The sequence below is a fragment of the Coregonus lavaretus genome, assembly GCF_964263955.1.
Source record: "Coregonus lavaretus genome assembly, contig: HAP1_SCAFFOLD_431, whole genome shotgun sequence".
In the NCBI taxonomy this organism is placed as follows: Eukaryota; Metazoa; Chordata; class Actinopteri; order Salmoniformes; family Salmonidae; genus Coregonus; species Coregonus lavaretus.
This window is the reverse complement of record NW_028161378.1, coordinates 1-130,000: the sequence shown is the minus strand read 5'-3', so window position 1 is coordinate 130,000 and position 130,000 is coordinate 1. Positions and strand designations below refer to the sequence as shown.

General features: G+C 45.3%; 2 protein-coding genes and 1 pseudogene across 3 annotated transcripts in view; 2 read left to right on the top strand and 1 right to left on the bottom strand.

Moving 5' to 3' along the window:
- LOC311120758 (DEP domain-containing protein 7-like) overlaps window positions 1-861 on the top strand; it is an 11,926-nt gene extending 11,065 nt beyond the window's left edge. The window contains exons 8-9 of the mRNA XM_084195333.1: window positions 100-178; window positions 337-861. Of these exons, the coding sequence (XP_084051459.1) occupies window positions 100-178; window positions 337-551 (294 nt within the window). The 3' untranslated portion in view covers window positions 552-861. The remainder of the gene's footprint in view (window positions 1-99; window positions 179-336) is intronic.
- Window positions 862-9,393: 8,532 nt separating this feature from the next.
- LOC311120764 (cleavage stimulation factor subunit 3) lies at window positions 9,394-25,645 on the bottom strand. The gene is made up of 20 exons (XM_084195340.1): window positions 25,449-25,645; window positions 24,455-24,556; window positions 24,177-24,272; window positions 19,592-19,624; window positions 18,712-18,809; window positions 18,432-18,498; window positions 18,278-18,312; window positions 18,056-18,182; window positions 17,841-17,918; window positions 16,673-16,835; window positions 16,383-16,492; window positions 16,132-16,248; window positions 15,460-15,678; window positions 15,018-15,120; window positions 14,136-14,205; window positions 13,843-14,038; window positions 13,476-13,629; window positions 10,913-11,007; window positions 10,047-10,107; window positions 9,394-9,944 (listed from the first exon to the last, which is right to left on the bottom strand). Exons 1-20 carry the CDS (start codon window positions 25,473-25,475, stop codon window positions 9,745-9,747), a joined length of 2,151 nt encoding a protein of 716 aa, XP_084051466.1. The 5' UTR covers window positions 25,476-25,645; the 3' UTR covers window positions 9,394-9,744.
- Window positions 25,646-47,621: 21,976 nt separating this feature from the next.
- On the top strand, window positions 47,622-110,989 carry LOC311120756 (homeodomain-interacting protein kinase 3-like; annotated as a pseudogene). Its single transcript has 16 exons — window positions 47,622-47,719; window positions 51,394-52,672; window positions 81,759-81,882; window positions 96,280-96,399; window positions 96,873-96,959; window positions 103,689-103,873; window positions 104,042-104,204; window positions 105,662-105,785; window positions 105,961-106,082; window positions 106,332-106,462; window positions 106,796-106,966; window positions 107,079-107,402; window positions 107,545-107,691; window positions 108,356-108,594; window positions 110,194-110,330; window positions 110,425-110,989. The product of its transcript is annotated as a homeodomain-interacting protein kinase 3-like (transcript).
- The last annotated feature ends 19,011 nt before the right edge of the window (window positions 110,990-130,000 follow it).

Below are 130,000 nucleotides of genomic sequence, written 5' to 3'. Positions count from 1 at the left end.
GTGACTACAGTTTGTAAACACAGAGTTCTGTGTGTGAGATTAAACAGATGAAAGCAGCCCTGATCACATGGTTTAACTTATTTGATCCTCTCCTTTCAGATTCCAGTGTCGTTGCACAAGCTTGTGAGCGATAGACTGACCAACATTGTGAAGGGGAAAGACCCACAAGTCTTAACAGGTATGTGAGCTTCTGGAAGCTGTTTGGTTTGTTTGTCTGTCTGTCTGTCTGTCTATACTATTATCTGACAAAGCATCACCTACCTTCTGTGTGTTTTTTGTGGTGAATGAAGACGTAATGCCCTCTCCCTCTTCCTCTCTATCTTTCTCTTCACTCAGGCTCTACATATTGCAGGCGAGTCAATGGAAAAGCGTACATGGAGAGCAAGCAGAAGACTACCAAAGAGGAATTATGGGCTCTACTGAAGACAATCCACGAGAACCCCAAACTGTCAAACAAAGAGAAGAGACGCTTGCTAGGACAGTTCTACAAGGGGCATCCTGAGATCTTTGTCCAGTACTTTGGAAGCAGATTGTCAAGTGATGATATATAGCTAACTAAGGTGATATTTAAGTGAATAACTAATGTATTATTTGTAAAAAGAAAAGACAGACAGACAAAGGTGGTGTAAATGTTGTAAAAATGCAGTGTACAAATATATTTAATTTACTTCGCTCATGTGAAGAGATGAATGTGAAAGCTTGAATACAATTTGAGAATTGTTTTATAATTTCACGTGGAATTCTCTTTCATTTGGCTGTTACAGGGCCATTCATCTCTGATGACATTTTGATAATATAATTTCATGCTCAAAATCTAAGGATGTCAGCCTTATGAAGTAAAGAATGTCTCAGAAGGAAATGAACCCATTTGCCCTTTCTTCGATTGCAGTTGGGACATTCAACAATTTTTTAAGAAATAAGTTCAGAAAATTACAGTCCCAGACAACTTCCCAGAAATATCATTTAAATACACCATTTAGAGACTACAAGTGTCTGTCAAAATATAATACATATTATTTTACATTTCTATGGTTCCTATGGAAACAGGCTGAACAAAAAGTGTAATTGAGAACTCTAATTGTGTGACAGATGCACATGGCTTCTAGTGTTATATTCCTCAACAAAACCCTGGGTCTGCTGCCACTTTGGGAGAAGGTCAGAAGAAGTTCTGCGTATCCTGTTTCAATGAATGTATTCTTTCTCTGTGGTTACGCAATAGGGAGATGGTGTGGGTAATAAAGATGAAGGATTTCAGAATAGACTGACGTGAGGCCGTCCAGTCTAGTCCACTCCCTGTCATGTGGTTCGCTCACACAATATCATTTAAAGTATAACAATGTCTGGAGATTGAGATCAGGCAGGAGGAAATTTGAAATCCCCAAGTTTGAGTCTTATTTATTTTCCCACTGTTGTAAACAGTCATTGAAATTCATATGGACCATCCCTCGGGGTCTTTCTGGTGTCTGTAGCCAACCAAGAGAGTAGCTCCTACCGTAATAGAGAGACTATTGTTACTCAACAGCTGACAGTTACATACCTAGATTCATTCATTCTCTGGGTTTCCATATCGCATATCGTCCCAATGAAGACAGACTTCTTAGCCTGCATTCCACAACGCTACGTCAATATCTTGTTTGTCAAGGCAAAAACAACTTGGCTTCAGGAGAAAGATTGTCAACCAGTATAGTTATGCCTAATTGGTTTAACAGGTTCTCTGATACTGATGTGATTTAATGTCTTAGTTTAGCCTACTAGATCAGGAATGTGCTTGTCACAGTTTTCAGGGTCCCTAACTGCATCTCACTAAGTTCATTTAGGCTACCAATAACTATATTTACACATGTAGACATATTACTTGCTGAACTGGACATTACCCAGAGTTCTAGGAAAACTTCAAAATGTCTGTGTCATCAGTATTCTTAGTGAAATTAGGAATCTGACAAGATATTCCCAGTCCACACAGTATTCATTTAGGTTAATTTACCAATGCTTGTGTTAACTCCAGTTGAAATATTACTTTAATAAATTGGACATTCACCAGATTTCAAGGAAAGGATATATATAATGTTCGTGCCCATCAGTGTTTCTAGTGAAGTGAAGAATCTGACAAGACCTTCCCAGCCCACACAGTACTCAGGGTTTCTCAAAGGATGCTGTTGTCCATTCACAGACAGTATTCAGGGTTTCTTAAAGGATGCTCGTCTGTTCACACATACTCAGGGTTTCATAAAGGATGCTCTTGTCCATTCACAGAGAGTACTCAGGGTCAGTGGCGGCTCCTGAAAAAATTCTCAGGGGGGGCAATTTTTCTGATGATTTAGGTGACCTACACACATTTTAAAAAAGATATGTCCAGCAACAACATGAAGACAGGGGCAGCCATATAAGTCAATACCAGAAGCATTTCTTGACTGATCTCAAAAGTGTTGGCTTACCAGGGTTGGTGGAGCCCTCAGTTTCATCTTTGCCTCGCAAAGCTAACTCAAACACTCCGCAAAACTTCACACACTGGATTAGCCGGCTGAGGATGTGGCGGTTCTTGCTAATGTCGTAGTAAATATATTTGTTATAGTGAATATGGAATATGATATGTTGAGTAAAATGTTGTGCTAAGATCTATTTAGGTCAGGAGCTGGTTATAAGTTCTGTTCCTATCCAATAACAATGGACAAAAGGGTCCTATCTTGTCAGCCTTGTCAGCAGGTGGCCAAGGACAACACCCACGCCATAGGCCTCTCAGTTCTTCCAACTCACGAGTTCTTGCTCTGAGGACACACACACACACACACACAAACACACACACACACACATCATCACTGTTAAACACACACACACACACACACACACACACATCATCACTGTTAAACACACACACACACACACACAAAAATCCCCTCTCTTAGGCTGAACATTTGAAGACAGAGAACCCGACTCAGAGCCAGCAACAGTGACAGTAGCCTGGAGGGGACCTCGCCCAACTCATCAGGACCAATCAGAAGATCAGAACTACTAGATTCAACCTACTTCATTTATTGCATAAAATGTCTGCACACAATGTTTCGGGGCTCTCTTCAGATAATAATAATAATAATAATAATATGCCATTTAGCAGACGCTTTTATCCAAAGCGACTTACAGTCATGCGTGCATACATTTTTGTGTATGGGTGGTCCCGGGGATCGAACCCACTACCTTGGCGTTACAAGCGCAGTGCTCTACCAGCTGAGCTACAGAAAGTGGATACTCATGGATGCGCATCGCAATTGTAAAATGTCAACACAATTGGAGACACCACGTCATTTTTGGAGACATGTTATTGACAGTAAACTATTGTAGATGCGACTGCTAACTAAATAAAACATTTTAGCTGGCTAGCTAATCATCTTAGCTAAATGTGGGGCAAACAATTCAGTTATTTACCGTTAATTTGAGGGATTGGGGTGAAAGAAATCGAGTTACATAGTGATACTTTACGATATACTGTATTGACAATATCGCAATATTTTAGCGCTAGTTGGCTGTACCTGCACCAAAACACCATTATTGTTCCTTCATAGCTTGTTCTCAATCTTTTCACATTGGGAGACAATTTGTTTTCAGCACTTTTATTTCCATGACTGATCAAAACTCGTTCTCATGGCTTTCTGATCCCTCTGCAACAGACATATGGTGCGCAATAAAATCACAGTATCGAATCTCAATACGTATAGAATCATGAGACTCGCAATGCATATATCTTATCGTGAGGTCCCTGGCAATTCCCAGCCCAAGTTCATTTGCCACAACAAATCTCTTCGCTAGCAAACGCGATGTCTTCTCCAAAACGGCAATGTGTCTCCAGCAATGTTTACTTTTTTGACGTTCTATGGCATCTCCACTTTTCAAGCATATATGACCACATGTAATATTTTGGTAAGTGATGCAAATAGTGAACTATGTAGGGCCAGGATGTAAAATATATGTAGCTGCAGCAATTTCTCTTATCTGATATGGTAAGTAATGGGGCTTAATGTAAGAGTTTGACGAACGGGTCCGTGCACGCGATTCCAGATATCTTTACCTCTGAATAAACTGCCTTTATTATACCATATCCACCCTGTCCAAAGTCTCTACTTGGTCTCAGTTCTCCAGTAAACTTGTGATTATCAACACTAACCTCATCGTTGTGGCGGCGGACAGCTAGCCTGTATCCCTCATCCAGTTGAGTGGCAATGTCTTTTTTCGTTCGTACCAATTTTTGGAAAATCCTCGGGTGTAGGACTTTCCGCCTTTAGTAGAAACCTGTTGAATTATTAAATTTGATCTGGGAGGTCCTAATTGTTTCGTTGCCAATTTATCTTCATTTGTTCGCCGACAAAAAGGAACTTCTTTCAAAGACACAATCCGCTCTTTTCTTAGTTACGTTCATGGTTACGTTACGTATGACGAAAGCGCGTAAGTGCAAGCCCTCAGACACCCATAGAGATTGTATTGAAAGCTCTGAAATTTGAAAAAAATAGATTTTACATGGGAGTCTATGACAGACTTCTGGGCGATTTTCAACCTGACTGAAATCGCCCCAAAAGGGGGGGGAGCCATTTGAAGCACGACTTTAGCCTGATTCGACATTTAGTGGCAGTGTGGCACTGTGGCAGATCAGACGTATAGATTACAACACTGATAACTACTGTTGCCGTGATATAATTGATTAGAAAAAAAATCCCTTCCTTTTCCCGTTTGGCAGTGCGTCGCCCATATCGCCCTATTGAACAGGCCGCCCCTGCTCAGGGTTTCATAAAGGATGCTCTTGTCCGTTCACAGAGAGTACTCAGGGTTTCTTAAAGGATGATCTTGTCCTTTCACAGACAGTACTCAGGGTTTCTTAAATGATGCTCTTGTCCGTTCACAGCTGCAGACAAGACAGATGCCCGTCATACCCCGACAACACTTCACATTTACATATTTAGAAAATTAAACATACTTCAAAGTCCACTACAGAATCTTGTTGCCAGTTTTGACTTGAGTCATATTCAGGTTTAGAGACATGTCTGATTAGTAGCAGGGGAAAAGGCCTAGTCTCATACCCTCTTGATAAAGCTACTGAATTCCACACATTGATGTTGGAATAAGCTCTTTTGGCCAATTTTAAAGAATTAACTAGCTACAAATGAATGGAACTAAACATTTTCATAGTCATCCCGTGACCCATAAGTGGGTCCCAACTAACAGTTTAGTAACTGCTAGGATACTGAATGCTGCATAACAATCCAGTTGATATAAGGGTCTGAATAGACAGCAGAGACATACAGTACCTACAGTGTTTGACACCCGGGTTACACAGCACATCCTGATATAGGATCTAAAGTCCTGTTTGAGTTTGAGACTGGACTCCTACAGACACTTCTGTTCTGTTGACTAATTAGCAGTCGCTTCAAAAGGAAAGGAAAGGATGTAGACTAGAGAGAGGAGTGGAGAAGAAGGAGGAGAGAGAGGATTGGAGGAGAGAGGGGAGTGGAGGAAAGGGAGGAGTGGAAGAGAGAGAGGAGTGGAGGAGAGAGAGGAGGAGGGGGTTGGAGGAGAGAGAGGAGTGGAGGAGAGAGAGGAGTGGAGGAGAAGGAGGAGTGGAGGAGAGAGAGGAGTGGAGGAGAGAGGGGTGGAGGAGAGAGAGGGGTGGAGGAGAGAGAGGAGTGGAGGAGAGAGAGGAGTGGAGGAGAGAGATGGGTGGAGGAGAGAGAGGAGTGGAGGAAAGGGAGGAGTGGAGGAGGAGGGGGTTGGAGGAGAGAGAGGAGTGGAGGAAAGGGAGGAGTGGAGGAGAGAGAGGAGTGGAGGAAAGGGAGGAGTGGAGGAGAGAGAGGAGTGGACGAGAGAGAGGAGTGGAGGAGAGAGAGGAGTGGAGGAGACAGAGGAGTGGAGGAGAGAGAGGAGTGGAGGAGTGGAGGAGAGAGAGGAGTGGAGGAGTGGAGGAGAAGGAGGAGTGGAGGAAAGGGAGGAGTGGAGGAGAGAGAGGAGTGGAGGAGAGAGAGGGGTGGAGGAGAGAGAGGAGTGGAGGAAAGGGAGGAGTGGAGGAGAGAGGAGTGGAGGAGAGAGAGGAGTGGAGGAGAGAGAGGAGTGGAGGAGAGAGAGGGGTGGAGGAGAGAGAGGAGTGGAGGAGAGAGAGGAGTGGAGGAGAGAGAGGAGTGGAGGAGAGAGAGGAGTGGAGGAGAAAGGAGTGGAGGAGAGAGAGGAGTGGAGGAGTGAAGGAGAAGGAGGAGTGGAGGAAAGGGAGGAGTGGAGGAGAGAGAGGAGTGGAGGAGAGAGAGGAGTGGAGGAAAGGGAGGAGTGAGGAGCGGAGTGAGGAGTGGAGGAGAGAGAGGAGTGAAGGAGAGAGAGGAGTGGAGGAGAGAGAGGAGTGAAGGAGAAGGAGGGGTGGAGGAGAGAGAGGAGTGGAGGAGAGAGAGGGGTGGAGGAGAGAGAGGAGTGGAGGAGAGAGAGGAGTGAAGGAGAAGGAGGGGTGGAGGAGAGAGAGGAGTAAAGGAGAAGGAGGGGTGGAGGAGTGGAGGAGAGAGAGGGAGGGATGAGGAGAGAGGAGAGGAGGAGAGAGGAGTGGAGGAGAGAGAGGGAGGGATGAGGAGAGAGGAGTGGAGGAGAGAAGCGGACAACCTCTGTCTGCCTGCCTGTCTGTCTGAGAGAGAAAACCATTGAAACACCTGTAATAACTCCCTACCACTAATCTACCGTATACCGTATATACACTGAGTATACAAAACATTAGGAACACCTGCTCTTTCCATGACACAGACTGACCATGTGAACGCTATGATCCCTTAGTGATGTCGCTTGTTAAATCCACTTCAATCAGTGTAGATGAAGGGGAGGAGACAGGTTAAAGAAGGATTTTTAATCCTTGAGACATGGATTGTGTGTACCATTCAGAGGGGGAATGGGCAAGACAAAATATTGAAGTGCCTTCAAATGGGGTATGGTAGTAGGTGCCAGGTGTAACAGTATTGCTTCCGTCCCTCTCCTCGCCCCTACCTGGGCTTGAACCAGGGACCCTCTGCACACATCGACAACAGTCACCCTCGAAGCACCGTTACCCATCGCTCCACAAAAGCCGTGGCCCTTGCAGAGCAAGGGAAACAACTACTTCAACGTTTCAGAGCAAGTGACGTCACCGATTGAAACGCTACTAGTGCGCACCGCTAACTAGCTAGCCATTTCACACCAGTTACACTGGCGCACCGGTTTGAGTGTGTAAAGAACTGCAACATTCGTCAGTTTCCCGTATTAAGAATGGTCCACCACCCAAAGGACATCCAGCCAATTTGAGACAACTGTGGGAAGCATTGGAGTCAACATGGGCCAGCATCTCTGTGGAAAGCTTTCGACACCTTGTAGAGTCCATGCCCCAACAACTTGAAGCTGTTCTGAGGGCAAAAAGGGGATGGAACTCAATATATTGCACCTCAATATTAGGAAGGTGTTCCTCAGTGTAGTGTTTGAGTGAACCAACAGTGCAGTCTGCTTTTATCTGCAATAAATTGACTTGGGGCTGCAGTAGGTGTCTGGTAAAGGGTTGATTGACTTGGGGCTACAGTAGGTGTCTGGTAAAGGGTTGATTGACTTGGGGCTGCAGTAGGTGTCTGGTAAAGGGTTGATTGACTTGGGGCTACAGTAGGTGTCTGGTAAAGGGTTGATTGACTTGGGGCTACAGTAGGTGTCTGGTAAAGGGTTGATTGACTTGGGGCTACAGTAGGTGTCTGGTAAAGGGTTGATTGACTTGGGGCTACAGTAGGTGTCTGGTAAAGGGTTGATTGACTTGGGGCTACAGTAGGTGTCTGGTAAAGGGTTGATTGACTTGGGGCTACAGTAGGTGTCTGGTAAAGGGTTGATTGACTTGGGGCTACAGTAGGTGTCTGGTAAAGGGTTGATTGACTTGGGGCTACAGTAGGTGTCTGGTAAAGGGTTGATTGACTTGGGGCTACAGTAGGTGTCTGGTAAAGGGTTGATTGACTTGGGGCTACAGTAGGTGTCTGGTAAAGGGTTGATTGACTTGGGGCTACAGTAGGTGTCTGGTAAAGGGTTGATTGACTTGGGGCTACAGTAGGTGTCTGGTAAAGGGTTGATTGACTTGGGGCTACAGTAGGTGTCTGGTAAAGGGTTGATTGACTTGGGGCTACAGTAGGTGTCTGGTAAAGGGTTGATTGACTTGGGGCTACAGTAGGTGTCTGGTAAAGGGTTGATTGACTTGGGGCTAGGTTTCTGGTAAAGGTCCAGATGATATGACAACAACATGGTGTGGAGGGCACATTGTTAGTGTTATGATCTGTTATGGTACCTCTCCTTCAGAGGACAGTCAGTGTGAATAGGTTCAATAGAGCCTAGGGTAAGTGAACTGCCAAACAACACCGTCTCAGTTGATTATCAGCCGTAGTGGACACTATTGTGTGCAAGGTGGATAAATATTGATGTAACCCTGCTTTAATGAACAGCAGGTAGATTTCCTCTAGGAAGCATGTTATTGAGTGAGTCTTCGTGTCCTTGGTCACATTAAACATCACCTCTCCTCCAAACCACATGACTAGAGTACAGCCTGACAGTACAGCCAATGTACCAGTAAACAATGTATTCTAGTATGTATCCATGTGAAATGCACCAATACACACAGCTACATTCAACAACACTTTTTGATTGGCTAGTTTACCGTCCATATCGGAGTGTTACATAATATAAATTGTGAGGTTGTGTAAACAGGAAATAGCAGGTATTTATCAGTCCCCGCTCCACTTGTCATTATTCACATCATCTCTCACACACCCTTAAGGAATGCGGTCAGTGGGGATTTGGACCGGAAGGAAGAATATACTATTTTTAAACTCACTGACCAACTTGTCCCCTCTCAACACACTAGCCATCTTTGCTTTAGATGCTCTCCCAGAATCTATTAAGTTAAAAACAAATATAGGGCAGTTTAAAGACACTTAGATTAGCCAGTCTCTGGATTGATCTGATCTGGGTGTGATAGCGGCCTACATTGTACTCGTACGTAGATCACAGCCATGGTTACTAAGTTAATTACAGGCTGGTGGAGGTGACCAGAAGCCCTAACAGACAGGTGGGAGGTCTTATGATGGTCTGGTACTGAGCAGGTCCCAGCATCAAGGCAGGGAATATGATTAGATAGACGGAGACTGGTCTTATCAGGCTTCACTGCTGATGCATTGATACACACACAGCTGGAAATCTCTGGTCTAGACAGCTCCATGCTGAACCCTAGTGGTGACTATTAAATATGCATGGCCAAAGTGGTTTACTGTAGACTTTTACCACTCAAAACATGATTGACCTTGAAATAATATTAAGATAATCTAAGAGAACAAAAGTCATAATTTCAGTAAAACAAAAGACAGGAGGCAGTTTTGTTTTGGTTGTTTTCTCCCGTTTGTATTGGAAGGAAATGCTTTCTCTCAATTTGACTAGAAAAACAAGTTGATTCCATTTGTCCATCACCAGAGCTCACAAGGCCAAACAGCTGAGTGTCAAATTAAGGGTTGAATTAAAAACTTTGTACAGTATTAGTCACCCAGCTTTAAAAAATAAAACTGTTAAAAAAACACCAAGAACAAAAAAACATTAAACACGTGTGTGTAGAGGGACCAACGATGGTTGGATAGAAAGAACCTTCCAGACAAACTTCAGACGAGTCCATTTGCCCTAAAAGGTCGACGTAACGGGTTTACATTCCTGTACAGAGTCCATCCCAAGTGTGCGTGTGTGAGTGAGTGTTCACCGGATCCTCTTCTGCTGGCGAGCGCGGTAGATGTCGTGAACGGGTGGCGCCACAGCGCCCTTGTCCTCCTCTTCATCAGAGTCTGCGTTGGGTCTCTTCAGTGACTTGGCCATGGCATGGTTCTCCATGGAGCCGTTCCCTTCTCCGCCGGCATCAGGCTGCCTGCCTGTTATCAACTCTACTGCTGCGTCTACAGCTGAGAGAGAGGGAGGGAGGGAGATATTAATATTGTGCTATTCAGGCAAAGGAACGTTTAAAAGAGGAGCTGGTGATTTCTGACAGTTTCAAAGTTACTTACTCTCTGGTAGTGTACATCTCCTGAAGCTCTCCATCAGTTCATCCACCTGCACAAAGGGCCCCTGCAGAAACACAACACCACAACATCAGTACAACACAACCACATGATATCACTAACAGTGAACGGTGGGGTGTTGGCACTGTGATATCACTAACAGTGAACGGTGGGGTGTTAGCACTGTGATATCACCAATAGTGAACGGTGGGGTGTTGGCACTGTGATATCACCAATAGTGAACGGTGGGGTGTTGGCACTGTGATATCACCAATAGTGAACGGTGGGGTGTTGGCACTGTGATATCACCAATAGTGAACGGTGGGGTGTTGGCACTGTGATATCACCAATAGTGAATGGTGGGGTGTTGGCACTGTGATATCACCAATAGTGAGTGGTGGGGTGTTGGCACTGTGATATCACCAATAGTGAGTGGTGGGGTGTTGGCACTGTGATATCACCAATAGTGAACGGTGGGGTGTTGGCACTGTGATATCACCAATAGTGAACGGTGGGGTGTTGGCACTGTGATATCACCAATAGTGAACGGTGGGGCGTTGGCACTGTGATATCACCAATAGTGAACGGTGGGGTGTTGGCACTGTGATATCACCAATAGTGAGTGGTGGGGTGTTGGTACTGTGATATCACCAATAGTGAGTGGTGGGGTGTTGGCACTGTGATATCACCAATAGTGAGTGGTGGGGTGTTGGCACTGTGATATCACCAATAGTGAGTGGTGGGGTGTTGGCACTGTGATATCACCAATAGTGAGTGGTGGGGTGTTGGTACTGTGATATCACCAATAGTGAGTGGTGGGGTGTTGGCACTGTGATATCACCAATAGTGAGTGGTGGGGTGTTGGTACCGACCACGAAGCAGGTGGGTGGAGGCAGTAGCTTCATCAGGATGACTGCGGCCGGGGGGACCGGGAACACCCCTCCTGGAACAGGGTGCAGTCCTGGAGCTGTGGGGAGAGACCAGAGTATGTGAGCGAAGCTGGAGTGGAGCGGACTGTGCCCAATTTGACTAGAGGCTGGAGCGTCGGCCTTCTCACCCGCTCCAATTTCGTCACGTCATGAGCTCAGCGCATGCCCGGCCCAGAATGCATTTGTAGGCTACTTGTGTGCCGCTATAGTCCCTCTCAACACACTAGCCATCACGTTTACTTTTTGCTTTAGATGCTCTCCAAGAATCTATGAAGTTAAGACAAATATAGGGCAGTTTAAAGACACTTAGATTAGCCAGTCTCTGGATTGATCTGATCTGGGTGTGATAGCGGCCTACATTGTTTAGCCAGTCTTTTCATTAAGAAACTGTTAAAACACAGAGGTGCAAAATCAAGGTGACATACAAAGATGTGAAGGACCAAGAGCAAGAGAGGGAGTGTGGTGATGTGGTGTCCACAACTAAAGAATCATTGTGGAATGTGAAAAGACACGTATCCTGAAAGCATGATGTGTTCTACGTGCTAACAGAAAGCAACGAGGTGGGTAGCTAGCTAAGTGTGTCATTGTAGCAACAAAAAAACAGATCTCTTAAAAGTTTCATTAATTTTCATTCTATACAACAGGCCATGGTTGATTTTGGCCCAATAGGCCTGGCATATTACCTCTTTCAAGGAGCTTTCCGTTTTGATTGGGTTATTTTACCTAAAAACCTTTAGGCATACCAATAGATAAACAAATAAAACTACTTGAAGGGTGGTTAGCATCCCCAGTGGCTCTGCAAGCGTGGAGAGGGTATTCTCCGCTGCAGACCTGCTCTCCAGTCACCATCACATGATCCTGAAGCCACAGACTCTGGCCAAACTCCTGTTTCTAAAAATGAATTCAAAGGCCTAATGAGGCATTTTTAATTTCATTTTTATTTAATTATAAGTAAGTCAATTTATAGACTATAATAAATTAATTCAACGAAATGTTGTTTAAATGCTGAGCGCTTAATGTTCATGCCAGCCTAGTGTGTCGCACTCACAAATGTTCACAATGTATTTCTTTGTAGGCTATAGCCTTTAATTTATTTTTTTTAATTTTTTTTTATAATAGGCAAATAATAATAATAATAACAACAACAATAACAATAATAATAATAGCCTAAATAATTCATTTGCGTTCCTTCTTAGGCTCCCTGTCTGGCTCCTGACCTATTTAGAGTGTTTATATGCTGTTTAATATGACATGTAGCCTATTTGAAATGATGAGTGCTTCTTACAGTCACCTTTTCCTGTTGTTTATTAAAATACTTTTCATTCAAATCATATGGTTTGGGTTCAATACTTCAAAATATACAGCAAATTTGTAATGGCAGTTTTTTTTCTTGTGAGCAAGGAGCGGTTTTTAGCAGAGCGGTTGGAAAGGACATGGATCCCGGCTCCGTAAGCGATGAGCAGGATCTCCAATCCGCTCACATACTCTGGGCAAGACACACCTTATTGCACTACATCACTTAGGGCAGATTGAGGATTAGAGACACTACTAAGACCATTTGGTGGTATACTAGGAGCTGGTTGGAGGGTAGAGGGGGGAGGGGGTAAGGTACCTACAGGTCAGGTGTCATGGCTGGTAGGGGTAGAGGAGGGGGTAAGGTACCTACAGGTCAGGTGTCATGGCTGGTAGGGGTAGAGGAGGGGTAAGGTACCTACAGGTCAGGTGTCATGGCTGGTAGGGGTAGAGGAGGGGGTAAGGTACCTACAGGTCAGGTGTCATGGCTGGTAGGGGTAGAGGAGGGGTAAGGTACCTACAGGTCAGGTGTCATGGCTGGTAGGGGTAGAGGAGGGGGTAAGGCACCTACAGGTCAGGTGTCATGGCTGGTAGGGGTAGAGGAGGGGGAAAGGTACCTACAGGTCAGGTGTCATGGCTGGTAGGGGTAGAGGAGGGGTAAGGTACCTACAGGTCAGGTGTCATGGCTGGTAGGGGTAGAGGAGGGGGTAAGGCACCTACAGGTCAGGTGTCATGGCTGGTAGGGGTAGAGGAGGGGGTAAGGTACCTACAGGTCAGGTGTCATGGCTGGTAGGGGTAGAGGAGGGGGAAAGGTACCTACAGGTCAGGTGTCATGGCTGGTAGGGGTAGAGGAGGGGGTAAGGTACCTACAGGTCAGGTGTCATGGCTGGTAGGGGTAGAGGAGGGGGTAAGGTACCTACAGGTCAGGTGTCATGGCTGGTAGGGGTAGAGGAGGGGGAAAGGTACCTACAGGTCAGGTGTCATGGCTGGTAGGGGTAGAGGAGGGGGAAAGGTACCTACAGGTCAGGTGTCATGGCTGGTAGGGGTAGAGGAGGGGGAAAGGTACCTACAGGTCATGGCTGGTAGGGGTAGAGGAGGGGGAAAGGTACCTACAGGTCAGGTGTCATGGCTGGTAGGGGTAGAGGAGGGGGAAAGGTACCTATAGGTCAGGTGTCATGGCTGGTAGGGGTAGAGGAGGGAGAAAGGTACGTACGGGCCATGTGTCGTGGTTGGTAGGGGATCATCTGGTTGGTGTCAGGTTTGGGATACTCTGGTTTGCGGTCAGCCTCGTCCTTTTGCGAGGGAGCAGATGGGGTCACCACCGTCTCCGTCTGGAGCAACGCCGCCAGTTTGGCACGGGACACGTCCTACACACACAGGTTAACATCATAGAATTATAAACAGTTATCCTTTCCCCTCACGATTGAAGAGTTGAACAAGACAGAAACACACAAACGGTCCACTTGTTTTATAGACATTGATCGATTTCTATTGAAGTCTTCAACCCTTAACAGATGACGCGGCCATAGCAGTCAGCATCATCTTTCTGTGTAACTGTAGAAACTACCAGTTGTACAGACCTTGTATCCGAGGGCTTTGAGCTCGCTGGCGGAGCAGGGGTACAGGTCCATGAACTTGTATCTGTCCACCAGCAGGGCTGTCTCCTTGCCTTCGTACTCGTCCTTGAAGGCTGTGAAACGCCGGCGCTCCACCTTCAGGATACTGGCCAGGTCCCCGATGTTACTCTCGAAGGCCAAGAAACGCGCCCAGATCTCACTGAGGGAGAGGTGTTGATAAAAAACACAGGACCGTCAATAACACAATAACAGACACAGATCTGATGTGGGTGTTGTAGGAATGTAATTCCTCATACCCAGACTTCTCTGGCGACAGGCTTCCCGAGGTGAGAACACGCTCAAACAGAACTCTGGTGTTGTTGTCCTCTGGAGGGGGGGGGGGGGGGAAGAGAGAGAGAGGGGGGGAAGAGAGAGAGAGAGAGAGAGAGAGAGAGAGAGGGGGGGGGGAGAGAGGGAGAGAGAGGAAGAGAGAGAGAGAGAGAGAGAGGGGGGGGGGGGGAGAGAGAGGAAGAGAGAGAGAGAGGGGGGGGGGGGAAGAGAGAGAGGGGGGGAAGAGAGAGAGGGGGGGAAGAGAGAGAGAGAGAGAGAGAGAGAGGGGGAAGAGAGAGAGAGAGAGAGGGGGGGAAGAGAGAGAGAGGGGGGGAAGAGAGAGAGAGAGAGGGGGGGAAGAGAGAGAGAGCGAGAGGGGGAAGAGAGAGAGAGCGAGAGAGGGAAGAGAGAGAGAGCGAGGGAGAGAGAGAGAGAGAGAGAGAGAGGAGGCATTCAAACTCATTAATCTACCATTATGTTACAGATAATGCCTCAGCCTCCCTCTCCTAACTTACAGCACAACAACCCCATATCTATATACGTCAATGAAATAAACAAAAACACCAGCGTCTATAGACTGCCTCTGCCTGGGTTTTATCTAGTTTGACTATACCAGTAATTGCATCGTCTATGGATGGTTCTCTATTTACTTTTGATAGAGGATGTCACTGGGTTTATGTCATAGAGAGAATAGAATCAGCATGTTTAACAAAGACTGATAATGGATCCTCTGTAGCCTTCCAACACCATCGCTTAACAACTATACAATCTCAAGAACTGTTGCCATGGCAACTACCCATGGTTGTTTTATTGTTACACAAGAGGGTGAATGACAGTCTCAATAAATGAATCCATCACTTGTCACTTACCATTAAGGTGTGAGAGGTAATCGATGTATGCAAGTATATACTCTGGAATGTCTCCATATTTCTTCAAACCCAGCTCAAATATCTTAAAGGCCACTGATTTGTCCTGTGAGGGAAGGTAACGGAAGACCAGTCAAACACTGAGAAACAGAATTTTCCCCCTTATAGTCAAACGCTGAGAAACAGAATGTTCCCCCTTATATTCTCTCTCAATGTTCCACTCTTGGCACGTGTTTAAGTCTAAGGCCGCAGACACACCAACGCGGATGAAATCGTATATGCATTCATCAATTGTCTGTCAAAAGTTATTTTCAAGTCAACTGTTTTCGGTTGTCCATCATCCGTCAAAGGATGACTCCCTCCCATTGGAACAGCCATTGGCTCAATACGGAATGTTCAGACACAAAATGTGTGTGTGGCCGTAGCCTATGTACAGTCCACCCACCTTACTGCAGTAGTACTCCATCAGGGCTGCAGTCACGTAGACGTGGTGACGCGTGCGCATGTCCTCCCGGGCCTTCTTGAAGATGATGCGGCCCGACTTGATGCCCTCGGCCCGCCTGCCAAACTTCATGTACTGGATGTAGACCAGGGTGGGGTCGATGTCCTCGATGGCCAGCAGACGGTTGTAGATGCTGTGGACCTTTTCATGCTTCATTCGACTCTGACAAGAGGAGAGATGTGGGTTCGCTCATTCATCAATTAAATGCCTGTCAAACATTTCCTGGACCTCTATTCAACATTCATTTACTGGCTCACACTCCACTCCACCACTTAACTCAACAAGACAGTAGGATTGCTCCGGAATAATCAAATCAATTAATCTTAATAGGAATTAGACGAGACAAATGAATAAGTCTGCAGTAAGAGATGCACTAATCACTTATGGATGACAGTCAATTATATCAATCTATCAATTTTTCTATAAAGCCTTTTTTACATCAACAGATGTCACAAAGTGCTATACAGAAACCCAGCCTAAAACTCCAAACAGCAAGCAATGCAGCTGTAGAAGCATTATACATTTCCTTGCCAACTTTGACATCATCATATTACGACCTCATGTTTTGTTTTGGCAAGTGGTCCGTGACAGATGATTGGTGTTTGTGCAGCTCACCTCCTCATAGTCAGCGAATGAAAAGTACAGCAACATGTTCTTCTTCAGTAGAGTTCCGATGGCGCGCTCGTAGATGTTAGCTGCCTCGTCACTGAACACCTTAGAGTTGTTCATGTCCTGAGGAGAGGAAGAAAGAGTTCAAGGAGAAGTTTGGCATTTAAAAACCATATACCAGTAAGGTCTAAAATAACAAACGTGGAGCAAACCCAGTTCCCATTAGGATCCATTGTGTCATCAGTGGCCTTGCTTACCCCCTTCTCTGCCAGTAGTTTACTGGACTGGTCCAGATACTGGGCAGCCTCATACCACACGTCAGGGTGATGACCCAGCACCAGCAGACACTGCTCATAGGCAAACATCACTGCAACACGGAGCACAATTACTAAGTTAGGGCTGCAATGCTAGCAAAACCTCGACGCAACACTGGATATGTATCAACTTTACTGTGCCTGTAATATCAGTGATGGCATGCTATATCAAGTTCACACACACAACACCCTTAGCTATAGGAATCACTGTGCCCCCCCCACCACACACACACCTCTCTTAGTGATGAGTGTCTGGTCCTCCGTGCGTAGCGGGTTGCTCTTCTCCCATTGGATGTACTTCTTCCACATCTCTACCTGCACCGACTCTTGGGGGGAGTTCTGAGGGGGCACCGAGGGGGCGTTCCTATCCAGACCCTTCATCACAGTCTCATATTCCTGAAGAGACAACATCAGCTCACAATCATTCATGGTTTACCAGACAGTATGCATCAGTTCCCCTCCTCATAGTGTGTTTGCGAGTACCTTACCTTGGCCACTCTCCTAGTGTTCATGGTTTACCAGACAGTATGCATCAGTTTCCCTCCTCATAGTGTGTTTGCGAGTACCTTACCTTGGCCACTCTCCTAGCGTTCATGGTTTACCAGACAGTATGCATCAGTTTCCCTCCTCATAGTGTGTTTGTGAGTACCTTACCTTGGCCACTCTCCTAGCGTTCATGGTTTACCAGACAGTATGCATCAGTTTCCCTCCTCATAGTGTGTTTGTGAGTACCTTACCTTGGCCACTCTCCTAGCGTTCATGGTTTACCAGACAGTATGCATCAGTTTCCCTCCTCATAGTGTGTTTGTGAGTACCTTACCTTGGCCACTCTCCTAGCGTTCATGGTTTACCAGACAGTATGCATCAGTTTCCCTCCTCATAGTGTGTTTGTGAGTACCTTACCTTGGCCACTCTCCTAGCGTTCATGGTTTACCAGACAGTATGCATCAGTTTCCCTCCTCATAGTGTGTTTGTGAGTACCTTACCTTGGCCACTCTCCTAGCGTTCATGGTTTACCAGACAGTATGCATCAGTTTCCCTCCTCATAGTGTGTTTGTGAGTACCTTACCTTGGCCACTCTCCTAGCGTTCATGGTTTACCAGACAGTATGCATCAGTTTCCCTCCTCATAGTGTGTTTGTGAGTACCTTACCTTGGCCACTCTCCTAGCGTTCATGGTTTACCAGACAGTATGCATCAGTTTCCCTCCTCATAGTGTGTTTGTGAGTACCTTACCTTGGCCACTCTCCTAGCGTTCATGGTTTACCAGACAGTATGCATCAGTTCCCCTCCTCATAGTGTGTTTGTGAGTACCTTACCTTGGCCACTCTCCTAGCGTTCATGGTTTACCAGACAGTATGCATCAGTTTCCCTCCTCATAGTGTGTTTGCGAGTACCTTACCTTGGCCACTCTCCTAGCGTTCATGTAGTCTCTGCTGCGGTCCTCAATCATCTTCTTGGCCAGATGTACGTTGATGCCCTGTTTGTACAATACCAGGCTTCTTAGTACCACTGACAGATTATATATATCAATGGCACATAAAAGCAATGTTCTGCTACCCCCCCATGGGGTTCATTATTCAGCCCTCCATAAGGGTCACAGGTCATTGGTCTTACCTCCTCATACTTGCTGTAGTCTCTCCAGAGCTGCTCGATGTTGATCATGGGGTTCACACAGCCCCTCTGGTAGACCCTGCGCACCGCTGTGATTCTCTGGTTCTCAGCGTACGAACCAACAGCCTCACTGGAAGGACACAAGGGTAGGGAATGAGGGACTTTTCCTTGAAGTACGTACTTTTTAATGGAAAAACTAAGTATTGTGTGAAGAGTAGTACTTACACTCCTTTGAGGAAGTTGATGTAGTCCACCCATATCTGAGGGGAGAGCAGAAGAATTAGAGGTCATGGCTTGGAACCCCATTTCAGCCTACCAGATTGCACATTTTTTACTAACTCGTTTTAGATCATTTAATTGCCAATATGCTTTGATTTACCTGGTAGGACATGATCTCCATGCCGATTTTATCCAGCGCAAAGTCATACGCCTGCGCCATCTTCTCTCTGGTGATGGCCAAGCAGGGCTGGGTTAGGACTTGTGTTACATCACAATATCAAGACATGCACTGGGAACATTTGTCAAAATAGGGTGTTGTGTTATCACTGTGAAATGCATTGCTGAATGGTTAAGATGGTGTGTGAGCACAACACGAAGAGCCCCTGGCCCTCACACTCTGTCCCCCTCCAATTCCTTTCCTGGGTAATAGGTGAACCTACTTGTAGCTGGGTAGCTTTCCTTTGGTCTCTCGGACGTAGGAGAGGTAGCATTTCCACAGGTCGATGTGCAGCACTTTCATCAGACATCTCTGAAACAACTACAGCAGGAGGGAAGGGACACGTTTCAAGTATTGAAAAACATATCAGTCTACTGAAAAGTAATGCTTCAGACAGAGAGTGCACTCAATCATTCACAACTGTCATACTGTTGGGCACTGAGAAATAGACATGCTAGGTGATTTGTAGTGTGTGTGTTTCTGTGTATAAAAGGGGAAGTAGTGGATTCCCTCTATGGAGGGCTGCCTAATGGATAGTGACCTAATGCCTACCCAGGCAGGAGAACCAGCAGAACACAGCTCACTGATAGACAGCTGCCACACTACCACGGCTGGAGATATAAACAGCAGTGTACACAAGGGCTTTGCAACACGCTGCTGCTGTTAAAGACAACCTACCCGTGGTGAAAACGAGAGAACTACTTTTCCCTTCAGTTTCAGGTGATGGATAACAGACAGCAACAACACAGTAAAAACATCTGCATCAGATGGAATAGTTTATGCTGCTAAGTGTTTAGTGTTGCCTGTGACTTAAACAAGTGGCAATAAACAATCATTTGCCACTCTTGTGAATTGTAGATTTTCTGTTGTACTGCTGTAAAGCATGCAGCTACATTTTATGGGTTTGGCTTGATCATTGATGTATTACAGTGGTGACTTAAATGGCTTTTTCAGTTGTTAAGGGCAACACTGGATGAGTCAGAACCATGTTGGTTTCCATCCAGTGACAGGGAGGTGGACCCTCCCTCAGAATCAACCAACCATGGCAGTCTCAGTCTCCTGTAAGGCCAATGGGAGGGGACTTTGGTATGATTTGCACTCACCTTTTCTACCTTGTCATAGTTTTTTGCCTTGATCTGTGGACAGAGTGTAAACGAAGTGTTAATTCAACAGGCAGGTGTTTCCATTGTATATATGGACAAACATGCATGCAAACTCCCTCTTACACACACACACAGTCCCTTTCAGATCAACAAAGTGAATTTCACACAAGAAAGACCATTTCAAGATCAATTTTGTAAGATAAGGGATTTATTCTCATTGTACATCATGGACCATACATGAGTCACATGATCAGCCAGTTGTAAGAAAAAATGAGTTTTGATGTCTAGACATATTGTTCCATGGGGTAAAGAAAAGGGCTGTGAAGGAATCTGTGAATACCCACCCTTCCCAATAAACTGTAGCCTTAGAAAAACAAGCTAAATAAAAACAGTTTCATCAGCATATAAAAAGCTATCGTATATTAGCCCCTTCACTACACTGGAAAAGACCACACTCGTGCCAATCACTAAACACATTACTGACTGTCAGCCTGGCCAGGCATCAAGGTGACTCATTGACTGACAGTGGCAGGAAAGAGGCTCCACACCGTCAGGCAGCTGATGTTTGGTGGGAGAGGGAGTCCTCAATCCGTTCTGTCCCTATTCCAAGCCCTGTGGAGTTCCAATCCTCCCTCTACACAGGCCTGCCAGCATAGACCAGTGTCAGCAAAGCAGAATGAGAAACACCAAGCTTTACTGGCGCTACCGGTTGGCCTGGCCCTGACAAAAGGCCTGTTTGTGTGTCAGGCCCAGGGCTCCCAATGCAGCCTAGCTGCATGTACTGTACTGTACTGTAGGCCTTCTGTTGTTGCAACTGCAAGGCTAGTAGCTCCTAAAAATATGACGACAAAACAGTAACAAGAAACATTCAGGTGTTTGAATGGGAGAATACAGTTGAACTTGGAATGAATCCTGCCCCGATAATTCTAAATCTGCTTCTTTCCTTCATCCATTCTAAGAGCAATACAGCGGAATGTCACTAAGCCCACAGGTTGGCTTTCAGCTTATTGTTGTGAAAGCCACTTAAGACAATCACTGATTAGAGGGGCTATCAAATAATCTGTCAATGTTAAACATAGCCTAGGCCTAGCAGCATAAAGCTTGAACAGAAGTACTTTTTCAAGATTAACAATACTCAGTGCAAGAAAATAACTAATTCAATATGTATACATCTAGAGGTGGGAGGTATCATTGCAAGATCACAATGAATAATTTCACATTTGTTCAAAGAGTCAGATCCTAAAGAGAGAACTAGGCCTATGGCGACTATAGCCAATGGCGACTATGGCATTGTAGTGATAAACATGAAAAATAACACTAGTTTTACACAGACAACATGAAACAAAATTGTTTATTACCAATGATTTATTGAGGTAAATCAACTTGAGATAAAATCAACATAAAAATAGCACACAGAAAATGTAACCCCAGCCTTGACAGCTGCATGCTTAGAAAAGTACATCCCTGTGACAGTGACATAGCTTTAGGTAGGCTATATCGAAAAAATCTCACCTCGAGGGCAGACACACACACACACACAATCTGTAGCCAGCATACATTGTCATTGCATGCATCTACAGCACCCCATGGCTTTAGCACTCACTACCAATAGTTTGAGCGTCTCACTCAAGGTTGTTATAGCAGCTACATGAGAACCAGACCTGAAGACACTACAAAAGAGACAGTTGACTAAAGCACTTCTGTTCTATTTCGGTGCAGGCAAACCAGTCGGGTGGGGAATTAAATTAATATCAATCCATCCAATTTTGTCTAAGATGATTATCTAAATCACATCAACCAAATAAAATACATTCTATTAGTAATATGGCCTTTTATCAGGATGTCACAACTATCTAGGCTACTTGAAAGACCCAGGCTTAAAAACCCAAGAGCAAGCCCATCAACACAGGAATACTTCCTTATGCACATTTGTAACATATCCATAAAAATAGCTTCCACAACATTAAACACTATTCCAGTTCTCCATGCTACCATAAGTTCGCTACCAAATAAGCATTCACTTTACAAGCACACCATCACTAGGCCTACTACCTAACACGCATTCAGCAGCCAACAAAAAAACTGAATTTACTATGAACTAGGAAGGTGACGGGCAATTTCTGTGGGATAATCAGAGGGCCATGCCTAATGCTTACTTTAAAATGGGATTAGTTATGGGGAAAGGAGGAGGTTGTTAACTGGACTGCAGTAACCATCAACACCATAAAGAAAAGATGCAATAAGTCACAGTACAGAATTCTGGTCATTTGTTTTATTAAACAGTATGCAATTTAAAATCACTTTCTCAACAAACCGCAGGGTACAGTCAAATTGAGTACAACGCAAGTTATGCATTTCCTTATGCTTCTGCATGCACAGACCAACCGCTTGAGAGTTCCCCAAGGTGAGTGAAACTGTATTGAAACGAACACAAAAAGCACAACGTAAGTGTGAAATGTGCCACAAAAAGTCAAATCTGACCCAGAACCAAGACAATGGTCCCCTAAGCTGCACCTGTATGTTAGTGTCTTGCAATGTGTGAATTCACACAAGTGAACGCCTGAATTCCCAATAGTGGATTGTTAGTGTATAACTCTTTCACAAGCACATGTTATTTTCTTGAAAGGTTAGTGGGAAAAGGTCAGATATTCAAACGTATGATTCGTTTTCTACACATTAGCAAAAAAGATGGGGGACTCAAAACTAATAAATTAGATCCAAACTAGAATGTTGATGTTACTGCAGCAAAGAACAAGGCAGCAGCTACCATACTATTTGACAGGTTGCTGTTAGAAGAACTCAACTCAAAACAACCAAAGCTTAACAAAAATAGTTAATTTTTTTCCAGGTTACTCACTATGTTGAGGCAAATGAAACTGGGCTAAAAAAAGAATATGGCAACCTCGATTTGACTGCAGTCTAGATATAAATCAAAGGCTATCCAAACTGGAAGGGTAAAACAAAAAGGATAGTTTTAATGCAAATGACCAACTTTAACTATGGTACATAGTTATAAACAAATGAAGTCAACAGGTGGTTGAACTTTTACAGAATGACCTACAGGCTGTGCTAAATTGTGTTGAATGAGGCCATTCTAACTAGGGCAGCAGTGTATAGAATGGGAGAGCTTCTAGACTCAAAAACAATGTGCCCAACTCCTCACGGATGTGCACGGTGCAAATACCCCACGGTTTAGTAGGATTGTATTCCAGTCACTATGCACCTACAAATAAGGTGACGGTCTGAACATTTGAGACTATTAGCCAATCTGGTATCAATCAACTCTTAGACAAGGGGTGTCCAATCCCAGTCTTGTAGGGCAGCAGTGTCTGCAGGCTTTTCCCCTCTAGTCCAGCACCACCACACCTGGGTCACATTCTGTAGCCACAATTAACAGGAGAAAATAATGTCATCTTATTTAACACCATGGAATCAGCTGTATTTGCACTGGGCTGGAACAAAAGCCTGCATACTGCAGGACCAAGATGGGACACCCTGTACTAGTCAACTCCTGTAGATCTGAAAGGAAGCTGTGGGTGTAAAAAGGGAGCTACACAGAGCATCACCAGTTCACATACTTCCACTCAATACCTTCAGACCTACAAGTGAGGCTTGGGCTTGATTTTAAAATGGACACATGAGCTGCTCTCCTCCCCCAGACTTCCATTCACCTGCTGTAGACAGCCCAGGGCCCAGAGACTAGTTGGGATCAGAGCTGTGTGTAGCGGGCATCAATTAAGGCACAATAATAAAAATGAGGCTTGGTCAGTCATGCTCTTAACTCACATACTTACCCACTTTATCCCCCTACAATAAGTGGATTACAAGCATCCATGTGTATGTCTAAAACTAATGGAATACTAATTAAATGATTGAGCTTACGTATGGATGGGGGTTTAAGGCTCATCTAAGATGTAAGCACTATTGCTTGGTCAGGGTAGTAGGCAGGAATGGGAGCAGGTACCACCCACAGAAATAAAAGGTAAGGAAACCAATGTAAGTTTGTAATTTGGGTGAACTATCCTTTTAAAGACATATTGGCGTAATGTGGATTCTTTGCTGGGTCAAAACCAGGGTGAACGTCAGCCTATATATAAACGGGGATATACAATATTACAGCTTTGGACGTAAACATAGATGGCCTGTTGGGGGTAGGGGGGCACACCTGTGCTGGGAAAAGTGTTAAGTTGGACACAACATTCACTCATACGGTTTATGATCAAAAACAAAAATGACCTCAAAGAAATGACACAGGAGGCAATAAATAGACACGACAAGTGAATAAAAGGCTAAAGCACTCCAATACCATTAAAAAGTTTTAATGCTGTTGCAGATCAAACATGCAACAAATGCACCTAACCCCATTTAAAGACGTAGAAAATAGATGTTCTTTAACCGAAGAACATACAGTCTGCTTCCTGAAAAATAAATGGTTAAGATTGTAACCTAAACCCCTCGTACTTTAAAAAATATATACAATTTAGATGAAGTGGACCTATTTGTTGTGTGAAAGTCACATTGTTGATCCTGTTAGGATATGCACACCCATGCACACGTAGTTGTGAGAAATTGATAAAATATTAACCTCCGCTTCAATGAATAGTTTCCAGAATCTGCCCGAGCTTGGGAACTGGGCAACAAGTCGTTCATATGTCTTCCTTGCTTTGTCTATAGGCTGGTTCTAAAAGGGTAGAATGCATTCACATGTACACTTGTTGACAAACAAGTTGAAACAGTCCTATATGACACATTTGTAATTGTTCTGTTAGATCCCCACCCACCACCCTGTTGATCCCCACCCTCTCCCTCCCTTGACCCGATCGATTACCCCAGGTAAGAGGAAGCAACCCTGAGTCACTAAACCTGTGCTTCTCGAATCAGAATGCTCCATGCGTCAAGGTCATATGGGTTTTCTTCCAACTTCTTCTCTGCTTTCTTAACCTTCTCCGGGATATACTCAGCTGCCTGCAAGACGTAAAAAGATGATTGGGGTTACAGACATGCATACACTGCAACAATAGGTGGCTTGGGAAAATCAGTCAGTGTGCCAATATTATAGACAATTTTAAGAGTACATTTTAGAAGAGCTCGTTTATAATAGACCTACTACACTTGTTCCTTAACAGTTTGGACTTTCTTTAGCCACATAAAAAAAGCGAGTAAAACAAAGGCAAACACGAGGCAGTGCTTGCTTGTTTACGTGGTTAGCTAGCTAGCTACTAAGGTAGGTAGCTAATCATGTAAACATGTTACACAATTGCACAACTTCTGACATAGCTAGCTTATTGAGTGAACGGTGCGCTCAACTGTTGAAATGCAATACGATGTGCACGCATTGCATACGCTTTAACTAGTTAGCTAACTAGTGCAACAAAAAAGCGCGGCCCAACTTCAACAGTAATTTTACCTAGGTAGCTAACGCTAGCTTGCAAGCTAACTAACTAGCGTGTTTATTCTCAACAGGCCAAACGCTAACTAGCACACGATAACTAGTCGTGTTAGCATGAAGTTCTTTCACACGCAGACCATATCAGGTTGTGTTACCTATACTATACAAGTTAGTTGACGTTAGTTAGCCGTTTGCCATTAATTTACGACCAAAATCATTGGCAGGTTACCTAGCTAGTACGTAATTAGCTTAGCCGCAGATATCTCTCAAAAGGGAAATGTAATTGATTAGTTAACTATTTCCACTAAAATATTGTCAAGAATTATGGTAACTATGTAGAAAGCGCTCCCAATCTACATTAAACGGTATCTAGAGTGTAGGCCTAGCTAGGTAGTGAACCATCATGCAACACGAGTGAAAATGTAGCTAACTAGCAACCGTTCGCTACAAATAACTGAAATGATCTACCTGGTCGGCGGTTGCTTCCGTGGACATGACTGGTTACGTTTAGTGTACCTATATTACAAATTGCAATAGCAACAGTATTTAAACATACAAATATTTAATTAAAAACAGCTATATCGCATGATGCACGATGACTCCAGTAGCTATGCACACAGTCTGCCCGCTGCTGTGACTGGACGTTTTCTCAAAATGGCGTATGTGAACGCTCACTTCCTTATGTTCTGGAGGAAGTCACCTCTACAGACAAAAAAAAAATCACATTTGAGATTGCTTTGTACAGTATTTGAATGTTTTATATATCTATGTGTATGGATGAGACCAATATTTAGAACAAAATGTTTAATTGCATGTGCATAAAAAAGCCATTGAATTAACACATTTTAATCACTAATGTAATATCTTTGATAGGATGTCTGGGTCATTGAATTAACACATTTGAATCACTAATGGTATGAATCTCTTTGATAGCTATGACAAAGTCAGTACAGTATTAAGATAGGCTAAAACTGCTTCTCCAATAGAAATCCCCGATCACACTTGGCACGTCATGGCGACGTTGAATAGCAAAGACGTCCATTCAAAGGCACTCCTTCGATATAAAGTTGTTTTTGAGGAAAATTAAAACGTGTCAGTTTGTCACTTTCACAAGTTGAGTAATAACATGTTCAACCACTTAAGACATTGGTTCGATTCTAGATTGTACCTTTAGATTTCGAGAAAATGAACAACTAAGGAATACTTTTTCACTTTTCTAATTGGTCTGTTTCGCAAGCGTTCCCGGAAGTCTCGCGATGCGCCTCTGGGTTTAGAAACTGTGGCCATGACGTCTGGATCCGAAAATTGTCTACATAGCTAGTTGTTGTAATATATTTTTCAGACAGCAGAGGGGGACAGAATGCAAATCAACACTGTGACTACATAAACAGACCATATCAATCGAGCCCAGAGCTCATCATCATACGTACACATTCTGCTAGAATAGTAATAGAAAAACATTATTTGCACTTACTGCAGGCATTGCAATGCTCACTTTAGGAATGATTACCGAGAGCAAGTCCATAGGGTGACTACAGGGTGTGAGACGACTGACTTCTTCTTAATGATTGAACATTTATTTGCTTTTGATATTTTTTCTTTATTTAACTTGGCAAGTCAGTTAAGAACAAATTCTTATTTACAATGACGACCTACACCGGCCAAACCCGGACGACGCTAGGCCAATTGTGCGCCACTCTATGGGACTCCTAATCACGGCCGGTTGTGATACAGCCTGGAATCAAACCAGGGGGTCTGTAGTGGCGCCTCAAGCACTGAGATGCAATGTCTTAGACCGCTGCGCCACTCGTGAGTCCGAGTTGTTGGCAAGTTTGGGGAGTGATTGATTACGTAATCAGTTACATTTAAACCTATTACAAAAAACTGTAACTAATCAATTAGGTCACCAGCAAACATATTGTAATCAGAACAGATACTTTTGAAAAACTAGATGATTACTTGTTGGATTAATTTTAAATTCAGAAAGGATGTTTGCGGGAAAAAAATACATTTACAACACCTTTCTGTTTTCTCAATGACATTTAATTCAGCATTGAAAATAGGCACACATTTAAGTTTGTTCAACTTCAGTGAGTCTGACCACAAGTCAGGGACCAAAATGATGGCACACCAAATGCGTTTGATGGATCCTCTTAAGGGGAAAGTAATCCAAAAGTAACTGAATGTAATCAGATTACGGTACTACGTTTTTGGGTAATCCAAAAGTTACGTTACTGATCATCATTTTGGACAGGTAACTAGTAACTGTAACGGATTAGTAACCAACCCTGTATGTAGGCTATATCATTAATTGAATTGAGTGCTATTTATTGGCCCCTAGGCTTGTTAGTGTGGTGCTACAGTGACCATAATATGGCCGAATTCCCTGCAAAGACTGGGAGCTAAAGCAGCTGAACAGACATATGCAAGGCTTACAGGGCAGCGAGAGCGGAACCCTATAACCCTCCTCACACCTGTTGCCTTCACCAGCTGAGGCCACTAGTCGAGCCAAGCCAGGCCTGGGGTTTGGTTTGGTTTGTCCCCAAGGATGGGGCTGGAGGCAGGGACAGGAGCTGTCGCTGCCAGAGATGGGGGCTGGGGCTGACAGTTGCCTGTTGTCGGATTAGGTTACGGTTGAACCCCAGTTGGCCACCTCAGACAGTGAGGACTGTCGTTGTCAGGCTGGTGCCTCCAGGCTGTTTGTGGATGTGCTGTGTATTTGCTTGTCGCTCTTAGGAAGAAAAAAAAATATCTGCAAGATTCCACATCGTCTTCAGATCATTTCAAATGGCTGCTTTGGGTGGGCTTCTGCATTCAGACTGCGTGTGTGACATGAATGTTCTGAATTTCTGAAGAAACTGAAGAATAAACTTTTAGGGATAGGATTGTGCTTTGTCTAAGTTTTGGCTCCGGGGTGAATGTATTTACTTAGTCTTGGGTTATTGTACACCACTGAATCTTCTATTTTTATAGATCTATTTTTGTCTATGACATGTCAGTCATTAACCCAAACAGCAGAGACACAGTTAGTAAGGATGAGCTGTAAGTCTAATCAGACAGATTGGTTGTCCATTCAGCCTTAAGTTCAATCTCCTTACCTCCAGACAGTGGCTCGCCATACTATAATTCAGTGGCTTTCAGCTCCAATACACCATACTATGATTCAGGGGCTTTCAGCTCCAATCCAAGAGGGACTCGATGCTGGATCCTATTGTCCTCTCATCAGCATTTCATGTGGAATGAAGTGCCAGGTGACATAGCAATCTAGCACATCATGAATTAGTTAGTTATGTTGATCTAGGTCTATAAAGTGTTGAGTAGAGTGAACCAGCATACATTGTGGCCCGTGAGTGAGAACAGGACTTGAAGGCCGCCTATAGAACGGTCATTGCTGTTTAGAAATGAATGAGCCATTAGCTGTTGTTGATGATCAATTCTCCCCTACAGGACAACCCCCTTTGCCGGCAGTGCCTGACACATGGATGATCGGACAAAAACTCAACCAAATCAGACTTAGCCAGGCTATACTCAGAGCTTTTATTTCACATGCCAGACCAGATGAGGCAAGAAGCTGGTTGTGTCACTATCCAAATATATTTCCAAATAGGCTGTGACAACTATGAAGCCATTTGGCCAACCATGTGTGACCAGCTGGCAGTAGACTAATCTTTACCACCTCCAGTCAGGTCATTGTGGGATCAGGAGATGGCGAACTTTTAAAAGTCTGTTAACCCATTCAACACTAAGTCCATAGAACACTTATTTTGTCCAATATCAATCAGTGCAACAATTATGTCAGCTGGAATGCATGATCAAAATAGAGATTTGTTAAAGGGAATTGTTATTTCATGTTGCCTCACTTTAGTTTGGTGTGGGGAATCTGCAGAATCTTGGACAGTTTTTTGTGAATGGCTTTTTATGCTTTATGCAGTTCCTTACAGCTGGACAGAGCAAGATGCCTGAGACAAACAGGAACAGTTGCTATGACAATCACATTGTCCATGTGCCCATATTGTGTTATTGTAAGGCAGCATGTCAGATGTTTGTAGATTTATATCTCACTGCCTTTTGTTGGTGTATCTGCGGTGGTTTATGAGGAGATAATTTGAGTTGTTGTCAATGACATCATGCAGAAAGAGTGGGCTTCAAGCTATATTTTGTTTTGCTCCCTGTGACCATTTCCAAAACAAGCCCAATTGCAAGCCAACATGTTTCTTTAGGAGAAAATACAATTTTAGAGTATTTCCAACCCCTGAAAGCATTCTTTCCCTGCAGTGTCTCGTGTGCTGCGGAGATGGTCACTGTGGTAATGGCAGCCATTGATATTTGTCAGCGTAACTCATTTTAACAGTTTCCATTACGTACACTGAATTCCAAATAAGGAACCATCGACAACAACACATCACATGTTCTATAGAAGGACCTTTTGAGAAAGAAGAAGGCCGTTTCCTTGGTAACTTGCATATCAATGATCCCTCCTCCAATGAATACCTTGGAAGAAGATACAGTTGGTGAACATTAACAATTTGTGGATTATTGTACAGTACGACCAGAAGAAGATAACCGCACATTACACAACAACTTCAACTTCAGTTATTGCTTTACCGGTGAAGTTTTATAAAAAATAAGTGTGAACATTTTGTTGGAATTTAGAAATACAAAAAAGTATGAATATCTCTATAACATGTCACAGTTGTAAACCTTGAACTAAATCAGCCATACATTCACAACTGTTCTGAACAAACATGAGAATGGAATTTGAGAACAAGTGACTAATAGTCCCATTGGAATAGAAATAGATTAGAAATATTATGAAACACCTTCAGACAAGCTTTGGAAATATTTTTCTTCAGTATGTATAATATTTGAATACGTATCAGTATGGACAATTTTGAATTTAATGACATTTCTGTATTACTTGTCTTGAAGCATATTACTTTAAACAATCTTTAAACAATCTAAGAATCTAATGTTATTTTAGAAGAAAATATTTTTGCCTTAACCGCTGCATCTCCACACCCTACCCTTGAGTGCCCATTATAAAAATGTTGACAGCTGCCACATTGTGAACGCGCTTTTCATTGGGCGCGCGCAGCTCGACTATTGATTCGTCTAGTCTAGCTCCAGGCCATCAACTCACATACATTTCTCACACAGCCTAAGCTAGACAGAGCAGAGGGACATGTTGGAGACAGACGTAACGGGAGGATCGTTCGGGATATAGGGCTAACAGACGCCCTTTCAGAGATGGGCTTTCTCGCCCAAAGAGGCAGGAGAATAACTTGAACTGCATTGTTACATCCTGGGCTAAATTGGTGTCATTGAACGTTTATATGCTCAAGTTTTTTGAAGTTTAAAATGTGGGAGATGGTGGTGTTGTCGAGAGCGAGGTCTCCCCTCCTGTTGTCCAGGACAAGATGGCAGCAGTGCAGGCAAACTGTGCATGGTATGGGTATATAGCTAAGTCCACAACATGTTCAGAGAAGCCCTGGATTCTACTTATTGTTACTCTATAAGAAGGTAAGCAGTCAGTTCTATTACCTTTGATGTTATTTGCACAGATAACAATGTCGTAAAACGAGTTGGCACATTTTTATGATTACAATTATTAGTTAGCTACTGTGACTAGCTATATACAAATTATGGCAAGACAGCTAGGAAGCTAGGTTTCTGGCGTACGTTGTCTGCAGTTCCTGAATTTTAGTTGTTTGTTATAGTTAGTGCTTTTTTAGTAACGTTAACTACAGTAGTTAGTTAGCTACAGTAGCAAGCTAGAAGTTTGTCGACAGGAAGACGAGCCACCAACGGTACTAGTTAACTGTTGGCTAACTAGTAAGTGTTGACATGTTCATCAATGTAAAGTTAGCCTATAGCTACAATACTTATCAGAATATTGACAAGTTAACCATTTGCTAATGCCTGTAATGTTTACATGTATTTGAATACCGTAGTAGCTAGTTAGTTAACTCACATCAACTGTTATTTACACAAGTCTGTCTGTGTGTGAGATTAGGCTAACAACATGATTTGAATGCATCTTCAAGTTGTTTTTATTCTTCAGACAGTTGGTTTCAGACAGTCAGCTACCTAGTTTCACCCACAGCAACCACCTTAGACGTCACCAGCCTTTGCTGTTTCTAAGGAATTATCTAATGCAGAAGTAGTCAACAGGGTATCGTCATGTCTGCCATTTGAGAACAGAGCAGGGACCAATTTATATTCACTGTCACTGGGAAAATCCGAGGTTGAAATAGATGTAAATGTGTGGGATTAGCCTACATGGTAAATTGCAGTTATTTCCTCACTCAGTTTGGCCCCCTCCCCCAGCCTTGTCCTGTACCTGGCTCAATGCCACCTTCAAAACAACCAACCCACTCACCCAAAAACATCCCGGTAGACGTTTCTTGATCCTGTGTTGACACACATTCTGAAAAATTGCACTTTCATGACCATTCTTGTTTTATGGCCTAGCATTCTTCTGCATACTTTACATTGAGCCTGCCAGTCTGAAGCCTTTATCTGTTCAAACTCACCACCACTCCACTTGTAAAAACACAAACATCTTGGTTGAAGGGGCTCTGCTCTGTGACTTACTTGCCAGCACTTTTTTTGTACTAAGAGATTCACTAATGAAGGCACTAAACGTACCACAGTCCCAGGCTTGTTGGTGGTGTAAGAGGCATTGGACGGAGGCTGAATGAGCGTTTTTTAAAGGCCAGACAATCTGCTCTTGGCAGGGTTTGAGCCAGCCAACCTTTTCTGGGGAGAGTGATAGCTTGAGAGTTTGGACAGGGTGTCCAAACAGTCTTCTTGTCTCTGAGTGAAGCGTTCTCACAATGTGCTATTTCATGCAACAGCAAGAGCTAATGAATACCCAGATTAATCATTTAAGGTGATTAGTGTGTGTAGCAACATTAACCGTTGCTATAAGCCCTGCTGACACATACATACTCAACCACCTACTGCGCACCCCCAATAAGTCAAAATCACATTTGTTTCTTTATTTGAGTAATCTGAAAGCAGTGCGTGAGTGGATGCACAACTTTCGGGGGAGTGAGAGAGGGATGATGTCTTGACCACCGTATCGTGGTCTCCTGATTGAAGCAGTATACTTGATTAAGTTGTGGTACTCATGTGATCTTGCTTTGAGTGTGCTCGTTCAACCCTGCCCCTCTATCCCCCATCGGGCATTAATGCAAGGAGGCTGTTTTTTTTTTTCTTACCCTGAGCTCATTCTGGGATGAAGTCAAACACAGTGGCTTAAGGAAGTAGACACATGGTGTGGACACAGGGCAGCCTCTGTCTTCAAATCAACGTTTATTGGTCGCGTACACAGATTTGCAGATGTTAATGCAGGTGCTTCGAAATGCTTGTTTCTAGCACCAACAATGCAGTAATACCTAGCAATAATAAATAAAACTAAATACACACACAATCCAGAAATATCAGAATGAGCAATGTCAGAGACCGGAATATAAATATATTGGCCTATACATATAATGTATGTGTAGATAGATAGATATAGTGCATTCGGAAAGTATTCAGACCCCTCGGCTTTTTCCACATTTTGTTACGTTACAGCCTTATTCTAAAATTGATTAAATTGTGTCCCCCCCCTCACATCTACACACAATACCCCATAATGACAAAGCAAAAACAGATTTGTATGAATTTTTGCAAATGTATAAAAATAAAAAAACTCATTTTACATTTACATACACTACCAGTCAAAAGTTTGCGCACACCTACTCATTCAAGGGTTTTTCTTTATTTTTACTATTTTTTTACATTGTAGAATAATAGTGAAGACATCAACTTTGAAATAACACATATGGAATCATGTAGTAACAAAAAAGTGTTAAACAAATCAAAATATATTTTATATTTGAGATTCTTCAAATAGCCACCCTTTGCCTTGATGACGATATTATAACCGCGATCGATAATAGACAGTACTGTGCAGCCGTCTTCATCGACCTGGCCAAGGCTTTCGACTCTGTCAACCACCTCATTCTTATTGGCAGACTAAATAGCCTTGGTTTCTCAAATGACTGCCTCGCCTGGTTCACCAACTATTTCTCAGATACAGTTCAATGTGTCAAATCGGAGGGTCTGTTTTCTGGACCTATGGCAGTCTCTATGGGGGTGCCACAGGGTTCAATTCTTGGGCCAACTCTTTTCTCAGTGTATATCAATGATGTCGCTCTTGCTGCTGGTGACTCTCAAATCCACCTCTACGCAGACGACACCATTTTGTATACATCTGGCCCTTCATTGGACACTGTGTTAAATAACCTCCAAACGAGCATCAATGCCATACAACACTCCTTCAGTAGTCTCCAACTGCTCTTAAACACTAGTAAAACTAAATGCATGCTCTTCAATCGAACGCTGCTGGCACCCGCCCACCCGACTAGAATCACTACTCTCGACGGGTCTGACCTAGAGGATGTGGACAACTACAAATACCTAGGTGTCTGGTTAGACTGTAAACTCTCCTTCCAGACTCACATTAAGCATCTCCAATCCAAAGTTAAATCTAGAATCGGCTTCCTATTTCGCAACAAAGCCTCCTTCACTCATGCTGCCAAACATGCCCTCGTAAAACTGACTATCCTACCGATCCTTGACTTCGGCGACATCATTTACAAAGTAGCCTCCAACACTCTACTCAGCAAATTGGATGTAGTCTATCACAGTGCCATCCGTTTTGTCACCAAAGCCCCATATACTACCCACCACTGTGACCTGTACGCTCTTGTTGGCTGGTCCTCACTACATATTCATCGCCAAACCCACTGGCTCCAGGCCATCTATAAATCACTGCTAGGCAAATTCCTGCCTTATCTTAGCTCATTGGTCACCATAGCAACACCCACCCGTAGTATGCGCTCCAGCAGGTATATCTCACTGGTCATCCCCAAAGCCAACACCTCCTTTGGCCGCCATTCCTTCCAGTTCTCTGCTGCCAATGACTGGAACGAATTGCAAAAATCTCTGAAGCTGGATACTCTTATCTCCCTCACTAACTTTAAGCATCAGTTGTCAGAGCACATTTACATTTACATTTTAGTCATTTAGCAGACGCTCTTATCCAGAGCGACTTACCTGAGCAATTAGGGTTAAGTGCCTTGCTCAAGGGCACATCGACAGATTTTTCACTTAGTCGGCTCTGGGATTAGAACCAGCGACCATTCGGTTACTGGCACAACACTCTTAACCACTAAGCTACCTGCCGCCCTGGACCGATCACTGCACCTGTACACAGCCCATCTGAAATTAGCCCACCCAACTACCTCATCCCCATATTGTTATTTATTTTGCTCATTTGCACCCCAGTATCTCTATTTGCACATCATCTCTTGCACATCTATCATTCCAGTGTTAATACTAATTGTAATTATTTTGCACTATGGCCTATTTATTGCCTTACCTCCATAACTTGCTACATTTGAACACACTGTATATGTATTTTCTGTTGTATTTTTGACTTTATGTAACTCTGTGTTGTTGTTTTTTTCGCACTGCTTTGCTTTATCTTGGCCAGGTCGCAGTTGTAAATGAGAACTTGTTCTCAACTGGCTTAGCTGGTTAAATAAAGGTTAAATCTTTATTTTTATTTTTTTTATGACAGCTTTGCACACTCTTGGCATTCTCTCAACCAGCTTCATGCGGTAGTCACCTGGAATGCATTTCAATTAACAGGTGTGCCTTCTTAAAAGTTAATTTGTGGAATTTCTTTCCTTCTTGATGTGTTTGAGCCAATCAGTTGTGCTGTGACAAGCTATACAGAAGATAGCCCTATTTGGTAAAAGACCAAGTCCATATTATGGCAAGAACAGCTCAAATAAGCAAAGAGAAAAGATAGTCCATCATTACTTTAAGACATGGAGATCAGTCAATACAGAACATTTCAAGAACTTTGAGCGTTTCTTCAAGTGCAGTCGCAAAAACCATCAAGCGCTATGATGAAACTGGCTCTCATCAGGACCGCCACAGGAATGGAAGACCCAGAGTTACCGCTGCTGCAGAGGATAAGTTCATTAGAGTTACCAGCCTCAGAAATTGCAGCCCAAATAAATGCTTCATAGAGTTCAAGTCACAGACACATCTCAACATCAACTGTTCAGAGGGGACTGTGTGAATCAGGCCTTCATGGTCGAATTGCTGCAAAGAAACCACTACTAAAGGTCACCAATAAGAAGAGACTTGCTTGGGCCAAGAAACACGAGCAATGGACATTAGACCGGTGGAAATGTGTCCTTTGGTCTGGAGTCCAAATTTGAGATTTTTGGTTCCAACCGCCGTGTCTTTGTGAGACGTGGTGTGGGTGAACGGATGATCTCTGCATGTGTAGTTTCCACCGTAAAGCATGGAGGAGGAGGTGTTATGGTGTGGGGGTGCTTTGCTGGTGACATTGTCTGTGATTTTATTTCAAATTCAAGGCACACTTAACCAGCATGGTTACCACAGCATTCTGTAGCGATACGCCATTCCATCTGGTTTGGGTTTAGTGGGACTATCATTTGTTTTTCAACAGGACAATGACCCAACACACCTCCAGGCTGTGTAAGGGCTATTTGACCAAGAAGTAGAGTGATGGAATGCTGCATCAGATGACCTGGCCTCCACAATCCCCCGACCTCAACCCAATTGAGATGGTTGGGATGAGTCGGACGGCAGAGTGAAGGAAAAGCAGCCAACAAGTGCTCAGCATATGTGGGAACTGTTGGAAAAGCATTCCAGGTGAAGCTGGTTGAGAGAATGCCAAGAGTGTGCAAAGCTGTCAGCAAAGCAAAGGGTGGCTATTTGAAGAATCTCAAATATAAAATATATTTCGATTTGTTTAACACTTTTTTGGTTACTGCATGATTCCATATGTGTTATTTCATAGTTTTGATGTCTTCACTATTATTCTACAATGTAGAAAATAGTAAAAATAAAGTTAAACCCTTGAATGAGTAGGTGTGTCCAAACTTTTGACTGGTACTGTGTGTTATATATATATATATGTATAGAGTGAGGGAAAAAAGTATTTGATCCCCTGCTGATTTTGTATGTTTTCCCACTGACAAAGACATGATCAGTCTATAATTTTAATGGTAGGTTTATTTGAACAGTGAGAGACAGAATAAAAAAATAAAATAAAATAAAAACACATGTCAAAAATGTTATGAATTAATTTGCATTTTAATGAGGGAAATAAGTATTTGACCCCTGTGCAAAACATGACTTAGTACTTGGTGGCAAAACCCTTGCTGGCAATCAGAGGTCAGACGTTTCTTGTAGTTGGCCACCAGGTTTGCACACATCTCAGGAGGGATTTTGTTCCACTCCTCTTTGCAGATTTTCTCCAAGTCATTAAGGTTTCGAGGCTGATGTTTGGCAACTCGAACCTTCAGCACCTTCCACAAATGTTCTATAGGATTAAGGTCTGGAGATTGGCTAGGCCACTCCAGGACCTTAATGTGCTTCTTCTTGAGCCACTCCTTTGTTGCCTTGGCCGTGTGTTTTGGGTCATTGTCATGCTGGAATACCCATCCACGACCCATTTTCAATGCCCTGGCTGAGGGAAGGAGGTTCTCACCCAAGATTTGACGGTACATGGCCCTGTCTATCATCCCTTTGATGTGGTGAAGTTGTCCTGTCCCCTTAGCAGAAAAACACCCCCAAAGCATAATGTTTCCACCTCCATGTTTGCCGGTGGGGATGGTGTTCTTGGGGTCATAGGCAGCATTCCTCCTCCTCCAAACACGGCGAGTTGAGTTGATGCCAAAGAGCTCGATTTTGGTCTCATCTGACCACAACACTTTCACCCAGTTCTCCTCTGAATCATTCAGATGTTCATTGGCAAACTTCAGACGGCCCTGTATATGTGCTTTCTTGAGCAGGGGGACCTTGCGGGCGCTGCAGGATTTCAGTCCTTCACGGCGTAGTGTGTTACCAATTGTTTTCTTGGTGACTATGGTCCCAGCTGCCTTGAGATCATTGACAAGATCCTCCCGTGTAGTTCTGGGCTGATTCCTCACCGTTCTCATGATCATTGCAACTCCATGAGGTGAGATCTTGCATGGAGCCCCAGGCCGAGGGAGATTGACAGGTCTTTTGTGTTTCTTCCATTTGCGAATAATCGCACCAACTGTTGTCACCTTCTCACCAAGCTGCTTGGCGATGGTCTTGTAGCCCATTCAAGCCTTGTGTAGGTCTACAATCTTGTCCCTGACATCCTTGGAGAGCTCTTTGGTCTTGGCCATGGTGGAGTGTTTGGAATCTGATTGATTGATTGCTTCTGTGGACAGGTGTCTTTTATACAGGTAACAAACTAAGATTAGGAGCACTCCCTTTAAGAGTGTGTAATCTCAGCTCGTTACCTGTATAAAAGACACCTGGGAGCCAGAAATCTTTCTGATTGAGAGGGGGTCAAATACTTATTTCTCTCATTAAAATGCAAATCAATTTATAACATTTTTGACATGCGTTTTTCTGGATTTTTTTGTTGTTATTCTGTCTCTCACTGTTAAAATAAACCTACCATTAAAATTATAGACTGATCATTTCTTTGTCAGTGGGCAAACGTACAAAATCAGCAGGGGATCAAATACTTTTTTCCCTCACTCTATATATACACATACAGTGGGGAGAACAAGTATTTGATACACTGCCGATTTTGCAGGTTTTCCTACTTACAAATCATGTAGAGGTCTGTAATTTTTATCATAGGTACATTTCAAAATAAATTACAGACCTATACATGCTTTGTAAGTAGGAAAACCTGCAAAATCGGCAGTGTATCAAATACTTGTTCTCCCCACTGTGTGTGTGTGTGTGTGATATATATATATATATATATATATATACAGTGGGGAGAACAAGTATTTGATACACTGCCGATTTTTCTGGTTTTCCTACTTACAAAGCATGTAGAGGTCTGTAATTTTTATCATAGGTACACTTCAACTGTGAGAGACGGAATCTAAAACAAAAATCCAGAAAATCACATTGTATGATTTTTAAGTAATTAATTTGCATTTTATTGCATGACATAAGTATTTGATCACCTATCAACCAGTAAGAATTCCGGCTCTCACAGACCTGTTAATTTTTCTTTAAGAAGCCCTCCTGTTCTCCACTCATTACCTGTATTAACTGCACCTGTTTGAACTCGTTACCTCTATAAAAGACACCTGTCCACACACTCAATCAAACAGACTCCAACCTCTCCACAATGGCCAAGACCAGAGAGCTGTGTAAGGACATCAGGGATAAAATTGTAGACCTGCACAAGGCTGGGATGGGCTACAGGACAATAGGCAAGCAGCTTGGTGAGAAGGCAACAACTGTTGGCGCAATTATTAGAAAATGGAAGAAGTTCAAGATGACGGTCAATCACCCTCGGTCTGGGGCTCCATGCAAGATCTCACCTCGTGGGGCATCAATGATCATGAGGAACGTGAGGGATCAGCCCAGAACTACACGGCAGGACCTGGTCAATGACCTGAAGAGAGCTGGGACCACAGTCTCAAAGAAAACCATTAGTAACACACTACACCGTCATGGATTAAAATCCTGCAGCGCACGCAAGGTCCCCCTGCTCAAGCCAGCGCATGTCCAGGCCCGTCTGAAGTTTGCCAATGACCATCTGGATGATCCAGAGGAGGAATGGGAGAAGGTCATGTGGTCTGATGAGACAAAAATAGAGCTTTTTGGTCTAAACTCCACTCGCCGTGTTTGGAGGAAGAAGAAGGATGAGTACAACCCCAAGAACACCATCCCAACCGTGAAGCATGGAGGTGGAAACATCATTCTTTGGGGATGCTTTTCTGCAAAGGGGACAGGACGACTGCACCGTATTGAGGGGAGGATGGATGGGGCCATGTATCGCGAGATCTTGGCCAACAACCTCCTTCCCTCAGTAAGAGCATTGAAGATGGGTCGTGGCTGGGTCTTCCAGCATGACAACGACCCGAAACACACAGCCAGGGCAACTAAGGAGTGGCTCCGTAAGAAGCATCTAAAGGTCCTAGAGTGGCCTAGCCAGTCTCCAGACCTGAACACAATAGAACGTCTTTGGAGGGAGCTGAAAGTCCGTATTGCCCAGCAACAGCCCTGAAACCTGAAGGATCTGGAGAAGGTCTGTATGGAGGAGTGGGACAAAATCCCTGCTGCAGTGTGTGCAAACCTGGTCAAGACCTACAGGAAACGTATGATCTCTGTAATTGCAAACAAAGGTTTCTGTACCAAATATTAAGTTCTGCTTTTCTGATGTATCAAATACTTATGTCATGCAATAAAATGCAAATTAATTACTTAAAAATCATACAATGTGATTTTCTGGATTTTTGTTGTAGATTCCGCCTCTCACAGTTGAAGTGTACCTATGATAAAAATTACAGACCTCTACATGCTTTGTAAGTAGGAAAACCTGCAAAATCGGCAGTGTATCAAATACTTGTTCTCCCCACTGTATATATAATTAGTATATATGAATAAAAGGTGTGTACAGCATAGGATGAGCCATTATTAGAATACAGTATATACAAGTAGGTAAAACAGTATGTAAACATTTATTAAAATGACCAGTATTCAATGACTCTATGTAAATAGGGCAGCAGTCTCTAAGGTGCAAGGTGGAGTACCGGGTGGTAGCTGGCTAGAACAGTGACTAAGGTTCAGGGTAGGGTAGAGGGCGGAGGCCGGCTAGTGGTGACTGTTTAACAGTCTAATGGCCTGGAGATAGAAGGGTGATTCTCATGAAACCAGTTTTAAACATGTATGTAGCAAATTGAGTTACAAAACCATGATGCATCAGCAAAATTCAACTATCATTCTCAGGATTAAGATATATAGTTTTTGGCAAAGTGTCTTTTTTAAAATACATTTTTAAATGTTGCCTTAATTTTGTGCATTTCCACCCCAAATAATCATTACCTAAATGCGTGCTGATTAAATTCTTGGGTAATTTTATACAATTTTATTTTAGAAAAATCTAACTTATTATAATAAAACACAATGTTTGTCCGTAAATCATAAAAAATTGTATACTAGTTAAAGTTTACATTAAACTATATAATAATTATTAGATACAAACACAGTGGACATATCTCAATTCCAATCAGTTTTTTAAATAAATGTTTATTCACCCATGATGCATCACTAGAGGAGTAGTAGAAGTTAATTTATTTGCTGATATGCCTTCAGAATGAGGTTTTAATACTCAAACACCCCCTTTACCTCACTTGGCCTTCTCATTACCCAAATGGCTAAAAAGCTCAATTTGGGAAAAAGTCAGTTTTATTTTATTTAATACGAATTTTAAATATTTGTATTTTCAGTGTTTATGTTTAACTGAGGTCTTTTCGTTAAGGGAGAAATGTTAAAACATATTAGAAATTGATTTATTACTTTTTTGGACTTTTGCAGTAATGAGATTTTTGGGAAATTGTGGTAAAATGCATAATATCTGATCCAAAAACATACGATTTATGAAATAGATAAGTACAGATCCTAATCTCAGTAATCAAAGAGGACATATTGTAAAAAATGACTCTTGAGAATTTTTGGGTCAAATGTCCGTTTCGTGAGAATGACCCAGAACTTGTTTCTCAGTCTCTCGGTCCCAGCTTTGATGCACCTGTATTGTCGCCTCCTTCTATATGGTAACGGGGTAAATAGGCCGTGGCTCAGGTGGCTGATGTCATTGATGATCTTTTTGGCCTTCCAGTGACACCGGGTGCTGTAGATGTCCTGAAGGGCAGGCAGTGTGCCCCCAGTGATATGTTGGGCTGACCACACCACCCTCTGCGGATGGTGCAATTGCAGTACCAGGCTGTGATGCTCTCAAGGGTTAATCTGTGTAAGTTTTTGTGGGTCTTTGGGGCCAGCCAAATTTCTTCAGCCTCCTGAGGTTGAAGAGGCGCAGTTTCCCTTTCAGCACGCTGTCTGTGTGAATGGACCATTTCAGGTTGTCAGTGATGTGCACGCAGAGGAATTTGAAACTTTTGACCCTCTCCGTCGACGTGGATGGGGGTGTGCTCTCTCTGCTGTCTCCTGTAGTCCATGATCAGCTGCTTAGTTTTGTTGAGGGAGAGGTTATTTTCCTGGCACCACTCTGCCAAGGCTCTCACATCCTCCCTGTAGGCTGTTTCATCGTTGTTGGTAATCAGGTCTACCACTGTTGTGTCGTCAGCAAACTTGATGATTGAGTTGGAGATATGCGTGACCACGCCGTCATGGGTGAACAGGGCGTAAAGGACGGGGCTGAGCACGCACCCCTGTTGGGCCCCCGTGTTGAGGATCAGCTTGGCGGAGGTGTTGTTGCCTACCTTCACCACTTGGAGTCGGCCCGTCAGGAAGTCCAGGACCCAGTTGCACACGGAGGGGTACAGACCCAGCTTAGTGATGAGCTTGGAGGGTACTATGGTGTTGAAGGCTGAGTTGTAGTCGATGAACAGCATCCTTACATAGGTATTTCTCTTGTCCAGGTGGGATAGGGCAGTGTGCAGTGCAATGGCGATTGCATCGTCCGTGGATCTGAGGCGATATGTGAATTGTAGTGGGTCTAAGGTGTCTGGTAAGGTGAAGGTGATATGGTCCTTAATGCGTACAAAAGCTCCACACCCACCAGTGTCTACATAAGCTGCTGTAGGTTGAGCATTTGACTGTTCTCTCCCCCTCCCGTTGAGGCAGATCGAAATTGGTCCAGTGTGTCACCGCACTGTATTGACCTGCCCTGCACTCAATTTGTTCGCCTTCCCTGTCTCTAAGTGGGGCATGCTGTACGCAGTTTGTTGCGGATCAGCTTTTGTTTATCCATTAGCGTTTATCAGCCAGTAGTAATACATTTTTGGAAGGGGCTTGCTGCTGTGTTTGCGCCACGTGACCACTCACTCACTCAACACACGCCACGTCATTCTGCTGTGTCTGTTGAATATGATCCTCCATGTTGTTAGATAAAGGGCCCTCTATGTTCTGGAGCACGGGACCTCATGATGCTTTATCTCTGCCCTAAAGGCTGGCCGTTTTAGGAGTCCTCCACTCACAAGACAAGCCCATAAAAAGACCATGTGACCATACTCTTGGAAGAGGCATAGGGCACATGCTCGCCCAGACCCTTAGTGGTTCACTCCTAATTAGTGAAGAGAGACAGAGTTTGGAAGTCTAGTAGGTTACTCAGAAATAGATTTTCAATTCAAATGCAATACTTAAATTCTAATTTAAATTCAAAGAGGATAGATAGTGGATAGATAACCCAACTTTGACTGATAGGCCTAAATAACCCAACTTTGACTGATGGGCCTAAATAACCCAACTTTGACTGATGGGCCTAAATAAGCTGAAAGTGGTTGTGTAACCGATTAGTCCTTCTTTAGTTGTTTTGTAGTTGAGGTAGTCACTGCTGGGGTGTCCAGGTGCTCCATTTCAGGTTACACCTAGGATGCTGAGTAGTGTAGAGTTACTGCACCTGTGTCCGTGTGTTGGGCAGCCAGCCAGTAAGCATCTGGAGTAGTGTCAGCGGTGTGACGGATGGCCTCTGAGTCTCTGCTGTCGTGCAGCAGATGGATGGTCTACAGGCAGGATAGTCTGTCTGAGCATGTGGTGCTGACAAAGGTACATTTGGTGCACCAAAATTAAATCCACCATGGCTTGACCCTGGGTTTTTCAAAGGGCTTTGCCTTTATGATCACGTGCTGAACTTGAGTCCTAGCCAAACATGGTTCCGAGGTGCGAAACCCGTTTTGCGTTATGTTAAGCAAAAGCAATGTACAAAGTCTGAGAGACATCATGATAACATTTGCCCTTCAACTGACATGGGGAGGCCAGGGATATCTTCTGGGAATGTATCAGGTTGTCATTCTCTAGTCACTCAAGGTTGAGCTGCTGGACAGTTGTTGATCGACTATCCCCTGAGAGAGAATGTTTTTAGCCTCCACGATGACACAACTGAAATGTTCCTCCAGTCTTTTATGAGAGGAATTCTTTGAGACTCCTGCACTGTTTCTATGCTCTGTCAGGCCCACTATCTTATCTCCTTGATCCTGACAAGATGCTGAAAGCCCCTAAGGCCTTTACTAATGAAACACATATTTATATTGTTGTTTTTATTGTTTACAACCTATAGAAAACATCATAAAGAAACATTTTATTAGATAGATCCAAATGGAGCCAACTTTTGGAGGAATTGTTTTGGTCTCTGGGTTCCCACCCCCCCCCCCAAAAAAATGACAGCCTCTTCCTGTTTTCTCTGTTCTTTTGTTTACTGCTGAAAGGTTTGGCCATTTCTTTGTATCCTCAACCGCACATGCATTATGGAGCCAGGGGTAGGCTGGATCCAGGGGTAGGCTGGATCCAGGGGTGGGCTGGATCCAGGGGTGGGCTGGATCCAGGGGTGGGCTGGAGCCAGGGGTAGGCTGGAGCCAGGGGTAGGCTGGAGCCAGGGGTGGGCTGGAGCCAGGGGTAGGCCGGATCCAGGGGTGGGCTGGAGCCAGGGGTGGGCTGGAGACAGGGGTAGGCTGGAGCCAGGCACCGCTTGACCTGTAGAGTTGGAGAGCCAAATTTAGTTTTACTCTGTGGCAGAACTGTGTACTATACAAATTCTTCCCCAATCACCAGGTCCACTGACATGTTGGTTGTGTTTGCAGTATCACTGATGTGCGGGACAAGCAAGAGAGATGTGTTTTGTATATGCCTAGATCCCCAAATGAATCAAGCCTCCAGGAAGCCGATGTGGAGAACATATCCCCTGGGGTAGGTTTTCCTGAGTCGGGGTGTCTTTGCACCCTGTTAATGCCTCAATCCCAACTAAGCCTACTTACGCACCTTAACATGGCAACGTTTTATTTTCCACAATTTGTTTTATTCGTTTTTCCACCGGTATCGGCTGTTATAGGTCTCGCTCCCTGCTCCTTTTCGCATCTTGGAAAAAGCAGTTTCTTCCTCTCCCCACACTGGGGCATTTGGTCTGAGGACAGGTGTGCTCTCTTTATTTTATTTTTTTTCACTCCTCAATTGAACTCCCGTCCGGGTCAAAGGTCAACCATGTGCAATTACTTTGTGCAACCCAGCAGCTCTGAGTGATGTAACAAGACGACCGGGGGAGTATCGGGCTTCAGGAAGTAATAATAACCAGGGCCCTGCAGCTGACACTGCAGGCTCTGCTAAATGAAAGGGCCTCAAGTCGTCATGTCGCCTTTTGTCCCAGAGGCCCTCGACCACTGTTAGAGGGGAAGGGTGTTTAAGAACGGGAGGATACACTGTCCACTTATAGCTCTGCTAGCTTATCAGTTTGAAGTTTCACACAAAAAGCCCATTTAGAGAGAAATGGCCTGGTTCTCGGTGCCCTGTCACCAAACGGCACCATAGGGCCTGATTGTGTAGAGCAGTCCGAGGAATAGGACAAGCCTTATCTGCCTGCTCAGAATAGGGGCTGGAGGGGCTCACAGACCTACCGCTGTTATCAACACAGCCTGTGTGGTGCTTTCCGTTGAGCAGATTTTCTGGAGGAGGCTGGGCCCTCAACAGTGCTTTGCGACAGCCCCGCAGTTCCTGTGGTCGGACTTTACGCATGTTTTCTTCACTCTAAATGTCTGCCTGTTTCTTGAAGTGGGATTTTGGAAACTTTGTTGTCTGAGTAACCGGAAGCCAGGGGATTTGAGCAGCCTGAGTGCAGCCAGGGAAGTGCTGTGTTTTTCCACCACATGGTCTCATTCAGACCGGGGAGACTGGAGGCTCGGCTGCTCATGTGAAACGGTCAGTACTTTGTCTAAACTGACAGATAACACAGGCTACTTCTTTTAGAGGAAAGACATCATTTAACTCAACTCTGTCAGCTGAGAGTGATTTTACCATTAGGCTAAATTAGGCCTTGTGATTGATAGTTAAGCCTAGCATAAAATGTTTTGGTTTACCTGAGACCTTTGGAATGTTTAGCTTTTATTCCTTGACTTTATTTGTGTCTTTTAATCTCAACAGATCCACTGTTCCGCCACAGTGGTTGAGAGTTGATTTGAGGAGCCCAGTTGTGTTTCCTATGTTCTGTGTTTTTGTGCAAGCAGAGCAGCTATTTGGCCTCTTGTTCCCTCTGTACCTCTCCAGTCCCTGGTCTCGGTCAGACAAACACTGGGATGGCCGCTGGGTTAATATTTGCGCAGCGTGGGCTGCTAATCAGGCCAGTAAACTGGACACCACCCTTCCTGGAGCGCTATCTATCTTGCACAACAGCTACTACCTCAGCCTCCATAGCAGTTCAGTCTCACCCGTGCATCTGTTTGCTTTCTCTTTCATCCTTCGTTCAGGCTTGCAGTAATGGTCTGCCGCTGTCAGCGACCGGGCGCAGGGAGACAAATGTTCTTTAGAGAAATGGAGAGGTTTTGTTTGTTTGTTTGGTTTTCTTCCAGAAAGCACCGCCGACCTGTCTGCTCCTGCCCCGGGGGGCTAAGTGAGGAGAGCAGCACCATTCCCTGTAAGCTAGCGCTCTTCTGCCTGAGATGGATGTGATGGCCTATGCAATACTCAGTGGGCCTGTGCACAGTCACCTAACCCCTGCAGGTTATGACTAGCCTCCCCCTTCTCGGCAGAGCAGAGATCATGTATAGTATGGCGGTAGTTTGTCTATGGCTGGAGTTGAATGAGGAAGGAGGGTAAAGGTTGGTTAACCTTTTAGATAAGCTTATCTGTATCAGAGTTTGACTGTGTGTCAGTTGCTGCGGTCTAATGTCTATCCAACGTCACCGGCTGACCATACAGAACATTAGGAGAGTGGAGCGGCCAGTATTGATGTTTTGCTGATTACTGGGTGATTTGGTAGGACTGTAGGAACAGCATGACATGCTGCACACAATGATGAGTGTTCTCTGTGGTGACACAACACAACTGCCTCTTTCTGTGGCCAAAGCAGAGAGCTCTATGGCTTTCTCTTAGGACCAAACTGGTTTCTGCCAGTCATGACAAGCAACAAATCAAATCAACTTGTATTTGTCACATGCGCCGAATACAATAGGTGTAGACCTTACAGTGAAATGCTTACTAACAAGCCCTTAACCAACAATGCAGTTTTAAGAAAGAATACCAAAAAAATACAATATAAAATAATACGAAATAAAAGTAACAAATAATTAAAGAGCAGCCATAAAAATAACAATAGCGAGTCTATATACAGGGGGTAACGGTACCGAGTCAATGTGCGGGGGCACAGGTTAGTTGAGGTAATTGGGGTAATATGTACATGTAGGTAGAGTTATTAAAGTTACTATGCATAGATAATAAACAGAGAGTAGCAGCAGCGTAAAAGAGGGAGGGGGGGGGGGCACTGAAAATAGTCTGGGTAGCCATTTGATTAGATGTTCAGGAGTCTTATGGCTTGGGGGTAGAAGCTGTTTAGAAGCCGCTTGCCGTGCGGTAGCAGAGAGAACAGTCTCTGACTAGGGTGGCTGGAGTCTTTGACAATTTTTAGGGCCTTTCTCTGACACTGCCTGGTATAGAGGCCCTGGGTGGCAGGAAGCTTGGCCCCAGTGATGTACTGGGCCGTACGCACTACCCTCTGTAGTGCCTTGCGGTCGGAGGCCGAGCAGTTGCCATACCAGGCAGTGATGCAACCAGTCAGGATGCTCTCGGTGGTGCAGCTGTAGAATCTTTTGAGGATCTGAGGACCAATGCCAAATATTTTCAGTCTCCTTAGGGGGAATAGGTTTTGTTGTGATGTGGACACCAAGGAACTTGAAGCTCTCAACCTGCTCCACTACAGTCCCGTCGATGAGAATGGGGGCGTGCTCAGTCCACTTATTTTTCCTGTAGTCCACAATCATCTCCTTTGTCTTGATCACGTTGCGATGCAGTGCCTTAGACCACTGCACCACTACGTTTGTTTGATGACCTGTCTTAATTCTCTGACTGAAAGCCTTTGTGGTGTCAACTGCAGTGCCACCGTCATTCAAAACTAAACACATCCCTTTCTTTGATTACTTGTTTGATTACATAATCATGGATTGTACTGTTAGGAACTGGGTTAGTCTCAACTTGTAGGCCACCAGGACCAAAAGCCATTTCCTGTGCTCACCCTACTGCTCTAGTTTGAGCTTGTTCTGAACACTGTGTTGATGGAAAAGTGTTGCTTGGTCTTATTCTGACCAACCTTACCCTTATCTATGCCTCATTTGCACGTGTCAAACTCATTCCACGATGGGCCTAATATCTGGGGGTTTTCCCTCCTCCTTTGTACTTGATTTGAAGGATTAAGGTCCCCCTCACCTGTCTGTCTAGGTCTTAATTGAAAGGAAACACTAGGCCTTCCATGGAATGAGTTTGACACCCCTGCATTAGTGACTGTAAGATAGCAGCACACTATTATGAGCAATATTTTGAATATTCCCTCAACGATTAGCCTACTAACAAGGCTAACTTCTGAATAAAGCTAAAGCCTAAAAGGTGAGCGTAGAAAAGCTGAAACAACAAGCCTTTCAGAAGCTACCCAGTGTTGCCTGCCTAGTCAGTCTGGCGAGGCAGGAATTGGCAGCCTCCCCTCTCTGCGAGCACGTGATTTCAGCCTGTTGAATAGTGCGCACTTCTGAAGTTCCCTTTGGCTTTGCGCTGCTGCTGCAGAGCACAACCCAGACAGACTGTAAACCGTAGCTCTCCGTCCGTCCTCCTAATAACTCACATGGGAGGGAATCATCAGGGTGTGCCTCACTGAACTTCAGAGAGAGGACAACATCTCCTATCATGGAGGAGAATGAGAGTGAAGACAGGTAGGCAATGACTAGGCAAGTTAGTTCTGATACTTTGCTATTGAGCTGCCTGTGCCTGCTATCGTTGGGGACTTGAGAGCGAGGCGTTTGTTCTCTCATTTGGCACCTGTAATTATAGCTCCCTCCACTAAATCTTAGAAGGTGTAATTTGGGAACCGTTTTTTTTTTTGTCTCATTTAGGAGAGGCGTTTTCTACTCTACAGTGTGCCCCTGTCTCACCACCCACAGTCTTGTTATTTGTGAGACAGGCGATTGTCTTTTGGAAGCTCTAGAAGTCTAGCGACAGGGCTTTGGGACGAGGCATGCTCTGCGTGTAAATCCGTTAAAGTGAATGCACCGTTGATTTAAAGTCAAAGAGCCGTCAGGGAAGAGCCACTTTGATGTCACTGGACGGGCTCCAGATGAAAGGAAGTAGGTGGTGGGCTCTCCGGCAGGGCACACAGACAGCCATTCTGATAAGGTCACTGTGCCAGGGCTCCCTGCCGCCTGCCACAGCTGCCGCCTCTCTCTTTAGGCCACAGAATGATAATAAAAACGTATCTCGTTATCCTAGTCCCTCACCAGCCCAAGCCGAAGACATCATCCAATTTCCAAATGTTTGACATGGTATTCGCTGGGATAGCGTCGCTTCTTGTTTTTCTGTTTTCTCTCGAAATGAGAAAGGGGGGGGAGGGGGGGGGAGGGAGCATTCCTCTCTGAGCTGTGTAATGTGAGAGGGGCTGGCTGGCATGCAAACCTGATGCTAGGGCTGCCCCCCCTTCTCTCTCTGACTCTCTCTCTCTCCCAACCACTCTCTTCGGTTGCCTAGAGACTCGCTGTGGGATGCATGGTAACAGCAGGGAAAGGTCATCCAAACCTTTGAGAAGTTAGTCATCCCCTACAGTGGAGGTAGTAGGGGGGCTCCAGTGGAAGGTGGTAGGGGGGCTCCAGTGGAAGGTGGTAAGGGGGCTCCAGTGGAAGGTGGTAGGGGGGCTCCAGTGGAAGGTGGTAGGGGGGCTCCAGTGGAAGGTGGTAGGGGGGCTCCAGTGGAAGGTGGTAGGGGGGCTCCAGTGGAGGTAGTAGGGGGGCTCCAGTGGAAGGTGGTGGGGGGGCTCCAGTGGAAGGTGGTAGGGGGGCTCCAGTGGAAGGTGGTGGGAGGGGCTCCAGTGGAAGGTGGTAGGGGGGCTCCAGTGGAAGGTGGTAGCGGGGCTCCAGTGGAAGGTGGTGGGAGGGGCTCCAGTGGAAGGTGGTGGGAGGGGCTCCAGTGGAAGGTGGTAGGGGGGCTCCAGTGGAAGGTGGTGGGAGGGGCTCCAGTGGAAGGTGGTAGCGGGGCTCCAGTGGAAGGTGGTAGGGGGGCTCCAGTGGAAGGTGGTAGGGGGGCTCCAGTGGAAGGTGGTGGGAGGGGCTCCAGTGGAAGGTGGTAGGGGGGCTCCAGTGGAAGGTGGTGGGAGGGGCTCCAGTGGAAGGTGGTAGGGGGGCTCCAGTGGAAGGTGGTAGCGGGGCTCCAGTGGAAGGTGGTGGGAGGGGCTCCAGTGGAAGGTGGTGGGAGGGGCTCCAGTGGAAGGTGGTAGGGGGGCTCCAGTGGAAGGTGGTGGGAGGGGCTCCAGTGGAAGGTGGTAGCGGGGCTCCAGTGGAAGGTGGTAGGGGGGCTCCAGTGGAAGGTGGTAGGGGGGCTCCAGTGGAAGGTGGTAGGGGGGCTCCAGTGGAAGGTGGTGGGAGGGGCTCCAGTGGAAGGTGGTAGGGGGGCTCCAGTGGAAGGTGGTGGGAGGGGCTCCAGTGGAAGGTGGTAGCGGGGCTCCAGTGGAAGGTGGTAGGGGGGCTCCAGTGGAAGGTGGTAGGGGGGCTCCAGTGGAAGGTGGTAGGGGGGCTCCAGTGGAAGGTGGTAGCGGGGCTCCAGTGGAAGGTGGTAGGGGGGCTCCAGTGGAAGGTGGTAGGGGGGCTCCAGTGGAAGGTGGTAGGGGGGCTCCAGTGGAAGGTGGTGGGGGGGCTCCAGTGGAAGGTGGTGGGGGGGCTCCAGTGGAAGGTGGTAGGGGGGCTCCAGTGGAAGGTGGTGGGAGGGGCTCCAGTGGAAGGTGGTGGGAGGGGCTCCAGTGGAAGGTGGTGGGAGGGGCTCCAGTGAAAGGTGGAGGGGGGCTTCAGTGGAAGGTGGTAGGGGGGTTCCAGTGGAAGGTGGTGGGAGGGGCTCCAGTGGAAGGTGGTGGGAGGGCTCCAGTGGAAGGTGATGGGAGGGGCTCCAGTGGGTGGAAGGTGGTAGGGGGGCTCCAGTGGGTGGAAGGTGGTAGGGGGGTTCCAGTGGAGGTAGTAGGGGGGCTCCAGTGGAAGGTGGTGGGAGGGGCTCCAGTGGAAGGTGGTAGGGGGGCTCCAGTGGAAGGTGGTGGGAGGGGCTCCAGTGGAAGGTGGTGGGAGGGGTTCCAGTGGAAGGTGGTCGGGGGGCTCCAGTGGATGGTGAGGGTGTTCTAGAACACTCCACTGGAGCGTATCTTCTTCCCTCAGCTAGGCCCTTGATTGGTCAGCTTGGTGTCTCTGACTGTGGTGGGAGTGGGGTTTCTTTCTGCAGAGGTGTTTGGTGGGGGGGTTGTAACGGGCTAAAGGTCAGCAGTGATGTCATCCCAGGAGTGATGCAAGTGTCATTGTGAGAGCAGTGTGGGCGCTTCTGCTTGTTTTTGCTGCTTTGGAACCACACGATTCTCTTCTATTGTAGTCACCTTTGAACTCTGCAAATATAACCAAGCAACAACACAGCAAAATCTTGCCAATGCACTTATCTCCATTTATGATGTGGTAATGGAAGGGCTGTGTTGCTGAATTTTGTGTTGCTATCTTATGCAAGTGCACATGCAAACGTTCAGAGTGAGCAGGCTTTGGAAAAAATATCCCCCTCCCAGTACTTTTCCAACGTTCTCTTGAGAAATGGCACCACGGTGTAAAGCCTTCCAGGACGAGCACAGATGCAGAAGTGAAGCTGTTCAAGCTTCCGTCTTGTTTTATGAAGAAAATATTTAAGCAGAAGGATAAAAACAGGAGAATATCTGCACTTTATTAGGCTAGCCTGTATAGTGAAGAGAGTTTGTTACCGTGTGTGTGTGTGTGTGTGTGTGTGTGTGTGTGTGTGTGTGTGTGTGTGTGTGTGTGTGTGTGTGTGTGTGTGTGTAGCTTGTTCAGAATAAAACTGTAAAAGAAAAGCCTGTATACTGTAGGTCAACTTTCCTTTTCACTATGGAAATCAATCAGCCAATCTGCAGCATCCAGTCATTTGTTGACATGGGCCTTTTTTCTATCACCATGCAGACTGGACTTTCTCATCAAACAGTAATAAATGATAATAGACCTACATTTATTTAGGCCCAGTGTCATTTTATTTGAATTGACATCCCTTCATAGCCACTTACCTCGTTGACCTTACTGAAATCAGATTGTTATGCCATGTCCATGGTGAATTTGATTACCATAGGACATTTTGACCTTTCACTTGAACATTGCTCTTTGAATTAATGCTGTAGATAAGAACCTTTACCGTTCGCGTTGAATATTTTCAAGATTATGTTGTGTGGATGTGAGCATCAAAACAACATTCCATAAGTAGGTTGATCATGCGTAGGTTGATCATGCGTAGGTTGATCATGCGTAGGTTGATCATGCGTTGATAATATGCTAACGTTGTCTTTCTCCTCTCTTTTGAATTGTTCTCTGTCCAGGTATGGCCTCACAAGTCTTGATCTACCCACCACACATTTATCAAACCCAGACTAGTGCCTTTTGCAGCGTGAAGAAACTCAAAGTCGAGCCCAGCAGCTGTGTGTACCATGAGAGGGCCCACCCGCGGACTTATCTGAACGGCAGAACCCTTGGCATAGCGCACCCGATCAGACTTGCTCCCTCCTTTGCGACCCGAGACTCGGCGGCGGGTGTGAGAACGTGTGGCGGCGGGCAGGAGTTCCCTGTACAGACGGTGGCCGTGCACTGCGTACGGAAAGAGCAGAACAGAACAGTAACAGGCCCGGCGGAGGCCCAGCAGCCCCAGGACACAGGGCCAGTCCCCTGGCAGGGCAAGGGGCAGGAGCAGACGGACAGAGACAGGGAAGGCAGCAGTAGTGGAGCGACAGGAGGAGGGGAAAGGGGGGAGGAAGGTAGAGGAGGTGGGGAGGAACAGACAGAAGGTGACTGGGAAGAGGACGATTGTGGAGGTTTGAACTCGGCCGAGAGCTCTCAGCGATGTGGGCTGAAACGTAAGAGCGAGGAGCTTGATAACCGCTGGAGCGCCATGCAGATAGTGGAGGACCTGCCCATGTTGCCAGCCATGATGCAAACGACCAATGGGGGGAACCCGGCTGGGTTGCCCGCGCCGACAGCTGTAGGGGGCGCTGGAGGACCCCCAACCAAACAGGGAGCGGCGGGCGGAGCAGGAGGGGGTGACGGGGACTACCAGCTGGTGCAGCATGAGGTCCTGTGCTCCATGAAGAACACGTACGAGGTGTTGGACTTCCTGGGCCGTGGCACCTTCGGACAGGTGGTAAAGTGCTGGAAGAGGGGCACTGGGGAGGTGGTGGCGGTGAAGATCCTGAAGAACCACCCATCGTACGCACGCCAGGGCCAGATCGAGGTGGGCATTCTGGCCCGTCTGAGCGGGGAGAACGCGGATGAGCACAACCTGGTGCGGGCCTTCGAGTGCTTCCAGCACCGCAGCCACACCTGCCTGGTGTTTGAGATGCTGCAGCAGAACCTCTATGACTTCCTCAAGCAGAACAAGTTCAGCCCGCTGCCTCTGAAGGTAATCCGGCCCGTGCTGCAGCAGGTTGCAACGGCCCTGAGGAAGTTGAAGACCATGGGCCTGATCCACGCCGACCTGAAGCCGGAGAACATTATGCTGGTGGACCCTGTCAGGCAGCCCTACAGGGTGAAGGTGATAGACTTTGGCTCAGCCAGCCACGTGTCCAAGGCTGTGTGCTCCACATACCTCCAGTCCCGCTACTACAGGTGAGTGTCTACAGAGGTTTGGGTGGAAGGTTAGACATTCAATGCTGGGTTGTTTGTGTACAATACAGGCTGTCTATAATAAGTCAGTGAGTCAGTGCAGGAGAGGCCAGGATGATCATATTCTGACAGTAAATCCTTACAGTTTGAGAGTAATGACATATCCTCCCAGATATGCTTGAGCTTCTGCTAGGGAGCTGAGATCATCTTAAAATCTAATCTCACCAGAGGTTGACTTTCACTGGTGTCCACATACACTGTAGGCAACCATGAGGTAGAGCTGCACAATTCATCCATTTGACATCGAAATCGCAATATTGACATGTGCAACGTCCATATTGCAAGAGATTTATATCACATGCAATATTGTGAAATCCACTCAGCTGTGTGTAATGTCCGTTGTTGTAGTTTACTCAGATTGATATTTTTTTAGTCTCCTCTTGCGGCTGCTTTCCACACACACCAAGCCTCACCCTGTCGCTCAGGAAGAGCACTTCCTCCTCTTACATCCACCAGAAGTTTGCATGCTGTTCTGTTAGGTCAAATTCAGTCAAACAAGCACGATGCTGCTTACCCCTTTGCTTTTTTAAATAAATCATTCTATTTCTATGATTCCAACCGTTCATCCAAGTGTTTTGATTTTTATCGGAAGTCAAATCACAATCACAGTCAAATGAAAATAAAATGTAGATTTTTTTTGCCCATATCATGCAGTTCTACCGTGAGGTCAACAAAAAAAACGCCCTCCTGAGGTCAGGCAAGGATACGTCTCTTCTACTGCCTAACATCCTGTGCATTCAGGAGCTACATACCACGACTTGTGAAAAATGTGACCCCACAGTGTTACTGGCAGGGGGTAGCCTGCTCACGTCCACTCAGCCTGGGAAAGGAAACAGTGTTCTGAAAACAGACTGCAACACAATGAGGCGGGGGGAGAAAAAAAATCTATAACTGTCTGTATGAGTTTGTGAACATCTCACACATTGTTAGCAGTCCCGTTGAGGCTGGGTTAGGATTGAGCCGTCAGCCGTCTGTAGGATTTGTTAAGATGTCATGGTGAGCAAGGAACTGCCTGTAGGCAAATATTAGAAGTCTTAGCCCTCTAATGCATAGGCCTATACTTCCGGCCGTTGGATTGAATGTCAAGGAGCAAAAAGGCCTACATGTGTACTGTATGTGTGTTTCCCTGGGAAGGAAATGTGTATGTTGCATAAAGACCATGCTAACCAGTTGAGGATGAACAACTTCTCTCTCAAACAAAACACCTCCCGAGTCCGAACGTAACGCTGTTACGAACCCTGATGCGTAACATAGCAGCCTATCTGGTATGTTTATGTTGAGAAGAATGTTTATTCTGCTCTTGGACAGGCGAACGGAAAACCCACGAGACGAATTACCCTTGGCAGCACCCTATGGGCGCCGGTAGTTTTTAGTTTTCAGAAACGGGCCCTGAAATGATATGAACTGTTACGTAAGGGTCTGGAGAGGAATGACCTAGTTTAGTGTCAGTCAGTAGTCTGTGGTTTCTGCCTCTTGGCTGCTGTGCTGACAGTCTATTTGTGTGATGAGGAGGATGTTTAGTGAAGAGTCAACCCATTCAGCGCTCAGTTCCTGAGAGGTCTCATCGGAGGAAGAACATGCAAGATGACTTGTTTTTGTGACCGGAAAATACATTTGTCCTCCTTAAATAGAAAGCACTGTACTGTCTCTCAGAACATCTCATAGGAGCAGCTAGGCCTATTTATACATTATATATGGGGTGGAGGGTTTGACTGTTTGTTAAACAGCACAGAGGTCTGTCTTCTCGTAAAATGTCATGATGGAGTTCTAATGTAATGACTGTAATGGTTCTGTCAATGGTTGGCTGCACAAAATAAGGTCATAACCTTGCATTAGCCACCATTAGCTTCCAACTGCTCTGGTACCAGATCCTGTTCTGTATGATGGTGGTGAATGATGTCACCCTGATGAAGGCTTTAATACTGAAACGAGTCAGGTTTAGAATGCACCTTTTTGCTGAACCTGAATAGGCCTGAGTCTGTCACAGACTGTGGTTTTCCTTCAATTCATACACCTTGGTCGGTCTGTGAGGTAGAAGTAGTAGTAGCCTATTCTTTTCCCCTTGCTTGTTGTGGTAGCACAGGTCTGGAGGACCTGGCAGCTCTCCTGTTTTCCACTGCCTCAGAAGAGCATCATCAGGCAGCCCTACTGCACGAGGATGGATGTTTCTAATTAACCAGTTCTAATTAAAGTCTCTGCTCTGGGTCTGGAGAGAGAGAGAGAGGAGAGGGGAGGGGGAGAGACAGAATGGGCCTGTGTGCACTGCAGCCATGTCCTCAGTAAGTAGGCCTAAGTGAGCGTAACACAGGCTAGGCTTCTCTGTTGACTAGTGCTTTGCTATTTGACATGTTCATTGAACAGACCAACACATTTACATTTAAGTCATTTAGCAGACGCTCTTATCCAGAGCGACTTACAAATTGGTGCATTCAACTTAGGATAGCTTGTGGGACAACCACATCTTGATCACAGTAAGTACACTTCTTCAAACAAGCAGCTGTGAGCAAAGTCAGTGCAGTCAGGGACAACTAGATCTCGATCACAATAAGTACATTTCTTTAAACAAGTCAGTGCTAGCAGGTGAAATAAGTCAGGTGTTAGTTTAAACAAAAGACAGTGGTAGTAAAGGGGGGGTAGAAGGATTACTATTCTACTATTCCAGGTATTCCTTAAAGAGGTAGGGTTTCAAGTGTCTCCGGAAGGTGGTCAGTGACTCTGCTGTCCTGGCGTCGTGGGGGAGCTTGTTCCACCATTGGGGTGCCAGAGCAGCGAATAGCTTTGACTGGGCTGAGCGGGAACTGTGCTTCCTTAGAGGTAGGGGGGCTAGCAGGCCAGAGGTGGATGAATGTAGTGCCCTCGTTTGGGTGTAGGGTCTGATCAGAGCCTGAAGGTAAGGAGGTGTCGTTCTGCAAGCTGTTGTAAAAGTGACAGTATAAAAGCCACATGTCAATTGAGATTGTGTCTGTACCACAACAGACAGTTCAATTGAGATTGTGTCTGTACCACAACAGACAGTTCAATTGAGATTGTGTCTGTACCACAACACAGACAGTTCAATTGAGATTGTGTCTGTACCACAACACAGACAGTTCAATTGAGATTGTGTCTGTACCACAACACAGACAGTTCAATTGAGATTGTGTCTGTACCACAACACAGACAGTTCAATTGAGATTGTGTCTGTACCACAACACAGACAGTGTGAAGTCCTGTGCGTGTTTTCATTTGCACTATAAAGATCCTCAACCTGTATATCTTTCCCAGCCCTGGGTCTTCTGCTGGCTCTCACAGTGACGAGGTCAGCCACTAGGGACTGACTCGCACGTCTCAAATTAATGTGCGTCATCTCATTCCAATTCCAGCTTTTTGCCGCATGTCTGGAGAGGCTCGAATTCAACACCACACACACCCACCCACCCACCCACTCTAGAGATATAGCATGTTGTAGACTTATCGTCAGTTTAGTGTAGTTTGTCTGTCTGGTACAGTGTCCAGCATCGTTGTCAGATAATTCAATAGAGCCACAACAAGCCCATCCACAGCACAGTGACTCAAGTCCACTGACACACCTGGTAGCCATACAGCAGTGTCTGTTTGTGTCCCAGAGATCAACAGTCTGTCAGCTTTTCCCTTGGGGAAAATGTCAGGAATGTCCTGGGGGATCTTGGCGCGCTCTGGGGTGTATTCATTATGCCGATTCTGTTGCAAAAAGTTTTGCAACAAACCGTTTACTCCAAACAGAAACCGTTTTCAAACGAAAACAAGAGTTTCCGGTATGTCCCTCTCCGTTTCATTCCGTTTGTTCTGTTAGCTTCCGTTTATTTCTTAAACGGTAAACGTTTTCCTTTGCAAGACGTAATGAATACACCCCTGCTGTGCATCTGCTTTAAACACAGAGTTTCCAGGTTTTTAGGGATCATACATGTATGCTTCCAGGGTTTGATAAATGTTCCTAAAGCCCCATGGGAGTTGGAGTGTACTGTACTTGTTATCTGTAGTGCAGACTTGGCACCTGTTAGATTATATGTTGTAGTTACATAGGTGTGGATGCCCCTGCTGCTCCCTCTGATTAAATCTGAGGGTACAATCTGTCTGAGCCCATGCCACCCTCTTACTGCCCTAGACTAGACTCCAGTAGTCTGTGCAACATTACTTTGCACTCGGCTGTTGAGATGGTGCAATTTGATTGGTCCCCCGGTAAAATTCAGGATGATATTTTTTATTTTAATTTTTTTACATCTGAGATAGCTCCTCCCCCACCTCCAAAAGCAGAGCTCCTCCTCCTACTCCAGGCAGTTGTTTTTGAGGCACTCCCTATTGATATCTGATTGGTGTTGTGACCGGTCAGTGCGACCGGTCAGTCATTTCATTTTTAACATCAGCAGCCCAGCAACTTTTGACTTCTGAATACAATGTGCAAGTGACATTGTCCTAGGTCATACTTTCGGTTCCTGTCCCCTAATCTTTTGCATGGGCTTGACGATTATATCATAAAATTCATGAAAACAAAGTTTTTCTCTATTTTTACTATTTTCTACATTGTAGAATAATAGTGAAGACATCAAAACTATTAAATAACACATATGGAATCAGGTAGTAACCAAAAAAGAGTTTGAAGGTAGGCCTTGAAATACATCCACAGGTACACCTCCAATTGACTCAAAATATGTCAATTAGCCTATCAGAAACTTCTAAAGCCATGACATCATTTTCTGGAATTTTCCATGCTGTTTAAAGGCACAATCAACTTAGTGTATGTAAACTTCTGACCCACTGGAATTGTGATACAGTGAATTATAAGTGAAATAATCTGTCTGTAAACAATTGTTGGGAAAAGTACTTGTGTCATGCACAAAGTAGATGTCCTAACCGACTTGCCAAAACTATAGTTTGTTAACAAGAAATTTGTGGAGTGGTTGAAAAATGAGTTTTAATGACTCCAACCTAAGTGTATGTAAACTTCCGACTTCAACTGGATGTAAATAAATAAATACAATTATATTTGTGTTTGTGGATGAATTTACTTCTGCCGGATGCTTTTTAAGAAGTTTGGCCCTAAAGACTGTTGCGTTACGTTTTTGCCCATTTGAATACCATTCAAAAAAGCCTACAAAAATTCAAAAACTACAGTGCTACTTCCTGGAAAGTGGTGCGTCACTTTCATACCGTATCTATTGAACAAACTGTATAAACCAGACTCTGGGTTGGAGCGTGCAGAGGCTGGCTAATGAGACTCCGCTAACTGGAACTTCAATTCCCTCTATGATGTGCTGACTTACTTTGCAAGTTATATATGAACTCTCATATTTGCCATCTTAATTTTCTGCATGTGTTACGGGTGAGGTTGGCAGAAGTTCTGTGGTATGATTATCATTAAAAGTGATGCCGTCATTGATCACTTACTGACAAGTTTTGTCTGACAAACGTAATGTTCTCCTCACAATTCACTGGGCTCTATCATCAGAGGAATGGCTGTTGGTCTAGCTGAATGCATAATTCATTTGAGGTGCCAGGCCAGCAGACCACATATGCAAAGAAATATTGGGTGCTAAATTGTGCTAAAAGCCTAAGAACTCATCTTTGCGAGTACTCCCCTGCCCTCCTTTTGATTAATGGTAGTCACTGGCTGAGTGTGAGAGGTTTAATTCCTCAAAGTGAGATGGAAGGAGTCAGGGATTAGTTTGTGCTTCTAATGTAATGCCTTAGCGTCCGGGGGAGGACCTCGCTTTGGACTGGTTTAGACTCTAAAGCCAGCCATTTAAATAGTAGTGTTATTACTTGGGAATTTGAGGTTTCTCTTCCTCTAAAGAACTGATGGGAGATTTAATTTGATGTATCAACAGAGGATTCAGTTTGATGGAACTTTGATGGCATCTCATTCAATTACGCATTGCAAGAGACCGAAAGTGAGGTGAATCGATTGGAAAGAGTCTGAACAGGCCTCCTTAAAATGTTCAGCTAAGTTGTATCCATAGGGAATAGATGGATGCTATTCGTCAGCTAAATGCAGTTACATGGAATTGCGCTCATGGAAGTTGACACCATCGGCTAGTCTGTCAATGCAAGTATCACGTAGCCTAATCGTGTGCTGATGTGGTGTCATCTCAGAGACGCCTAGACCTTCTATTTGGTTTTCTTAGTCAATTTGTTTAAAGAAACTGACACATTTCAAATGAGCCTATTTGCTTGTTGTAGCTTATTCTGTGAGGTTATTCACTTTTGTAGTTTGAGTCAGTCGCTTAAAAAAATAAGAAACAAACACTTCCTAAGAGATGACAGTATTATGCCATTATCTATGTCATTTAGATTCGGCCTAGTTTCTTAGTAATGTGTTTGGCTTGGTGGAAAAGGGAAGATACTGTAGAATGACTGGGTCACACGGCAGCTCCATGTTATCTGTCTTAGTACAGGGGGATTTACATTTCATTTGAATAATTCATGCTGCCTGAACATATTCAAATAGGAGACTTGGTTCTGGGTTATCCCTTTCCCTCTCTGTATGCAGTGTCTGTAGATTCCTGCTCTCTGAGGTGAGATGTGTTGCATTGACCCGAGTTGTGACTGGCGTTCTTCAGAACACTAGAAAACCGCACGCTTGTCATAGATGACTTGGTTATTAAAATGACATCTTTGTGCAACCTAGGCCTAAGTTTCCACCTTTTGTAGGCCTATGCTTTAGTAGCCTTGCATACAGAGTTCATAGGAGTTCCAGTAATTTCTGTTGATGGATGTGAGTAGCAACAGGGGAAGCTGCAGCAACACGTATGTAATAAAAAGGCATGGTGATCTCTCTCATGATCTGTCATTTACCTTCTCTCTAGCTGTCCGTCGGTAGCAGGCTAAACATGAGGCCTAGTCATTTTGTTACGTAATAGGTTTAAGCTTATTGACAGGTGTCAACACAGAATCCCTTTAATTATTTCTGTAGATCGTGAAGACATATCTTGAATTAAATATTAAACAAGCTATATCCAGATGTGTGTACTCAAGAGAATTTAGGTTGCAGTAAGTTACCACTTTGACTGTTTTTGCTTTCTCTAGCCCTGATCGTACAGTCCCGGTGACTCTCTTGGTGTGCAGGTCAGCTGCAAAAGAGAAGCCCACAACATCCTCTGGTTTTAGCTCATATCTCTGCTCTCTCTGACACACACCCTGACACACACAGACACACACCCTGACACACACACACACACACCCTGACACACACAGGCCTCCATTCACTCACTTCTGGTAAATGCACCATATTTCAGGAAGTGACTCAAAATAGAAACGTCTCACTGTAGCCCCTACACTGTACTTTAGTGACTTTGGGAAGGAAGTTAAATACAGTGTGCAGCTGCTCTCTTCCATTTGCCAGTTCTACCCATCGAAAGCCCGGGTCGCCAACTCATTCTCACCAGCCATTTTATCTTCAGATAACAGTTTATAGCAGTATATTGCCTACTTTCAATGGAGGGCCACACAGAATGATGATAAGCCTAGCGCACCAGTGGTACTTTGATGGTGTCAGAAGAGCTTGCTTGATGAAGATTTATATTCAACCTAATGGGGGGTGTCATTTTGCAAGGCAAGGAGGGCAGCGATATCAAGTATGCCACGAACAAGGCACCAGATTAATTCAGTTGAACAAATGGAGAAAGTTCCCCTCAACATGCAGTTTGCCATTTACAATTTCCCCAAAATCAATTGGATGACTTTTAGGTGACTTTCCCTCCTCCACTGCATCCAGGTTCTGTGTGCGAAATAAAAAAGAAAATTGCCTGACGTGCTCTCAATTAGGGTATCCAGATTTTCATACCATTTCTGTACCATACCGGGGTATACGTCATTACCGAAACTGCACACAAGGGGTTCTATTTAAAAATATATTTATATACAGTACTAGTCAAAAGTTTGGACACTTACTCATTCAAGGGTTTTTCTTTATTTTTGTACTATTTTCTACATTGTAGAATAATAGTGAAGACATCAAAACTATGAAATAACACATGCAATCATGTAATAACCAAGAAAGTCAAAATATATTTTATATTTGAGATTCTTCAAATAGCCACCCTTTGCCTTGATGACAATTTTAATGGTAGGTTTATTTGAACAATGAGAGACAGAATAACAACAAAAAAATGTTATAAATTGATTTGCATTTTAATGAGGGAAATAAGTATTTGACCCCTCTGTAAAACATTACTTAGTACTTGGTGGCTAAACCCTTGTTGGCAATCAGAGGTCAGACGTTTCTTGTAATTGGCCACCAGGTTTGCACACATCTCAGGAGGGATTTTGTTCCTTGCAGATCTTCTCCAAGTCATTAAGGTTTTGAGGCTGACGTTTGGCAACTCGAACCTTCAGCTCACTCCACAGATTTTCTATGGGATTAAGGTCTGGAGACTGGCTAGGCCACTCCAGGACCTTAATGTGCTTCTTCTTGAGCCACTCCTTTGTTGCCTTGGCCGTGTGTTTTGGGTCATTGTCATGCTGGAATACCCATCCACGACCCATTTTCAATGCCCTGGCTGAGGGAAGGAGGTTCTCACCCAAGATTTGACGGTACATGTCCCCGTCCATCGTCCCATTGATGCGGTGAAGTTGCCCTGTTCCCTTAGCAGAAAAACACCCCCAAAGCATAATGTTTCCACCTCCATGTTTGACGGTGGGGATGATGTTCTTGGAGTCATAGGCAGCATTCCTCCTCCTCCAAACACGGCGAGTTGAGTTGATGCCAAAGAGCTCGATTTTGGTCTCATCTGACCACAACACTTTCACCCAGTTCTCCTCTGAATCATTCAGATGTTCATTGGCAAACTTCAGATGGCCCTGTATATGTGCTTTCTTGAGCAGGGGGACCTTGCGGGCGCTGCAGGATTTCAGTCCTTCACGGCATAGTGTGTTACCAATTGTTTTCTTGGTGACTATGGTCCCAGCTGCCTTGGGATCATTGACAAGATCCTCCCGTGTAGTTCTGGGCTGATCCCTCACCGTTCTCATGATCATTGCAACTCCACGAGATTTACATTTACGTAATTTAGCAGACGCTCTTATCCAGAGCGACTTACAAATTGGTGCATTCACCTTATAGCCAGTTGGATAACCACTTTACAATGTTTGTTTAAAAAAAAGGGGGGGGGTAGAATGATTACTTTATCCTATCCCAGGTATTCCTTAAAGAGGTGGGGTTTCAAATGTCTCCGGAAGGTGGTGAGTGACTCCGCTGTCCTGGCGTCGTGAGGGAGCTTGTTCCACCATTGGGGTGCCAGAGCAGCGAACAGTTTTGACTGGGCTGAGCGGGAGCTATGCTTCCGCAGAGGTAGGGGAGCCAGCAGGCCAGAGGTGGATGAACGCAATGCCCTCGTTTGGGTGTAGGGACTGATCAGAGCCTGAAGGTACGGAGATGAGATCTTGCATGGAGCCCCAGGCCGAGGGAGATTGACAGTTATTTTGTGTTTCTTCCATTGTGTGTATATATATATATATGTATATATATATGTATGTGTATGTGTGTGTGTGTGTATATACAGTGAGGGAAAAAAGTATTTGATCCCCTGCTGATTTTGTGCGTTTGCCCACTGACAAAGACATGATCAGTCTATAATTTTAATGGTAGGTTTATTTGAACAGTGAGAGATCACCAAGCCCAGAGTATGTATGAATATATATGTATGTATGTATATTTATATATGTGTGTGTGTGTGTGTATAAATAATTTCTTGGATCAGGAGGCGATTGAATGTCTCTGTTGTAACCAAGAAGCTTGATCTTGACTTCTTGCCGCTTAGCAAACCAGATGCATAGCTGAAGCCCTGAGCTGGATATAAATAATTTGACACATCTTAGTTATCTTATAGTTATAAGCAGTGGCGTAGCACGCACCCAACCGCAAATGGTTTTTAATAATATTTGTTTGAAATGGTATTGAAAATCATACCGTCAGTATTTCAAAATACCCCGCTATACAGTATAAACGTGTATCACCCAAGCCTACTAATAATTTTGAATAGTCACTTAGCTCTCTCAACATTGAACAGCATAGTCTTTACCAATATGTGGATCTAGGGAATGTTTTGTCCTTCCCCATGGGCTAGGCCTATTAGCCTGTTAGCCTGTTAGCCTGCCTATTCATATGATTCAATAGTTTAGTTGCTTCCAATGTGCCACCATGACCACTAGCCCCCAGGGAATACTTGTGGAAGTGGTGTCCTGAAAAGGCAAGGACTGCTACAGATTATTCTGCTTGGAAAACCCCTGGACCTGGCCATGAGCTGAGCTGGTGACCTGTCAGGGCTGGACAGAACCTGAGAGAATTTCTACCTTAACATCACGTTACATGATAATGATCCTGGCCCCCTGCTGTCGCTGCTCCTCTGGTTAGAGGATCACCCAGACATACGGAGGGAGAGGACAGAGAGGGTAGGAGGTGGAAGGCTAGGGTTGGAGAGGCTGCTTAAAATAGCTGATGGGAAGGTGGCCAGCGCCGTTGGACTTCTATAGATGGTGAAGCACGCTGGCAGCCGGAGCAAAATATGGGTCGGTGAAATGCTAGAGAGATCACGCTCGCTGGTTCAAGGTCAACCAGCTCCAACGTCAGCTGTTTTGCTGTGTGTTTGTGGTGTGTGTGTGCCTGTGTCCACATACAGTGGGTGGAAATATACGCGTTGCAGTGTCTATTTGAATGTGAGTCTGTGGTTTCTTCACCCCCTCAGACTCCCACGTTTGGGGCCTTTGCCTGGGCCCTCAGACATGATTCACTCTACTTTTTGTTTTGTTTTCCCCTCTAAAACCTGTAGCCATTTTGGTCTGGAACTTTTAATTAGTTTAACATTTCTCCTCTCTGGGCTTGGTGATTGGAGAACCACCGGCTCCCTTCAGCCCTTTTCTCCAGACTGAGGCCTGTTTGTTTCTCTGACTGAACCTCCTAATTGGAGTCTTCAGATTGAAGGCCAAATGCCAGCGAGGCACGAGAAGGTTCCCTTAATTACGCCCCAGCTCTCTCTCTCTCTCTCTCTCTCTCTCTCTCTCTCTCTCTCTCTCTCTCTCTCTCTCTCGCTCTCTCGCTCTCTCGCTCTCTCGCTCTCTCGCTCTCTCTCTCTCTCTCTCTCTCTCTCTCTCTCTCTCTCTCTCTCTCTCTCTCTCTCTCGCTCTCTCGCTCTCTCGCTCTCTCGCTCTCTCGCTCTCTCGCTCTCTCGCTCTGTCAGAAGTCCTGTTTCTGTCGTCTTTACAAGACTCTGCGTTGAAAAAATGCTCAACACATAAACCCCCACCTCTAATTGTATTAATTCTGCAGTTAATTTGCTCTCCTGGTGCGTTGCCCTTAAATGTTTTCCCCGCTATGCAACTTTTATTCCCTCAATTTCATACTCTCCCGTTTTTATTGTCAGTAGCAATTTGAAACAGAAATGTATTTAAATAGGATTTGCACTTTGAAACAAATGTCTGTGAACTTAAACCTCCCATAGCTAAGGACGGTCCCCTGTGTTATGTCTTGGTAGTGTGTCTGCGTGGGTTCAACATGGACGGCATGCTGAGTGCTGCATCATAGACCAGTAGCTTATCAGTAGCCAGCAAACACCACTAATTACCCACTGGTGTCTAACCTTACTGTGCTGTGGATCAGTCTACTGGAGACTGCTTTTGTTGCGCATGTGTGTGTTGGCAGGGCAAAGTGTGTGTGTGTTGGTGTGTACGTGATCTCTGTTTGTTGTATGGGTGCGCAAAAAAGCCTAGTGTTTGTTTGTGTATACAGTATATGATCCCTTGTGTGTTTCTCGGGTGTGTGCGTGTTGTTTTAGTGCGTTTTTCTGTGTCGCTGGGCGTCGGTCGGTAGCACAAGGCCTATCAGGCGTATCTCCTTCCTCAGGTAACACTAGGCCTCTGTGTTTAGGTTTGCAGAGCAAGCTCATCAATCATTCATCAAGGACAGCTCCTAGCCAGAGAGCTGGCGTTAGCAACAGAGCAAACACAGCCAATCACATTATGTCCTACAAGGGAGAACAAGGCAAATTTATCCTGTAACCTAATTTGTCTCACTAAAAACGTGGCACTTACTTCACTGCAGCGGAGGTGAGACTGTCCCAGCCAAGGATGCCCCCTCTATCGCTGGGTGTCCCCTCTCTCTCCCCTGCTTTGTGACGTGCTAGTGACGCTACGGGGTTGATTGTGGCCTTGGATACTTTGTCTACTGCTCTTTATTGAATGCCTGGCCGTCTTGCGTGCCTGTTTTGAGTTGTGAAATAATGACAGAGGAAATGAAACGCCCAGACAGCGTTTCTATACACCAACATCTCTTCTCTCTCTCCTGCCACTGGAGTCTCACTGTGGTCCTCTCAGAAATGATTGCTAACGGGGTGAAAGACCAAGGAGCTGCAGCAAGGCCTCACCTTGAAAACGCCAAGCTGCCTTGGTGTTGACTGGAGGCCATGTTGTTTTGAAGGCCACGTCGTTGTCTATGTTGGGTTCTGTCAAGGCTGGACAACATGTTGCTGAGGCCATTTTGTTCAGTTCAGGCATCGTGTTGTCAGTTTTGGTTGAATATAGATGACTGGAGACAAGATCTGACATTCTGATAAAGGCCATGAGAGACAAAATGTAATTCTACTTGTTAGAAAAGTTATGTAAAAGTTGTAGCCTAAGTTGCAGGTTCACTAACTCTAGGAAAAGAGATCCTAAAAGAGAGGCCTGAGTGAAATAGAGCTAGATAGTAACTTATTTGTGGGTTTGTTTTGGTTGCTATGGCTCTTTCAAGAGCATCAATAATGCAGTAGTCCAGGGATCCCTGGCTATCAGTCACTGAGACCCTGAACTCCAGATCAGTCTTTCTGTTTCTCAGCACTGCTCCTTGGGATGTTACTGACTGGCTCATGATTAGTTAGCCAGCTGCCTGGGACTGGTTTAGCCTAATCAGCTGAGTTGGGATTCTATGCTGCCTTTGAACTGAAAGGAAGAAGACTGCTCTAGCAGACCGTGGCCCAACTAGCAGCTAGTAACCACTTCATCCATGGTCCCCAGCCTCACATAACCACTAAACATTAGCTTAGCTAGCACCTTTGTCACAACTCTCCAGTCTACACAGCAGTAATCTACAGACAGGCCGAGCCCTGCCCATGTAAAAATGCTAGCCATTTCCTCCTCTGGCTTCCCCCAGCTGTCTGCAAATAGGCCAATGTGGTGAGTTACATAACGTCGCTGTCTGATGAAAACCTTATTTCCAGAACAGACACTTTTCAGGAAATTGAAAAATGACCATATTTTTCGAACGAACATACAGTTATGAAACTAAATAAGCTATTTTGAATACATTTTCTTGATCCTATAGTCCTGAAGTGTTCAGAGTACATTGAGGAGAGTTGCTGCTTTCAATACATGTAAAAAACTAAATGGGGGCAATAATTGAGTAAAAAGGTTTTCATCAGACAGCGATTATAAGCAATAGAAGTGATGTCAGTGTGCCACGTGTCTAGTTCTCTATGGGCCTCTCCAGAAAAAGGAGTTTGAAACAAGCTACAGTACATCACAGTACTTCTGGGTTGAAATCTGCACAGAACGTACTCCGAGGCAGATGCTTTTGTATGTCGGAGGGTGGCCTGTGCTACACTCAGCTGCTCAACATATTACACACACACACACACACACACGCTGAGGCTCAAAACAATTTCAATGTTTCCCTCACTCGTAAATTCATGGGGCCAGCTCACGCGAGCCAGTGAAAGTTGGCTCACAGAGAGGGCAAGAGAAGAGTGCGGTGTTAAGTCAGGTTTTCCACGTATTTCTTGCATTTCTCCCCCTCCACATAGCTCCGCTAATTACAAGACCCCCAACACCCAGGTCCCTTTTGCACTGATAGATAGGGAAGGCTGCTCTGCAAAAATACTTGAAAGGAAATGTTTGAAAGGTCAATTTAATGCTACTTTCACCATTATTGTAGAACATATTTCAGTTTTACACTGTTTGCTGTCATGGTTGAAGCATCCAGACACAATTGTGCTGTTTCGCTCTCTTCTCTCTGCTGTGGAGATGGAAGAGAGCCCTGCTGACAGTTATAGCCTGAGGGTTTTCCAGTAAGTGGGTGGACCAGTGGAGCTCCTGTAAAACTCAATGTGCAATTAACTAACCTCCCATCTCTCCAAAAGACAGAGGGATATTTCACTCTGATGCCTCCGTAGGCATGTGTTTCTATTTTGTAGTGTGTGTTTGGGTTTGATTTGATTGAATTGTTTTTGCGGGCCTGTGTTTTGGCTTGGGCAGCGTAGCGAGGTAGACTGGAAAAGAGTTGTGTATGATAGAGCGAGGGTAATGATGGGGTGAGGATGTGGTGAGGGATGGAAGGAAGTGGAGAAGGATGGTCTGCTATGGCCTTCAGAATCTGGACTCTCCCCCTCTGAGGTCCTTCGCTACCTCTGCTGTTCCCATTGGAGAATGTGGTCCACAAATAAATTCTCCATTAAAAAAAAACTATGGCTACTTTTAATGTGCATCATATGAAAAGGTCCATATTTGTTCACAAAAACACTTCTTGCCGCTTTTGAAGGACACAATCTTATTTTTCTAGTTGATGGATGTGTGAAGCGGACTGTAACACTGATACGAGACGAGAAGCGTGCAAAGAGAGAAAGATGGATCAAGGAGACAGCTTTGGGGTCAGCGACGTGTTTGCTTTCTGAAGTGAAACGGAATTAGTTTTCTCTCTGGAATGTTGAACATCTCCTCCTGTCACTTATCCCTGCCTGTTTGAGTTAGCGTTTTCAGACCGTCCCAGCATCTCACTCACATAGCGGTGGAGAAAGAAAATAGCTTTAGATGTGTACAGGGGCCTGAACTAAAAGGAGGAGGGGGGAAAATGATAATGATATGGATTTGTCCCGCATGCCTTCCTACCACTGTACAGTAGGATGTGGGATTCAAGCAGTGATTTGTATCTGACTGCCTGCCTTGTTTCGACTTGTTAGAAAGGCTTTCATACGCCCTATAAGCTCAGAAACCCAGAACCAAAATCTTACTTAATTACTTTAGACGCCCGATTAGGTTCTGGAGGATGTATGAGAAACAATGCTAACAATACTAGCGAAGTCTCCACCCCCCCCTAAAGTAAAACTCTCAGCCAAAGCATTTGCAAAATGTCCCCTCACCTTCCGAAATTGGAATAGATGCGAAAAGCATGATTTGTCCAAATGATCAGTGACAAAAACATTGGCGCACCGGATCAAAGTTCCTCGTTAGTCGTGTCATCCCACAGTCTGTTGACAGTGGCTACGATACCATTTAATGTTACGTGTGTCTGTCCTGGAGAGATGAAAGGCCCAAAGACTACGCTGACGTTTACTGTTGTGGGTGTTGAAACATAGGCCCTGTCTCATAACTAGCCTATTATATTAGCTGGGCTCAGAGCCAGAAATATTAGGCCTGTGTTTGGTGTGCTTTATCATTTTTCAATCACTGGCCTCACCTCCATCTTCTATAGAGGCAGGGTGGTTAAGGTATTATAGACACACCTGCATGCTGGCCAATATACATGCTTTGATTCAGTTGAGTGATCCTCCTGACCTCACTTTTCTAGTTCAGATACTTTCCATGACGTTTGTCAACAAAGGCAAGGACACGAGGGACAGCCACTCTGGGATAGGAGTGCTGAATAGGAGAAGGCGTCATTGAAGAGCTCTTTCATTCAAACGTACACACACACACTAAGGAAAAGGGAGAGAGCTCATTCATGAAGGCGTAGTGTGGTTTTCTAACCTTGGTTTGATGTGCTGCTACTCTATTTGACATGTTTTCCTCCCTAACTCCATTCAGCTGAGCAGAAAGTAGGCCTATGGCCTGGCTATTTTCACATGACCCCTGATGATAACATTAGTGCTGTAATGTCCTCCTCTGTGTATCGCTAGCTGTGTGCATGGGCTACGTCAGCCCTGATTGGAGCCAGCTCTGTGTTCCAGTTAATAATTCAGAATGCAACGAGGGTGTGTGGAATTACAGTTCCTGGAAGGGACATGCATTTGGCAAGGTTCCATTCTTTCTCTCATTGAGACGGTCAATAGCCAATGTGTCAGTCAGAACTCAAATAAAATCACTCGAATAGCAGCAGCACAGTATTTGTAGCCTGGGTCTATGTCTAGAATGATACATAGGGTTTATTTTGAGTAGCTACTAGCCTACCTGAGCAAATGCATGGAAACCTTCACCCCTCACCTCAAATGTAGCCTAGTCTACCTTGTTTTGTTGTTGCTTGTGTGGGGGTTGACCGTCACTCTACACCCATCTCTTTCTCTCTCTCAGGGTAGAGGCAGCCTGGATCGCAGAACTATTTCTGGAGTGTGAGATCAGGGCCATGAATAAAAAGTTCCCATATAGATCATTCCTCTCAGTAGCCAGCTGCCCCTAGCATAGACCAGTGTTTCCCCTAGGATTGTTTTCAACAGTGGTGGCAAGGGTAGCGGCTACTAGCGTTACCGCAATGACATGCTAGCTGTTCCCATAGAATTCCAGTCATTGAGCCAACGACTATCCATTTTAAAAGCGCTTCTCTGCAGAAATATATATACATACATACATACATACAGTGCATTCAGTAAAAGTATTCAGACACCTTGACCTTTTCCACATTTTGTTACGTTACAGCCTTATTCTAAAATGGATTGTTTTTTCTTCTCATCAATCTACACACAATACCCCATAATGACAAAGCAAAAACAGATTTTTAGACATTTTTGAAAATTTATTAACAATAAATATCGGAAATATCACATTTACATAAGTATTCAGACCCTTTACTCAGTACTTTGTTGAAGCACCTTTGGCAGCGATTACAGCCTCAAGTCTTCTTGGGTATGACGCTACAAGCTCGGCACACCTGTATTTGGGGAGTTTCTCCCATTCTTCGCTGCAGATCCTCTCAAGCTCTGTCAGGTTGGATGGGGAGCGTCGCTGCACAGCTATTTACAGGTCTCTCCAGAGATGTTCGATCGGGTTCAAGTCTGGGCTCTGGCTGGGCCACTCAAGGACATTCAGAGACATGTCCCGAAGCCACTCCTGCTTTGTCTTGGCTGTGTGCTTAGGGTAGTTGTCCTGTTGGAAGGTGAACCTTCGCCCCAATCTGAGGTCCTGAGTACTCTGGAGTAGGTTTTCATCAAGGATCTCTCTGTACTTTGCTCCGTTCATCTTTCCCTCAATGTTGACTAGTCTCCCAGTCCCTGCCGCTGAAAGACATCCTCACAGCATGATGCTGCCACCACCATGCTTCACCGTAGGGATGGTATTGGCCAGGTGATGAGCAGTGCCTGGTTTCCTCCAAAAGTGACACTTGGCATTCAGGGCAAAGAGTTAAATCTTGGTTTCATCAGACCAATGAATCTTGTTTCTCATGGTCTGAAAGTCCTTTAGGTGCCTTTTGTCAAACTCCAAGCCATCTGGCCACTCTACCATAAAGGCCTGATTGGTGGAGTGCTGCAGAGATGGGTGTCCTTCTGGAAGGTTCTCCCATCTCCAGAGGAACTCTGGAGCTCTGTCAGAGTGACCACCGCCCTGACCAAGGCCCTTCTCGCCCGATTGCTCAGTTTGGCCGGGCGGCCAGCTCTAGGAAGAGTCTTGGTGGTTCCAAACTTCTTCCATTTAAGAATGATGGAGGCCATTGTGTTCTTGGGGACCTTCAATTCTGCAGACATTTTTTGGTACCCTTCCCCAGATCTGTGCCTTGACACAATCCTGTCTCGGAGCTCTACGGACAATTCCTTCGACCTCATGGCTTTGTTTTTGCTCTGACATGCACTGTCAACTGTGGGACCTTTATAGAGACAGGTGTGTGCCTTTCCAAATCATGTCCAACCAATTGAATTTACCACAGGTGGACTCAAATCAAGTTGTAGAAACATCTCAAGTATGATCAATGGAAACAGGATGCACTTGAGCTCAATTTCGAGTCTCATAGCCAAGTGTTTTTTATTTTTAATACATTTATAAAGTCTTCGCTTTGTCATTATGGAGTATTGTGTGTAGATTGATTCCTTTTATCTAATATTAGGTTTTGGTTGAAGGTCTGAACATTCAGTATCAAAAATATGCTAAAATAGAGAAAATCAGAAAGGCGGCAAATACTTTTTCACGGCACTGTATAAAAAGTGACATATTTTTTTGCACCTGTGGCAAGAATGAATATTGGGGAAACACTGCATAGCCTACACCCTACACCTTTGTTCTGCAGTAGCTTAGAAACAGCACTGCTGCTTGCCTGTGTCCTCTCTTATTGCAGAGGGCATTTGACAATTTGTTAGTTCTTCTAAGAGAGAAATAACATTCCATATATTTATTATGTCATTGTGGAATATTGTTTTCATTCGCGTCTACAGTTTACCGTATTCGCTCGTCTCAGCAGGGGGAAGAGGGGTTGCGACTGACGCCAGATTTATGATATGTAATAGCGCATAACTTAAGTGTTTGTTGTTTCCCTGGGGATCTTTAAAGTCGTCCAATGCTGACTCACACTAATATAATTCAGAATTGATCCAGTAAAATTAATGTCAGTAACTGGAACCAGGTCTTGAATACCAAGTGGACCTGTCACTTTATATGACTTGGACTTCCCGTTAAGATAAGAGATCAGTGCAGTTCTTAGATCCCCTTTGCTTTACATTCTCAGAACTATTTAGAAAATCAGGTGGGCACTCCTGAGCTCCCTCTTATTTAGTTAGGTGTAAATCATTCTAAATTACAGGCTTTTTCACTCTTCCTTTGCTATTCCAGCGTTTTTAGCACTCGTATGCGGCTCTCTGCTTGAAATGTTTGTTTGTGGCATGTGTGTCCACCCTCTAGCAGCTCTGGAGTCAGAGCCTGGCCTTCCGTGGGATATCAGCTTAGCAGATGTTGGCGGTGAGGACCCCGTTCCTTTCCTGGGGTCGTGGGACTCCTTCCCAAGCCCTCAAGGTCACCAAGAGGAGCTAATATCTTCCCGCGTTCTGTGGGATCTGGCCCTTTACCATGTTGGTGTTTTTACAGTCCCCACAGCGCTAGGCTTACTTACGCCTCTGCTTAGTGAGTGTCTCTCAGTGGGGAGGAGGGAGATGGAAAGAGAGGGATGGAAGGGAAAGATGGAGTGACAAAGGAAGAGAAAGAAGAAAAGAGTGGGAGAGTCTGAGGAAGGGAAGGGAGGAAGGGAAGGAACTAGGGAGGAAGGGAAGGAACTAGGGAGGAAGGGAAGGAACTATGGAGGAAGGGAAGGAACTATGGAGGAAGGGAAGGAACTATGGAGGAAGGGAAGGTGCGATGGAGGAAGGGAAGGATCTAGGGAGGAAGGGAAGGAACTAGGGAGGAAGGGAAGGAACTAGGGAGGAAGGGAAGGCGCAATGGAGGAAGGGAAGGCGCAATGGAGGAAGGGAAGGATCTAGGGAGGAAGGGAAGGAACTAGGGAGGAAGGAAAGGAAGGAACTAGGGAGGAAGGGAAGGCTTTAGGGAGGAAGGGAAGCAACTAGGGAGGAAGGGAAGCCACTAGGGAGGAAGGGAAGCCACTAGGGAGGAAGGGAAGCCACTAGGGAGGAAGGGAAGGAACTAGGGAGGAAGGGAAGCAACTAGGGAGGAAGGGAAGCAACTAGGGAGGAAGGGAAGGTGTGAGGTAGCAGAACAGGCCTCTGAACTCAGTGACCAGGAAAACGGGCTTATTTCATTGGCACAGTGCACGAGAGAAAAGGCAAAGCAAGAAATGCAGTACTAGCTTAAGGCTATTTCATGAAAACAAATAGGATTTATTTGGTGTTATTACTCAGTGAAAAAGCTAAGACAGACTGGCCATTCCTTGTGTGCTGCAATCATGCACATTTGGCTCCCTGTTTACATTAGGAAACAAACCAAATAAATCACCTCAAAGACAGAAGACTCCACTGCATGTTAATCTAAAGATGCTTCCTGTTTGCACAGGAAGAATGTTATTTCTGACATATTTTGGAAACTTGATTACCAGTTTTGACTGTTTACAACATTTCGACCATAATAAATAGTCTTTGTCAGGTTACTCTCATGGTACCAGCCCCCACCAATGCCCTTGCACAGCAGTGTGCCAATGCTGGGCTTAGCACTGTGCTTATGCTCGCTGGCATTGGAGTTTGGTGATAGGCTTGGGCAGTATCCAGATTTTCATATCGTCATACCGTCCTTCTCTCATCCTGGGATTTAGGGTATTACCGGCATAGCACACAAGGGGTGCTAAAAACACAAGAAAAGCCTGCTGGGCCTATATTACCAGAATGCTAACAAAATTAGCACAAATTAATAGCGAAATCACGTAGATGCTGTTAGCTAAATGCTAACGAGCGAAAATGAACATAAACTAATTGCAAAGATGGACAAATCCAGCTCATGAAGTTATACAAGCGTAGCTAGTAGCTACCGAATGTCATTTTCGGTGAGTGTGGACATTTTATAAGCGAAGGTGAATGAGAGAAATTGTGCAAATGAACAAAGTTGTGATGTGTGCTTTTCTGAAGGAAGAGCAGCATGTGTACACAGAGCAGAGGGGAGAAACAAAATGTCAGCTTTACAGAACTCATCCAGAGCTCTTTGACTTCTAGCAGAAAGCCATTCTAAGAAATGATGGAAAACATTTAGTAGTGAATTGCATAGAAGTGTAACTTCATCACCTCATGTGCGCCGCACACCAGAGACTCGCCGATAGATATAGAACGCTATGGACTCAATAGCTCGCTTTCTCCCGTTGTGCTATTTACAAACAAACATGGGACTGGCTCAACTATTCTGGGGAACTACGGTAAGCTTCATAATGTAAAATAATGTGACAGGTGAAATGGAAAATGTGATCTGCTTTATCTCCTAACATATTGAACAAGTTGACTGCAGGTATTCACTTAAAAAGTAGCTACAAATATTCAAATTTGTTGAAAAACTTCAAATAAATTGTTTTGATGGTTTTAAAAAACCATCCCGTGGCTTTTTCCAAATACCCCGGTATATACGTTATACCGCCCAAGCCTATTTGGTGAGGTTATTCTTAGTCAGCTGCACTCCGGGCGGTACCTATACGATAAGATTAACTTAAATAATCTACTTTTCCTTGTCTCCTAATAGAAGGTATAGAGCAGCCTACCTGGTGGAGTAAATAAGCAATCTCTCCTTGAAGTGTATGGAAAGGCCTCACTGAAGTATTCTGCCTTACCATTGTCCTGCTAGACTATAGGCTATTTCAGTAATATTAGCTCTCCTTTCAATAGCCTCTGGTCTCCACAAAAATACAAATTAAAGACTTTAAATCTATGTGAGTGGAATCTATTTTAGAAGCATGCACCTCAAGTGCAGAACATGGCTGTTTGCTGCCGTTTCCCACTTTCCCCTCTTTATCTGAGAATATGTATAGCACTCATTCACCAAGGCATATCATCGATGTTCTGCTATCGAAATTACCTTTTTCCATTTCAGACTGAGTTTTCTTATCCCCTCTCTCCTGTCTTCAGTGAGTGTAATCCATTTGCCAAGAAAATGCTATATGGTATTTAGCTAGCAGCAAGGCAGACGGTTGAAACCTTAGATGCAACGTGGGATGTTTGAAAGGCGGGATGTTTGAAAGGCTCTTTGAAGATGTCCCCCCCCTTGCAAACTGTAAAGGGATTTCTCTTCTATAGCACACAGTGTTCTGCTGGAAACCTCTGAACTCGCTGATATTTCTCACCTGGCTGACACCATCCATTCTTAGCCTGTTGGGAACACAATCGGGTTGAGCAACGATACACCTGATGCTAATGCTTAAATTCTCAGTATTTGCTATTATGAAATGGCATGCTGAGATGTTTTCTCTGGCGAGGCCTGTCAAGAGTAAATGAAGTATGGGAAGCAGATGTGAGGTACGTTGTTGGCCGCTAAAGTTGTAAAGTCCTCCCATGTCTTTTTGTGTTATGGTTTTTGGACTGCCTATTGGGGCCTTCAACCACGGTCCGATCCAAGAATTTCCCTAGCACCTGGTTATTTGGCTAGAAAGTTGTGGATAACCTTTATGTAATAACCCTCATGTTTGACTTCAAGCGATCCGCTCCCCTCCCGATCTAGGGTAAATCCAAAATGGCTTGATGTACCTCCCAGTATTTTCCAAAGGAAAGATCTCCATCCCAAAAATGTGGTACTCTGGAATAATATTGGGAAAGTACTTTTTTCAGTCTGTCAGTTCATTTCTAGTCAATTTTCAGTACTCCTCCTGCGCTCAACATAACTCCAGACTCCGGAGGTCGCCCATCAACTCGCACTGACTTCTATATGCTAATGTTAGAGAAAAAGCTTAAACTCCCCTCTCAGATCTCAGCCTTGGCTGTATAGGCCCACTGCTGCGTTTCACTGTCATCATTAAGCCCAGTATGAAGTCTCTGCCAGTCTGTTCTGCTGCAGGTGTTGACAGTCTCTGCACGCTCTTCTTCTGAAATGCGCCACATGTTCCGCCCTACCCATTCTTCTGTAATTGGCTGGGTTCTTGGACATAATTAACACCAGGAAGTGATGGAGCTGTGTCTGGGTGAGGTAGAGAGAGAGAGTGTGATAGAGGCGATTAGGTCGGGTTTTGATGTGTCTTAGGTGCCAATCGGACGGTTAACGCCATTAGGGATCCATTAGTCTGGTCTGAGATGGGAGTCGGAGAGGGTGGTGGTGGTACTGAAGGCTGCTGGGAGCTGCAATATAAGCATAGGGTTGGGTTGGTGTGGTGTGTGTCTGTCAGAGAGGGGGCAGCCATACGTTAGTTAAATGAGGTGCAGACAGACTCCGCCTCATGTCTGCCTCACCACCCTGACTCCAATCACTCTCAACAGCCAAACCTGCTAATGTGCTGGGATTGGCTGTATTCAGAAGCCAATCCCAGTGGTGTGTGTCTGCCTTCATGCATACAACAATTATAGACAACATGGTGCCTTTTGCTGTCCTATCTTTCAGTTTCAGCTGAATGTCTAATGTCTACTATGGAGGCCCTGAGTCATGCTGGAGGATTTGTCCCATTCTGGGGGGGATTTTCTGTCTGATCTCTGATGCGAGTGACCTCATCTGCTTCTTTAGCAGTGCCAGTTCTTGAGCAGTATGCTCTTCAGTGACTCAATACCACCTTTCTGTGGTGGCTTACAAGTGACTCCCAGTTAGCCATTTCCCACCTGACAGCCAAACACACAGTACCCCTGTACACCTCACCCGTGCTGGTGAGCAGCACTCCAGGGCCATGTGATGTGTGTTTTAGTGTTGTCACGGTACCAGTATCACGATACTACGATACCAGATTTTCCATGGCAAAAAGGAAAACCCAAAGCAGACTAAACTCATGATCCTTTAAAAACCTACTTTATGTTCAATATAGTGGGCTATAGCTTGGAAAATAAACATTTGATTCTAAGTGACAACGCAAGGCCGTTTTGTCTCCAACATTAGGACTGTTTTCCTCAGGAAATTGAGTTTGCTTCATGTTTTCTTTTCTTGCCACGATACCTCTGTGAGTATCGCGATACTGGCATCGTGACAACCCTAGTGTGTGAGTGTCTCCTCGGGGGGGCCTGTGTGTCTCCCATGGGCCCTGTACATGTGAGTGTGTGTGATCACGGGGCCTCTGTTCGGCTTGCGTTCCCCGGCCCCTGGGCTTCGCACGTCACATCCCCAGGATAGAAAATAGATTTGGTTTCACGGGAGACCGGCTGCTAGGGTTGCGTCAATCAGGAAAGTGCCTTGTCGTCATGGCAACGACCACTCATCCACCTGAGGCTGGATCTGAGTCTCTCTCTCTCTCCTGTTTTGAAACTGTTCATCTGCCCTGTCCCTTTAGCCTTCCTTCTCACTTGTTGCTCACTAGCTGTCCACCATTCTCCCTTTTGCATGTGATGACATGGGGATTAGCCTCCTACTTTAATGTAAGATGTGTTAGTCATTCACTTATTCTTGAGTGTTCTCTTGTTTTCTCTTAGAAACACGTTACCTTTGGTCCTGCCGTTTTAACTTCCGCTTCTGTTAGCTTCTCCCCTCTCAACCTCCAAAACGGCTTTTAGTGCTGCTGTCATTATTGAGCCTGGCTAGCAGTGTAACAGTAATTCCACCCCTGGGTGTATGATTAGTGAAACAGCCCTGTGGTAATCTAAAAGATGTGTCCAGTCATACAGGTGGGAGAAAACACTGGCCTGTTTGACTGTTCCAGTACCTCCCTCCCCCTACACCACCAAGGTGTTAACGGCTACACAGGCAGAATGTATTTTAACTCTTGGATCAGAATAGTTCCTCTGCCAAGGCCAGAGTGATGGACTGGGTTACGTTACACTACAGACCCACTGTGTGAGATCAGTGTTTCCCCTACATCGATTTCCCACCTAGGCAGGGTGCAAAGTCCCCCAAAGCTACACTCAAGGCTGTAAACAAACACCGCAACATTCATTTGAAACCAATTTGGTTTTATGTTCGGTGGAAGAGAGAGGGGAACCGCCTATGTAATTGTAGGAGAAGTGCTGCTTAGAAGCCTGATGATTTGTCCCATTTCTGGACGAGTAGCCTATGTTGCACTGTCACGACTACTGACAGACAGTATGAATCAATCACAGATCTCTAAGTTGGAGGCCAAAGGAGGGGCAGGACAGGTGGAAGGCAAACATAAAGCCAGTTGAACTGTACTGTCTGTATTCAGTCTTCCACTGGCCCCTCTGTCTGTCTGTCTGTCTGTCTGTCTGTCTGTCTGTATTCAGTCTTCCACTGGCCCCTCTGTCTGTCTGTCTGTCTGTCTGTCTGTCTGTCTGTCTGTCTGTCTGTCTGTCTGTCTGTCTGTATTCAGTTGTCCACTGGCCCCTCTGTCTGTCTGTCTGTCTGTATTCAGTCTTCCACTGGCCCCTCTGTCTGTCTGTCTGTATTCAGTCTTCCACTGGCCCCTCTGTCTGTCTGTCTGTATTCAGTCTTCCACTGGCCCCTCTGTCTGTCTGTCTGTCTGTCTGTCTGTCTGTCTGTCTGTCTGTCTGTCTGTCTGTCTGTCTGTCTGTCTGTCTGTCTGTCTGTCTGTCTGTGTGTCTGTCTGTCTGTATTCAGTCTTCCACTGGCCCCTCTGTCTGTCTGTCTGTATTCAGTCTTCCACTGGCCCCTCTGTCTGTCTGTCTGTATTCAGTCTTCCACTGGCCCCTCTGTCTGTCTGTCTGTCTGTCTGTCTGTCTGTCTGTCTGTATTCAGTCTTCCACTGGCCCCTCTGTCTGTCTGTCTGTCTGTCTGTCTGTCTGTCTGTCTGTCTGTCTGTCTGTCTGTCTGTCTGTATTCAGTCTTCCACTGGCCCCTCTGTCTGTCTGTCTGTCTGTCTGTCTGTCTGTCTGTATTCAGTCGTCCACTGGCCCCTCTGTCTGTCTGTATTCAGTCTTCCACTGGCCGCTCTGTCTGTCTGTATTCAGTCTTCCACTGGCCCCTCTGTCTGTCTGTCTGTCTGTCTGTCTGTCTGTCTGTATTCAGTCTTCCACTGGCCCCTCTGTCTGTCTGTCTGTATTCAGTCTTCCACTGGCCCCTCTGTCTGTCTGTCTGTATTCAGTCTTCCACTGGCCCCTCTGTCTGTCTGTCTGTATTCAGTCTTCCACTGGCCCCTCTGTCTGTCTGTCTGTATTCAGTCTTCCACTGGCCCCTCTGTCTGTCTGTATTCAGTCTTCCACTGGCCTGTCTGTCTGTCTGTCTGTCTGTCAGTGTTTGTCTTTATGTTGTCTCATCCCCTCAGCCTCCTAGGGAGAGCCTGGGTCTTACTAACAGGCAGAGGTCTGTGGGCCTGAAATGCTTGGTCCTTTTTCTGCGTCTCTATGGCTGTTGCCCGCACCAGCTGTCACCTGCAGTCGTTCTGACAATGTGATTAAAACGGACTAAAACTTATTTTAGCAGGTCCTAGTTAAGCCATACCCAACCACCCGCCACTGTCACTTACAGCTCGTTGACATACGGCTTTAAAGATTTTACAGACTAGCCACGCTACCTGTTCTGCTAGATGCGGTTAGATAAGCTCAATAGAAAAAACCCAGGATTGCCCTAGTCTGTTTGGCCAGCCGTGGAGAACTGTAAGCCAAGTGAGCGATGCTAGGCTTGCCCTTCAATCCCTCACATATCATTTATATAGATTATCTTAATCCTATCATGGAACTGGAACAGTAATGTGTGTGATAGCTGTACTGTTACCGTAATGTTTGTAATAGCTGTACTGTTACCGTAATGTGTGTGATAGCTGTACTGTAACAGTAAAAAATTGTCAAAGACCTCAGCCACCCAAGTCATAGACTGTTCTCTCTTCTACCACACGGCAAGTGGTACCGGAGTGCCAAATCTGGGACCAAAAGGCACCTGAACAGCTTCTACCCCCAACAGCTGAACAGTTAATCAAATGGCTACCCAGACTATTTGCGTTGACCTCCATTCTTAGTTTTTTTGCACATACATTGTTGCCCTGGCTCTATGTACACTCACTGGACTCTACCCACACACTCACACATACTACACTGACACACCAACACACACATACATACATACATACACACACCAAACACACATGCACATGTATATGGACGCCACAGACACACTTTCACACCCTTCACATACGCTGCTGCTACTCTGTTTATTATCTATCCTGATTGCCTAGTCACTTTTACCCATACCCCATACTGTATTACCTCAACTACCTCGTACCCCTGCACATTGACTCGGGACCACTACTCCTTGTATATAGGCTCGTTATTGTTATTTTATTGTTACTATTTCCTTTTTAGATTTTTTAAAACGTTTTATCTCTGCATTGTTGGGAAAGTGCTCGTAAGTAAGCATTTCACGGTGAAGTCTACACCTGTTGTATTTAATAACAATAATAATAATATGCCGTTTAGCAGACGCTTTTATCCAAAGCGACTTAGTCATGTGTGCATACATTTTTACGTATGGGTGGTCCCGGGGATCGAACCCACTACCCTGGCGTTACAAGCGCCTTGCTCTACCATTTGGTGCATGTGACAAATACATTTTGATTTGATAATGTGTATGAAAGCTGTACAATTCCAATAATGCACGCTCCAGTCTGTGAGCTAAGGTTTCAGTTGAATTCCTTCCCCCTTACCAACAGACTCATGACAGCATAGGGGGTTTTTAAACATAAGGAGCACCATTTGTCACCTGTAGATATTCATGCTTCGTGAAAATAGCCAAATACACTTGTTAAGACATCGTCCTTGGGTTTATCAAGCTGCCATTTTCTATGGGCCTGCTTATAGACACTCGTGGCATCTGACATTCTCAACACCGCACAAGCTTGGTCAGGCATTCGTTTAGGGTCAGCTCAAGTGCCCAGAGAAATTACATTTACATTACATTTACGTCATTTAGCAGACGCTCTTATCCAGAGCGACTTACAAATTGGTGCATTCACCTTATGATAGCCAGTGGGACAACCACTTTACAATTTTTTTTTAAAATATATTTTTTATATATATTTGTATTATTATTATATATTTTTTTATTTTATATATTTTGTGGTGGGGGGGGGGGTAGAAGGATTACTTTATACTATTCCAGGTATTCCTTAAAGAGGTAGGGTTTCAAGTGTCTCCAGAAGGTGGTGAGTGACTCCGCTGTCCTGGCGTCGTGGGGGAGCTTGTTCCACCATTGGGGTGCCAGAGCAGCGAACAGTTTGGACTGGGCTGAGCGGGAACTGTGCTTCCGCAGAGGTAGGGGGACCAGCAGGCCAGAGGTGGAAGAACGCAATGTCCTCGTTTAGGTGTAGGGACTGATCAGAGCCTGAAGGTAAGGAGGTGCCGTTCCCCTCACAGCTCCATAGGCAAGCACCATGGTCTTAGAAATGCCCCCATCAGAATCACAGGAATCCTATAGGAGGAACATAGGGGTTGTCTGTATATTGCAGCATGTATTTATCTGCAACTAATAATAGTTATTCTCTTTGAGTTATAATAACTCAATAAAACATAATGAAAACGTCTTGTTATGGTGCCTCATTTCTTGAGTTGGGTTTGGCTATTTGGTTTCTGCAGTGGTATGTAGGCTATTGCTAAATTACTGTAAACTTGTGAAGATTTATATTGTTATTTTGTGTTCTTACACCATGGCATGTCATCTCAGTTGGTTGAAATGTCATTAGAATCTGTTTACAACCAGAACTGGTAAAAACAATGTAATTTTAAATGGTTTTTCCCACAGGGATGTCTTGTTTTGGAGCAATTAGGCTGCGTTTACACAGGCAGCCCAATTCTGATCTTTTGGCCATTTATTGATGAAAGAGCTGATCTGATTGGTCAAAAGACCAATTAGTGGAAAAAGATCAGAATTGGGCTGCCTGTGTAAACACAGCCTCAGGCCAGGCTATGAGGTAACTGGTCCTAGCAGTGTGGTCATGTCCCAGTAAGGTTTCTAGTCCTAGTATGTTCTAAGGAGCTGTCAGTCTGTTTTACCCAGATCAGCAATGACGGGGCTGCGTCATGGCTAGCCTGACGACGTGTGAGACGGCGCGTTAGGCCTACTGTTTAACGGGATCATCACCATGGAGTTACCCAGGGTTACCGTGAGCCAGCACTTAGTGACGCTGTAGATGTACAGTACTTCTTGGTTGTCCTTATCCAGCTCACACCCTGACCCCTGACCTGATAACCTGTTGGCTGAGGCTGGTGGTTCTCAAAGATCTCCCTGTGAGAGATCAACCATAGCTTAGCCTCAACAAATCCTAGCTACATTGACTAGAAGCAGGGAAAAGGCTAAACTGGCTTTAGCTCAGTGTCTAGTGGAAACTTCCTCGTACTGTGGCTGGTGCTGGTGACACCAAGCTGTTCCCTGATCAGTATGGGTACATGGGTCACTTGGCAAGGTGACACACACAAGACTGCTGTACTTTAGCTTTGACCTCTTGTGTTTCTGCCATCTCCGCTTTATCATGATATGACTGACTAGAAACTTAATTGTGCTGCTAGAAGGCATGCTTGGACCCAATCCCTTTCTCACATAGTCAGTTGTAACTGTGTTATGCTGAGTCAGTGTATGAGTGTAAGTCTATATGTGTAGCTAACCGCTTTGCCGTTGTGTTTGTCTCTCCTTCCAGGGCTCCAGAGATCATCCTGGGCCTGCCCTTCTGTGAAGCCATCGACATGTGGTCCCTGGGCTGTGTGATCGCTGAGCTCTTCCTGGGCTGGCCCCTCTACCCAGGGGCCCTGGAGTACGACCAGGTAAATAAGCCTGTTATAATGAACTGTAGTGTATTGTTACATTACTGTCCACCCTCCCCTCCTCTGAGCCTCACTGTTATAATGAACTGTAGTGTATTGTTACATTACTGTCCACCCTCCCCTCCTCTGAGGCTCACTGGTCCAGATACATAAGAGCTCTAGAACTCCTCCCCTCCTCTGAGGCTCACTGGTCCAGATACATAAGAGCTCTAGATCTCCTCCCCTCCTCTGAGGCTCACTGGTCCAGATACATAAGAGCTCTAGAACACCCCTATTCTGAGGCTCACTGGTCCAGATACATAAGAGCTCTAGATCTCCTCCCCTCCTCTGAGGCTCACTGGTTCAGATACATAAGAGCTCTAGAACACCCCTATTCTGAGGCTCACTGGTCCAGATACATAAGAGCTCTAGAACTCCCCTATTCTGAGGCTCACTGGTCCAGATACATAAGAGCTCTAGAACTCCCCTATGAGGCTCACTGGTCCAGATACATAAGAGCTCTAGAACTCCCCTCTGAGGCTCACTGGTCCAGATACATAAGAGCTCTAGAACTCCCCACTGACGCTCACTGGTCCAGATACATAAGAGCTCTAGAACTCCTCCCTTGTCTTCCTTCTTTTCCTCCTCCTATTCCCTCCACATCTTCTCATTCTTCTCATTCGCTCCTCCTCGAAGTTCCTTTATATCTCCTCCTCCTTGAAGTTCCTTTATATCTCCTCCTTGAAGTTCCTTTATATATTCTCCTTGAAGTTCCTTTATATCTCCTCCTTGAAGTTCCTTTATCTCCTCCTCCTTGAAGTTCCTTTATATCTCCTCCTTGAAGTTCCTTTATCTCCTCCTCTACCCTTTTTCTTCCCTCTTTACCACCTCTTCCTCCTCCCCCTCTCTCTCCCTCTCTCCCTCGCGCTACCTCTCTCTCACCTTCCCTCTCTCTCTCTCTCTCTCTCTCTCTCTCTCTCTCTCTCTCTCTCTCTCTCTCTCTCTCTCTCTCTCTCTCTCTCTCTCTCTCTCGCTCTCTCTCATGCTCTCTCTCTCTGCCTCCCTTTAGTCTACTGTCCTCCTCCTCCATCTCCTCCCCTCCACTTTCCTCTCCTCCACTTTCCTCTGGCATCTGTTCTCCTCTCTAGCTGAGTGAAGTCTGTCTGGCCCTCCTGCTCTACTGTGTGATATCTATACTGTAACAGACCCACCTGTTCTCCTCTCTAGCTGAGTGAAGTCTGTCTGGCCCCTCCTGCTCTTCTGTGTGATATCTGTACTGTAACAGACCTGTCTGTTATCCTCTGAGGTAATGGTGTGTGTTCATGTTATGAGGGGATTGCTTATGTTAGGGCATTGACTCAGACCGCCCACTCCTCCATAGTCCTGTTATTAATGTTTTACTCCTGCTGGGTTCTCAGGATGATTGGCCTGAATCCTGCAGTGACCTGTGGAGAAGGGAGGGGGAGGCACTGGAAACGAGGGATGGAAGAGAGAGGGGAAGGGAGGGGGAGGCACTGGAAACGAGGGATGGAAGAAAGAGGGGAAGGGAGGGGGAGGCACTGGAAACGAGGGATGGAAGGGGGAGGGGGAGGCACTGGAAACGAGGGATGGAAGAAAGAGGGGAAGGGAGGGGGAGGCACTGGAAACGAGGGATGGAAGAGAGAGGGGAAGGGAGGGGGAGGCACTGCAAACGAGGGATGGAAGAGAGAGGGGAAGGGAGGGGGAGGCACTGGAAACGAGGGATGGAAGAGAGAGGGGAAGGGAGGGGGAGGCACTGGAAACGAGGGATGGAAGAGAGAGGGGAAGGGAGGGGGAGGCACTGGAAACGAGGGATGGAAGAAAGAGGGGAAGGGAGGGGGAGGCACTGGAAACGAGGGATGGAAGAGAGAGGGGAAGGGAGGGGGAGGCACTGGAAACGAGGGATGGAAGAGAGAGGGGAAGGGAGGGGGAGGCACTGGAAACGAGGGATGGAAGAAAGAGGGGAAGGGAGGGGAAGGGAGCTGGATAAAGGAGGATATTAAGTACTGGGACTGATTGGGGCAGCAGGGGTGGAAAGGAGGGAGAGTGAGAGAGTGTAGAAGGGGAGATATTGATGAATAAATAAATTAACATAGTGTGAGGGAATGAATTGAGAGGTTAGAGAGGAGTGAAAGACGGAGGAGGAGAGTGACAGGCAGCGACAGGCCCAGATTAGTGCCGTATTTCCTGGCCGCCGCCTGCGGGGGAGGGCTCCCCTGTGGATGTGCCAGTGGCGGCAGGCAGGGCGGAGGTGTGGATGGTATCTCCCCATGACTGATGGCATAGCAGGCTGGAGGTGATGGATCCCCCTACAGCGGAGCCCTGAACAGCAGCTGCCCAGAGTTAAATGAATCTGGGGCTTACGTTGAACGGCTTTTCCCCCGCCCTGGAGACCCATCCACAGCAAGCCTGTCAGTCCAGCCCCAGCCCCAACCCCAACCGTTCCTATACATTACCCTACAGTACACCCCCTAAGCCCCCTCAGCAGACAGTGTCCTCGCCAAAGTATTTTTACGGCCCAGCATCATTTTTCACGCTTTCCGCTCCGTGCCCCGAGGCAGGAGGGATAATTCAACACCTCCCAAAGAGATTTGACTTGAGCACGGCAGCACTAAATGAAATGAATCTGCCACAGGGCTGACGGCTGCTGCCTGCCACAGGGCTGACGGCTGCTGCCTGCCACAGGGCTGACGGCTGCTGCCTGCCACAGGGCTGAAGGAAAGCCTCTCAAAGAGACTAGAGGACAGAAGGAGAAATGGGAAGTGAAGCCAGGAAAAGAGAGGAGATATGGAGAGAGAGCAGAGAAATGATAGATGAAGGGAGAGTGCTAAATAAGAGAAAGGGACTGAAGACAGAGAGGATTGAAAAGGGGGGATTTATTGGGAGATGAGTTCCTATTAGATTTCATAATCGTCGCAGCAGCAATACCACTACATTAGTAACTCCACTGATCTACACAGTCTCTCTCTCTCTGGCGTGCTGTCATCTAGTGTACACCCCTCAGTCAGTTATCATGCCCGTGCCCTGTGGGCATTCACATGGACATTAATAGGTGTACTTTAATGCATACCCTTCACCACTAACCTACAGAGTGTGGGGTGTCACCCTGGGTCCTGGGGGCAAGATGGCTGGAGCAAAAGGGGCCGCTGTCACCCCTCACTCCCAGCATGGGGTCTAGTTACATCCCACACAGCAGAATGTATTTATAACCCTCCTCCTCCTCCTCCTCCTCTCCTCTTCCTCCATCTCTCACCTCTCAAGCATGTCTAACCTTCTCTCAACATTTGGGCAATGTTTCAGCAACCGTGATCTGGCGCTATAGGATAGGGCCCTGGGAGTGTGTCCAATCCGCCCCCTCTCTCCTTTCTTTCTCTCCCTCCCTCTTTCTCTCTCTCTACCTCTCCCTCTCTACCTCTACCGCTCCCTCTACCTCTCTCTCTCTCTCTCTCTCTCTCTCTCTCTACATCTCTCTCCCTCTACCTCTCTCTCTACCTTTACCTCTCTCTCTCTCTCTCTCTCTCTCTCTCTCTCTCTCTCTCTCTACCTTTACCCCTCTCTCTCTCTACCTTTACCCCTCTCTCTCTCTACCTTTACCCCTCTCTCTCTCTCTCTCTCTCTCTCTCTCTCTCTCTCTCTACCTTTACCCCTCTCTCTATCTCTGTCTGTCTGTCTGTCTGTCTGTCTGTCTGTCTGTCTGTCTGTCTGTCTGTCTGTCGTGAGGGAAAAAAGTATTTGAACCCCTGCTGATTTTGTACGTTTGCCCACTGACAAAGAAACGATCAGTCTATAATTTTAATGGTAGGTTTATTTGAACAGTGAGAGACAGAAAAACAACAAAAAAATCCAGAAAAACGCATGTGAAAAATTTTATGAATTGATTTGCATTTTAATGAGGGAAATAAGTATTTCACCCCCTCTCAATCAGAAAGATTTCTGGCTCCCAGGTGTCTTTTATACAGGTAACGAGCTGAGATTAGAAGCACACTCTTAAAGTGAGTGCTCCTAATCTCAGTTTGTTACCTGTATAAAAGACACCTGTCCACAGAAGCAATAAATCAATCAGATTCCAAACTCTCCACCATGGCCAAGACCAAAGAGCTCTCCAAGAATGTCAGGGGCAAGATTGTAGACCTACACAAGGCTGGAATGGGCTACAAGACCATCGCCAAGCAGCTTGGTGAGAAGATGACAACAGTTGGTGCGATTATTCGCATATGGAAGAAACACAAAATACCTGTCAATCTCCCTCGGCCTGGGGTTCCATGCAAGATCTCACCTCGTGGAGTTGCAATGATCATTAGAACGGTGAGGAATCAGCCCAGAACTACACAGAAGGATCTTGTCAATGATCTCAATGCAGCTGAGGCCATAGTCACCAAGTAAACAATTGGTAACACACTACGCCGTGAAGGACTGAAATCCAGCAGCGCCCGCAAGGTCCCCCTGCTCAAGAAAGCACATATACATGCCCGTCTGAAGTTTGCCAATGAACATCTGAATGATTCAGAGGAGAACTGGGTGAAAGTGTTGTGGTCAGATGAGACCAAAATGGAGCTCTTTGGCATCATCTCAACTCTCCGTGTTTGGAGGAGGCGGAATGCTGCCTATGACCCCAAGAACACCATCCCCACCGTCAAACATGGAGGTGGAAACATTATGCTTTGGGGGTGTTTTTTTGCTAAGTGGACAGGACAACTTCACCGCATCAAAGGGACGATGGACGGGGCCATGTACCGTCAAATCTTGGGTGAGAACCTCCTTCCCTCAGCCAGGGCATTGAAAATGAATGACAATGACCCAAAACACACGGCCAAGGCAACAAAGGAGTGGCTCAAGAAGAAGCACATTAAGGTCCTGGAGTGGCCTAGCCAGTCTCCAGACCTTAATCCCATAGAAAATCTGTGGAGGGAGCTGATGGTTCGAGTTGCCAAACGTCAGCCTTGAAACCTTAATGACTTGGAGAAGATCTGCAAAGAGGAGTGGGACAAAATCCCTCCTGAGATGTGTGCAAACCTGGTGGCCAACTACAAGAAACGTCTGACCTCTGTGATTGCCAACAAGGGTTTTGCCACCAAGTACAAAGTCATGTTTTGCAGAGGGGTCAAATACTTATTTCCCTCATTAAACTGCAAATCAATTGATAACATTTTTTACATGCGTTTTTCTGGATTTGTTTGTTGTTATTCTGTCTCTCACTGTTCAAATAAAGCTACCATTAAAATTATAGACTGATCATTTCTTTGTCAGTGGGCAAACGTACAAAATCAGCAGGGGATCAAATACTTTTTTTCCTCACTCTTCTCTCTCTCTCTCTGTCTGTCTGTCTGTCTGTCTGTCTGTCTGTCTGTCTGTCTGTCTGTCTGTCTGTCTGTCTGTCTGTCTGTCTGTCTGTCTGTCTGTCTGTCTGTCTGTCTGTGTCTGTGTCTGTGTCTGTGTCTGTGTCTGTGTCTGTGTCTGTGTCTGTGTCTGTGTCTGTGTCTGTGTCTGTGTCTGTGTCTGTGTCTGTGTCTGTGTCTGTGTCTGTGTCTGTGTCTGTGTTTGTGTTGTACTGCAGGTCTGGGCCCGTTTTGTATAGTTGGTTGTTTGCGTCCTACAAAGACTGCAGTGACACACCTTCCAGGAAAATGAGTTTTTCCCTTCAGAGAGGAATTATTCTCACTCGCACATGCACACACATACTCACTCACGTAAACATGCACACGCACACACATTCTTCATACCAATGTTGTAGAGGAGAGAGGCGGAGGAGGAGATACTCAGAATGAGAGAGAGAGTTTAAGGCCACAGTGGGTGAGGTGTACTGCTGCAGCCTCTTGATGTTCATGTCAAGCCTTCATAGGAACCAAATGAGAGCAGCACCATGATGCAAGCACAAGGAATGGCAATGAGTCCACTCCCTCATCTCTACTCTACCACCCTCACACACGTAGATAAATACACATCCTGTCTTCTTTCCAGCCTCGGACAGTTTTTCTTCGCTATGCTCATTTCCAGGGCATTTATCTATGAGATTGTTGACATATTTCCTCCCTTCTCCATTACCTAGTCAGACTTGACATACAGTGCATTCGGAAAGTATTCAGACCCCTTGACTTTTTCCACATTTTGTTAGGTTACAGCCTTATTCTAAAATTGATTAAATTGTTTTTTCCCCCCCTCATCAATCTACATACAATAACCTATAATGACAAAGCAAAAACAGGTTTTTAGATTTTTCCGCAAAAATTAAAAAATTTAAAACGGACATCACATTTACATAACTATTCAGACCCTTTACTCAGTACTTTGTTGAAGCACTTTAGGCAACGTTTACAGCCTCGAGTCTTCTTGGGTATAACGCTACAAGCTTGGCACACCTGTATTTGGGGAGTTTCTCCCATTCTTCTCTGCAGATCCTCTCAAGCTCTGTTAGGTTGGATGGGGAGCGTCGCTGCACAATTATCTTCAGGTCTCTCTAGAGATGTTCGATCAGGTTCAAATCCGGGCTCTGGCTGGGCCACTCAAGGACATTCAGAGACTTGTCCCGAAGCAACTTCTGTGTTTTCTTGGCTCTGTGCTTAGGGTTTTTGTCCTGTTGGATGGTGAACCTTCACCCCAGTCTAAGGTCCTGAGCACTCTGGAGCAGGTTTCCATCAAGGATCTCTCTGTACTTTGCTCCATTCATCTTTCGCTCGATCCTGGCTAGTCTCCCAGTCCCTGCCGCTAAAAAACATCCCCACAGCATGATGTTGCCACCAAGCTTCACCGTAGGGATGGTGCCAGGTTTCCTCCAGACGTGACGCTTGGCATTCAGGCCAAAGAGTTAAATCTTGGTTTCATCAGACCAGAGAATGTTGTTTCTCATGGTCTGAGAGTCCTTTAGGTGCCTTTTGACAAACTCCAAGCAGGCTGTCATGTGCCTTTTACTGAGGAGTGGCCTCCGTCTGGCCAGTCTACCATAAAGGCCTGATTGGTGGAGTGCTGCAGAGATGGTTGTCCTTCTGGAAGTTTCTCCCATCTCCACAGAGGAACTCTGGAGCTCTGTCAGAGTGACCATCAGGTTCTTGGTCACCTCCCTCACCAAGGCCCTTCTCCCCTGATTGCTCAGTTTGGCCGGGCGGCCAGCTCTAGGAAGAGTCTTGGTGGTTCCAAACTTCTTCCATTTAAGAATGATGGAGGCCATTGTGTTCTTGGGGACCTTCAATGCTGCAGACATTTTCTGTGCCTCGACACTATCCTGTCTCGGAGCTCTACGGATAATTCCTTCGAGCTCATGGCTTGGTTTTTGCTTTGACATGCACTGGCAACTGTGGGATCTTATATAGACAGGTGTGTGCCTTTCCAAATCATGTCCAATTAATTGAATTTACCACAGGTGGACTCGAATCAAGTTGTAGAAACATCTCAAGGATGTTCAATGGAAACAGGATGCACCGGAGCTCAATTTCAAGTCTCATAGCAAAGGGTCTGAATACTTATGTAAATAAGGTATTTCTGTTTATTTTTCTATACATTTCTAAAAAATGTCTAAACTTGTTTTCGCTTTGTCATTATGGGGTATTGTGTGTAGATTGATAAGGACACATTTTTATTTATATCCATTTTAGAATAAGGCTATAACGTAACAAAATGTGGGAGAAGTGAAGGGGTCTGAATACTTTCCGAATGCACTGTATGTGCGGTGGAGGATAATTTCACTCGCAAAAACGTTCCCTTTTTTCATTTTTCCTTTGGTGGAAAGAAATATGAACAGAGTGCTTTCCGAATGCACTGTATGTTCTCCTTCCCATTTACCAAAACAGATTTGATATATTTCTTCCCTTCCCCATTACCAAGTCAGACTTGACATATTTCTTCCCTTCCCCATTACCAAGTCAGACTTGACATATTTCCTCCCTTCCCCATTACCAAGTCAGATTTGACATATTTCCTCCCTTCCCCATTACCAAGTCAGACTTTATATATTTCCTCCCTTCCCATTACCAAGTCAGACTTGATATATTTCCTCCCTTCCCCATTACCAAGTCAGACTTGATATATTTCCTCCCTTCCCCATTACCAAGTCAGACTTGATATATTTCTTCCCTTCCCCATTACCAAGTCAGACTTGACATATTTCCTCCCTTCCCCATTACCAAGTCAGACTTGATATATTTCCTCCCTTCCCCATTACCAAGTCAGACTTGATATATTTCTTCCCTTCCCCATTACCAAGTCAGACTTGACATATTTCCTCCCTTCCCCATTACCAAGTCAGACTTGATATATTTCCTCCCTTCCCATTACCAAGTCAGACTTGACATATTTCCTCCCTTCCCCATTACCAAGTCAGACTTGACATATTTCCTCCCTTCCCCATTACCAAGTCAGACTTGATATATTTCCTCCCTTCCCCATTACCAAGTCAGACTTTATATATTTCTTCCCTTCCCCATTACCAAGTCAGACTTGATATATTTCCTCCCTTCCCCATTACCAAGTCAGACTTGATATATTTCCTCCCTTCCCCATTACCAAGTCAGACTTGATATATTTCTTCCCTGCCCCATTACCAAGTCAGACTTGACATATTTCCTCCCTTCCCCATTACCAAGTCAGACTTGATATATTTCCTCCCTTCCCCATTACCAAGTCAGACTTTATATATTTCCTCCCTTCCCCATTACCAAGTCAGACTTGACATATTTCCTCCCTTCCCCATTACCAAGTCAGACTTGACATATTTCCTCCCTTCCCCATTACCAAGTCAGACTTGATATATTTCCTCCCTTCCCCATTACCAAGTCAGACTTGACATATTTCCTCCCTTCCCCATTACCAAGTCAGACTTTATATATTTCCTCCCTTCCCCATTACCAAGTCAGACTTGACATATTTCCTCCCTTCCCCATTACCAAGTCAGACTTGACATATTTCCTCCCTTCCCCATTACCAAGTCAGACTTTATATATTTCTTCCCTTCCCCATTACCAAGTCAGACTTGACATATTTCCTCCCTTCCCCATTACCAAGTCAGACTTGACATATTTCCTCCCTTCCGCATTACCAAGTCAGACTTGACATATTTCCTCCCTTCCCCATTACCAAGTCAGACTTGACATATTTCCTCCCTTCCGCATTACCAAGTCAGACTTGACATATTTCCTCCCTTCCCCATTACCAAGTCAGACTTGACATATTTCCTCCCTTCCCCATTACCAAGTCAGACTTTATATATTTCTTCCCTTCCCCATTACCAAGTCAGACTTGACATATTTCCTCCCTTCCCCATTACCAAGTCAGACTTGACATATTTCCTCCCTTCCGCATTACCAAGTCAGATTTGATATATTTCCTCCCTTCCCCATTACCAAGTCAGACTTGACATATTTCCTCCCTTCCCCATTACCAAGTCAGACTTGATATATTTCCTCCCTTCCCCATTACCAAGTCAGACTTGACATATTTCCTCCCTTCCGCATTACCAAGTCAGACTTGACATATTTCTATCTGGGTTGAAGACAGATAAAGGGAATAACATTAACACTGATGGCCAGAGAGGGAAACATTACTGTAAACACACACAGACCTTGGGTCCTCATGGTTATGCAGGCAGTGTTAGCCAGAGAAGGCCATCTCATAAGAACAGTGTGTTTTATTAACTAGTGATGGTTGTGGACTCAGACGGAGAGGTAGAGACTTGTCTCTGTGTACAGGAGACTTGAGGGAGCCAATTTAAGAGTTTATTGAATTGGTAAGATGTTAATCCTAGATGTATTGACATGACTAAGTGGAGCTACACGCACACGCACTACATATCTCTGTTCATATCATCTCATCTCTGTAATTGATTTTATGTCTGTGCGTATGCTTTGGCATTTAGATCCATATGAGGTTAGATGATTACATTTTCTTTTTAAAAGATATCTTAAATTAATCCTTGAAACCTATAAGTCATTGAATTTGAGCCCAAACATAGGCAGGGTTAAGCCTGTCCAAGACCCAGGGTCCCAAATAGGCTAGTTTAGGGGCTAGTGCCCTGCAGTCTCAAGAATGCAAACACAGCCCTCATTCCTCTCCCCTAGCCCTTCTCACCCACAACTCCTCCACCCCAGTGGAATGCCGACGCCCCTCTTGCCCTCCTCTCGCCCCAGGGCAGCACTCAGCCTCTAATGGATGTTTTCCCTGACACCTTGGTGTGACTGACGTCAGACAGGCCTCTCTCTCCAACTTCTCTCATAAACCTCCCTGTTCTTCATCCCACCACCCAGTAGATACACAGACAGAATCATCCCACCACCCAGTAGATACACAGACAGAATCATCCCACCACCCAGTAGATACACAGACAGAATCATCCCACCACCCAGTAGATACACAGACAGAATCATCCCACCACCCAGTAGATACACAGACAGAATCATCCCACCACCCAGTAGATACACAGACATAATCATCCCACCACCCAGTAGATACACAGACAGAATCATCCCACCACCCAGTAGATACACAGACAGAATCATCCCACCACCCAGTAGATACACAGACAGAATCATCCCACCACCCAGTAGATAGACACAGACAGAATCATCCCACCACCCAGTAGATACACAGACAGAATCATCCCACCACCCAGTGGATACACAGACAGAATCATCCCACCACCCAGTAGATACACAGACAGAATCATCCCACCACCCAGTAGATACACAGACATAATCATCCCACCACCCAGTAGATACACAGACAGAATCATCCCACCACCCAGTAGATACACAGACATTTACATTTACATTTACGTCATTTAGCAGACGCTCTTATCCAGAGCGACTTACAAATAGGAGCATTCACCTTATAGCCAGTGGGATAACCACTTTACAATGTTGTTGTTTTTTGGGGGGGGGGGGTAGAAGGATTACTTTATCCTATCCCAGGTATTCCTTAAAGAGGTGGGGTTTCAAATGTCTCCGGAAGGTGGTGAGTGACTCCGCTGTCCTGGCGTCGTGAGGGAGCTTGTTCCACCATTGGGGTGCCAGAGCAGCGAACAGTTTTGACTGGGCTGAGCGGGAACTATGCTTCCGCAGAGGTAGGGGAGCCAGCAGGCCAGAGGTGGATGAACGCAGTGCCCTCGTTTGGGTGTAGGGACTGATCAGAGCCTGAAGGTACGGAGGTGCCGTTCCCCTCACAGCTCCGTAGGCAAGCACCATGGTCTTGTAGCAGATGCGAGCTTCAACTGGAAGCCAGTGGAGTGTGCGGAGGAGCGGGGTGACGTGAGAGAACTTGGGAAGGTTGAACACCAGACGGGCTGCGGCATTCTGGATGAGTTGTAGGGGTTTAATGGCACAGGCAGGGAGCCCAGCCAACAGCGAGTTGCAGTAATCCAGACGGGAGATGACAAGTGCCTGGATTAGGACCTGTGCCGCTTCCTGTGTAAGGCAGGGTCGTACTCTCCGAATGTTGTAGAGCATGAACCTACAGGATCGGGTCACCGCCTTGATGTTAGCAGAGAACGACAGGGTGTTGTCCAGGGTCACGCCAAGGCTCTTCGCACTCTGGGAGGAGGATACAACAGAGTTGTCAACCGTGATGGCGAGATCATGGAACGGGCAGTCCTTCCCCGGGAGGAAGAGCAGCTCCGTCTTGCCGAGGTTCAGCTTGAGGTGGTGATCCGTCATCCATACTGATATGTCTGCCAGACATGCAGAGATGCGATTCGCCACCTGGTTATCAGAAGGGGGAAAGGAGAAGATTAGTTGTGTGTCGTCAGCGTAGCAATGATAGGAGAGGCCATGTGAGGATATGACAGAGCCAAGTGACTTGGTGTATAGTGAGAATAGGAGAGGGCCTAGAACTGAGCCCTGGGGGACACCAGTGGTGAGAGCACGTGGTGCGGAGACAGCTTCTCGCCACGCCACTTGGTAGGAGCGACCGGTCAGGTAGGACGCGATCCAGGAGTGAGCCGCGCCGGAGATGCCCAGCTCGGAGAGGGTGGAGAGGAGGATCTGATGGTTCACAGTATCAAAGGCAGCAGACAGGTCTAGAAGGACAAGAGCAAAGGAGAGAGAGTTAGCTTTAGCAGTGCGGAGAGCCTCTGTGACACAGAGAAGAGCAGTCTCAGTTGAATGACCAGTCTTGAAACCTGACTGGTTTGGATCAAGAAGGTCATTCTGAGAGAGATAGCAAGAGAGTTGGCTAAAGACGGAATCATCCCACCACCCAGTAGATACACAGACAGAATCATCCCACCACCAGTAGATAGACACAGACAGAATCATCCCACCACCCAGTAGATACACAGACAGAATCATCCCACCACCCAGTAGATACACAGACAGAATCATCCCACCACCCAGTAGATAGACACAGACAGAATCATCCCACCACCCAGTAGATACACAGACAGAATCATCCCACCACCCAGTAGATACACAGACAGAATCATCTCACCACCCAGTAGATAGACAGACAGAATCATCCCACCACCCAGTAGATAGACACAGACAGAATCATCCCACCACCCAGTAGATAGACACAGACAGAATCATCCCACCACCAGTAGATAGACACAGACAGAATCATCCCACCACCCAGTAGATAGACACAGACAGAATCATCCCACCACCCAGTAGATAGACAGAATCATCCCACCACCCAGTAGATAGACACAGACAGAATCATCCCACCACCCAGTAGATAGACACAGACAGAATCATCCCACCACCCAGTAGATAGACACAGACAGATTCATCCCACCACCCAGTAGATAGACACAGACATAATCAACCCACCACCCAGGTGTTGCATTAGCTTTCAGAAATCTGCATTTTTAAAACAGACCATCCCCCATTTTGTTGTTGTTGCAAAATGATAATTGGCCATCATATTTCTAATGTTGATCATAGAAAGAATGTAGCCAGCTACATTTCCAAATATTTTGCTTGAAATTAAGCTTGCATTTACATTTTATACCGGAGAAAAACTACACGGAGGAAATTACCCGCTGGTGATCCAATGACAAGAGCAAATATACTTCATCCGAGTGGAGAAGTGCAACTAAAGCATGAAATGAGTCCTTTTACATCATGATTTGGGGAGCGAACCCTGACTGAAGCTGAGCAGCATTTACAATAACAAGCATTTTAGATTTGCGTTTACAAAACGCAGAAAGATAAAGAATCCTGAGTTAACGCGACCCATGCAGGCAGGCAGCCTGAGTTAACGCGACCCATGCAGGCAGGCAGCCTGAGTTAACGCGACCCATGCAGGCAGGCAGCCTGAGTTAACGCGACCCATGCAGGCAGGCAGCCTGAGTTAACGCGACCCATAAAGGCAGGCAGCCTGAGTTAACGCGACCCATGCAGGCAGGCAGCCTGAGTTAACGCGACCCATGCAGGCAGGCAGCCTGAGTTAACGCGACCCATGCAGGCAGGCAGCCTGAGTTAACGCGACCCATGCAGGCAGGCAGCCATACTCTCACACTGCTAGGGCTCTGAATGAATGCCCCGTCCCAAGAATCCAAACATGTCCAAGATCACGGACACACCCACACATGTCAATCATTCCCAGGGCCCTACCCCACACATGTCAATCATTCCCAGGGCCCTACCCCGCACATGTCAATCATTCCCAGGGCCCTACCCCACACATGTCAGTCATTCCCAGGGCCCTACCCCACACATGTCAGTCATTCCCAGGGCCCTACCCCACACATGTCAGTCATTCTCAGGGCCCTACCCCACACATGTCAATCATTCCCAGGGCCCTACCCCACACATGTCAGTCATTCCCAGGGCCCTACCCCACACATGTCAGTCATTCTCAGGGCCCTACCCCACACATGTCAGTCATTCTCAGGGCCCTACCCCACACATGTCAGTCATTCCCAGGGCCCTACCCCACGCATGTCAGTCATTCCCAGGGTGATGGTAGTATAAAGGACACTTGTGCCATCTTGCACTTTTGCATGAGCTGAATGTCCATGTCATGTATTACCACTAGGTAATGACTGTGTTTATGGAGTGTGTTCTCGGGATGTGTGAGGCTGGAAAAGAGGTCAGCACCTGGGCATGAAGGTGGGGGACTGTGGGTATAGGAGGAGTGGGCAGTACTGAGCGGTTTACAGTGGAACAAGGCGCCGCAAGAATGGAGAGGAGATCTGTGCTGGGATGTTTAGACTCTATGATATTATGGCAATATTATGGGGAGAAATTGTAATATTTAACTGTTCTTTCTTGGGATGGGATGTTTAGACTGTATGATGTTATGGTAATATTATGAGGCCAAATTGTAATATGGAACTGTTCTTTCCCCATCTGCTACAGTCATAGCAAACAGGGAATGTTCTTTCCTAACACATTGTTCCTTTCTCTTTCCCCTCCCTCTCTCTCTTGCTCTGTCTATCCACATCTTCCTTTCTCTTTCCCTCACTTCCTCTTTTCACAGATTCGCTACATTTCTCAGACGCAAGGTTTGCCCGGGGAGCATCTGTTGAATGTGGGGTCAAAGACGGCACGGTTCTTCTGCAGGGAGTCTGACTCCCCCTACGCAGCATGGCGATTGAAGGTAAGAAGGACCCCTGAGCCCAAAATACATCCCCAACAGAACCCCCCCCAGCACCCTCTCTCAACCATTCCATACACCGACCCCCTCCTCTTTACTCCTCTCCACCAAAATACACACTCCTCTTAGCCCAGCACCGAAAACAAACCTTCGTATTATCTCTGACACCATCACCAAACATTCTCCCCTCCCTCTCAGCAAACACTCACTACTCCCACCACCCACCAGAGAGGAAAACCCCCACACAAGCATCCTCTCTTTTTCACTGCTTGAACAAACTCTTGAGATAAAGGCTGAAGGGATAAACCAAAATCTTCTTTCTCTCCCTCTCTCTCTCTCGCTCTCGCTCTCCCTCTCTCTCGCTCTCTCTCTCGCTCTCTCTCTCTCTCTCTCTCTCTCTCTCCCGCTCTCTCTCCCTCTCCCTCTCTCTCGCTCGCTCTCTCTCCCTTTCTCTCTCTCTTTCCCCCTTTCTCCAGTCGACTGATGAGCATGAGACCGAGACAGGGATGAAATCAAAGGAAGCAAGGAAGTACATCTTCAGCTGTTTGGATGACATAGTGCACGTAAGTCTTGTTCCACAGGATGTGCACACCTTCAGCTGTTCCAACTAGAACTCAGGAAGCTCATGGTCAGGTGGTTAGATGATATAGAGCAGTAGGTCTGAGAGAGAGGAAGTTCACCTTCAGCTGTTTGACTGAATAAGCTAGAGCATGTACGTACACCTCATTGCTGGAAAAAACCCATTCTCACATCTCTAGTCATATGCTAAGTGACATGCTAAGGTTCAGCACCGAACACTTAGTTTGAAAGTCAAGCCTTGGGTGAAACCACAGCTGGAAATTCCCTTACAATGAGATCATGGGTTGGAAATGTCCCTGCTGATGTTTTTACGAGATGGGGGTGATGTAGAATGCTGTATATATGTAGGAGACGGGGTAATGTAGAATGCTGTAGATATGTAGAGACGGGGGTGATGTAGAATGCTGTAGATATGAAGAGACATGGGGGATGTAGATATGTAGAGACGGGGGTGATGTAGAATGCTGTAGATATGAAGAGACATGGGTGATGTAGATATGTAGAGACGGGGGTGATGTAGATATGTAGAGACGGGGGTGGTGTAGATATGCTGTAGATATGAAGAGACAGGGGTGATGTAGAATGCTGTAGATTTGTGGAGACGGGGGTAATGTAGAGACGGGGGTGATGTAGAATGCTGTAGATATGTAGAGACGGGGGTGATGTAGAATGCTGTAGATATGTAGAGACAGGGGTGTTGTAGATTTGTGGAGACGGGGGTAATGTAGAGACGGGGGTGATGTAGAATGCTGTAGATATGTAGAGACGGGGGTGATGTAGAATGCTGTAGATATGTAGAGACGGGGGGGGATGTAGATATGTAGAGACATGGGGGGTGATGTAGATATGTAGAGACGGGGGTGATGTAGAATGCTGTAGATATGAAGAGACAGGGGTGATGTAGAATGCTGTAGATTTGTGGAGACGGGGGTAATGTAGAGACGGGGGTGATGTAGAATGCTGTAGATATGTAGAGACATGGGGGGTGATGTAGAATGCTGTAGATATGTAGAGACAGGGGTGTTGTAGAATGCTGTAGATTTGTGGAGACGGGTGTAATGTAGAGACGGGGGTGATGTAGAATGCTGTAGATATGTAGAGACGGGGGTGATGTAGAATGCTGTAGATTTGTGGAGATGGGGGTAATGTAGAGATGGGGGTGATGTAGATATGTAGAGACGGGGTAATGTAGAATGCTGTAGATATGAAGAGACGGGGGTGATGTAGGATGCTGTAGATATGTAGAGACGGGGTGATGTAGAATGCTGTAGATATGAAGAGATGGGGGTGATGTAGAATGCTGTAGATATGAAGAGATGGGGGTGATGTAGAATGCTGTAGATATGTAGAGACGGGGTGATGTAGAATGCTGTAGATATGAAGAGACGGGGGTGATGTAGAATGCTGTAGGTATGTAGAGACGGGGTGATGTAGAATGCTGTAGATATGTAGAGACGGGGGTGATGTAGAGACAGGGGGGATGATGTAGATATGAAGAGACAGGGGGGATGATGTAGATATGAAGAGACGGGGGATGATGTAGATATGAAGAGACGGGGGGATGATGTAGATATGAAGAGACGGGGGGGTGATGTAGATATGAAGAGACGGGGGGATGATGTAGATATGAAGAGACGGGGGGTGATGTAGAATGCTGTAGATATGAAGAGACAGGGGTGATGTAGAATGCTGTAGATTTGTGGAGACGGGGGTAATGTGGAGACGGGGGTGATGTAGAATGCTGTAGATATGTAGAGACGGGGTTGATGTAGAATGCTGTAGATATGTAGAGACATGGGGGGTGATGTAGAATGCTGTAGATATGTAGAGACGGGGGTGATGTAGAATGCTGTAGATATGTAGAGACGGGGGTGATGTAGAATGCTGTAGATATGTAGAGACAGGGGGGATGTAGATATGTAGAGACGGGGGTGATGTAGATATGTAGAGACTGGGGTGATGTAGAATGCTGTAGATATGTAGAGACAGGGGTGATGTAGAATGCTGTAGATATGTAGAGACATGGGGGATGTAGATATGTAGAGACGGGGGTGATGTAGAATGCTGTAGATATGTAGAGACAGGGGTGTTGTAGAATGCTGTAGATTTGTGGAGACGGGTGTAATGTAGAGACGGGGGTGATGTAGAATGCTGTAGATATGTAGAGACGGGGGTGATGAAACTATTCCAGTTTCAACTGTTCTGCCTGCGGTTACGAAACCCCTACCTGTCCCAGACCTGCTGTTTTCAACTCTTAATGATCGGCTATGAAAAGCCAACTGAGAGACCTGAGCCCTAGGACCATACGTCGGGACTACCGGCCGTGGTGACTCCTTGCTGTCCCCAGTCCGCCTGGCCTTGCTGCTATTCCAGTTTCAACTGTTCTGCCTGCGGTTATGGAACCCCTACCTGTCCCAGACCTGCTGTTTTCAACTCTTAATGATCGGCTATGAAAAGCCAACTGAGATTTATTCCTGATTATTATTTGACCATGCTTGTCACTTATGAACATTTTTGAACATCTTGGCATGGTTCTGTTATAACCTCCACCCGGCACAGCCAGAAGAGGACTGGCCACCCCTCATAGCCTGGTTCCTCTCTAGGTTTCTTCCTAGGTTTTGGCCTTTCTAGGGAGTTTTTCCTAGCCACCGTGCTTCTACACCTGCATTACTAGCTGTTTGGGGTTTTAGGCTGGGTTTCTGTACAGCACTTCGAGATATTAGCTGATGTACGAAGGGCTATATAAAATAAAATTGATTGATTGATTGATGTAGAATGCTGTAGATATGTAGAGACTGGGGTGATGTAGAATGCTGTAGATATGTAGAGACAGGGGTGATGTAGAATGCTGTAGATATGAAGAGACAGGGGTGATGTAGAATGCTGTAGATATGAAGAGACAGGGGTGTTGTAGAATGCTGTAGATTTGTGGAGACGGGTGTAATGTAGAGACGGGGGTGATGTAGATATGTAGAGACGGGGGTGATGTAGAATGCTGTAGATTTGTGGAGACGGGGGTAATGTAGAGATGGGGGTGATGTAGAATGCTGTAGATATGTAGAGACGGGGTAATGTAGAATGCTGTAGATATGAAGAGACGGGGGTGATGTAGAATGCTGTAGATATGTAGAGACGGGGTGATGTAGAATGCTGTAGATATGAAGAGATGGGGGTGATGTAGAATGCTGTAGATATGTAGAGACGGGGTAATGTAGAATGCTGTAGATATGTAGAGACGGGGTAATGTAGAATGCTGTAGATATGAAGAGACGGGGGTGATGTAGAATGCTGTAGATATGTAGAGACGGGGGTGATGTAGAGACAGGGGGGATGATGTAGATATGAAGAGACGGGGGGATGATGTATATATGAAGAGACAGGGGGGATGATGTAGATATGAAGAGACTGGGGGGATGATGTAGATATGAAGAGACGGGGGGGTGATGTAGATATGAAGAGACGGGGGGATGATGTAGATATGAAGAGACGGGGGGATGATGTAGATATGAAGAGACGGGGGGATGATGTAGATATGAAGAGACGGGGGTGATGTAGATATGAAGAGACGGGGGGATGATGTAGATATGAAGAGACAGGGGGGATGATGTAGATATGAAGAGACGGGGGGATGATGTAGATATGAAGAGACAGGGGGGATGATGTAGATATGAAGACAGGGGGGGATGATGTAGATATGATGAGACAGGGGGATGATGTAGATATGAAGAGACAGGGGGGATGATGTAGATATGAAGAGACAGGGGGGGTGATGTAGATATGAAGAGACAGGGGGGATGATGTAGATATGAAGACAGGGGGGGATGATGTAGATATGAAGAGACGGGGGGATGATGTAGATATGAAGAGACGGGGGGTGATGTAGATATGAAGACGGGGGGGTGATGTAGATATGAAGAGACAGGGGGATGATGTAGATATGAAGAGACAGGGGATGATGTAGATATGAAGAGACGGGGGGGATGATGTAGATATGAAGAGACGGGGGGATGATGTAGATATGAAGAGACGGGGGGATGATGTAGATATGAAGAGACGGGGGTGATGTAGATATGAAGAGACGGGGGGATGATGTAGATATGAAGAGACGGGGGATGATGTAGATATGAAGAGACGGGGGATGATGTAGATATGAAGAGACGGGGGATGATGTAGATATGAAGAGACGGGGGATGATGTAGATATGAAGAGACAGGGGGGATGATGTAGATATGAAGAGACGGGGGGTGATGTAGATATGAAGAGACAGGGGGATGATGTAGATATGAAGAGACAGGGGGATGATGTAGATATGAAGAGACAGGGGGGATGATGTAGATATGAAGAGACAGGGGGGATGATGTAGATATGAAGAGACGGGGGATGATGTAGATATGAAGAGACGGGGGATGATGTAGATATGAAGAGACGGGGGGGTGATGTAGTTATGAAGAGACGGGGGTGATGTAGATATGAAGAGACAGGGGGGATGATGTAGATATGAAGAGACAGGGGGGATGATGTAGATATGAAGAGACAGGGGGATGATGTAGATATGAAGAGACAGGGGGGCGATGATGTAGATATGAAGAGACGGGGGGCGATGATGTAGATATGAAGACAGGGGGGGATGATGTAGATATGAAGAGACGGGGGGGATGATGTAGATATGAAGATACAGGGGGGATGATGTAGATATGAAGAGACAGGGGGGATGATGTAGATATGAAGAGACAGGGGGGAGGATGTAGATATGAAGAGACAGAGGGGATGATGTAGATATGAAGAGACAGGGGGGATGATGTAGATATGAAGAGACGGGGGGATGATGTAGATATGAAGAGACAGGGGGGATGATGTAGATATGAAGAGACGGGGGTGATGTAGATATGAAGAGACAGGGGGGATGATGTAGATATGAAGAGACAGGGGGGATGATGTAGATATGAAGACAGGGGGGGATGATGTAGATATGAAGAGACGGGGGGATGATGTAGATATGAAGAGACAGGGGGGATGATGTAGATATGAAGAGACAGGGGGGATGATGTAGATATGAAGAGACAGGGGGGATGATGTAGATATGAAGACAGGGGGGGATGATGTAGATATGAAGAGACGGGGGGATGATGTAGATATGAAGAGACAGGGGGGATGATGTAGATATGAAGACGGGGGGATGATGTAGATATAAACAGACGGGGGGATGATGTAGATATGAAGACGGGGGGTTGATGTAGATATGAAGACGGGGGGGGTGATGTAGATATGAAGAGACAGGGGGATGATGTAGATATGAAGAGACGGGGAATGATGTAGATATGAAGAGACGGGGGGGATGATGTAGATATGAAGAGACGGGGGGATGATGTAGATATGAAGAGACAGGGGGGATGATGTAGATATGAATAGATGGGGGGGATGATGTAGATATGAAGAGACGGGGGTGATGTAGATATGAAGAGACGGGGGGATGATGTAGATATGAAGAGACGGGGGATGATGTAGATATGAAGAGACGGGGGATGATGTAGATATGAAGAGACAGGGGGGATGATATAGATATGAAGAGACGGGGGGTGATGTAGATATGAAGAGACAGGGGGATGATGTAGATATGAAGAGACAGGGGGATGATGTAGATATGAAGAGACAGGGGGGATGATGTAGATATGAAGAGACAGGGGGGATGATGTAGGTATGAAGAGACGGGGGATGATGTAGATATGAAGAGACGGGGGATGATGTAGATATGAAGAGACAGGGGGGATGATGTAGATATGAAGAGACAGGGGGGATGATGTAGATATGAAGAGACGGGGGATGATGTAGATATGAAGAGACAGGGGGATGATGTAGATATGAAGAGACGGGGGGGTGATGTAGTTATGAAGAGACGGGGGTGATGTAGATATGAAGAGACGGGGGGATGATGTAGATATGAAGAGACGGGGATGATGTAGATATGAAGAGACAGGGGGGCGATGATGTAGATATGAAGAGACGGGGGGCGATGATGTAGATATGAAGACAGGGGGGGATGATGTAGATATGAAGAGACGGGGGGGTGATGTAGTTATGAAGAGACGGGGGTGATGTAGATATGAAGAGACGGGGGATGATGTAGATATGAAGAGACGGGGATGATGTAGATATGAAGAGACAGGGGGGGTGATGTAGATATGAAGACAGGGGGGGGGTGATGTAGATATGAAGAGACGGGGGGATGATGTAGTTATGAAGAGACGGGGGATGATGTAGATATGAAGAGACAGGGGGGGTGATGTAGATATGAAGAGACGGGGGGGTGATGTAGATATGGAAAATGCCTCATCGTTCTCAAGTTACTCTTATCACAATGGTTGGTTTGATGTTTTTACTTTTGATAAACTTATGCAAAATGTCTGGTATTTTTAACATCGGAAACAGGTCTAACGATTAATCCAGTTTAGCATAGTGACTGTTTATGCTGTCTATCCCCTTAACCAAGTCTCCCTTGACTTGTAAAGTGGATTTAACATCTCTTTAAGACTTGGGTAAAACTCATTGCATTAAGAGGAATGAAAAGTTGTAACACTTGACCCGGTCTCTCCTCTTGATTTGTAAAGCCGATTTAAAACCTCCCTGAGATTCTCCAGATCAAATAGACACAAACGTTAGGAAAGATGACAGATAGGATCAGTTCTCCTGAGCACTGACCTGCCTCTCTCTCCCAGGTGAACTTGGTGATGAATCTGGAAGGTAGCGACCTGTTGGCAGAGAAGGTGGACCGGAGAGAGTTTGTAGGCCTGCTGAAGAGGATGTTGTTGATCGATGCGGAGAAGAGGATCGCCCCTGCTGAGGCTCTCAGCCACTCCTTTATGACCATGCAACACCTGCTCGACTTCCCCCATAGCAACCAGTGAGTTTTCCCCACTGGCTTTCATACGGGTTGTCCTTTTCGTAAAGAAGAGACATGATGAAACATTTAGTTATTTGTAAAAGGGGGGACAAGCATAAATAATAGCTGGGGCCTGCTGGACTGTAATGAAAATAACTCCAACCTCCTCCTTTCCTCTCTTCATCACAGTGTCAAATCATGTTTCCACATCATGGACGTAACCCGGTCTCGTCCCGGTCCTTACGACACGCTCAGCCGGAACAAGGCCCCCTTCATCAGACCGGTGACCACGACCACCACCACGGTTAATCTGACCGGGCCCTTCAGCAAGATGGCCGCCATCCACAATCAAGTAAGCAGCTCCACCACATCAACACAGTAGCTGTCACATGGAGGGAGGCATTTCTATATGTTGGGCTATACATCTGTATGAATAGACGGCTATATGACAATGTACCACTGCTATAGCTGTTAGACTATATTAGATTTGAATGGAGACAGTTTTATCAGACAAGGTTTTCCATTTGAGAAACAGCTAGACCAAGGCGTGTTGTTTTCCCATGACCTAGACCTCCAGGTGGTCAGAGTGGATGACATGGAGCTTTATTGTCCCCTTCTTCCTCACGTGGGACTGTTGCCGTTCACCTTGTTTGCATCGTTCCCTGTTACGCTGATGCTCCGTTGTCGTGGCAACACCGTGACGTCATGAAGGCGACGTCATGGCAACAGCGCGGGTGTGTCGTGTTGCTGTGGAGAGAGGTGGTTAACGATGGATCCGTCTGATCCTATTATACACAAATGGGCTCAACTGGCCTCACTGTCATGTTTTTCACTTTGTTATTCTAAATCCCAACGAGCTATTTCTGGAAATACAAGTCATTCATTGTCAATACACTAGAAGTCAATTTGAGTTTTAGTACAATGTGAATGTGATAGCGTCTGAACTTCATATACCACAAGCACAAATTTAAGCCCAATTGAATCAAGTTGATGTATCAACACACATCCATAATTCTAGTACATTTGTGTTCAGAATTTACCCTTGGGGGAATAACAGAATGGGTGGTCACAAGTGAAGCCTTGCATGCGTAAAACGCATCTGCTCTGATTGGGTGTTTACATGGAGGTTAACTTCTCCTTCCAATTCCTTCCAGTTACAGGAAGTATTTGGTGGAAAAATGTACCAGATCTCCCAGTATTAGCCTCTCAAAGAGTGCTTTGTGTTGACTGTCATGTGTATGGAGGGCCAGGCCCGGTTCTCTGTGCGGACTTTTTTATTGGAATCTGACCAGACATTTGATCACGTTGGACTCAGCCCAGGCCTAATTCCCTGTTTTCAATATTGTAGGCCAGGCACCTCTGAACCACAGGCACAGGCTTCTGCTCTGTTCTTTGTTTATTCATAAAGCGTCTCAGAGTAGGACTGCTGATCTAGGATCAGTTTTGCCTTTTAAATCATAATTAATAAGATTATATGGACAGATCCTAAATCAGCACTCTTACTCTGAGATGCTTGGTGCATACGGCCCCTGCTGTTTGGCTCAGACTCCAGAAAGGCAGGTCGCCATCTACTGGGGATGTGAGGGTAATGCGGATTAAATGTTGGAATTTGTCACAAGACTTACAGTAGGAGAGGTAATGTTTTTTTGTTTTTTTTCTTGTCTCAGAAACACACCTTGAGGCCACAATTCCCCTTCTATGTTGTGCTGATGAAATCCCTGTTGATAGACATTCTCTGTTTGTGTTGTTCTAACCCATTAGCTTCTGTAGTAGATGTCAGGGTGCTCATGTCTCTGTGTTTATCTTCAGGCTTTAGCCCCCTCTGCCCCCTCAGTGATGCACCCTGGGATACCGCTCCAAACAGGAAATGGCCAGTTTGGCTGCAGCGACTCATTTCAACAAGCGCTCATCCTGTGCCCCCCAACGATGCAGGGTATGACTTCTTAATCTTTCTCTCTTTCTCCCCCCCCTCCTCTCTCCTCCTCTCTCTTTCTCCCCCCCTCCTCTCTCCTCTCTCTTTCTTCCCTCCTTTCCATCCACCTCTCTGTAGCAAAATCTACTGACTTGGACTTACTGTGGAACACATATTTCCCTTTTCGGTCCTCCAGGAATCCCCACCAACACGGCCAAGCCACAGGGCTACTCCGTACGCATGGAGACTGCTGTGCCTCTGGTCACCCAAGCCCCCTCCATCCAGCCCCTACAGATCAGACCTGGGCTCATCACACAGGTAACAGAGGGAGAGAGAAGAGAGGAGGAGGGGGGGAGCGAGCGAGAGAGAGAAAGTGCCTAGTATTCAGGCTAGCTGTGATTGAGTGATTCAGACCGACAGAGAAACTGGAAATGATGCAGAATCAGCAAGATACAGCCTGGATGCATTTGTGCTGGGGATGTTTTGAACAAAATGAATATGTTTAGATAGCAATAGAAACCATGGAAACTAGGTCACTCACCCACTGTCTGTTGTTCCTCTCCCCAGCACCAGACCTGGTCTAACCGCCCCCAGCAGATCCTGGTGCCCGCCTGGCAACAGGTGACCCCAATGGCGCCCCCACCAGCCACCATGGCGTCCGACACTGTGGCAGGCCCACAGAGGCTGGGAGAATGGGGGTGAGTGCTATCTGTCAGCTTTTGACTGTCTGTGCTCTTTAGAGACTGTCAGTGACTAATCCATTTTTTACCCATAGGGAGCCAATAGGGAAGCTCCAAATGATTATTTTTTAAACTGCATTGTCTATCGGTCTGTCAGTTTTGTTGCTATGCTCTCCCCTTGACAAAGACTTCTCTGAGAATATGGGACACAGTGTGATGGCTGTCTATCATACTGATGGAGAATGAGTCACATGCCTCTCCTTTGAAGCGGGCGAGTGAGATCACAGCCAGTTTAGTCTCTAATATAGCTAATGACCTTTGGCTCGTTACCCCCTGTTTTGTCATTTGCAGGAAAGTGCATCCCCATGGCAACCATTACAGCTCTATGATACCCCACCACCATCAGCCACTCTTAACCAATCAGATGACCATGTCTGCACACCAGCCAATCAGCATAGGCATCGCACACGTGGTGTGGCCACAGCCCTCTGCTAACAAGAGAAACAAACCCTGCTTCAACAGGTAAACATACACACACACACACACACACACACACACACACACACACACACACACACACACACACACACAATCTGATTATAAAATCTCCTTCCTGTTATATCTTTCTTCCTAGAGGCAACAATTTTGCCTACAACACCAACATCCAAAACTCAGCATGCCAGTCCCCAAAGATGGCCGACACCACGAGGAATGTCCCGGAGGAGATATGCCCGGAGGTGGGGCGAGCTGTACGGCCGGAGCCTGAACCGGAGCAGGGGGAGGAGCCTAGCTGCTTTAAGGCGGGTTCAGACTCTGAGGAGCGGTCTGTCTCTTATAAGCAGCGGCAGGCCATGGTGATGTCTGATCTGGCCAGCCCCACCGTCAGTGTCATTAGTATCAGCAGTGATGAGGAAGAGGAGGAGGAGGAAGAGAGAACACGGAGACATTCACTGGGGGAGTAAGTAACTACCTCAAGCAACTACAGTCCACTCAAAATCAGTCTTTTTAAAATATCAAAGTCATTATCATCTCAGCATCTGTATGTAACTAAACCAAGCCTCTCTCTTTCTTTCTCTTTCTCTCTCTCTCCCGCCCCCCAGGTGTAAGGGCAGTGCTGAATGTGAGGCGTGTCAGAGCACAGTGAATATGGAGAGAGTGTGTTCCCTCAGCAGTCCAGACAGCACTCTCAGCACCAGCTCCTCTGCCTCAGCCCAGTCCAGCACCTCGCCCTGCAAACGCCCCAACAGGTATGACCCAATGACAACAGCCACACACACACACACACACACACACACACACACACATATGTTCGGCCTTAACCTAAATGTTGCACCTACACCTGTCATACAGTCTGATTGCTCTGGCATGTTACAGTATAGAATGTATACTCCTCTATGTGTGTGATTGCTCTGGTCTGTTACAGTATAGAGTGTATACTCCTCTCTTAGTGTGATTGCTCTGGTCTGTAACAGTATAGAATATATACTCCTCTATGTGTGTGATTGCTCTGGTCTGTTACAGTATAGAGTGTATACTCCTCTCTTAGTGTGATTGCTCTGGTCTGTAACAGTATAGAATATATACTCCTCTATGTGTGTGATTGCTCTGGTCTGTTACAGTATAGAGTGTATACTCCTCTCTTAGTGTGATTGCTCTGGTCTGTAACAGTATAGAATATATACTCTATGTGTGTGATTGCTCTGGTCTGTTACAGTATAGAGTGTATACTCCTCTCTTAGTGTGATTGCTCTGGTCTGTTACAGTATAGAATATATACTCCTCTCTGAGTGTGATTGCTCTGGTCTGTTACACTATAGTATGTATACCCCTTTCTGAGTGTGATTGCTCTGGTCTGTTACAGTATAGTATGTATACTCCTCTCTGAGTGTGATTTGCTCTGGTCTGTTACAGTATGTCAGATGAGGAGCAGGAGAGCGGTTGTGACACGGTGGACGGCTCGCCCTCCTCCGACTCCTCTGGCCCTAGCCACAGCCCCTACATTGCCGACGGCAACCAGAACCGTGGGCCCCGTGTGGCGTGCGTCGCCCCAGTAACGGAGCCCAGAAAGCCGGCGGTGCGCACAATGGTGGTGCCGCCCATGAGGATGCAGAATAATAACCCCCACATCAAGGAGACGCTAGGCAACACCAGTAAGCATCTAACACACACACACACACACACAGACACACACACAGACACACACACACAGAGACACACACAGACACACACCGGACACCTGATTCACCCACAGCAAACAGACACCCGGCTGATTCACCCCAGACATACACTTGACACACACCTGGTTCACACAGCCCTATGGTTGAACAAACAGGTTCAGTAGTCATGAACAGGTGGCCACAGTTCTCTCATCAAAGGTAACCACAACAGACACACCTAGCCCAGGGCGGGCAGGGCAACGGATAACACTGGAAACTGGAACCCAGTGACACAGCATTAGCCTTAATCTCAGTCAGGATTGTCAGTGATCAGACACGTAGGCTAACGGGGTCATAGCGGGTCAGATACCCCATCACCACGGCTGATGATGTCTGCTCCACAGGTCACATGGTGTCGGATTACTCCTCGTTTATAGGGCACAGAGGTACTCACAGGTGATTATGACTGCAGCCCTGACCTCTCAGCTCTGACCTCTCAGCCCTGACCTCTCAGCCCTGACCTCTCAGCCCTGACCTCTCAGCCCTGACCTCTCAGCTCTGACCTCTCAGCTCTGACCTCTCAGCTCTGACCTCTCAGCTCTGACCTCTTGGCTTCGGCCTCTGGAATGGACGTGTGTTTTTCTGTAGATCTAGTCTGGTTCCTGCTGGCTTTCGGTTGAGAGCCCTTTCTTTGAATCTATCCTTTATTCTACCTGTGTGGATCTGGAGCTTATGAAGCTACATAGGACAGGCGGAACATCCCCTGGAACGCTTTACAACCTGACTTAGGCTTTCATAGACATGGATGACAACCAGACACGCACACATGCGCCACATTGTGTTCGCTGGCTGTCATGAACACTTAGATGTATATGAATGCGTTCGTGGGGGGTTACTGAGGGGTTATGTATGTCGTATGTAGGCTTCATAACAGCTGTGGTCTTCTCCCTCTGTTCCTGGGGTTGGGCTTTTTAAGGTCCCTGTTTATAGGTCATTTATATCCTGAGTGAAAATCACACTGTCTCCTATCGCCTTTCATGTCCGAGCCAGGCCCCCCCCTCCCCCTCCCATAGCTGACATTCAGAAACACTCCCCAGCTAAACCCCACAGAAAATGCCACAACTTGCTATTCTAGTGCCCCTAGGGGGATATTAATAGCCAATGGTATGACCCCCACTATGAATACGAACGAGCTTACTTACCGATTTGGCTTCCATCCCTTCACCAGATCCCAGCCCAGATCAGTTCTAGTCTATTTATAAACATCCAAATTATGCTTGGGGAACAGATGGCACTTTTTAAAGAGCTGTGTTTGGTCAAACCCAGTGTAAGTCAGTGATGAGCATGCACAATCCCTACTGCCACACTGGTTGATGGATACTGTTGTCACTGGGATGAATCTACAGTCAGGGTTTAACTCTACTGTCAATCTCCTCTGTGGGTTGTTGCTGCTACCCGTCATGATGTGGGGTTGACGTCGGTGTCTGTGTGTAAACTCATCCCTCTCTTTCATCTTCCTCTCCACCTCCCCTTCTCTCTCTCTCTCTCTCTCTCTCTCTCTGTCTCTCCCCCCCCCCCCTTCCCTCACTCCAGTCTTAGAGTCTTCTTTCCAGTTCAAAGGGCGAGGTATCCCCGGGCGTCAACCGCACCACTCCATCCCCCTCCTCAACCGGCCACAGAAGATCACTGCATTCCAGCCCCAGCAACAGCAGCCCATGGCCTTTGGACAGGTCAACACACGCACGCACACACACACACACCCACAGACAGACAAATGTAATATGTGTATGATACCTAACAATCCCTCTTTCTCTCTATTTCCAGCTCCAGCATTACGGATCCTGCCACCAGGAATGGAACAGAAACTACGCCCACCGGCGCCCGCAGGCCTACATCCCCCCCACTATGCATGGACACACCTTTACCCTACCCCACGGCAGCCCCAACCACACTACAGGCCTCCACCACCACTCCCACCTGGGAGGTCACCCGCACCCGCACGGCCAGCCTACCCTTCTGTCCTACCCCCCCCCTGGGCCCTTGGTCACAGCAGCCCCTGTGGCCCACATCCTGGCCTCCCCTGGGGCCTCGCGGCCCGTCCTGCAGCCCGCCTACAGCATCTCTCACCCAGGCGGTATCGTCCACCAGGTCACTGTGGGCATCAACCCCCGGCTGCTGCCCTCACCCACCATCCACCCCCAGGGCCAGTTCAAGGCCCTCTTCCCCCCGCACTCCTACATCGCCTCACCTGCCTACGCCAGCTTCCCCCTCAGCCCCACCAAACTCAACCAGTACCCCTACATCTGACAGGGTCCCGGCATGGCCCGCCCCCCAGATACACCTCGCACCACCCGGGGGCCAAGCGAGCAGGAGGAGGGGCCTTCTTCTCGGAATACACAACAAACAACCACAACAACATGGTTTTCATGTCCAGAGCCATGGCACAACCACAGAGAAAGCAAGCTATTTTTATTAATCATGTAGACTTGAGTGCAATTGAACTATGAGCTATAAAAAAATAAAATAAAAGAGTTTGGGTGGAATGGAGGATGAGGGGAGGGGGGAAAGGAAGAACGGATGGATGGATGGAATGAATGAATGAATGTAAGTAGATAAGGAAGTCACTCTCAATGTGTTTTGCACATTTGCTATACCTTCACATTAGATCTTCTACGAATACTCCTCAAAAAACAGGTTAATCGGGGTGGTGTTGCTAGGTCAGACTTGGCACCCCCTTATCCCAGCTATTTTTCTATATTGCCTTCTGAACGTGTGCAAGACACATCCACATTTGTAACGCCATCCCAGTCTCTAGCTCAGTAGGCCGACAGATGCACATGTTGTCCACGGTGTGTGTTGTACCGCGTTTGAAGTATTTGTACCTTTTCTCAGTGTCTTTGGTGTTTAAAAATGTCGAGTCACTTAACCGATTTTAAAGTAGGGTTGTTGCTCCTCACGCTGCATGTGTTCTTGCATGAGCAGATCAAAATGTAAACAGGAAGATGTGTTAGACATGGCGCTTGTTGTTGGTGTCACGAGACTCGCTGCATCGTATACTTGTCCCCAGCCATATAGTGCCTTATATATTTGAGGTGGTTAATGTTACTACTTATATATGAATATATTCATCAATATGTTAATGTACTGGACTGCAGCACTTGAAATTCCAATCAGTCGATGCATCCTATGTGTGAGTGGATATATATTCACACGAGTATATATCCACGCATAGCCTGCATGGACGTGATGTATCGCGGAAAGCGGTGCTTATATTTTGGATTCAGTGTATATTTCAGTGTGTAGTGAGTTACGTTTTTGTTCCTTAAAGAAGGACGGCATGCGTTGCTGTAGCAACTGTTCGCTGGTCCGTTTTGTTCTCCCCCTCCCCCTGAATGAACTAGTGTACAAAGAGCAAGCATTGAATATTTGCTTAATATTTCATAATCCATTTCTATTTAGTGAAACTCTTACTACTAACAGTATTTGTACTGTTCGATGAAACTGCAATACAATCTCTAAATAGATGTTGATTTTTATTTTTTGTCTTTTGTATTTAAAAAACAATGTGTTTGTGTTTGAGTGGGTTTTTCTTTCTTTCTTCTAGCTGTTACAGGTGTGGTGGGCATGGGCTTTGACTAGGTGAGGACAAAATGCAAATTAATTAATGGTATGGATTCTTCTAAGCCTGAGCAGACCATGCAGTATTTGATATACACACACACATATATGGATATATATTATAGAGCTAGTCTACTTAGTGCAGACGCTTAATAAGGTGTGAGTTTTTCACGTGCAATTCTCTCATTTATGCATGTGACAAAATTAACTTTTTTCCCTTTACATTATCATTTGTTTAAGGCTTATTGGTGTCGACTGCTTATTTTATACATTCCGTCAGGGAGAATATATATATATATATATATATATATGCTGTGTGCATTTTTCCGTTTGTTTTTGCTAGTTATGTGCGTTTTTCGTCTTTTCAAATGAAGTTGCTTGTGCAGCACCAAAGACTGTAATTCATTTCCTGAGCAAGGTAGCTAGATATATTCTGTTTTTACACAATAGACCTCTAGTATACTGTAGTCGTAGAGCTGGGGTTACATTTCAAAAAATAGTATTTAAAAAAAAAAAAAAAAAATGGCTGAGGTTATGTTTAGCTTTTTCCTGTGATTTTAATAAGCCGTATCATTTTTCTTGAATGTATCATAGATAAGCTGCTATATGATGCCACTTCAACAGCTGTGAAATTAGGTGATTTTCTCTTAGTTCAAAACTAGCGTTCCTATTTTTGTATAGGTCCCTAATTATCTGAAATAGAAGTGGTTTTGATTTGAGTGTTTTTTTTTTTTTTTTTTGCATTCATGTTTGAAGTGTCATTGTAACTACTGTATTACTGATGATGGATGCTAGTTGCATTCGTTCTGTTTTTGGGTGGGTGTGTTTTTGCATCAGTATTTTATCCTTATTAACCTTTTCGGGCTCGTCACTGCATATAAATGGATGTATCAATGTAATTTAATTTTTTGTATGTTTTCATATTGGCGTTTTGTAAACATGTAAAGCTATAGCTTGCAGGATTTATGTAAGGTTTTTCATTACGGTAGTAATTTCAGTATACAGTTATAATAACGTATGTTATCTATGGCAGGAGCACTGTGCGATAGCAGCATACTCAATGGAATGCTTATGTAACATGTAATCCCCGAGTCTCACACCACTAACAACTTGTCAGTAGTCTGGTGGTAAAGGGTTGGAGCATTGACTCCTCATGGCCCTGTGGGGAATGAAACAGAAAATATGACTGACATGAATTATGCCCAAGGTGTTCCCATTCAATATTTTATCACTTTAAATTATTATTTTCCTTTTACAATATGGATTTTACTCAAACCCTTTTTATCTGTTGAATATTGTGACTGTCCTTGACGTGACAGTGGTTCCCCTTTACATTGGTTACATAATTGGAATAATCTGCCTTCTGTTTGTTTTGGAGATTTCTCCATTGTATCGCTCTACCCTTTAGAAGTGTCTCATAAGAGTGGTGTTCATCAATGGAAATCCCTGCCCAGTGTTATGTTCCTTACTGATGTTCAGACAGTGTGAGCAGCACTGTGTTTGTGCCTTGAGAATCAGAGGGTCAGAGAAATGGGGACTGTCCCTTAGACAGTAACAGTACCCCTCCTCTCCTCTACCTGCTCCGAGTTGAAGGGGGAGGAGGGGTTGAGGATCTAACATAAATCCATCTTGCAGAATTAAGTTAGTAATGGCCACTTGACCAAAAATCACCTATAGAAAACGGAACGTTTCACAACCGGACTGTCATTCAACCTGTCATAACAGGGATAAAAAAAATATACTTGTTTGATAAGCTTTGTCATGACAGTAGAGTAGAGGGCATAGGTGTTTAATAGATATAGGCCACCAAAGTCTCACACATACACACACACACACACACACTGAGAGTCTCTTTGAGTGACGTGCCGATTTAACAGTCCTCTCGATACAGTCACTCTTGTTGAACAGCAAATGCAATACTTTAACGTTATGGTCGTTGTACCACCAAGTGTTCTTAGATCTCTCCATGCCAACTCCGATACTGTGCATATACACCACCGAGTCAGCTTCACTAGTCTGTGGGGAAATACTACTGACTCCCAGTCAGTCCTTTTTCCCATAGTCAATAAACCAAACACCTTGCAACCATGACAGTCAGGATCAGTGGATAACAGATTGTGGACTCATTGTAGGACTGAGTAGTTAAGTATAACTCTGAACTCAGTTCAGAGGACTTCTAGACATTAACTACAAGACTGTTGCTGTTCGCAAAGGGGTGATTGACCGTACAGAGTCTGTTAATATAAGATGTTAGAGAATTGCTCTGGAAGAAACATTTTGTTTTCCTTGTGTTAAGGAGCTCTCTGGAGATGATTGTGGCGTCACTTGAAATTCATTACTCTTTAGGAGCATAACGTATTCCACATTTCAACACCAAAATATTGCCGGACAGGTGTTTTATCAACAATTTTTTCAGTTTCATGCTTTTGTTATTACATTTTATTTAGGTAAAAAGCTGAAATGACAACAAGGCATGAACTTGGCAGACCTCCTACAGTGCTTGATATGTGTTCTCCAGTGATATAAGCATGTGAAATGTAACTTTATTCCTGTGTAATGGTATTCACCAGCAATGCGCCTGCACAAACTCTCCCACACTTAAAAACAAAGATGGATACAAAGTATGAGAGATCCTAGACTGTTTTTATTTCTCCAGTTATAACTCCGTATGACAATGACTGGACACATGAATGAACAGTTTTCAGAGAACTCATACGACATTTTGAGATGAAACTTAACAACAAGAGAAAACATAGCAGTTTAAATTAGCAGTATGATTAATTTATGATTTTAAAGAATCCTCTTATCTGGTGTGAAGATGTTGATTCAGGGTCTATGTGTTAGTCTAATGTGATACTGTGTTACTCTTCAATGCTTACTATTTGGTTTGATTAGTTTTGATCGGTTCTCAACTTGTATTCTCCTTTTTGGGCGTTCTGGTCGACTGTGTCCGTTCAAAGTAAAATTCACGCAGCAACTTATAGAATCATCTGGTTAGATCACTCATCGAAATAATAGATTTGATTATTAAAATCTGAACTGTTACTGTTTTTAATACTTGTAGATTTTTTGTGGCTTTGTTTTTATCATTTTTGTTTCAGTTTTGCTTTTGTTGGTTTTATGCCACACTAGTTTGCCATGTAGCAATTGCACTGTGCAATATTTACAGTATGAGGAGGACTGGGAAAACTAATTCTCTGGATGTGATGTCTCTTAACAGTTTGATAGTGTTTCCTCTAGTTCTCAGTGATTTAGGTGTGACCAAGCCTTCGCTACTTAGTCACATTAAGCGGGTTTTCCAGGTGACTCTTTTGGTGAGTGTCAAAATAAGACTTTATGGTGTATTATTGTCAAGATTCACTTTGAATAAAAACAAAAATCTATTGCTGCAAATCCCCTTTGGCGCGGTGTGATTTCTTTCTATCTTGTCTTACTCGTCTTTTATGGGATTGATGAAAGGTTTCCTTTGAATTACTTGACTAAATCCTCTCAGCTCCTAGTGGAACAAACGGCCTTAGCGGTGCATCTCCAGCGGACTCTATTCTGGGTGGTTTTCTTGACTTCATTCCAGGTGGTTCCTCCCTTTTTGAATCTCCTCACATTGGTCCTTCTCTGTGTCTTACATCTAAAAGAGAAGAGGACTGTACAATCATGTGAGTCCATACCACCTCTCTAATCTCTGACAGATGTCTGTGTTTCCTACTCAGAATCTGGAGAGGACACAGAAGCGAGCATGGTGCATTATCCTTGGACTATCAAACAGCATCTATACATCAGCACTTTCAATCTGACCTCTGCCCACTGACTGAGAAGAACGCAATTGAACTCTGCCTCCAGTTTGCCCATCATCTCCTCCAATCTGACAACAGCAACCTCCTACCACAACCACCAGAGGTCGTAACTCCCTCATTACTAATGCACACGCTTTCTCTCACACACTTGACTTGGATGTGTCACTAAAACAGTGCAGAAATGATTTTTCACTCCCCAACAATATATTGTCACAACTGGCCCTAGAAGCTGGTCTGACCTTATCGATTTAAGGACAATGGTCTTTGCTCTGAGCTAAATGTTAGACGTTTGCACACTCTACCGCGCATCTCTCATAGTGCCGCGCTGCGCCGCATAGTGATGGGTGGACCGAAGGCAACACTCCCCGAGACGCATCCCTAAATTAAAGCTCAATGCCTCTTCCTTCGAGCCGCGGACAGCAGGCGAGACCCGTGGACCGCTTCGCTCTCTGTCCAGTCACGGATTGATTGATCAGATGTCTTGTTCACGACCTAAACTTCAACCATGCATTCACTGGATACGCAAATGGCTCCCAGTTTGAGGAGTGAGCGGAGAGATTTCCCCAAACTGGATACCTGCGGCGCGGCCGCTGGAGACGGGCGCTCACCGGGATGGATAGGAGTGCGAGTAGAGGGGTTGTTTCGGAGAACCAGGAGACGAGATGGAGGAGAGGGGATGTGTGCAAACTGTCTGTTATACATAGGAATGGTCTTACTTCTGTTGCAGTGTGCGCAGGCCACAGAGGGTAAGGAAGCACACGAATTTGACCATTGTTTTGTCCATCGCTGGCTATTGTAGGCTTTAACAGAGGATGCATCATGCATAGCATTTCTGCTAAATACTACAAAGGCCTATTGTCACTCCAACCTTACCCCTCTCCTGTTCCGATAAATATTCCATATTATTCATGAACATTTCAGGCAGCGCACAGTCACTGATTTATTGCAAAATCCACAGCAGTGGATTGGCCCGCTATTGTTATGGATGTAGACAATATTCGATGATAAATGTTATGTAAAGTGTAGGCTACAAAATGCAGGATAACGTGTTGGAATAGCATATGGTTTTTAATAATAGTGCCACATCTACACATGCACGCCATCGAGACACAGATCCTGAATACACTCTTTCATCCCCAGAAAAAGTGAACCATCAAAGCTCTACCATGCCCCTTCGAAACGTAAGGAATGCTAATACGCTACACCGACCACATGCTGTTCAATTCCTATGAAAGATGATGAGCATTGGGACATCTATTGCGGAACTTTTAGGTATCATTAAGTACTTGCATGCAGCACTACTAAAGCTGAGAGAGAGAGAGCGAGCAGGTACAGAGAGAATGGATGAAGCCTATAGGGAATGTGCTTTGTGCTGAGCTCGCGGCAGGCTGCAACACTGCGCGAGAATGCAGCTGGCTTCTTTGTTGCCTGCTTGCTTATGATGTAACTCACCTACAGCTTCTTCCTCTCATTCTGAAGACTGTCTCTGAGGTGTTTGCTATTTCCTCTGTTTACTGATGACCTTGATCTATTGTTAATCATGATCATGCAACGATTTGATCTAATAATGACTTCCCCTCTGCCTGTCTTGGAGTGCATGTAGGCTATTGTGGGTAATGGCCTATAGGACTCTAGATCATACAATATAGACTGTAGCTGTTGGGTTTTTATTTGTATATTTGTCCATAGATTAACTGACCTCCCACTGGTTACACACTGGTTGAATCAACGTTGTTTCCATGCCATTTCAATGAAATTAGGTTGAACCAACGTGGAATAGGCGTTGGACTGACGTCTGTGCCCAGTGGGCTATGTCACTCAACTGCTGCCCCTGCCCTTTCCTATGATGGATATCTATACTGTTACACCAGGGTCATATAGATAGACTCTATGGTCACACATTTCCTTTGTTCCTCTGCACAGTGTCTCATTGCAGTACCCTATGAGTAATGCTGAGATTGCATGTTGTTGTTGGTGGATGGTATTGATTAACTGGTCACATATAAGGGGGTTAAAAGAGCTAGAAGTTAGAAGGTTACCGTTTCTCCCTGTACATCTCATCTCATGTATAATATACACTGAGTGTTCAAAACTTTCCATGACATAGACTGACCAGGTGAATCCAGGTGAAAGCTATGATCCCTTATTGATGTCACCTGTTAAACCCACTTCAATCAGTGTAGATGAAGTGGAGGAGACAGGTTAAAGAAGGATTTTTAAGCCTTTAGACAATTGAGACAGGGATTGTGTATGTGTGCCATTCAGAGGGTGAATGGGCAAGACAAAATATTTAAGTGCCTTTGAACGGGGTATGGTAGTTGGTGCCAGGCGCACCTGTTTGTGTCAAGAACTGCAACTCTGCTGGGTTTTTCACGCTCACCAGTTTCCCGTGTGTATCAAGAATGGTCCACCACCCAAAGGACATCCAGCCAACTTGACACAACTGCGGGAAGCATTGGCGTCAACATGGGCCAGCATCCCTGTGGAACGCTTTGGACACCTTGTAGAGTCCATGCCTCGACGAACTGAGGCTGTTCTGAGGGAAAAATATTAGAATGGTGTTCCTAATGTTTTATACACTCCGTGTACATGTGTATAATGTGCCTGTGCTGTGTGCTTGTACAAGCCTACAGTGCATCTGGGTCAGCTTGCAGTAGTGGCACACATAAATCCTCTTGTCTCCAGCGACCAGGAGAGTTGGGGAAAGTTTGTCGGGATAATTGCTCTTCAATCTGGTAAAGAAGCACCTTTTTTAGAAAGAAGCAGCACAGCCACTAACTCTCCGGTGCATAGTCAATGTATTTCTCATGACTGCACTCCTCATACAGAAGGAACCTTGCATGTAGTAGACACATGCCCACCACTTTACTATACTTCTCTGCATAGAAGTTACCCCAGATCTGATCTAGGTTCAGATTTATCCTTCCCAAATCCTGTCTTTAACCACTGGGGGAAATACAGTGGGGGAAAAAGTATTTAGTCAGCCACCAATTGTGCAAATTCTCCCACTTAAAAAGATGAGTGAGGCCTGTAATTTTCATCATAGGTACACGTCAACTATGACAGACAAAATGAGGGAAAAAAATCCAGAAAATCACATTGTAGGATTTTTAATGAATTTATTTGCAAATTATGGTGGAAAATAAGTATTTGGTCAATAACAAAAGTTTCTCAATACTTTGTTATATACCCTTTGTTGGCAATGACACAGGTCAAACGTTTTCTGTAAGTCTTCACAAGGTTTTCACACACTGTTGCTGGTATTTTGGCCCATTCCTCCATGCAGATCTCCTCTAGAGCAGTGATGTTTTGGGGCTGTCGCTGGGCAACACAGACTTTCAACTCTCTCCAAAGATTTTCTATGGGGTTGAGATCTGGAGACTGGCTAGGCCACTCCAGGACCTTGAAATGCTTCTTACGAAGCCACTCCTTCATTGCCCGGGCGGTGTGTTTGGAATCATTGTCATGCTGAAAGACCCAGCCACGTTTCATCTTCAATGCCCTTGCTGATGGAAGGAGGTTTTCACTCAAAATCTCACGATACATGGCCCCATTCATTCTTTCCTTTACACGGATCAGTCGTCCTGGTCCCTTTGCAGAAAAACAGCCCCAAAGCATGATGTTTCCACCCCCATGCTTCACAGTAGGTATGGTGTTCTTTGGATGCAACTCAGCATTCTTTGTCCTCCAAACACGACGAGTTGAGTTTTTTCATCTGACCATATGACATTCTCCCAATCCTCTTCTGGATCTTTCAAATGAAGCAGGGGGACACGTCTGGCACTGCAGGATTTGAGTTCCTGGCAGCGTAGTGTGTTACTGATGGTAGGCTTTGTTACTTTGGTCCCAGCTCTCTGCAGGTCATTCACTAGGTCCCCCCGTGTGGTTCTGGGATTTTTGCTCACCGTTCTTGTGATCATTTTGACCCCACGGGGTGAGATCTTGCGTGGAGCCCCAGATCGAGGGAGATTATCAGTGGTCTTGTATGTCTTCCATTTCCTAATAATTGCTCCCACAGTTGATTTCTTCAAACCAAGCTGCTTACCTATTGCAGATTCAGTCTTCCCAGCCTGGTGCAGGTCTACAATTTTGTTTCTGGTGTCCTTTGACAGCTCTTTGGTCTTGGCCATAGTGGAATTTGGAGTGTGACTGTTTGATGTTGTGGACAGGTGTCTTTTATACTGATAACAAGTTCAAACAGGTGCCATTAATACAGGTAACGAGTGGAGGACAGAGGAGCCTCTTAAAGAAGAAGTTACAGGTCTGTGAGAGACAGAAATCTTGCTTGTTTGTAGGTGACCAAATACTTATTTTCCACCATAATTTGCAAATAAATTCATTAAAAATCCTACAATGTGATTTTCTGGATTTGTTTTCATCAATTTGTCTGTCATAGTTGACGTGTACCTATGATGAAAATTACAGGCCTCTCTCATCTTTTTAAGTGGGAGAACTTGCACAATTGGTGGCTGACTAAATACTTTTTTCCCCACTGTACATAACGCTGACCATAGATCAGTCTCTGGGGGCAACTTCATTCTACTTTGTTGAATCCATTGGTATGTGGTGCAGTGTTCTAGTCTAGTGGCCCTCCTTCTATTACCTGCTGTTCCATTCCATCTCTTTCCCACTTCCTGATAATGTCTAGAAGGGATACAGCTTTGGTCAAATGAACGTGAAAATATATATTATTTTCCATTTTAGCTAACCCAACCCCTTTTCTTAACCTAATCCTCCTAACCTGCTACGTTAATTCTCCTAACCTGCTGCGTAAATTCTTTTAACCTGCTACGAAAAGTCAAATCTGACAAAAGCTGTATCCCATCTAGTCAGAACTCTACTTGCTCCCCCTCTCTGTTTACTCTGCTTTGCCATTCATAAAACACCTCTAGGTATGAATGGGCTATTAGAATGAGCGTGGATGGAAAGAGATGAAGGCAGTCATACAGGCAGGCATGCTTTGAGGTACCTCTTCACTGGAACCCTCACTGTTATAGGCCTACATTCATTTAGGGTCGGAATTCTTGCTTTCAGAGTAAACCTTTTTCATCAAAAGAGGGTGTGCATTATGGGGACTTAAGCATGACTGTGGTGTTTGTTGGTGAGAGTGGCTGTGCTTACTCCCCATATCGCACATCATCTCATGTATTATTGCTTAGGTTTATCTCTGAACCAGGATTCAGCATGTATGTATGTCATGTCAGCATGTGTATGGCTAATCTCGCGGTGCCAAGTCTGGCACGCAAGACTGTGTATGGCAGGCTAAAGTAGATACTATGGCCTTTAGTTAAAGGGGAAGTGTTGGCTACTTTAGACAGATCTAGGCCAGTGCTTACTTGTTGTGGCTCACCTCCCTTTAATCCAAAGAACCACTACAGTGCATGCTGTCGCTATGGGAACCACATCTTCAGCCTACAGTAACCAACACTCGCCCACACCCTCTGAAAACGATCAATGAAGTAGTATAGTGTTGTATGAGGACCTTGAGTAAACTGTAGCAGTGTCTGCAGGGGGAGGGGGTCCGGTGAACAGCTCAGGGTGCCATGGCCGCAGGCAGAACAGCAGAAACTGGGCAGCAGCACGACCAGGTGGACTAAGGATGGGGACAGCCAGGAGTCGTCAGGCCAGGTCCTCCTGGAGGGGAGAGAAGGAGAGAGAGAGAGAGATGGGAGAATTAGAGGGAGCATACCTGAGATCACACAGGACACCAGATAAGACAGGATAATTACACCAGATAGGTCAGACTGACCCTAGCCCCCAGGCACATAGACTATTGCAGCATAGATACTGGAAACTGAGACAGGGGGTGTCGGGGGACACTGTGGCCCCGTCCACACACACCCACACACACACACACACACACACACACACACACACACACAGCCTCCCCCTCCCAACACATAGTGGATAAGTGATACCCTAGCCTATACAAAGCTAAATAAGCAGTATATTCCTATACCCCCTGTGTTCCCTCCTGAGCAGAGTGACTTTCTCCCAACGTCAGCACTATGAGGTCCTTATACTGCAGACCTGCTTTTTGTCCACTGGTGCTGACAACATGGCTTTGACTGAAGTTAACCTCACAGACCTTCACTCTATGGGAGGCTCTCCTCACACCGTGTCATGTAATTGCTTTTACATTAAAGTTTCATTGGTTAGAAGAATCGATGGTAGTGAAGACTGACTGTCTCATTGCCTATTGACATCCCAATCTGTGTCCTCACTCTATCAATAAAATGATTGTTACAGTTCTCCAATGATATATTGCAGTGCAGCGCACCAGGCTACTGACCTTCAGTCTCACACCTGGGGCAGTGGTCTGCTTACTTTGACTCTTGTGTCCAATGCTGAGGGGGACAGGGGGAGCAGGTAGCTGCCTAGTGGTGGCTATTCAGCAGCCTGATGGACTGGGGGTAGAAGCTCTTGGCCAGTCTTCCAGTTTTTGCCATGACGCTCCTGTACTGCCCGCGTCTTAGTGATTGAAGCGGGGAGAACAGGCCATGGCTCTGGTAGCTGGGGTCCCTGGGGTCCCGCTTCGCCTCATTGCACTGATTTAGTGTGTCAAAGTTAATTACAGTGTGGACAGAGATGTCATGGAAACAGAGGACTGTGTGTGTGTTTGAGTACCTGTGTGTGTGTCTCAGTCTCAACTTTGCTTGCCGAGTTCCATTTTCCTCTGAATGTTTGAGTGCTGAAGTTTAGCACATCTTTAATTCAGTCTCTTGTTATCCCTGGCCTAGGGTTTAAAGGCAGCTATACACTTCACGCAAACAGACCGACGGAGCGTCGGATACGATCCGTTCCAAAATTTGAGCCACACAAAAGTACGTAGAAGTACGTGTGAAAACGACGCTCCGTAGCTGCGTCTGTAGGGCCCTTTAGCCAATTGCATGCCACTTGACTGTATTTCTACGGGTATTCAACCATTTGACTTGTCTGTGTTGTGAACGTGTGTATCGATAGGCGTGTTTGTCTCTGTGGAGGATGTAAATCTGAACTTCCTCTGTCATTTCTTCAAGCCAGTGGTGAAGAAAAGCCCTTCCAGTCACTCTTTTATCATGACTGTGCATACTGCTTGATGTGGTCAGTGGTTGACTGTGTGATTTCTATTCATAACTGCGTTGAATTGAGGGAAACGTGATTACAACACAAGGTATCTATAAACCTGTTGATAGTGTTTTCAGAGATAGAGTACTGTTTGTATTAGCATGCGGGTCATTAAAATCTTCCTCATCTACTAACTGTAATGCCTAGGCTTTAGCTCAGTGGACTAAACACTATCTTGAGGCATACAGACAACCCTGGTTCGATACCCGGTTGGTCACGTGCTGGCATGTTGTAATGGTCACTGGATGGTCAGTGATGGTCAGTGGGGTCCACTAGTGCTGTGTCTAGTCTCCTCCTCTCTATGCCAGGTCTGTATCGGATGGTAACAATGATAGATAGAATTGCAGGGGAATGGCATGGTTAACAGTGCTGCTAATTAGCATCATGTACCATCTGCCCACTATTATCCCTCACACTGCACCCTGCACCTCGGGAATGGAGTGTGTGTGTGTGTGTGTGTGTGTGTGTGAAGTAATGTCTACCAAGCAGATCAGGACAATGTGACAGGACATGAGTGGCTGGTTCTGGGGTCGTCTCCTAATCGGTGTGTTCTGTCACTCAATTAAAGTACAGTGAGGGGAAAAAAGTATTTGATCCCCTGCTGATTTTGTACGTTTGCCCACTGACAAAGACATGATCAGTCTATAATTTTAATGGTAGGTTTATTTGAACAGTGAGAGACAGAATAACAACAACAAAAATCCAGAAAAACGCATGTCAAAAATGTTATAAATTGATTTGCATTTTAATGAGGGAAATAAGTATTTGACCCCTCTGCAAAACATGACTTAGTACTTGGTGGCAAAACCCTTGTTGGCAATCACAGAGGTCAGATGTTTCTTGTAGTTTGCCACCAGGTTTGCACACATCTCTGGAGGGATTTTGTCCCACTCCTCTTTGCAGATCTTCTCCAAGTCATTATGGTTTTGAGGCTGACGTTTGGCAACTCGAACCTTCAGCTCCCTCCACAGATTTTCTATGGGATTAAGGTCTGGAGACTGGCTAGGCCACTCCAGGACCTTAATGTGCTTCTTCTTGAGCCACTCCTTTGTTGCCTTGGCCGTGTGTTTTGGGTCATTGTCATGCTGGAATACCCATCCACAACCCATTTGCAATGCCCTGGCTGAGGGAAGGAGGTTCTCACCCAAGATTTGACGGTACATGGCCCCGTCCATCGTCCCTTTGATGATGTCCTGTCCCCTTAGCAGAAAAACACCCCCTAAGCATAATGTTTCCACCTCCATGTTTGACGGTGGGGATGGTGTTCTTGGGGTCATAGGCAGCATTCCTCCTCCTCCAAACACTGCGAGTTGAGTTGATGCCAAAGAGCTCGATTTTGTTCTCATCTGACCACAACACTTTCACCCAGTTCCCAGCTGCCTTGAGATCATTGACAAGATCCTCCCGTGTAGTTCTGGGCTGATTCCTCACCGTTCTCATGATCATTGCAACTCCACGAGTTGAGATATCTTGCATGGAGCCCCAGGCCGAGGGAGATTGACAGTTATTTTGTGTTTCTTCCATTTGCAAATAATCGCACCAACTGTTGTCACCTTCTCACCAAGCTGCTTGGCGATGGTCTTGTAGCCCATTCCAGCCTTGTGTAGGTCTACAATCTTGTCCCTGACATCCTTGGAGAGCTCTTTGGTCTTGGCCATGGTGGAGAGTTTGGAATCTGATTGATTGATTGCTTCTGTGGACAGGTGTCTTTTATACAGGTAACAAACTGAGATTAGGGATTATACACTCCCTTTAAGAGTGTGCTCCTAATCTCAGCTCGTTACCTGTATAAAAGACACCTGGGAGCCAGAAATCTTTCTGATTGAGAGGGGGTCAAATACTTATTTCCCTCATTAAAATGCAAATCAATTTATAACATTTTTGACATGCGTTTTTCTGGATTTATTTGTTGTTATTCTGTCTCTCACTGTTCAAATAAACCTACCATTATAATTATTGACTGATCATGTCTTTGTCAGTGGGCAAACGTACAAAATCAGCAGGGGATCAAATACTTTTTTCCCTCACTGTAGATGTATATCATTGTCAGGCTTCAGAGACATTTTATCCTGTAATGTTCTGGTCCAGATCCCACACTCCTCTCCTCTCCTCTCCTCTCCTCTCCTCTAGCTGTTAAATCAGTGACAGTAGATACAGGGTTGGGGACAGGCTGTGGCTCTGCAGGTCTGGTGACCAGACCAGACTCTCTGATTTATCAGGACAGCTCTTAGATTTAGGAAATACACCACTAGTGAAACAGCTCTGAGGTTACAGGAGTTAAAGATGGAATCTGCAGCAGGGGGAAACGGCGCCACTGGTCACCCCACCACCATTTTATATTTTTGGTTGCTGAGGAGTGCCGCGCTGCATACCATAGAAGACTATATATTGTGCTCTTCTATCACACGTGCAATAATGTCTGACGGGGGGAAAACAGTGTTCATTGTTTGCAGTCACTTCTTTGTTGTTGTAATATCGCAAACAGACATGGCAGTTTCACCATTTAAGGATTCCATCTTTAAAGGATGAAGGCAATCACGATGTGCACAGGCATTTCATTTTCAGCAAGCCATGGTCCTCTACAGTATCCTACCAGTTAATATTCAGAGATAGCAAAAGCATGAGAAGAGTCACTAGCAGTCTGGCAGGCGTGGGAGATGAGAAAATAACACTCATGGTGATGGTGAACTAACTAACTCAGTAGGATGGTGAACTAAGTAACTCAGTAGGATGGTGAACTAACTAACTCAGTGGGATGGTGAACTAACTCACTCAGTGGGATGGTGAACTAACTAACTCAGTGGGATGGTGAACTAACTAACTCAGTGGGATGGTGAACTAACTAACTCAGTGGGATGGTGAACTAACTAACTCAGTGGGGATGGTGAACTAACTAACTCAGTGGGGATGGTGAACTAACTAACTCAGTGGGATAGTGAACTAACTAACTCAGTGGGATGGTGAACTAACTAACTCAGTGGGATGGTGAACTAAATCAGTGGGATGGTGAACTAACTAACTCAGTGGGATGGTGAACTAACTAACTCAGTGGGGATGGTGAACTAACTAACTCAGTGGGATGGTGAACTAACTAGTTCAGTGGGATGGTGAACTAAATCAGTGGGATGGTGAACTAACTAACTGATTGGGATGGTGAACTAGCTAACTCAGTAGGAGGGTGAACTAGCTAACTCATGGTGATGGTGAACTAAGTAACTCAGTGGGATGCAGCAGTGACTTGAAGGGGAGAGGAACTAAAAGACAGTCACAGTTAAAAGTTGAATGATCTTTTCTGTGCGAATGGGAAACTGTCTGGATTAGTTGTGGATTTACTGGGAACATCCTCAGCACTGACCTTCATGACTGGATGGGGCTGATGAGACAGGCTGAATGAAAAGAACAGGAAGGCCTGCACACTGTTTATGCTCCCAATTCACCACTTTATTGACAATGTTTCCATCCGAAACAGATCTTCGTCAGGTCAAACAGACTGAGTGCTCACATCCCAAAATATACACATTTCACCTCACATGACCATTACGTACATGACGCATGGTGGGTGTGGAAACAATTGAATTCACTTTTGCGCAGTGGTGGAAAAAGTACCCAATTGTCATACTTGAGTAAAAGTAAATATATCTTAATAGAAAATGACTCAAGAAAACTTGCTAAAATATACTTAAGTATCAAAAGTAAAAGTATAAATAATTTCAAATTCCTTATATTAAGCGAACCAGACGGCACCATTTTCTTGCTTTTTAAATTTACGGAAAGCCAGGGGCACGCTCCAACATAATTTCCAAATGAAGTGTTTGTGTTTAGTGAGTCCGCCAGATCAGAAGCAGTAGGGATGACCAGGGATGTTCTCTTGATAAGTGTGTGAATTAGACCATTTTCCTGTCCTGCTAAGCATTCAAAATGTAACGAGTACTTTTGGGTGTCAGGGAAAATGTATGGAGTAAAAAGTACATAATTGTCTTTAGGAATGTAGTGAAGTAAAAGTATAAAGTTGTTAAAAAATATAAATAGTAAAGTAAAGTACAGATCCACAAAAAAATGACTTAAGTAGTACTTTCAAGTATTTAAGTACTTTACATCACTGCTTTTGCGCATAGTCAATCATAATTAATCACAGAGGTACATATGGTCATAAAGGACGGTCCAAGTTAAAACCTAGGCAACAGTAAAAAATATATATATATAAAGATCACGTTGGAAACTGTTGGAATACCCACTCATTTGACCATTACGTGCAGGAGGCATGGTGGCTGTAGATATAATTACAGTGACCTATTTCAAAAACAACTTGTGTACCTTTTAATCATTTGATATCAATGAGATGGGCACAGGTAGTAGTTACATGTAGTAGTTACAGAAAATCTAATATACAAAATGTCTAAGTGGAGACCAGGATGGCAGGACAACGTGACATATTAATGTAAGAAATGGTCTGATATCAAACTCTTGGTTCAGACCTTTAGGAGACATGGCGGATAAACATTGAATCTAATACAATTATATTATCCGTAATAGATTATCAGTATCTCCCCCCCTCCTAGGAGTCTTAAGATGTTCGATACCAATGTATCTCAGAGAGCTGATGTTGTGACGAGCCTCCATTAAATGTGCATCCACAGGGTTTCTCTGGCCAAGAGTCCTGATATTACTCCTGTGTTCTGCTATCCTTGTTTTTAGAGCTCATTTCGTTTTTCCTACATAGCATAGACCACAAATACACTTGATCAGGTATACCACATTTTTTGTGGAATACGTAAGGATGCCCTTAATCTTAATGGCCTTGCCTGTGATAGGGTGATTGAACATTGTGCATCTGTTCGTAAAGTTACACTGGGTACATCAGCCACATCTTTAATTACCGACCGGTACATTGTCTAGGAAGGTGCTATGTGACACCGGTGGAAGATCAGACCTCACCACCTATTGACTGATGTTGGGGGCTCGTCTGAAGACTACCCCCGGGGGTTCTTCAATTGTCTTTTCCAGTTGTGGATCACTGCTCAAGATGTGCCAGGTTTTTTTTATGATATGGTCAAACTGTTTGCCAAGTGGGGAGTATTGAAGGAAGCAATGAACCCGTTGGTCAGGGGGACACGGTGGTTTGGGCGTCAGGCTGTCATCCTGGGTCATATTTTTGTAATGATCCCTTGCGTCATGCAGCCATTCCTCTGGTAACCCCGCTGTCTGAAACGTTTGTCATAGTCACTCTGTGTACTACAGATCCTGCGTATGCGACTGTGTTGGCTGATAGGGAGGCCCTTTTTCAGGGGTGTAGGGTAGAAGTTATTTGTATTTATTAAGGATCCCCATTAGCTGCTGCCAAGGCAGCAGCTACTCTTCCTGGGGTCCAGCAACATTAAGGCAGTTATATGACATTACATTTCATAACTCATTTCACAACACATTAAGTGTGTTCCCTCAGGCCACTACTCTATTACCACATATCTACAATACAAAATCCATGTGTACTGCTTTAAAACAGATTTCTGCTGCATTAGTAAAGATGTGATCAATACATGTGGATGATTTCATTCCTGTGCTGTTTGTAAATACCCTGGTAGGTTGACTGATAAACTGAACCAGGTTGCAGGCACTGGTTACAGTTTGAAGCTTTTTATTGAGTGGTCAGCTTGATGAAAGCCAGTCAATATTAAGGTCACCCAGAAAATATACCTCTCTGTTGATGTCACATACATTATCAAGCATTTCACACGTATTATCCAGATACTACCTGTTAGAACTTGGTGGTCTATAGCAACTTCCCACAAGAATGGGCTTTAGGTGAGGCAGGTGAACCTGTAGCCATATTACTTCAACAGTACTTAACATGAGATCCTCTCTAAGCTTTACAGGAATGTGGCTATGAATACAGACCGCAACACCGCCCCCATTGGCATTTATGTCTTTTCTGTAGATGTTATAACCATGTATTGCTACCACTGTATCATCAAAGGTATTATCTAAGTGAGTTTCAGAGATAGTCAGAATATGAATGTCATCTGTTACTAGCAAGTTGTCGATTTCATGAACCTTGTTTCTTAGGCTACATATGTTAATGTGGGCTATTTGTAGCACTTTTCTGGGATGCTTGATTGTTTTTATTGCTTTACTGGGAAGCTTATCAGAAGTAGCTAATTCCTGTCTGTCGGCTTCCTGTATAGGTCCATGCTAAAGCCACCCCCCTCCCTCTTTATCGAAATGTCCAGAAAACTTGTTTCATGCGCATCAAAGGTGAAGGGTGAATTTCAGATGTTCACTGCTTGTATTGATGAAGGAGTGGAATCGATGAAGTTCCTCTGCTGTGCCCTGGAATAAAAGGAATAATTCATCAATTAAGCGTTTCCAGTGCTTGATATGGCGCAAGAATGGATTGTTAGGGCTGAAAATCATATTCTTCTCAAACAACCCCACATACAGATTGGCATAATTCAGTGCCATTTTACTACCCATAGCAGTTCCCTTCTGTTGAATGAACATGTCATTTTAAAACGTGAAAAAGTTCTTACTCAGAACAATCTCAGTAAGTTCAACAATACAGTTAGTGCTAGGCAGTGTACCAGTGGGGTCGTTGACTAAGACAGTGTGCCATAGCTTCTAGACCTGGGGTGGGGGATGTTAGTATACAGGGATTCATCATCAAAGCAAGCCATAAGCATCACTATTGATATTGTGCATTGTCTTAAGGGTGTTAATCATGTCCATAGAATCGCGTACATATGCAGGGAGAAAGTGGTGTTGTTTAATTGTCCCCGGATCTCATTCACATAATCATCAAGGTTTAACAACCCCATGGCTCCGTCCTTATCAGCATTACGCAATATTAATATGGAGTCATTTTTTTTTATTCATCCAAGGCTTTGTCTCTG

Bases quoted from the DNA above. Each gene is read 5' to 3' on its own strand.
- LOC311120764 (XM_084195340.1), bottom strand. From the start codon at position 25,475: ATGTCCACGGAAGCAACCGCCGACCAG. The intron at 24,273-24,454 runs GTTTAGTGACTC...CTACCCTTTTAG, and splicing joins TTCTGATTCGAGAAGCACAG to AACCAGCCTATAGACAAAGC. The intron at 18,810-19,591 runs GTGAGTGCAAAT...CTCCTGCTGTAG, and splicing joins ACTATGACAAGGTAGAAAAG to TTGTTTCAGAGATGTCTGAT.